Genomic DNA, 118427 nt, shown 5'->3' with positions numbered 1-118427 from the left:
TCTCTGGAGCTCCATTTCCAGAGTCCCTCCAACTCGCTCTCTCTCTCTCCCCTCTTCTACCGCCTGTGGAAGATCTCCCCGCAATCCCTCTCCGCTGCCCTGGAGTCCGCTGAACTACTCCCACTGTGGCCCACCTCTTGCATCAACCCACTCGCTGCGCTTACTCTTCTCCAAAGCACGTTCTCCACCACACTTGATGCCCTTGCCCCCCTCACCTCCCGAGCTGCCTCCTATTCCTGATCATCACCCTGGTTCACCAGCCACCTCCACTTGCTTAAAGGCCAGGTGCGGGGTGCTGAACGCACTTGGCTCAAATCCGGCTTAAAGCTCCACCGCTACATCTGGCTGGATCTCATCAAAACCTACCGCTCTGCTCTCGCCTCAGCCAAATCGTGCTTCTATTCCAGGTTAATCCTGGAGGCAAATGGCAAACTCAGGCTCCTGTTCTCCACCACTAACCGGCTCCTCCGCCCTCCCCGCCATGCCTCGCAGATTCTTTCCTCTGTGAGAAAATGTTGGACTTCCTCGAGTCCAAAGTTGAGGGAATCCACTCAGCTGCCACTGCCCTCCCAACGTCTACCCCCTCCCTACCCCCACCCACACTCTGACAACTACCCGTCCCTCCTTCCACACCTTTGCATCTGTCACCCCCTCTTCTGTCTTTACCACCATATCCTCCATGAAGCCCACCACCTGCTCCCTGGATCCCATTCCCACCTCTCTCCTTAAATCCCAGCTCCATCTCCTTGCCCCACTACTCGCTGACATCATCAACCTCTCCCTGTCATCTGGCACTATTCCTTCCCTCTCAAAACAGCCACTATCACCCCCACCTTGAAGAAACCTTCCCTTGACTCATTACAGCTATCCAGCTACCAGCCCATCTCAAACCTTCCTTTCTTATCCAAGGTCCTTGAGAGAGCTGTTGCCTCCCAGCTTCTCTTCCCTCTCCTCTCACTCCCTCCAATCGGGTTTCTGTGCTGCCCACAGCATGGAAACTGCTCTGGTTAAGGTCACAAACGACATCCTGACCATGTGCAACCAGGACTCCCTCTGCCTCCTCGTTCTCCTCAACCTCTCTGCTGCCTTTGACACTGTGGACCATTCAATCCTCCTCCACCGCCTCTCCTCCCACCTCAACTTTCAAGGTTCCGTCCTTGACTGGTTCAGGTCTTACCTTTCACACCGCCTCCACTTTGTCGCAGCAAACGGCTTCTCCTCCAGTCCCCGCACTGTCTTGTGCGGTGTTCCTCAGGGCTCTGTCCTCGGTTTCCTCGTATTCACCCTCTACATGCTCCCCCTTGGTGACATCATCTGCAGACATGGAGTAAATTTCCACATGTATGCGGATGACACCCAACTCTATCTCTTTGCCTCCACCCTCAACTCCTGGATGACTGGCGTCCTGACCGACTGCCTGTCTGACATTAAGTCCTGGACGAGGGACAGCCTTATCCAACTCAACGTCAGCAAGACTGAGGCCCTCCTGATTGGCTCGTGCCAGCGCCTCCACACTTCGGGCGCTGGCAGTATCAGCATCCACAGCTGCACACTCAACTTCACAGACCCAGTCAGGAACCTGGGTGTCTTGTTTGACCCTGAACTGTCCTTTCTCCCACACATCCGCGCCATGACCAGCACTGCCTACCACCACCGCAGCAACATTACCAGACTCCGCCACTGCCTCACCCCTCAGGCTGCTGAAACCCTTATCCATGCATTCATCACATCAAGGCTCGATTACGGAAATCGGCCTTCCAAATGTTTCTTTTCACAAGATGCAGATCATCCAAAACACTGCAGCTCATGTACTCTCACCCACCAGGCTCCGTGACCCCATCATTCCTACCTCACCCAACTCCACTGGCTCCCCATCCATCAGAGAATTGAATTGAAGATCCTCGTCCTCACTTTCAAGGACATCCATGGCCTTGCCCCTTCGTACCTCTCTGACCTGCTGACTCCCTACCAACCTGCCCGCGCCCTCCGTTCAGCCTGCTCCGGTCTGCTCCATGTGTTCTGCCCAGCCCCCCCTACCATTGGTAGCTGGACTTTCAGCCTTTCTGCCCCCACACTGTGGAACTCCATCCCACGGTACCTTTGCCTCACTTCCTCCCTTGCCTCCTTCAAGGCCGGTCTCAAGACTCTTCTCTTCGATTGTGCCTTTGGTTGCCCTACCACCTCTCTGCCTTCCCTCACCCCTGTACCTCCCCTCCCCAATGCTCAGGTCCCGACCCCTGACTGTTCAGCACTTTGGAACCTCCTTCCGACATGGAGGGAGCTCTATAAATGTAATTTTGTTGTTGTTGTTGTTGTTGTTCAAGGTATATGTCAAGACCTAACTCTTTGACTGTGTTTTCGGTCATCTTGTCTCCTGGCCTTCCTGCCTCCTTCGGATCCCACCCTCGGCTCAGGTGCCCAGCTACCATTGTCGAATGCTTTATGACATGGTTCTGAAATGAAAAAAAGTGCTCTCTAAATGTTGTTATATTTCTGGAAGGGAAACAGAAAAATGTTGCTGATGTGGGCCGCGAACCTTACTCAAATCGGGCATCCGGCACTCAGCTGCCAAAAGGTTGGACCATCCTGTAAAATATTGTGTTTAATGATTTGCTCTCCAACGTTCTGTGGTCACATTTCCTTGAGTCGTCACTATGAGAACTGCTGAGGTGATAATAATATTGTACTTCCATTTGTTATAGCGCCTATCACATTAGAATGTCTCAAAGCACTTCACCAAGTTTCAGTGAAATGTAGTGACTGCGCATTTGCAGTCAATTTGCAGTCAATTTGCACACAGCAATGTCCCTCAAACAGCCATGAAGTGACAGATTTAATTACAGAAAACTTGTGTTATATCATCCCTCCAAGGGAAAAGAGCTCAGTGACTATATCGGGGTTGACAACGGAGGCTTGAGATCTCCGCTGCCAATAGGGGGCGCTGTGGCCAGGAGGACCGACACGAACGAACACTGTGCACAGAGGGAGCAGCTGTCAGTGTGACAGAGCAGCATTGGACCACACAACTGTCAGTTTATTTGTTAAAGCTCATTTAAGTTGAGTACAATGTAAGATTATGTGTTGGCATATGTGCTTTTTAAAAAAGCCTGTTGTTCATTTTGTTCATTTCTACATTCTGAATTACTCAGACTTTAACAATCAGTCAGAACCTCACAGAACCTCCAGGTCTAAAATTTCTACTCATAGATCTTGCAATAGATGAACAGTTTTATTCCGTCAAAACAGACAAGCGCAAGGCTGGCTGAGGGCAACCTTTTCCCTCTAGGCCGCTCATTGCAAGAGTTTGTTGAGTGGTACTGACATATGGGATGACTAGTTGAACAGTACAGATAAGTTTGATCCAATGATATATCTGATATTTTTACTTACTGGAATGTGCAGAATGTGACTATATGTTATAAGTGAGTGCTGAAATAGAGAGGGATCCCTTATTCACATTTTGCATGGGAAGCAGCCGGTGAGATTCCGCCACTACCTCACCCCTCAGGCCGCTGAAACTCTTGTTCATGCCTTCATCACCTCCAGGCTCGACTATGCAAATGTCCTGCTTGTCGGCCTTCCCAACTCCTCCCTCCACAGACTGCAGATAATCCAGAACTCTGCAGCCCGTGTCCTCTCCCGCACCAAATTCCATGACCCTATCTCCCCCACTCTCGCCCGACTCCATTGGCTCCCTATCCTTCAGAGGATCCAATTCAGGATCCTGGTCCTCACATCCATGGCCTTGCCCCACCCTACCTCAGTGACCTCCTCACCCCCTACCAACCCGCCCGTTCCCTCTGCTCAGCCGGATCTGACCTGCTCCACGTCCCCCGACCCACCCGCCCCAGCATTGGCGGGAGAGCCTTCAGCCACTCTGCCTCCAATCTCTGGAATTCCATCCCCCAGTCACTCCGCCTTACCCTCTCCTTAGCTTCTTTCAAGTCCCGCCTCAAGACCCTCCTCTTCGACCATCGGCCACCCCCTTCCCCTTCCCTCTCTTCTCCCCCCCAACCCCAGCTCAGGTCCGAAATGCTGTACATTGTCCATCCAGCGCCTTGGGATGTCCTCCCAAAATGAAAGGCGCTATACAGATATAATCTTGTTGTTTTATATTGACAGCATGGTGATATAAGGTCTTATTTTCAGGAATTCACTGTATATCTGGAGGATTGCTGGCCAGATACTAAGAGAGATACCCTTCTCTTTTCAGATGATGGCCTGGGATATTTAACGTCCAACTGAACAGGAAGATGGGAATTTGGTTAAATGTCTTATCTAAAGGACAGAACATCTGACAATACTAGATTCACCCAGCACTACACTGATTTGTATTTTGCACTGGTGCAAAAGTGTATTGGAAGGATTAAATGAATGGAGCCTTCTTTATTTGAACCTCTCATGTGCTCTTTTGATTCTGATATGCCAGATGTCAGCAGCTTTGAGTCAAGGACCGGAAGCAACTTGAATACCTTTCAACATGTTCTCTGTAGAGGGCGATGTACCACATGAAATGTAATACTCCTGTATACAGTAAATGGATTTCTGGCTGTTACAGAAGCAGCATTTATAAATTAATCAAGCTTGCATTTTATAACACCTATAAGCATGGAAAATTGAGTCCTGTAGCATAGTGATTAGCATTCTTGCCTCACAAGAGAGCAGGGCAAAACCTTAGAGAAGTTTCCTTACTCCACACACCTTTGTTTACCTTGTAGTAAATAGGAAACTGGATGTTAGTTGATTGGTGGATTGCTTTCCAGTGGTAATAATATCTTCCCCCCAAAATAAATAATGATAATAATTTGGTTACTCAATCCATGTCTGTTTGTGGGTCATTCTGTGAGCAATTGGCTGCTGCGCTTTGCCCACAAAATATACAGTCAACCCACTTTACAGTATATTGTATACTGTAAAATGTACAGTATACAATATGTAAATATAATAATAATAATAATCCTTGCATTTGATATAGCGCTTTTCACGTCGGGAGGACGTCCCAAAGCGCTTCACAGAACACACTGTAAAGTGAATTGACTGTATATTTGTGGGCGAACGCGGCAGCCAATTGCGCACAGCAATGTCCCACAAACAGTCGTAGATTGAAAATGACCAATTAATTATTGTTTTGTTTTTTGGAGGGATTATTATTAGGCTCTGTGTGGAGTAAGGAAACTTGCCCAAGGTTTCGCCCTGCCTGGAATTGAACTCAGGTCTCTCGTTTGCAAAGCGGATGCTCTAACCACTGAGCTACAGGACTCCACAAAGTGTAAAGTGTACCCACCCCACTCGGTTCCTAATCCCTGACTGATCAGAACCTTGGGAATGTCCTCCCAACGTGAAAGGCACTTTACAACTGTAATTTTGTATTGTTTATGCTGTGAAGCAATTTGAGATGACTTTGAGATTGTTCATTGACGTGAAAAGGCGCTATATCAAATGCAAGGGTTATTATTAGTATCTTAAGTGGAAAGGGTCTGACTTCTGATAATAATGCTTCTGAATCAGTTGGTAGCAATACCTCTGTGTCAGAATGCCAAGATAAAGTAACTGTTACTTTGTGCTCATTCCAATTTGGTGCTGAGAACACCTGCGTTGTCACAACTGATGAGCTGCAAAACCCACTACCTAATTTTCCTGTTCATGTGGTTTTTAGACGACTATGAAAGAAACAGAAAATCTAGATAGGCCATAGATAAATTCAAAGACAAAGTATTAAAAAAAAGTCAACAAAGGAGTGTAATAAGGGAAGTGTGAAAGTTTTTTTTAATCTACAGTAAAGGATAATAGGCACATGGAACAAAATAGCAGCAAGTGTCACAGCAAAAAACATCTGAAGAGTTTAAACTGAAACAAAATTAAGCCAGTTCCTGAAAATTAAAAGTTAGATGCAGTGAAGGAATCTTTTTAGATGTTGAATGCATACTTTAGTTGGATCAATGGTCTACTTCTGTCTGAATCTATTACCATTTTTACTACAGCTGAGAAGGTTATGGTTTCACTTCCTAAAAACCATAGAATTGTATAGCAGGAGGCCGTTGACTCCACTGTATTAGTGTCCCATGTTTTCTCTTCCAATAAAGCTACACCTTATACATCTTTGTCCCAATTCAAGATTATGAAAATTTATGATTAGAAATTAATAATAGATTATTTATGCTACTCGCTGAGTGCTTACATTTATCATCGTCACACAAATAATTCAAAGTGTGATCAGAATAAACCCCACAAAGTGCTTATGATTCACCATCTCGCCTATTTGCAGTGCAGCTCACCAGTTTCTGCTTTCCGAAACTCACAGCGACTGTGTCACAGGGACTGTCCCGCATGGGGTCTGAGCGGAAACAGCTTGATTTAGACAGAAACTGTGTTGCAAACGGGTGCCTGTAATAGCATTTCTTCGCATATATTTAGCAAAGGTTTCCTGTTGGTAACACACTGATTCGAACAACAACGTAACCCAAAGAGATCATCATTCAACCTGCAACGTACAGAAGCGCTCAACCAATGCCACTTGTCGAGGCTCTGTGACATCTGCACACACTCACTGACAGACAGTGTGGGAAATTGCTGACAGAGAAATCAAACTGCTCTCAAACTCATTGATAATAAATGTTACTTCTGTTACCCCCCGAATGTTTTGCTTTAGTAAACATTCGCCCGCAAAAATACAGTCAATTCACTTCACAGTATATACTGCAAAGAGCTTTGAGACGTCTTTGAGACGTCTTGAAGACGTGACAAGGTGCTATATTAAAATGGAAGGCTCACTTGTGTCTCTGTATCTCTGTCTGTCTTGCTCTCTCTCTCTCTCTGTATCGCCCTCTCTCTCTATATGTGTATCTCTCTCTGTTTGTCTGTCTGTCTCTGTCTATGTGTGTCTCTGATTCTTTTTCTCGGTATCTATATGTATCTCTCCCTCTGCTATAAAATGCAGCGGGTGTATGTGTTTTGTGTGAATGTAACAGCCAATATTTGAGCACAGGAATGTGTATTTCCCACTCGGTCTGTGTGTATCTCTCTCTCTATCTGTGTGTATCTCTCTCTCTCTCTCTGAGTATATCTCTGTGTCTGTCTCCTGTTACGTTAGTTATAAAACTGGTCATTTATTTCTTGACTGTTTGCGACAAATTGCTGAGAGCAATTGGACTGTTGCATTCACCTACAAATACACAGTCATTCCACAGTAAATCCTGTGAAGCACTTTCTGATATCCTCGTGACATGAAAGGCGCTATACCAAATCTAAGAATTATTATTATTACATAGAACATTTAGCACGGAAACAGGCACTCAGCCCAACTAACCTGCTTATACTCCACCAGAACACCCACCCCTCCTAATCTCCTCTGCCATGCCCTTCTATTCCCTTCTCCCGAGGCGTGCATCACATTTTTCTTAAATATATCAATGCTTTCTGCTTCAACCACTGCTGATGGCAATGTGTTCCACATTCTCATGACCCACTGCATAAAGAAGTTCCTCCTAAACTTCCTTTTAGATCCCCTAATGACTGCCCTCTGCTCTGTCCCCTTCAGTCAAAAAAAATAGCAGAACAAAGACTGTGCTCATCTGAAACTTCTCCCCTTTTCTTACAATGAGCTTGTCTTAAACTGTCACACTTCGCCCAGAAAATATGCAGTCAATCCACTTTACAGTATGTTCTGTGAAGGGCTTTGAGATGTCTTGATGATGTGACAAAGCGCTATATAAAATGCAAGGATTATTAATATTATAAGATTAATTATTTTCTACCTTTATATTTTCCACGGAATGGTGGAAACGAAAAAGAATATATGAACTGTTGCAGTTTATGTAGTGTTTTGGGATGGTCTCTCGATGTAAAAGATGCGATATAAATGTGAATTGTATTGTAACTATCTTGACAACGTGATAAAGTGCTATATCAAAAGATTATATTATTATATTATTAAACACCAATCCTTGCATTTGGTGTAATGCCTTTCAGGAGGATGTCCCAAAGTACTTCACAGATTATGCTATAAAATGCAGCGGATGTATGTGTTTTGGGTGAATGTAACAGCCAAATATTTGAGCACTGGGATGTCCGGCAAAAACACCCATGGAGTGAGTATCCAATTTTATTTTGGGGGGATTGCTGCCACAGACACCAGGAAAAGCTCCTCTTTTTGAATAGTGCCATGGGATCTTTAATGTCCCTCTGAACAGGCAGAAGGGCCTTGGTTTAAAGTCTCATCCGACAATACAGGACACTCCTCGTGGAGGAGTCCCATACGCTTCGGATTGCCATGTTAGACTATATGAGTTCCAAGTTCTGATATGGGGCTTGAACCCACGATCTTCTGATGAGAGTGATCCTAACTGAGAGAGACTGACATGCATTGCTTTATTCCAAGTGTATGAGCCTCAAACTTATACTTCTGGCTGCTTATTTCCTGTTTGACCTTTCCTGTAGTCTAAATATCAATTTTATCAGTATCTCAACTACATTTTCCATTGATACTGTTGAGTAAGATCACTCTTTGTTTTTTGAAGAAGAAATAATTCTATTTCACTTTTGTTTTTTAAGCAAATAGCAGGCCAGAAATGTCACCTAGGCTAAATGTCTTGATCTTTAAGGCTTGGAATTTTGGAAAATACATTAATTCAATCCTTATTTGAAATTAGTTTTCAATAGTTCTTAAAAAGGATAAGACTAGGTGGAAATTTGGGCCTTGACGATGTACATTAAGATATGCAATTAAGATGCAGATATACATTTTGCCCACAAAATATACAGTCAATTCACTTTATAATATATTCTGTGAAGCTCTTTGAGACGTCTCAAAGACATGATAAGACCCTATATCAAATGCAAGGATTATTATTATTATTACTAGATGTCAGCAACTCAGACTTAGAATGAGAAACTTCCATCATAATACCTATAGAGGGCGATGTCTACCAACAAATGAAACAAGTGTTTCTTCACTGGCACAAAGGGAAGTTATAAGTGAATGAAACCTCAGTCACACCAGGCTCCGCAACTCTAACATCCCATCCTCCACTGGCTCCCCATTCCCCATTTGTCCTTGCATTCAAACCTCTCCATGGTCTGACCTCATCCCACCCTTCCTCTGCAAACTGCAACCCAACTTTTAGGGATGAGGTGTGAATCATCTGACGGGACGGGACAGAATCAAAGTATCGAAGCAGGGCCACTGAATGAAATCAGGGAAGATAATGGGAGACAAATTGTAGAAGCCTACTTGGAGAGAGACAAAATTGAAAAACTTGGAATATATCAACAGTGAATTTTTCACTTGGAAATACTACCTTATATCCTAGTGGAATCATAACTTCTACCATCCCAGGCACTTTCTACATTCTTCAAGCATTGGTGTGCTTCGTATCTCACCAAACTCCCAGGGCCCCTTCTACTCTTTGCCTCCCTCCCTGGCTTAAGACCCTTGTTTTCAATTGTTCTTTTTGTGACCTTACTCCCATTCCTCCTCAGCTCCCATCCCCCCCATCCCACTTTCCTTAGCTCCGGCATCCCAGGTAAGAATTGGGTTCACAATCTGTAAATTGCTTTGAGATATCCTTCTGACATGAAATGCAATAAATGTTGTTGTTGAGTCATGTCAACAACTTGACAAGATGTTATGTCAATGGAAAAATTATCATTATGAGCTCAAGTCCTGATGTGCAATAAGCTTTCCTATAATTGTCCAGCTACAGTTTGGATATACAATATGATATGCGTAGTATGGTATCACAAACCTTGACTCCGGGTAACACTGTCCAACAGCTGTCATTGGGCTGAGCAAGGATGAAGAGGGAGGTGACCATAGGTGTGGTCAAAGAGGTAGATTTTAAGGTGGGAATTAAAGATAGACAGAGAGGGAGCATGGAGGGGGATAGATTCAGGAAATTAATAATATTAATAATCCTTGGATTTGATATAGCACCTTATCACGTCTTAGAGATGTCTCAAAGTGCTTTACAGAATATACTGTAAAGTGCATTGACTGGATACTTTGTGGGCAAACCGCGGCAGCCAATTGCACACAACAGTGACCCACAAATAGTCATGGATTGAGTGACTGAATTATTTATTTATTTTTAATAAAAATTTTTTTTAAGGGATTATTACCCCTGGAAATGTGATCCGCCAATTGACTAACAACCAGAGTCCTACTTAATGCTAGGTATACCGAGGCTTGGGGAGTAAGGAAACTTGCTTAAAGTTTCGTCCTGCCCGGGCATTGAACCCAGGTCCTCTCGTTTGCGAGGTGGGTGCTCTAACCATTAAGCTACAGAGTTCCATGTATTAGGGGAGTAATAACTAAAGATTCGGTCATGCATGGTGGAACGGATAGAGGAGGGGCCATAGAACATGCCTGTGTTAGCAAAGTGAAGGAGTGGGCAGAGGAGATGGGAGCAAGCAGATGAGAGAGATAACAAAGTGCAAGAACATGAATGGATTTATATGTGAGGGTAAGGGCCATGAAGTCAATCAATTCAGAAACAACAACAAATTTCACTTGTATAGCACACTTCACATCGGAAAGGCATCCCAACAAGAAGTATAGTGAGGAATGGAACCATGGATGTGCAGAGTTTGGTGCAGGTGAGAATACAGGTCGAGGTGGACTGGATAAATGGGAAAATCAGGAAATTTCCCAAATGCCCGCATGAATGGTTTCCAATGCTTATGCCCTGTACAGGCTACATGGGATGTCAAGATTTGGGAGCCATTCACTGGGGTACTTGGGTGCCAAAAAGGATAAAACACCTGTGTACTTAATCCAGGTCCACACATGAGGGATTTTGGCAAATACACATACCCATTGCAAAGCTACCTCAGTATTCCCAAGCCTCCTCCATCCTAACCTCTGACAACAAATGTGCGGAGAAAAGAAACTTCCTAATGAGCAAAATTGATAAAATCCAGCTGTCTGCTTCGTCTTGTCTTCCCCCACTGCTCCAACCTAAACATTTTCATGCTCCTCTATCCCACATTTCTCTCAAACCTTATACTAATATGAAACCACCACCTACCAAAGCCCCCCATCCCCATTCAGCTGTTGACCATTCAACTACTCTCCTGGTAGCAGACAAAGTCAACATTTTTTGCACTTTTCCCCCTTCCCGACAAAGCCACTGACATCACATCAAGTCTCTGACTAGGACTGCTCTTCTTCATCTCCACTACATTGCCCACCTCTATTCTAAATGTACCTGAAACTCTTATCGATGATTTCATCACCACCCAGCTGGATTTTTTTTTAATGCAATCCTCACTAGTCTCCCTAGCTTCACCATCCATAAACTTCAACTCACCTGCACCAAACTCCATATATCCATATATCCATCAACCAGTCCTTACCAATCTCTATTGGATCCCCTTCTCTTAGTGGATCAACCTCAAGATCCTTACGCTCACCCACAAATACATCCATGCCTCAATGTATCCCTCTCTCTGATCTCTTCATTCCTCTGCTTGCCTCCTCCAATCAGTTGACTTGGACTTACTGCACACTCCCCACTCTGCCATCAGTAGCCAAGCTTTCTAATTCTATGCTCCTAACCTCTGAAACTCATTTCCTCAAACCTTCTGGCTCATCCCCTCCAATGTGCCGTCTCAAAACCTACCTGTTCAACTCTGCCTATGTTCACCTTATTTCCCCTTTGCCCTATCCCCACTGTTGGGCATCCACCCAGTCATTGCCTGCTCTCAGTCTTGGCCTGTGGACTTAGGCTGCTGCCCATGACCTGACCTCTACTCTCCATTTCTTCCACTTGGTCTTCCTCTCCCATCGTCCTCTCCTATCTCCACTTGACCATTCCTGTAGTCTCCTTCTGCTCCAACCTGGGAATCTTCCACCAAGCTCACTATGTCACTTATCATTGGCTGTCCAGCAGCAGCTACCCTGATTGCCCCATTCCCCAGACCACAGGGGCAAACCTCTCCTCCTTCATCTACATTCCCCCCTCCCTATTAATCCACCTGTTCCCCCTTCTCGTCTCGCACCTTCCTCTGCCATCTGTCCCTCTGCATCGCCCAACAAATCATCTGCGCTTTCTCTAACAAAGCCCTCACTGTCCATGACTTCATTATTGACGGAAACATTGACATCCTCAGTCTCACTAAAACCTGGATTGCCCCAGGCAACACCTTTGGCAGTCTATGATATTTTTCCGACCTGAAGGACGCTACACAAGCATAATTTGTTGTTGTTGTTGTTCTCCCTGACTTAGACCACCCCATCCAACTGTAGCTTCCACCATACCCAATGACCTAACCACCGTGGTGGGGGTGTGGCTCTCAAGTCCCCACTTGGCCTATCTCTTTAATTGCTCCTATCGATCCTTCCCCTCCTTTGAACCTCTTTGCTATCCCTCCAATCTTTCCCTTAAATTCTCCTCATTTATTGCACCTCTAACATCCTCTCCCACTTTCCCCTGTGACATCCCCACCTTTCTCTGTCCTGAACAAGACTGAGGCCCTCCTGATTGGCTCCAGTCAGCGCCTCCACACCTCAGACACTGACAGCATCACCATCCAAGGAAGCACACTCCACCTCACTGAGCCACTCTGGAAACTTGGAGTCTTATTTGACCTTCAACTATCCTTTCTACCCCACATCTGTGTCATGACCTGCTCTGCCTTCCCCCACCTCCACAACATCACCCAGCTCCGCCATTGCCTCACAACGCAGGCCGCTGAGATATTCATACATCCATTCATAACATTCAGGCTTGACTATACAAACTCCCTGCTTTTTGGTCTCCCCAACTCTTCCCTCCATAGGTTGCATATCATCCAGAACTCTACAGCCCATATCTTCTCCCACACCAAGCTCTGTGAACCTATCACCCCCCCATCCCCGCCCAACTCCACTGCCTTCCCATCACACAGAGGATACAGTTTAAGAACCTGGTCCTCACCTTCAATGCCCTCCATGGCCTTGTTCCCCTACCTCTGCGACCTCCTAACCCCCTACCAACCTTCCGCTCTCTCCACTCAGCAGACTTCAGCCTGCTTCACGATCCCTGCCTTGCCCGCCCCACAATTGGCGGTTGGACCTTCAGCCATTCCGCCCCCACTCTCTGGAACTCCATCCCGCAGGCCCTCCATCTCCTCCCATGCCTCCTTCAAGACCGGTCTCAAGACCCTCTTCTTCAACCTTGCCTTCAGTCACCCTCATTCCCCCCCTGCCTCAACCCTCCCTGCTCCCGACCCCAGGGTCTGAAACACTCATTGTCCAGCACCTTGGGACATCTTCCTGATGTAAAAGGTACTATACAAATGTAATTTTGTTGTTGTTGTTCTGAATGCCTCCTGGTCTTAAACGACTTCCACCTCTACTACACTCCTTTTTGTCCTACCTCCTCTGACGTCTACTGCCTGCTGTCACAACCTTTCCCTCCCTCAACTCTGCTACTGATGTCCATGGCCATCTGCTTGATCTGATGATTACCTGATGCCTCAGCATCTTAGGCATCACTATCACCAACAAAGCCATCCCAGACCATTACTTCATCTCGCTTAATTCCACCATCCCTCTGCCCACCACCCACTGGCTTCTCCACCCACCCTCTCATGCCTAACCCATCTTCTTCACCAATTCCAACTGTGAGGAGATGCTGGACTTCCTCGAGTGGACTTCCTCGAGATCCACTCAGCTGCCTCTGCCTTCTTTACTGCCACCCTTTCCCACCTCGCTTTCACCCCCACTTCTCCCTCACGCTCGGGCCCATACCCATCCCTCTCTCCACACTTTTGAACTTGTCTCCCCCTCTTCTTTCAACAACAACAATAAATTACATTTATATAGCACCTCCATCAAGACTAAAATGAAGCCTGCTCCCTCAACTCCAGGTTAGAGCACTCGCTTTGCAAGCGAGAGACCTGAGTTCAATCCCCGGCAGGTCAGGGCAAAACCTTGGACAAGTTTCCTTACTCCACACAGAGCCTAATAATAATCCCTCCAAAACCAAAAACAATAATAAATTGGTCATTTTCAATCCATGACTGTTTGTGGGACATTGCTGTGCACAATTGGCTGCCGCGTTCGCCCACAAATATACAGTCAATTCACTTTACAGTGTGTTCTGTGAAGCACTTTGGGACGTCCTCCCGACGTGAAAAGCGCTATATCAAATGCAAGGATTATTATTATTATTATTATTATTATTATTACCTTTCACACTGTCTCCACTTTGTCTCCATGAATGGCTGGCTTCTCCTCCCATCTTCCATGAACTCCCGCATCACATGGTGTGTTGTTCCTTGGGGCTCTGTCCTTGGTCCTTTCCTCTTCAGTATCTCCCCCTTGGTGACATCATCTGCAGATATGAGGTCAACTTCCACATGTATGTGGATGAAACCCACCTCTATCTCTCTATATCACCCCTCTAATCCAAGACCAATGCTATCCTGATGGTTAGTTTGTCAGACATCCAGTCCTAGATGACAGCTAACTTTCTCCAGTTAAATGTCAACAAACCGAGGCCCTCCTAATTGGCTCCCATCAAGGCCTTCACACCTCAGTCACAAACGGCATCACTATCCATGAATGGACTCTACATCTCACTGAGACAGTCCGGGCCCTTGTCATCTTGTTTGACCCTCAACTATCCTTTCCACCTCACATCCATGCCATGACCCATTCTGCCTTCCTCCACCTCCGCTCTGCCTGGATCTTCCACTACCTCTCCCTTTCAGGCCACCGAGACCTTCAACCACATATTTATTACATCCAGGTTTGATTACGCAAACTCCTTACTTCTTGGTTGGTATTTCTAACTCTTCCCTCTTTCAGAATTTTGCAGCTCGTGTCCTCTCCTGCACCAACCTCCATGATCCTATTACCCCCAACCTCGCCTGGCTCCATTGGCTCCCCATCCCCCAGATGATACGGTTCAAAATTCCCAGCTACATCTTCAAAATTCCCCACAGCCTTGCTCCTTCCTACCTCTGTGACCTGCTAACTCCATATTGACCTGTCCACTCCCTCCGCTTAGTACACTTGCTCCATTTCCCCACCAGGTCCACCCCACCATCAACATCGGGCCTTCAGCCTCTCTGCCCTGTCCTTTGTAATTCTCCTGCAGTCCATTTGCCTTGCTCCCTCTCTTGCCTCCGTCAAGGCCCATCTCACAACCATCCTCTTTGACTGCATCTTTGGTCACTCTCATATTGCTACGCTCCCTGCCCTCTAACCAAGTTGGGATCCAAATCTCTGATGATCCAGTGACTTGGGATGTCCTCCCAACGTGAAAGGCCCTATACAAATAGAATTTGTTGTTGTTTTCATTGTAAAGCACTTCCAGGTGCTATTGTACATGAGGAATGCTACATAAATGCATGTTGTTGTTGTTGCTCAGTGACAGTTCAGCATAGGCCAGAACCCTCCTTCACTGCAGCCATTTCCCCTTTTCACTAAAATTCCACCTCGCTGCTTCATCCTGGACTACAGATATAGACCATAGGAGCCCCCCACCCCCCCCCACCTGCTGATACTTGGGACCTCCGACCCATGAAGAGAATTCTTTGGACATATGACTTTTACGTCACAAGACAACAAGGCTGTGGGTTCAAGCTCCACATCAGGTCTTTGAGCTAACAATCTAGGTGAGCACTTAAATATGGCCTTAAGGGAACAATATATTATATTCAGTGGTTTAAGAGGCTTCCAATATTCTGGAACCAATTGAGGATTATTTTATTTTATCTTTTATCCAAGGCTCTATACAAATGTTCTGACAAAAGGCTATTGACCTGAAACATGAACTAACTTTCCTCTCTCCATAGATACGACCTAACCTGCTGCATGTTCCCAGCAACTTCTGTTTTTAAGACAAATATTTTGGCCTATGGGGAATCGAACCAAGGTCTCTCCCGTGCGAGGTGAGTGCTCTAACCACTGAGCGACAGGACTCCATAATAATGTCATAACGTGGAAATGTTGCCAGTGAGTAACTAATTGAATATGATGAGAATTGAACCATCCTAGAGACACTTTTTGACTGGTATCTAGAAGACTAGCAACAATTCAAGGATAGGTTTCTTTCACCGACAATTCACATTACCTTCTGATCCATTACTTTTAGAACAATTGAAACATTATGGTCAGTTCACTTAGCAAGTGCGGTAGTGCATTTTGATCCAGTTTGGAGCAGAGCAATGAGCCCCGGTTTTGATACTTCCACCTTTAAAATATAAAATATTTGCCTTCCAAACCCACGGGACCCTTCGGTGACTGTCCTTCTGCCTTCACCAGATCAAATCACAGCAAAGAGCAAGGCGACCCTGGTGTGTCTGGTGAATGATTTTATCCCGGGAGCTGTGGAGGTCGAGTGGACTGTGGATGGCGGTGCCAGAAGTGAAAGTGTTGAAACGAGTGCGATCAAACAGCAGGCGGACAACACGTACAGTGTGAGCAGTTATCTGACTCTGCCAACCTCCAAGTGGGAGTAACACGAGCTGTATTCCTGTGTGGTCAAGCACCAGACTCTGGCGACTCCGCTCGAAAGAAGCATCGCCAGATTTAGTTGTACCTAAATTGGGAATGTGCCGTGCTAGCTGAATGTACCATTGGCAATCTACATTAAATAATAGTAATTGTGTTCGTAATCTTTTCTAAATTATGGTCATTTTGTCAGGAATGTCCAATTTGAGGAACAAATTTGCCTTGTAAACACTTTCAGTAAATTTCTCGACAGGTAGAAAGAAGCTTTTAGATCTTTGAAGTAATATATTAAAACCCTTTGTCAGTTTGTTGGGATTGAATGGTTGTATTTTACAGTGTTTTAGCACTGTAATGATGAAGAGCCTTGTGTAACATTAAAGAATTAACAGATCCCGCATCTTAATAAAATAACTTGTCCATTGTTCTCTGTACTGTGGCTCTTTTTCTTCCAGTTCTTCTCTTGATTTCATTCATTTTTGTCCATACCACAAGGTTTATTTTTATATTTATATGAATATTTAGAATTATTTTAGATAAACATTAAATATTTGATGAATTAGTAAAATCACTATGGTAATTTGGAAACCTTTTCATGTCGTTCTTAAAAAGAACCAACCTTCAAATTAAACTGAAAACAACTTAAAGTGAAAGTGAAGTCAAAGTATTGCACAATGTTAAATATTAAGTCATGAACGTTCTTACAAACTATGTGCATATGAAATGTTCTGTCCCAACAATGGTGTACATCAATCCTGGATTTGGAAGCTAATTAACTGACATACGTTGATCTCCACCTCCCTCCTCCCCAACTACATAGCCCACCAATGTCGATAGATCTCAATCAACGTAACCATATGCTTAAGACAATCTTTACAACAAGCGTTTATATTGCCAAAAGGAGTTTTCCCTTTATCGCAAACAATTAAATTGGTACGTATTATACATTGTTTTTTGCAGATCAATATTGAAACAAATATAATAGAAGGTGTTAGAACATAAGAACCTAAGAATTAGGAGCAGGAGTAGGCCATTCAGCCCCACCATTCAATAAGATTGTGGCTGATGCATTCTAACTCATCTACCCGCTTTATCCCCATATTCCTTAATCGCTTTATCCACAGAGAAATCTATCAATCTCAGTCTTGAATATGTTCAAGGACTGAGCATCTACGGCCCTTTGGGGTAGAGAATGCTATACATTCACTACCCTCTGAGTGAAGTTTTTCCTCAACTCAGTGCGAAAGGGCTTACCCCTAATTATAAGACTGTGACCACTGGTTATAGTTTCTCCAACCAGGGGAAAAAGTCTTCCACTATCCATTCTGTCGTGCCCCTTAATAATCTTATAGGTTTCTATAAGATCACCTCTCATTCTTCTATATTCTAGAGAATATAGGCCTAAATTGCTCAACCTACCTCATAACTCATCCCTCTCATCCCTGGTGCCAACCTAGTGAATCTACATGGTACCCCCTCCAAGGCGAGTACATCCTTTCTTAAATAAAGAGACCAACACTGCACACAATACTCTAGCTGTGGTCTCACCAGTGCCATATACAGTTGCAGCAAGACATCCCTACTCTTATATTCTACCACTTTTGTAACAAATGACAACATACCATTAGCTTCCTAACTGCTTGCTGTACCTGCAAACTAACTTTTTGTGACTGGTGTACAAGGACACCCAAGTCCCTCTGAATGCTAACACTATCTAGTTTCTCCCCTTCTAAAAAATAATCCCCCCTACTGTGTTTGCCACCTAGGTGGATGATCTCACACTTCCCTACATTATACTTCATCTGCCACCTATTTGCCCACTCACCTAGCCTATCTATACCTCATTGCATTTTTTAAATATCATCCTTGGTGTTTACTCTCCCTCCTAGTTTAATGTCATCTGCGAATTTAGATATATTAAGTTTGATGTCCTCATTTAGATCGTTGAAGTAGATTGTAAATAGTTGAGGCCAAGCATTGATCCTTGTGGCATCCATTGGTCACATCCCGTCAATCTGCGAAGGACCCTTTTATCCCTAGTTTTTGTTTTCTTCCCGATAGCCATTCTTCAATCCATGCTAATATATTCCACTTAATTCCATGGGCCGTAATCTTAATAATAATAATAATAATCCTTGCATTTGATATAGCGCTTTTCACATCGGGAGGACTCCCAAAACGCTTCACAGAACACACTGTAAAGTGAATTGACTGTATTTGTTTTGTGGGTGAACGCGGCAACCAATTGCGCACAGCAATGTCCCACAAACAGTCGTAGATTGAAAATGATCAATTTATTGTTGTTTTTGGTTTTGGAGGGATTATTATTAGGCAGTTGGAGTAAGGAAACTTGCCCAAGGTTTTGCCCTGACCTGCCTGGAATTGAACTCAGGTCTCTCGCTTGCAAAGCGAATGCTCTAACCACTGAGCTACAGGACTCCACAAAAGGTTGATCTTGTGGATCAACCTTTTATGTGGCACTTTATTGAATGCCTTTGTATTATTTAACTGGAATCATGAAAAGAGGATAACTAGAGAACAACGTATCTGCAATGTCCCATTCGCAGCAGGTAATGATATAGTAGAGTAGTTTACAACAATTTTTCAATATAATAATCGGTGTTTTTGTTTGAATCAAGAGAATTGATTCATTAGATATGAATAGTCCAATTGAAGGAACCAATAAAACCAATGATTATTGTATCACTTAACACAACCGACAGTAAGCGGAGTGTTTACTACATTTACAAGATATAGTATGCTACTCTCTTAATCTGAGAATTTGTATCTATTAATGGTTATGAATGGTTATCAGAACCAACCAGCTCCGACATCCATGGTTACGCATTCTGAATCATGCGCTAATTGTAAGTCAAAACTGCAAATGTCGATTTTTCTTTATGAAGAGGATTCAAAAAGGTTATTTTCGCCATTTTTGGAAACATTTTATATTTTATTTTGGTGGCTACAATAGCTGCAGCCCACTGAGAATACATTTTGATACGGCATAAAGTGTCGTTTTTAGAAAAGGATATTTAGGAAATCGCTTTAACGATCGCAATGTAATAATATATGTTTAAGTATTGTTTTCCCTTTGAAATCAGCATCATTGTAAAGATTTCAGCTGATGGCAACCTTGTGACGTGAGAATGCCTCACCTCTGAGCCCAACAGTCACTGGAATCATAGAGGAGTATTTTTGGGGGGTCAGTCGGGTTTATAACTGCAGAAACCATCAATATATTTATATTAATCATAATGTTAATAGTGGTATTCATCAGACCATACAGATAGAAGAGTCATCTGTTACAAACCAGATATTATAATAAAGGACCAAAAATGGGATCTACATGTAGTAGAATTGATGTGGCGAGGCTATCCCAAGTGATTGCAAGTTAACAAATAAGGAACTCGGGAAGATCGGGAAATACATCGATCTGCAAATTGAGTGTGGAAAATATGTAGCAGAATAAATCAAACATAAATCCTACAATAAATAATACCATTCAGGATTTGTTTTAGTCAAGTATAAATATTTCTAAAAGAATAGGAAAATGTTCAGGTATTATTTTATGGCTTTAAGCATCCCTTGTGCAATTACCTGGAAGTACTTGTGTTAGATATCAAGAAAGGTCACCCAGCATTCCGTTTAGGCAAAATCTGTTAAGCCAAACTTTACTAGTTCTATAACGTTACACCATGGAGGGATTATAACAAACCAATGCTACCGCGGGACGAGACGTTCAGCTGCCGAGGTTCAAATCTATCTTGTCTGGGTATTCAAGCTTTTGATCTTCCATCAAGTCTTCCCTCGTGCTCCTCCGATCTTTTCCTTCTTCTCCTTCTTTGTTCTCCCTATCTTTATACTCTCATTCCACTCCCTCTATATTTTCCACCAATCTCTTGTCAGTCATTTACAATTCGTTATTAACATATCCAATCATATGTTTCCTTCAAACCTCTTTCTTTGTACTGACTCCTTATGTTCCATGACCTCTCACCCATTTTGACCCATTGTAAGTATGTTAATTCTGCAGCCTTATGCTAACACTTGCATCGACAGCACAAATGTTGCATTATTCTTAGACTCTGTTTAAATTTTTGCAATGACAACAACAACAACAACAACAAGATTCCATTTATAAAGCGCCTTTCACGTCAGGAGGACGTCCCAAGGCGCTGCACAGCTGGGTCACGACCCGAGCAGGGGGGAAATGGTCAGGGTGAGGGGAGGAAAGGGAGGGAGCGAGGAGGGGGGAAATGGTCAGGGTGAGGGGAGGGAAGGGAGGGAGCGAGGAGGGGGAAGAGAGTCGAGAGGGGAGCTGAAGGCTCGGTCAAAGAGAAAGGTTTTGAGACCGGCCTTGAAGGAGGAGAGAGAGGAAGCAAGGCGAAGGCACTGGGGGATAGAGTTCCAGAGCCTAGGGGCTGAGAGGCTGAAGGCCCGACCACCGATGGTAGGGCGATTGGGGCGGGGGACGTGGAGCAGACCGGAGCCGGAGGAACGGAGGATACGGGCAGGTAGGTAGGGGGATAGTAGGTTGGAGAGGTAGGAGGGAGCAAGACCGTAAATGGCGTTGTAGGTGAGGATGAGGATCTTGAAATCAATCCTCTGGGGGATGGGAAGCCAGTGGAGGCGAGCGAGGGTGGGAGTGATGTGGTCCCGAAGCCTGGTGCGGGACAGTACACGAGCTGCAGAGTTCTGAATGACCTGCAGCTTGTGGAGGGAGGTGGCGGGAAGGCCGGCGAGGAGAGAGTTCCCATAGTCCAGCCTTGAGGTGACAAAGGCGTGGACCAGGGTTTCAGCAGCGTGAGGGGTGAGGTAGTGCCGTAGTCTGGCGATGTTCCGGAGGTGATGGAAGGCGGTGCCAGTTGTGGTGCGGATGTGAGGGAGAAAGGACAGCTCAGGGTCGAACAAAACGCCGAGGTTCCTGACTGGCTTTGAGAGGTGGAGAGTGCAGCCTTGGATGCTGATGGTGTCAGCGCCTGAGGTGCGGAGGCGCTGACGTGAGCCAATCAGGAGGGCCTCGGTTTTTCGCACGTTGAGCTGAAGAAAGTTGTCTCTCGTCCAGGACTCGATGTCGGACAGGCAGCTGTCAGGACATCGGTGGTCGTGGAGTTGAGAGTAGAGGAGGAAAGGTAGAGTTGGGTGTCATCCGCATACATGTGGAAGTTAACTCCATGTCTGCGGATGATGTCACCAAGGGGGAGCATATAGAGGGTGAAGAGGAGGGGACCGAGGACAGAGCCCTGAGGGACACCACATGAGACAGTGCGGGGGGTGGAGGAGAAGCCATTTGTCGAGACAAAGTGAAGACGGTGAGAAAGGTACGACCTAAACCATTCAAGGACAGTGCCTTGAAGGTTGAGGTGGGAGGACAAGCGGTGGAGTAGGATAGCGTGGTCGACCGTATCGAATGCTGCCGATAGGTCGAGGAGGACGAGGAGACAGAGGGAGCCCTGGTCACAGATGGTCAGGATATCATTGGTGACCTTGACCAGGGCAGTTTCTGTGCTATGGGCAGCACGGAAACCTGACTGAAGGGGTTCGAAAAGAGAATGGGTGGAAAGGAAAGAGCGCAGTTGGGAGGCGACAACTCTTTCCAGGACCTTGGAGAGAAAGGGGAGGTTGGAGATGGGCCGGTAGCTTGATAGCTGCGACGCATCAAGGGAGGGTTTTTTCAGGGTGGGCGTGATGGTGGCAGTTTTTAAGGGAATGGGGACAGAGCCAGAGGAGAGGGACAGGTTGATAATGTCGGTGATATGTGGGGCAAGAAAGTGGAGCTGGGAGATAAGGAGTGGAGTGGGGATGGGGTCAAGGGAGCAGGTGGTTGGTTTTAGGGATAGGATGAGTTTGGTGACAGAGGGTGGGGAAACGGGTACAAAAGTGAGTAGGGGAGGATGGGTAGGAGTCGGAGTGTGGGAGGGAGGGGGTGGGGGGTTGGTGGATGTTGGAGGGGAAGTGACCGCGGAGCGAATTCCCTTGATCTTGGATTCAAGGAAATCCAGCATCTCCTCGCAGTGAAGGTTGGAGGAGATGACCTGCGCGGGGTGGCGGGGGGGACGGAGGAGTCGGGTTGTGGTGGAAAACAGTAGCCTGGGGTTGTTCTTCGCCTCCAGGATTATCCTGGAGTAGAAGGACGACTTGGCCGAGGCTAGAGTGGAGCGGTAAATTTTGAGGAGGTCCAGCCAGATTTGTCGGTGGACCGTTAGGCCAGATTTGACACAGGTGCGTTCAGCAGCCCGCACCTGGCTTTTCAGTGAGCGGAGGTGGGTGGTGTACCAGGGGGAGGAGCGGGAGTAGGAGACAGTGCGGGAAGTGATGGGGGCAAGAGTATCGAGTGTGGAGGAGAGGGTATTGTGGAGGAGGGAGAGAGGAGAAGAGGGGTCGGTGAGGGTTGAAGGCCAGAGGGAGAGGAGTTCAGAGGACTCCAAGGCATCGGTTAGGGATTGTGGGGTTAACTTCTTCCAAGGGCGGTAGAAGATGGTGGTGGGTCTGGTGGAGGTGGGGAGGGGGTGGAGGTGGTGAAGGAGATGAAGTAGTGGTCAGAGATGGCCTTGTCGGTAATAGTGACATCCGAGACACTGAGGCCCCGGGTGATCACCAAATCGAGTGGGTGGCCGTGACTGTGAGTGGGGGAGTTTATGTGTAAGGAGAGGTTGAGTGAGGAGAGCAGGGAAGAGAAGTCTGTGGAGATGGAGCAGGAGGGGTGAAGTGTAGGTTAAAGTCGCCCAGGATGATGAGGCGATCAGAGCAGAGGCAAAGAGATGTGAGGAGTGTTGAAATGTCAGAGATGAAGGTGGGAGAGGTTTTAGGGGGCCGGTAGAGGAGGAGGATTTTAAGGGAGAGGAATGAGGGGTGGGAGAGGGTGAGGTGCTCAAAGGAGGGGAAAGAGCCAGTGGAGTAAGGGGATAGGGCAAGTGGTGTCCTTGAGATAAGGGCAACACCACCGCCACGGCGGTTGGGGCGGGGGATGTGGTGGGAGGTGTAGCCGGGTGGTGTGGCCTCCGTGAGGGGGAAGGTGTCGCCTGGGGTGAGCCAGGTTTCTGATGACGTTGATTGTGCCTTTTTTTTCGAAAAAATATGAAACTCAAGAAAGAATGCATCAATTATTTCGCCACTTAAATGATAAATTTGCGGTGCTTTGTTTTGATGAATGTGCATTAAACATATTTCTTGCTAATCGTTTCATAATTCCCTTATTCGGTGTCCAACGCCATCCATGTAAAGGAATCCGAGAGATTGCCCGCATAAAGTGCGCTATTTAGATGAAAGTCGTTTTTGCTTTTCATCAATGTGATAACCACATTTTTCTGTTTTTTATTCGGAGTATATTGCTCCTCATCCTGTTTATATGCAAAATAAAGGTATCCACTTCTGTGAACATTTCTGAATTCATTCTTTGTAAATAATTGAGTAGAAATTCCACCTGGGTCTGATTGAACAACAGAAAGCGGTTCTGAAAGTTAAATATGAATTTCACAATCTCTGCAAACTTTCACATTAACAGAGATCCGTCTTGTATTTCTACCCAAGTATTCGTACATTGTGACAGACCAGATGTGGACAGGATCAGGGTGAGGAGCAGGAGAATCATGTTCAACTCAAACACTCGATCCGTAGAGGGCACTGTCTCACAATAAATAAAACAGTTTCCTCACTCTCACAGAGGCAACAATTGTGAATGAGTGTGTTTCATTTCTATTGCTCTTAGAAAAGCAACTCACGTTGTTGCTAAGTGTAGTGACTGTTTTTTGCAGCGAAATACAGTAGATATTAGCAGCAGCAACTTGGCAGCACAAGAACTCAAGCTCACCGAAATGCTACCCTGCTTGTAGGGCATTATATATGTAGAAGTTTGGTTGTTGTTGAATCAAGAATTGAAAAACTAATTGATCTGATGTAGAACTAAGTTCTTTTGCTTTTCAATTAATGACTTTATGTCTACCCGAAGAAACAAGAACTTGGTTTACATTTTATTCAAACAATGAAAACTCTGATTATGCACCACTGCCCTCAACAATGTCAGCCCTGGATTATTCGATATAAATCATGACAGATGTTCAATTTGATATAAGATCGTATCAATTAATTACTATAGGATATCCTGTTTGTTGACACCTACAGGTATATGCATGTTAGAACTTTAATTTTATCAGGTTGTGTACACTAAATTATGACGGTTAACATGGCTGTGTCAGGAGGATGGTAGTGATACTTTCAAGAGTTTCACACGGTAATACAGAGACTCACATGGAGTTTCTGGTATCAGCTGTTCACCCAATGAATGTCGAAAACGGCGCTTGTTAGATGCTGAATCTCCATCTCATGTCAATCCTTCCGGCGGGAGGAGGGGTGGGATAGAAGTGAAGTTAGTGGGGACCCTTTGAGATGAGATGGCTCCAAGACGATATACTTTTGACTGTCAAAATTAGGTGAAGCATAATGGCAAGCACTCCACCATACAATAAGGCACTGATAATGACAGACAACTGCATGAAAAAAATATATTTGTGTAGTGTGTTTCATGTTGGGATGATGCAGCAATGTGCTGGACAGTCAAGCATTTCCACCCAAGCTGCGATTGTAATCAAGGGGGATGGGTGGAAGGATGACCAAGGCACAGTCAAAGAGAAAGGAGTTGAAATTAAGCTTCATGGACGGAAGGCAGGGCAAGGGGAAGAGATTCCTGAATGGAGTTCCAGAGGTTGGGGTCAAAAATCTCAAGTATTATAGAACAAAATAAGACAGAGGTGCTGCAATTCATTCTGGTTTACTTAAACATGTGGATGCCAACCTTCATTAGAAATATATTTTGTATGAGTTTTTTTTCCAAGGTAAGAAGAGAACAATGGTATCTGATATTATCTAAGATTTGATTGGAAATTTATGAATATACCAAAGTGTACACCTTTCCACACAATACAGCCTCTAGCCAGTATGGTGGTTAAAATAAACAAAATATAATGTAAAACCAGGTGGGGAATGTTATCAGAGTGCTGACTGGATTTTTGTGTGAAGATATCGAAGCAAAACTTCCGGTCACTCGTTTGCAGTGCCTACTTAAACCTATTTTTTTCCATCCATGAGTGTCTCCAGGAAAATCCTCTTGGCAGAAAATAAAATAAGTCGAGTCCTGTAGCTCAGTAGTTAGAGAACTTGTGTTTGCAAGCGAAAGACCTGGGTTTGATTCCCGGCAGGGTGAAACATTGACAAGTTTCCTTACTCCACATGCCTGGTAATAATCCCTCAAGAAAACAAAACAAAAATGAATGAGTCACTTCAAACCATGACTGTTTGTGGGATATTGCTGCGTGCAATTGGCTACCACATTTCCCCTCAAATATAAAGTCAATTCACTTTGCAGTCTATTCTGTGAAGTGCTTTGAGAAGTCTAGAAGACCTGAAAAACGATATATCAAATGTAAGGATTATTATTATTAAGCATCAAATAGCCCAAACAAACTAAAATATAATAATAATAATAATCCTTGCATTTGATATAGTGCTTTTCACGTCGGGAGGACGTCCCAAAGCGCTTCACAGAACACACTGTAAAGTGAATTGACTGTATATTTGTGGGCGAACGCGGCAGCCAATTGCGCCCAGCAATGTCCCACAAACAGTCATGGATTGAAAATGACCAATTTATAATAAATAATAATAATCTTTGCATTTGATATAGCGCTTTTCATGTCGGGAGGACATCTCAAAGCGCTTCACAGAACACACTGTAAAGTGAATTGACTGTATATTTTTGTGGGCGAACGCGGCAGCCAATTGCGCACAGCAATGTCCCACAAACAGTCATGGATTGAAAATGACCAATTTATTATTGTTTTTGGTTTTGGATGGATTATTATTAGGCTCTGTGTGGAGTAAGGAAACTTGCCCAAGGTTTCGCCCTCTGCCTGGAATTGAACTCAGGTCTCTCGCTTGCAAAGCGAGTGCTCAACCACTGAGCTACAGGACTCCACATATGTCTATCTGTGTGTGCGTGTGTGTGGAGGGTGGGGGAATAACAAACTACAGCCTCAGTAACATTCTCTCGGCGATGTGTTTTTGCCACATTTACACGGCAATTTCCTTGTGACTGGGATGGAATTCCATAGCGCCTCTTTGTGTCAAACCAATTTCCTGATTCTGGAAAGTATTTGGTACAGGTTAGCTACAGCCAAGGCCTGGGCACTTTGTATGTCATCTGTGACATTGCTCTTCAATGTTACAAACAGGCCAAACACTATGTCAATTTTATATCATCAACACCTATCTCTAAATGTGGAGATATCTTCCTGGCTGGAGTCCTGAAGCTCAGTGGTGAGAGCACTTACCTTGCAAGCGAGAGATCTGGGTTCGAATCCCGGCAGGGCGAATCCTTGGGCAAGTTTGCTTAATCCACACGCCTGATAATGATCCCTTAAGAAAAGAACAACAATAAATTGGTCGCTTCAACCCACGACTCTTTGTGGGACGCTCTTGTGTACAGCATTGGCTGTTGCACTTTGCCCACAAATATACAGTCAATTCACTTTACATTGTATTCTGTGAAGCACTTTCAGACATCTAAAAGACGTGAAAAGTCGCTATTTCAAATGCAAGGATTATTTTTATTATTATTATTTATAAACAGAGCTATGGCTCTTTTCATCATTGATAATGTTTCGTGATAGAAGTTTTCTTCAAGCATCAAAGGACTGTGAATCAATCTGATATTCTGCCGAAGGAAGACTTGGGGAATTTATATTTTCAAAAATCTATAATCCGTATATTTAGTTTCAGCGCCTTGGGACGTCCTCCCGACGTGAAAGGCGCTCAATAAATGGAATCTTGTTGTTGTTGTTGTTGTTGTAGTTTGAGTAACCCTGGCAACAGCTTTGTAGTGTTACTTTCTGTGCAGGTCTGTAATGGGTCAGATGTGTGATCTGTAACTGAAAGAAATGATGAAACATTTGCACCAACAAATTATCCAACATAGAACAAGCTCCTCAACAAGATAATTCTCTGTGAAACATGGCAAGCGATCGTGGTAGAAACCCATGAAATATCTGAATAAGATATGTAATGGAAGACGTTTCCATGATTCTGTAAAAAAATTAAGTTTGTGCCATTTAAAAAATCTTTATTTCATAATGGAAATGAAACTGAGCTTCATACAATCAAAGTCTTCAGGGTGAAATGTTATGCAATATTACCATGAAATATCTTTTCGAAAATGGGCAATAAAATGGCTCAAATCTGCATGATCTTCAGTATGCTGTTTGAAACCAGGACTCGTATTGGACGATGCAACCTGGATGGTGATTTGCATAATTTAAGAATTTAATTGGACTTACATCACCTGATGGTTCTTAAGGAGAAGTTCAGAAAGAAGCAGAAAAGTGGATTTTGTCCGGAACATCCCTCATCTCTCTGATCTTCATCAAACTGCTCACAATGGGCAATTGGCTCCGAGTTTTGGCCGCTTTGCTCCTGTGTCTACATGGTACGCGCTGCGGAATCCGCACCGATCTGAATTACATCCAATCTGTACAGTTTAACAATTTGACCTATTTATGACTTGTTGTTTCTCCAGGCACAGCCGCAGCTGTTACCCTGACTCAGCCATCGTCCATCTCATCCTCCCCGGGAAACACCGTCAAGATCACCTGTACCATGTCCGGAGGCAGCATCGGCAGCTACTTCGTGAGTTGGTTCCAGCAGAAGCCTGACGGCGCCCCTCTGTTTGTTTGGGATGAGGATGACACCATGGGTCCGGGAATTCCTGATCGATTCACTGGTTCTGTGGACTCATCGAGCAACGCCATGTATTTAACCATCAGCGGTGTGCAACCGGAGGACGCCGCCGATTACTACTGTGGTGCCGGGGATAGCAACAGTCCATATCACTACTTTTTCGGTAAAGGGACGAAGCTGAGTTTGAAAAGTAAGTGATCTTTGACATTGTAATCTTTGCATGTGGTTGTTTCGACTTTTCCATAATTATATTAATCTGGTTCTCCTTCAAAGGTTCCACAGTACAAATGTATCTTTATTTGTGTTGGATTCTGTTTCACTCTGTTCTGGTAATATTTCCATGTGGCCATAATCTTCGCAATGATAAACGTTTTATTTGGAAATCGGATATTTTGAAGAATCAAACATGCGAATGCTGAGTTTAACTGAGAGTCTGTGAGGAAGTAGGACGGATAGTGCAGAAAATCAACATGGGTAAAAAGTGTTAGAGGAATAGTATGACGTGGAAATATTATTCCTCCCGTTAATAAACGCTTCTATTTTAACATTTTTCGCAGATATATTTTCGAATTTCTTAAAATGTTTTATTTTCTGCCAATTCCGTGTTTCATGTCACCAAGGTGAGCACAATTGCAATGAACAGCAAAAACTCAGTAATGTCACAGGTTCCATCACAAGTGGCTGTAATTCTTCAGATATTATCAACACTGAGAGAAGACACAGCCCGAGAGACGGCTCAATCCGCTCAACACACAAAATATATTTTCTCCCTTGGAAATTAACTTTATGGTTTCCTATTAGTTGTGAGGTTAAGGGGATCCCAACCTACGTATTAACTTTAAAGGTGGTGCGCTATTATTAGGACTAAATTCAGTAAATACGGTGCCAACTGAATTATTGAAGACTTGTGAAGTTACTCTGCGCAGCGATTGAAATATTGGAATCTGATTGTGCTCCTGAATTGATTTTCTGTGTACAGTGTTCGGTCAAAAGATATGTTCACGTTGTTATTATCTGCTGTCGGTGCCTGTAAAGAAACATCAATGATGGAATTGTTTATTTATAGATGGGGTGAAAGCATTTGACTGTTGTGTTTATCGGTATGTCACAGTCGCTCCAAAAAGATTCAATTTGATTTTGAGAATTTCTAATATTCTGATTTTATTGATAATCACATTTTGATGTATCAATAACAAACGACCTACATTCGTGAATAGCGATTTTTCTCATCCCAACATCGTTCAAAGATTAACATCTGCCTTCTCAAGGAAGGTTAGTTTGCGCAAAATTGGTTTTAAAGCTGAATAATGCGTATTTACATTTACACAGAGGTAATAGGAAAGGGGTGTTCAGTTGCAAACTCAGCGAGATATTTATATCCATTTGCTGCACGTTCTCTCCTCTGTGAAGGGAAACAAAGGATAGAATTAACAATAATGTTTTACTGCGCTTTCAATCAGGTGTTCCCACCACATATTCCCTGTGACAGGATATATGTATATAGTGACTGTTGTTATTTCTGATAATTGTTGTCTTTTATTTCTTCAATGCGGGAATATTTGAACGTGTTGTCCTCATTTAACCGCTCACCCGCCAACTAATGATAGTATGTATAATAATGAGCGGTGTACGATGAGCAGCCCCCAGACATTTGTCTATCAGTAGTGACCCCAGCACTGAATGTTCCCTTGATATAGATAGGCTTTGTCACAATTGAAAGGTATGTCAATAGACAAGAAAATGTTTTACCTTTTACGCGAAAGTGAATTACTGTATTGTAATAGTTATTAGCGAACATGAAGTTGTGTCGTGCGATTGAACAGGACGATTGTAATTTTAAAATGTTAAGAAATAAAATTTCAACCATTTTAATTAATCATATAATGGACATGATCGAAATACTATTTTTTTCCTTCCAGACCCACAGGGCCCTTCGGTGACTGTCCTTCCGCCTTCACCAGATCAAATCACAGCAAAGAGCAAGGCGACCCTGGTGTGTCTGGTGAATGATTTTATCCCGGGAGCTGTGGAGGTCGAGTGGACTGTGGATGGCAGTGCCAGAAGTCAAGGTGTTGAAACGAGTGCGATCAAACAGCAGGCGGACAACACGTACAGTGTGAGCAGTTATCTGACTCTGCCAACCTCCGAGTGGGAGTCACACGACCTGTATTCCTGTGTGGTCAAACACGAGAGTCTGACGATTCCGCTCGAAAAAACCATCACCAGATCCAGTTGTACCTAAATCAGGAATGTGGAGCACTAATCGAATATCTACCTTTAATAATAATACTTGTGATTGTAGTATTTTGAAATTGAAGTTAATTTTGCCAGGAATGTCCAAATTGAGAAACAGATTCGCTTTGTAAACACTTTCGATAAATTTCCCAACCGAAGGAAATAGGATTTAGATGTATTGCATTAAAACCGGCAAGAATAATATTTGTCAGTTTGCTGGAATTGAATGGTTGTATCTTGCAATGTGATCACGCTTCAATGATCAAACCCATTGTGTAAACTTACAGAAATACCATATACCACAGCTTAATAAAATATCTCTTCCATTGTCCTCTGTGCATTGGCTCTTTTTCTTCCATTTCTTTTCTTGATTTCATCAATTTTTCTCCCAAAGCAATAGTTTTTTTTCTTATTCTATGAATATTTAGATAAACATTGAATATGTAATAAACTGGTAAAACCACAGAATGCCGTCACACCGGAAGAAATATTCCACCAGGAAATTATACACACACAAGGGAGCACGAACAGCACATTCAACATCTTGCTGTCCTGCCTCAGACTTCTTCTGCAGAATCTGGCACTGAGGCGTCAGCGGCTGTAATTGAGTTTAGTTAATTGTAGCCCCCACACTATTGCGTCCTAAAACTTAAAATGTATTGCGCAGAATTTGGGGGAAATATTAATTTCGGTCGGTATCTGGAAGCAGTTTCATGTCGTTCTGAAAACAACCGACATTCAAATTAAATTGAGAATTTATTAAAATTGAAGTGAATTTAAAATATTGCACAACTAGAAATGAGTGGTTAAGCTCTGTAGCTCAGTGGTTAAGAGCACTCGCCTTGCAAGTGAGACACCTGGGTTGAATTCCAGGTTGGGCGAAATCTTCGGCAAGTTTCCTTACACCACATGCCTAAAAATAATCCTCCAAAAACAAAAAAAAAACAATAAATTGGTCATTTTCAATTCACGACTGTTTGTGGGACACTGCTGTGCACTGTTGGCTGCCGAGTTTCGCCTACAAATATACGGTCAATTAATTTGACAGCATATTATGTGAAGCGCTTTGAGACGTCTAGAAGACGTGAAAAGCGCTATATGAAATGCAAGGATTATTATTATTACAGGCTAAGCGCATGTGAATTGTTTTGCCCCAACAATGGCGTACAGGGTTTAGAAGCTATTTCACTGAATCAAATTTGCCCCTCCCTCTCCAGCCCTTAATGTCTGCAGAACTAAATCAAAGTGTATACATAACCATTTACTTAATACAATGTTTAGCCTCAGCTTTTATATTGCTAAAGGAGTGCCAACATATTTAAAAGCTTTGTGCCCGTCAGCCAATCCAATGCAAATTAAAAGAGAAAATGTACCGTCCCCCCAGAGCTCATGGAAGATATATTGCTCCTTCCCATCTCCCCCCCTGCCCCCCTTGCGGCACAAGTGTGCCCCGAACTGCTGTTGAGCAACCAATTTCCTCTTTGTAGCATTTCATTGACGTTTTAACATCTGCAGATGTCACTGCAGTTTATTTCAACATTTCCAGTTTGTATAATTTCATGTGAATACTTTTCCTTTCTCGCAATCTTTAAATCGGTGGGCATTATATTTTGTATCCTTGTAGATCAATAGTTAAACAAATATAAAACATTGCATTGTTTAATTAAACTCTGATCAGAGGATATCTAGACCACAGCGTATCTGCAATGTCCCAGTAGCAGCAGGTAATGTTGTAGTATAATAGTTTACAACATCTTTCAGGATTATTTTATATTTTATTTTAATGGCCACAACGCATGTAACCTACTGAGAATACATTTCGATATGGCATAAAGTGATTGATTTAACAATCACAATGTAACTATACACGTTTTTATATAAGTATTCATAATTTTTTTCCTTTTAAATCGGCATCATTATAAAGACCCCAGGAATATCAAACAAGGAACTCGGGAAGATCGGGCAATATATCGATCTGCGAATTGAATGCGGAAAGTATGTAGCAGTATAAATCAAACATAAATCCTACTAATTAATAAAACTATTCGGGATTTGGTACCGTCTTGTATGAATATTTCTAAAAGAATAGCCACATGTTCAGGTATCATTTTGCGGCTTTAAGCATCGTTATGCAATATCTGGAAGTACTTGCATCGACAGCACAAATGCTGCACTATTCTTGGACTCGGTTTAAATTTTTGCAATGACATTGATTGCGCTTATTTTTTTCCATGTAAAGGAATCCGAGAGATTCCCCTGCGTAAAGTGCGGTATTCAGATGCAAGCCGTTGTTGCTTTTCATCAATGCGATGACCACGTTCTTCAGTTTTATTATTCAGAGTATAGTTCCCCGTCCTGTTATATGCAAAATAAAGAAATCCACTTCCGTGATCTTTGTGAATATTTGAGTAGAAATTCCACCTGGGTCTGATTGAACTACAGAAAGCGATTCTGAAAGTTAAACATGAATTTCACAATCTCTGCAAACTTTCACATTAATAGAGATCCATCTTGTATTTCTACCCACGTATTCGTACATTCTGACAGACCAGATGTAGACAGGATTAGGGTGAGGAGCAGGAGAATCATGTTCAGCTCAAACACTCGATCCGTAGAGGGCACTGTCTCACAATAAATAAAACAGATTCCTCACTCTCACACAGGCAACAATTGTGAATGAGTGACAGTTTCATTTTTATTGCTCTTATAAAAGCAACTCACGTTGTTGCTAAGTGTAGTGACTTTTTTTGCAGCCAAACATAGTAGATATTGGCAGTAGCAACTTGGTAACACAAGAAATCAAGCTCACCGAGAAGCTACTCTTATTGTTGTTGTTGGATCAAGAACAGAAAAACTAATGTAACTTATGTATGATTAAGTGTTTTTGCTTTTCAATTAATGTCACAGAAACGTTTATGTCTACCCAAAGAAACAGCAACTTGGTTTAGCATCTTATTCAAACAATGAAAACTCTGATAATTGCTCCACTACCCTCACCAATGTCAGCCCTAGAACGTTCGATAGAAATCATGGCAGTTGTTCAATTTGATATTAAATTGTATCAAACATTAGCTGTAGAATATCGTGTTTGGTGATACCTGAGGGCATATGCACCTTAGAACTTGAATTTTACCAGGTTGTGTATTCTTCATTATGAGGGTTAACACTCTGGTCAGGAGAATGGTATGATGCTCTCAAGTGTTTCAGATTGTATCACAGAAGCTCACATGGAGTTGCTGGTATCAGCTGATTACCCAATGAATGTTGAAAACTGCGCTTGTTACATAGTGAAGCTCCAATGCATGTCAATCCTTCCAGCGGGCGGAGTAATGGGGGAGAAGTGAGGTTACGGAGGACTCCTTTGACATGAGATGACTCCAAGACAACATACCTTTGACTGTCAAAATTAGGTTAATCATAATGGTAAGCACTCAACCATACTATAAGACACTGATAATGACCAAGTACTGCAAGAAGAAAAATGCATTTATGTAATGTGTTTCATGTTGGGATGACTTAGCAAAGTCAAGCATTTGCACCTGAGCTGCGATAGGAATCAAGGTGAATGGGTCGAAGGATGACCAAGGCACAGTCAAAGAGAAAGGAGTTGAGATTATGCTTCATGGATGGAAGGCATCACAAGGGGAAGAGATTCCTAAATGGAGTGCTAGAATTTAGGATCAAAAAGGCTGAAGGCCCGCATGTTGATGGTGGGACAGCCAGATAATGCATTACTACCCTCAATAATGGACTGTAGTGTCAGCCCTAGATTAGCAGAAAAAAATCATGACAAATGTCCATTTGTTGGAATATTGTATCATTTATTCATTGTAGATTATACTGTTTGGTGCCACCATAGGGAGTATACTGTGTATGTTGTCACTCGACTTTTACTGGGTTGTATATTCTCCATTATGAAGACTAACATGGCTTTTTGCCCTATCTGTGTGCCTGAGGAAGATAGTGGTCTTTAGCATTTCATATGGTCATGAAGAGGTTCATATTGAGTTCATGGCAACTGTTCTTTACTTAATGAGGACTGAAAACTGTCCTTGTTAGCTACTGAATTATCATCTTGTGTCAATCCTACCCAATGGGTCGTTGGTGTGTGGGGTTTGGAGGTGCGCGGGCAAATAAGCAAGTTTAGTGGGAGTTTAATTTGAGCTGAGATGGCTGCATGGCAATGTTAGTCAGACTATCAAAATTACGCTATTCTTATGGCAGGTCCTCTACCATAGTACAAACTATTGATCATGACACACAACTGCAACAACGAATTGTGTTTATGTAGTGCTTTTCATGTTGGGTTTACATCACAAAATGTTGAACACTCAAGGGTTTGCTAGGGATTTGGCTCAAAGGTGATGGAGTGGAATGATGACCGAGGCATTGTCAAAGAGATAGGACTTGAGATGAGCCTTCAAGGAAGGAAGGCAGGGTAAGGTGGAGAGATTCCTGAATGGAGTTCCAAATGGTGGGAAGAAAAATGCTGAATTCCTGCCTGCTGATGGTGGGTCAGTTGAAGAAGTGCAGACCAGTGCCTTCTAAGCGAATGGAGCAGGAATGTTGGTAAGGTGTTAAGGGCCAATAAATTGGAGGGCGTTTGAAGTAAGGATGAGGATCCTCAACTTGTTTCTCTGTTGGTTGGGGATGATTGGTTCATGGAGCTTGGTGAATGATAGCTGCAGAGTTCTGAATAATCTTTAACCTATGGAGGGAAGAGTTAGAAAATCCAGTTAGCAGAGGGTTAACATAACTCCACACACCTGGACGTGATCAATCCATGAATGAGGGTTTTGGCAGCATGAGGGGAGAGGCAGTGGCAGAGTTGGATAATGTAGTGAACGTGCGGCAACGCAGAATGATTCATAGAACTGATATGGGGATAAAGGATGGATGAGGATCGAACATGACACCAAGAATTGGTATTGGATCTGTGAGGTTAAAAGTCCATATGCCAATAGTGACGTTATAAGTGCATGAGGTAAGAATGTGTTGACTCAAGTCAAGCAGGATGGTCTCCAACCTTTCTACTTTAAGCTGGAGAAAGTCAGCTCTCATCCAGGACTGGGTCAAATCTGGCCTAACGGTCCACCAACAAATCGGGCTGGACCTCCTCAAAATCTACCGCTCCACTCTAGCCTCGGCCAAATCGTCCTTCTACTCCAGGATAATCCTGGAGGCGAAGAACAACCCCAGGCTACTGTTCTTTACCACAGCCCGACTCCTCCGTCCCCCCCGCCACCCCGCGCAGGTCATCTCCTCCAACCTTCATTGTGAGGAGATGCTGGATTTCCTTGAATCCAAAATCAAGGGAATTCGCTCCACGGTTACTTCCCCTCCAACATCTACCCACCCCCCACCCCTTCCCTCCCACACTCCGACTCCTACCCATCCTCCCCTACACACTTTCATACCTGTTTCCCCACCCTCTGTCACCAAACTCATCCTATCCCTGAAACCCACCACCTGCTCCCTTGACCCCATCCCCACTCCTCTCCTTATCTCCCAGCTCCACCACCTTGCCCAACATATCACAGACATCGTCAACCTGTCCCTCACCTCTGGCTCTGTTCCCATTCCCTTAAAAACTGCCACCATCAATTCCACCTTGAATAAAACCTTCCCTTGATGCATCGCAGCTATCAAGCTACCGGCCCATCTCCAACCTCCCCTTCCTCTCCAAGGTCCTGGAACGAGTTGTCGTTTCCCAACTGCGCTCTTTCCTCTCCAACCATTCATTATTCGAACCCTGTCAGTCGGGTTTCCGTGCTGCCCATAGCACAGAAACTGCCCTGGTCAAGGTCACCAATGACATCCTGAACATCTGTGACCAGGGCTCCTTCTGCCTCCTCGTCCTCCTCGACCTATCGGGAGCATTCGATACGGTCGACCATGCTATCCTCGTCCATCACTTGTCCTCCCACCTAAACCTTCAAGGCCCTGTCCTTGAGTGGTTTAGGTCATATCTCTCCCACCGTCTTCACTTTGTCTCCACGAATGGTTTTTCCTCTGGCCCCCGCACTGTCTCGTGCGGTGTCCCTCAAGGCTCTGTCCTCGGTCCCCTCCTCTTCACCCTCTGCATGCTCCCCCTTGGTGACATCATCCGCAGACATGGGGTTAACTTCCACATGCATGCGGATGACACCCAACTCTACCTTTCCTCCTCTACCCTCAACTCCACGACCACCGATGTCCTGACAGCCTGCCTGTCCAACATCGAGTCCTGGACGAGAGACAACTTTCTTCAGCTCAACGTGCGTAAAACTGAGGCCCTCCTGATTGGCTCGTGTCCATGCCTCCGCACCTCAGGCACTGACAGCATCAGTATCCAAGGCTGCACTCTCAACCTCTCAAAGCCAGTCAGGAACCTCGGCGTTTTGTTTGACCCTGAGCTGTCTTTTCTCCCTCATATCCGCGCGACAACTGGCACCGCCTTCCATCCCTCCGGAATGTCGCAAGACTACGGCACTACCTCACCCCTCACGCTGCTGAAACTCTGGTCCACGCCTTTATCACCTCAAGGCTGGACTATGGGAACTCTCTCCTCGCTGACCTTCCCGGCACCTCCCTCCACAAGCTGCAGGTCATTCAGAACTCTGCAGCTCGTGTATTGTCCTGCACCAGGCTTCGGGATCACATCACTCCCACCCTCGCCATGGCTCACCTCCACTGGCTCCCCATCCCCCAGAGAATCGATTTCAAGATCCTCATCCTCACCTACAAGGCCATACATGGCCTTGCTCCCTCCTACCTCTCCGACCTACTAATCCCCTACCTACCTGTCCCTCCCCTCCGTTCCTCTGGCTCCGGTCTGCTCCATATCCCCCGCCCCTACCGCCCTACCATTGGTTGCCGGGCCTTCAGCCTCTCAGCCCCGAGGCTCTGGAACTCTTTCCTCCAGTGCCTTCACCGCTTCCTCCCTTTCCTCCTTCAAGGCCAGTCTCAAGACGTTTCTCTTTGACCGTGCCTTCAGCTCCCCTCTCGACTCTCTACCCCCTCTGTTCTCTGTTCTCAAAATAATTCTAACAAAACGAAAGCCCTTAGTAAATTAACTGCTGCATTGCAATGATGGGGATATCCTGATAAGTATTATCTAAGTATTTCATTTGTAGCACAATACGCGTACTGTAGGAATACTTTTTAAAATGATGGCTGCTCTGTGATTGTTCACATATATGAGCCATTTGACATTTATGTGTCACAAAAGTGTATGGGATCGGTGCATGAGCAGAATTCAATTCAAGCGAGTGGGATGCTGATGTAAAACTACACTTGAGCACTTTCCTTCCTTCAGTTGGTTGAGGAACATAAATCTGCTTTTACACTTCTTGTTCCACATCACATCACAACATAGCTGCAGGCAACAGGTCAAGAAGATCGGAATTGAGTTTTTATGTTTTGATGCCATCGCATGTCTGTTCACTGGAAGGAAATATAGATTTACAGCTGTTAATGCTTTATCAGTAAAGCTTCAGTATTATAGAGCAAAATAAGGGAGATGTGCTGCTATTCAATGTGGTTTATGTAAACATGGGAAAGGCAACTTTCACTAGAAACATATTTTGTATTAATATTTTTCCAAGATAAGAAGAAAACAATGGTATCCAATATTATCTAAGAATTGATTGGAAATTTATGAATATACCAAAGTGTACACCTTTCCACACATTATAGCCTCTACCCAGTATGTTGGTTAAAATAAACAAAGTATAATATTAAAGCAGGTGGGGAATGATATCAGAGCGCTGACCAGATTTCTATATGAAGATATCGAACTAATTGAATTAATACTTGACATGAAAGATCGCTAGTCAGCCATTGTGCAATTCATAATATGCTCCGTGAAGCAACATTTCAGGTCACTCATTTACAGTGTCTACTCAAACCTATTTTTTTCGTTCCATGAGTGTCTCCAGGAAAATCCCCTTGGCGAAAGAATAAATAAGTGGAGAACTGTAGCTCAGTTGTTAGAGTACTTGCTTTGTAAGCGAGAGACTTGGTTTCGATTTCCAGCAGGGTGAAACCTTGGGCCAGTTTCCTTACTCCACAACAATAATATGACTTGGAAATATTATTCCTCCCCTTAGAAAACGCTTCTATTTTAACATTTTCTGCAGATTTCTTTTTGGATTTCTTCAAATGTTTTATTTTCTCCCAATTCCGTGTTTCATGTCACTCAGGGGAGCACAACTGCAATGAACAGCAAATACTCATGAATGTCACATGTTCCACCACCAAGTGGCTGTAATTGTTCAGATTTGATCAACTGTGAGAGAAGCCACAGCCCGAGAGACGGCTCAATCCGCTCAACACACAAAATATATTTTCTCCTTTGAAAATTAACTTCATTGTTTCCTATTAGTTGTGAGGATCCCGACCTATGCATTAACTGTAACTGTAGTGCGCTGTTAATTAGGGACTAAATTCAGTTAACACGATGCCAAATCAATTATTGAAGACTTGTGAAGTTACTTTCCGCAGCGATTGAAATATTGGAACCTGATTGTGCTCCTGAATTGATTTTCTGTTTGCTGAAAAGAGATTTTCACAATCTTTGTATCTGCTGCTGTGACTGTAAAAAACCCCCATCATTGATGGATCTGCTTATTTATAGTTGGGGTGAAAGCATTCGGCTGTTATTTTTATCGGTATGTCATAGTCACTCCAACAAGATTCAATTTGATTTTGAGATTAATAATATTCTGATTGTATTGGTAAATAATAACATTTTGAGATATGAATAACAAATGACCTACATTCGTGAATGGCGATTCTTCAAATCCCAAACATCGCTCAAAGATTAGCAGCTCCGTTGTCAAGGAAGGTCAGATTGCGCATAATTGGATTTAAAGCCGAATAATGCGTATTTAGATTTACACTGAATTAGTCGCAATTGGGTGTTCAGTTGAAAACACAGACAGATATTTATATCCATTTGCTGCACGTTCTCTCCTCTGTGAAGGGAAACAATGGATAGAATTAACAATAATGTGTTACTGCGCTTTCAATCAGGTGTTCCCGCCATATACTTCCTGTGACGGGATATGTTAGTGTCTGGTGTTATTTCTGTCGATTGTAAGATTTAATTTCTTCAATACAGGAATATTTTGAACATGTGGTCCCTGTTTAACCGCTCATCCGCCAACTAATGATAGTATGTATAATAATGAAGTGTGTATGATGAGCAGCCCCCAGACATTTGTCTATCAGTAGTGACCCCAGCACTGATTGTTCCCTTGATATAGATAGACTTTGCCACAATTGAACAGTACCGTCAATAGACAAGAAAATGTTCTGCCATTTACGCGAATGTGAATTACTGTATTGTTGTAGTTATTAGCGATCTTGAAGTTGTGTCGTGCGATTGAACAGGACGATTGTAATCTTAAGATATTAAGAAAAATAATTTCAACTATTTTAATTAATCATGTAGTGGACATGATCTGAATACTATTTTTTTTCCTTCCAGACTCACAGGGCCCTTCGGTGACTGTCCTTCCGCCTTCACCAGATCAAATCACAGCAAAGAGCAAGGCGACCCTGGTGTGTCTGGTGAATGATTTTATCCCGGGAGCTGTGGAGGTCGAGTGGACTGTGGATGGCAGTGCCAGAAGTCAAGGTGTTGAAACGAGTGCGATCAAACAGCAGGCGGACAACACGTACAGTGTGAGCAGTTATCTGACTCTGCCAACCTCCGAGTGGGAGTCACACGACCTGTATTCCTGTGTGGTCAAACACCAGACTCTGACCACTCCGCTCGAGAAAAGCATCGCCAGATCCAGTTGTACCTAAATCAAGAATGTGGAGCGCTAATCGAATATCTACCTTTGTGGTATTTTGAAATTGAAGTTCATTTTACCAGGAATGTCCAAATTGAGAAACAGATTCACTTTGTAAACACTTTCGATAAATTTCTAAACCGAAGGAAATGGCATTTAGATGTTTCTTGTATTGCCTTAAAACCGGCAAGAATAATATTTGTCAATTTGCTGGAATTGAATGGTTGTATCTTGCAATGTGAACACGCTTCAATGATCAAACCCATTGTGTAAAATTACAGAAATACCATAAGCCACAGCTTAATAAAATGTCTCTTCCATTGTCCTCTTTTTCTTCAATTTCTCTTTTTGATATCATTCTTTCTTTTTCCAAAACAACTAGTTTATTTGTTATTAATGTATGAATATTTAGATAAACGTTAAGTATGTAATAAAATGGCAAATCTACAGAATGCCGTCATACGGGAAGCAATATTCCATCATAAAATTATACACACACAAAGGAACACGAATAGCACATTCAGCATCTTGCTGTCCTGCCTCAAACTTCTTCTCCAGTGTGGCACAGAGGCGTCAGCAGTTGTAATTGCGTTTAATTAATTGGAGCCCCCAAACTATTGCGTCCTAAAATTTAAACTTATTGCGCAGAATTTGGGAAAATTGTTAATTGCGGTCGTTATCTGAGAGCGATTTCATGAGGTTCGTGAAAAACAACCAACTTTGAAATTAAACTGCAAATGAATTAAAAGTCAGCCCACCAATGTCTATAGAACTAAATAAACGTGTATACGTAACCATTTACTACAACATTTAATACAATCTTTACGCTAAGCTTTTATATTGCCAAAAGGAGTAACATCATATTTAAAAGCTGCTGTCCATCAGGCAATCAGATGCATGAAACGAGAAAATGTACCCTCCCCCAAAAGCTCATGGAGGATTTACCGGAGAATGTTCCTCCCCCGACCCCCCCCCCCCCCCCCCCCCCACCATCTTGTGGGTACCGGAGTGCCCCGATCCCGCTGTCGAGAAACCAACTTCCTCTTTGCAGCATTTCGATGACGGTTTAACACCTGTAGTTGTCACTGCAGTTTATTTCAACAGCTCAAGTTTGCATTATTTCATGTTAATGTTTTCCCCTTGTTGTACCTTCAAAGCTGTATCGTTATTATTCTCTGTATCGTTGTAGATCATTATTTAAATAAGTATAAAACATTGGATTATTTAATTGAAAATATGATAGGAGGATAACTAGACAACAACATATCTGCAATATTCCAGGATGAGCCGGTAATTTGTAGCACAGTAGCTTACAACATTTTTTCAATAATCTTCTATAATCGTAAATTTATCAATCTCATATGAAATTAACCCCTAAACGTGGATAGTGTAATAATCGCTATTTATGTTTGAATCGGGAGAATTAATTCATTAGAACTGAATAGTACAATTGAAGGAACCAATAAGACCCATGATTGTTGCATCGCTCAACACAACCGACAGTAAGCGGAGTGCTTTCTACATTCACAAGATACAGTTTACTACTCTCTTAATCTGCAAATTTGCATTTATTGATGGTTATGAGAACCAACCAGGTCTGACATCTATGTTTATGCATTCTGAATCATGCGCTAATTTGTGAGTCAAAACTGCAAATGGTATTTGTTCTTTGAGGTGGGGGGGGGGGGGGGGGGGGGGGGGGAGAATTCAACAGGTTATTTTAGCCATCTGTCAAGAACACTTTATATTTGATTTTAGTGGTCGCAATATCTGTATCCCACTGAGAATACATTTCGATACGGCATAAAGTGTTGTTTTTAGAAAAATATATTTGGGATATCGCTTTAACGATAATAATATAACTATACATGTTCAAGTATTATCATTTTTTTCCTTTGGTATCGGCATAATTGTAAAGATGTCAGCAGCATCAAACAAGGAGTGTTATCCCTCTTCCTGTTCACATGAGAAATAAAGAAATCAACTTCCGTGATATTTGCTAATATGTCAGTAGAAATTCCACCCCTGGGTCTATTGAACTACAGAAAGCGGTTCTCAAAGTTAAATATGAATTAACACGTTGACAACTTTCATATGACAGTTTAATAGAGTACCCTTTGACCCATCTTGTATTTCTACCCAAGTATTCGTACATTATGAAAGACCAGATCAGGATGAGGAGCAGGAGAATCATGTTCAACTCACACACTCGATTCATAGAGGGCACTGTCTCACAATAAATGAAACAGTTTCCTCACTCTCACAGAGACAACAATTGTGAATGAGTGACAGTTTCATCTTTCTACTCTTATGAAAGCAACTCACTTGGTTCCTCCGTGTAGTGACTATTTTTACATCCAAACACAGTAGATATTAGAAGCAGCAATTTGTAACAGAAGAAATCAAGCGCCCTGAGACGCTTCTCTGCGTGGAGGGCAAGTGAGAGACCTAAGTTCAATTCCAGACAGGGCGAAACCTTGGGCAAGTTTCCTTACTCCACACGCCTAATAATAATCCCTTCAAAAAAACAAAAAAACAATAAGTAGGTCATTTTCAATCCATGACTGTTTGTGGGACCCTGCTGTGCGCAATTGGCTGCCGCGTTCGCCCACAAATATACAGTCAATTGACTTTACAATATATTCTGTGAAGCGCTTTGGGACGTCTAGAAGATGTGAAAAGCGCTATATCGAATGCAAGGATTATTATTATTTATTATATATTTGGAAATTATAGTTGTTTTTGAATCTAGAACTGAAAAAATAATTTTACTTATGTATAACTAAACTCTTTTGCTTTTCAATTAATGTGACAGAAACATTTATGTCTACCTGAAGAAATAGCAGCTTAGTTTAGCATCTTATTGTGGAGTCCTGTAGCTGAGCGGCGAGAGCTCTCAGTTTGCAAACGAGAGACCTCGGTCTGATTTCTGGCAGGGTGAAACTTTGAGCAAGTTCCCTTACTCCACACACCTGATAATAATTCCTCAAGAAAGAAAACAATAATAAATTGGTCATTTCAATCCATAAATGTTTGTGCGACACTGCTGTGCACAATTGGCTGCTGCATTTCGCCCACAAGTATACAGTCAGTTCACTTTACAGTCTACTCTGTGAGGCACTTTGAGACTTCTAGAAGACATGAAAATCCTATATCAAATGGAAGGTTTATTATTTATTATTTATGATTCAAAAAATGAAACCTCTGATAATGCACCACTAACCTCAGTGATGACAGCCCTGGATTATTCGATAGAAATCATGACTGATGTTTATTTTCGTATTAGATTGTATGAATTATTTACTGTAGAATATCATGTTTGGTGCCACCTGAGGACATATGCACATTAGAAGTTTAATTTTACCAGGTTGTGTATTCTCCGTTATTAGTGTTAACTTTGGAAACACTTTGGTCAGGAGAATGGTAGTTATGCTCTCAAGCGTTTCAGATGGTAATACACAGGTTCAGATGGACTTCCTGGTATTAGCTGCGTACCCAATGAATGCTGAGCACTCGGCTTGTTGGACACTGAATCTCCAACTCGTGTCAACCCTGCCAGCAGGCGGAGGGTTGTGGGAGAAATGAGGTTAGTGGGGATTCCTTTGTGATGAGATACCTCCAAAACAGTATATTTTAGACTGTCAAAATTAGGTTAATCGTAATGGCAGGCGCTCCACCACAATAAAAGTCACTGATAATGACTGAAAACTGGAATAAAAAAATGCATTTATGTAATATGTTTCATGTTGGGACGACGTAGCAAAGTGCTGGACAGTCAAACATTTGCACCAGAGCTGCGATTTGAATCAACGGGGATGAGATGGAAGGATGACTAAGGTACAATCAAAGAGAAAGGAGTTGAGTTAGCATTCACCGACGGAGGACAGGGAAAGCGGAATAGATTCCTGAATGGAGTTCTAGAGTTTAGGGGCAAAAAGGCACCACTACCTTCAGTAATGCACTGCAGTGTCAGTCCCAGATTAGCAGATAAAAATCATGACAGACATCCAATTTGATAGTGTGTTGCATCATTTATTCATTACAAATTATCCTGTTTGGTGCCACCAAAGGGAATATACTGTACCTTTTTATCAGTTTAATTTTACTGGGTTGCATACTCTCCATTACGGAGACTAACATGGCTTTCTGCTTATGGTGGGGTGGTCGACATAGTGCAGACCAGTGCCCGCTAAGCTGCTAAGTAAAAAAGTAGTGGGCGTTCATTGTATGGATGAGGGTCTTGAACTTGTTCCTCTTGGACTCAGAGAGCCAGTAAAGCTCTGTGTAGTTGTGGTTGATCATTTCATGGAGCTTGGTGAGGGATAGTTGCAGAGTTCTGAATGATCTTTAACCTATGGAGGGAAGAGTTGGAAAATCCAGTTAGCAGAGGTTTAACATAAATCCACCCGCCTGGACGAGATCAGTGCATGAGTTAGGGTTTTGGCAGAATGAGGGTAGAGGCAGTGGCAGAGTTGGACAATGTAGTCAATGTGTGGAAAAGCAGAATGATTCGTAGCACCAATATGGGGATAAAGGATGGATGAGGGTCAAACATGACACCAAGAATCGATATTGGATCTGTGAGATGAAAAGTCCATATGCCAATAGCGACGTTGTAAGAGCCTGGGGTCAGGATATGCTGACTGAAGTCAAGCAAGAGGGTCTCCACCCTTTCAACTTTTAAGTGGAGTAAGTCAGCTCTCATCCAGGACTTGATCACTGAAAAACAAAAATATCGAGGAATACAGAGGAAAGGCTGGAACGCATCATTATTTGTAAATCAACTGTCCTTCAAAATGAGGGTATATGTAGGATGGGCTGAATGGCACGGTTCTTACCTCCAATGACATGTTTCTACATCCTGTGAATAAGTGGAAATTTGAACTGTTCCCAAAATAATACTAACAAAACTGAAGACCTGAGTAAATTAACTGCTGCAATGCAATGATGAGGATGTCTTGATAAGTATTATTATCTATGTATTTCTTTTCTAGCACAATACCTACACTGTAGGAGTACTTTTTAAAATGAAGTCTGCTCTATGATTCTCTGCATTTTCGAGCCATTTGATATTTACTGATCACAAACGTACATTGGATCGGCACATACACAGCGTTGAATACAAGCGACTGGGAACGCTAATGGAAAACTACACTTGAGTACTTTTCTTCCTTCAGCAGCAACAATAAATTACATGTACGACTAGAGAACTTCCCAAAACGCTGAAGAGACAGGAGTCGGACCCGAGCATGGGGGAGGAGTGAGGGAATTCAGAGAGGTGGGAGGGCAACCAAAGGCACAATCGAAGAGAAGGGTGTTGAGACCAGCCTTGAAGGAGGCAAGGTAGGAAGCGAGGCTCAGGGACTATGAGATGGAGTTCCAAATTGTGAAGGCAGAGAGGCTGAAAGCCCGGCCACTGATGGTAGGGTGGGCCGGCTGGGAGATCAGGAGCAGCCCGGAGGCTTCTGAATGGAGGGAGCGGGCAGGTTGGGGAGCATCACCAGGTCAGCTGCGTCGGAGGGGACAAGGCCATGGATGGCCTTGAAAGTGAGGGCGAGGATGTTGAATTCGATCCTCTGAGGGATGGGGAGCCAGTGGAATCAGGTGTGGGTGGGAGTGATGGGGTCACAGAGCCTGGTGCACGAGAGTACTCGAGCTCCAGAGATTTGAATGATCTGCAGCTTGTAAATGGAAGAGTTGGGAAGGCCGATGAGGCGGGAGTTTCGGTAATTGAGCCTCGATGTGATGAAGTATAAGGGTTTCAGCAGCCTGAGGGGTGAGGCAGTGACGGAGTCTGGCAATGTTGTGGAGGCGGGTTAGGCAGTGGGTGTCATGGCGTGGATGTGGGAAAGAAAAAACAGTTCAGGGTCAAAGATGTCGGATAGGCAGTCGGTCAGGACACAAGCCGTCCTGGAGTTGAGGGTGGAGGCAGAGATATTAAAGATATAGAAGGTATATTAAAAGGATAAAAAAGTATAATGTAAATGCATTATAATGTAAGTGATTTAAAAACGATAACAAAATTGCAGCTTTGAGTAAATTACCTGCTGCAATATCATGATGTGGACGCCCTGCATTGTTGGAGGTGCCATTTTTTGGATGAGAAATTTAAACAAAATCACATTTTCTTATTCATGTGAACTTTAAGGATTGCATGTCACAATGCAAATGAAGAAGAAAACATCTGGTGTCCTGTCCAACAATTCCCTAATATATAATTACCATTCACTTCAAGGCTGTTTGGGAGATATTACTATGCTCAAATTGACTGCCACATTTGCCTACAATCTATACCTAGTATATTCAATGAAGAATCATGAATCGTCCTCCTGTTATGAAAAGGTTTTCTCAAAAGTATTATTATCCATGTATTTAATTTCTAACAGAATACATGTACTGCAGGATTACTTTTTTTAAAATGAAGGCTGTTGTGAATTTCTACGCATATAAAAGCCATTTAACGTTCACGTGTAACAAAAAAGTATTGGAGCAATGCATACTCAGAATTCAATACAAGCGAGTGGGAACACTGGTGGAATCAGCACTTTTCTTCCATCAGCGGGTTGAGCAACACAAATCTCCTTTTTCAATTCTCGTTCCATAGTGCATCACATTAGAGCCGCGGGCAACAGGTCCAGAAGATGGGAATTGAGTGCTTGTGTTTTGATGCCATTGGATCTCTGTTCCCTGGAAGGAAATATAGATTTACAAGTATTAACGTTTTATCAGAAAACCACCAGCAATATAGAGCAAAATGATGCAGGGACACTGTAATTCGTTGTGGTTTATTTAAATATAGGGAATCCAACCTTCATTGCAATCATATTTAGTGTGAGTTTCTTTCCCAAGATAAGATGAGAAAAATGGTATGAAATATTATCTAACATTTGATTGGAAATTTATCAAGATACTAATGTGCAAACCTTTCCACACAATATAGCCTCTTCCCAGTATTTTGGTTAAAAGAAACAAAATGTAAAGTATACGCAAATGGGGAATGGTATCAGAGCCGTTACCGGATTCCTGTGTGAAGATATTAATAAATTCACTTAATATTTGACGTGAGAAATTGCTAGTCGTTTATCATTGTCTAATTCAAAATATGCTCAAGTCACGCGTTCATAATGTCTACTCAAACCTATCTTTTTCCTTCAACAAGTGTCTCTAGAAAAATGTGTGTGTGTGTATGTGTGTGTGTGTGTGTGTCTGTGTGTGTGTGTGTGTGTGTGTGTAGGATGGGGGGATAACATACGACAGTCGCTGTAACATTCTATTGGCGATGCACTTGTGTCACATTAGAGCAGCAACTTCCCCGTGACTGGGATGGAATTCCATAGCCCCTCTCTCCTTGTCACATCAATTTCCTGATTCTGGGAACTATTTGGTCCTGGTGGGCTGCAGCCAAGGCCTGGCCACTGTATGTGTCATATGTGGCGTTCCCATTCGATGTTACGAATAGGAACAACACTTACGACAATTTTATATCATAAACACCGACCTCTAAATGCGCAGCTATCCTCCTGGCTGCAGTCCTGTAGCTCTCTCCTTGCTTGCGAGAAACATGGGTTCAATTCCTGGCAGCGCAAAACCTTGGGCAAGTATCCTTACTCCACACGCCTGGTAATAATCCATCAAGAAAAAAACAATATTAAATTGGTCACTTCAATCCACGGCTGTTTATTGGACATTGCTGTGCAGCATTGGCTGCCGCACTTGGCCCACATATATACAGTCATTTCACTTCATAGTATATTCTGCGATGTGCTTTGAGATATATAGAAGACGTGAAATGCAAGGATTATCAAACGCAAGGATTATTATTATTATTGATCAACAGAGCTATGGCTCCCTTCAGCGTTGATAACGTTTCGTGATAGAAGTTTTCTAGATCCGTGAATGAAACTGATATTCTGCCAAAGGGAGACTTGGAGAATTTATATTTTCAAAAATCTATAATCCGTATATATAATTTGAGGAAGGCTGGCAACAGCTGTAAACTGTACCTTTCTGTGCAGGTCTGCATCAGGCCAAGTGTGGCATGTCAGTGTGTAATCTGCAACTGAATGAAACGATGAAACGCTCGCAACTACAAATTATCCAACATGGAACAAGCTCCGCAAAAATGTAATTCTCTGTGAATCAGAGGAAGAGATCTTGCAGGATTGATCTGGTACAAAGCCATGAAATATCCGAATAATGGAAGAAGACTTTTCCATGATTCTGCAAAAACAATTTGAAGTTTGTGCTGTTTAAAAAATCTTTATTTCCTACTAGAACTGTAAATGAGCTTCATTCAATCAAAGTCTTCAGCCTGAAATGTTATGCAACATTACCGTGAAATATGTTTTCGAAAATGGGCAGCAAAATGAATCAAATCTGCATGATCTTCAATATACTGTTCGGAAAAGGGACTCCTAATTGGACGATGCAACCTGGATGGTGATTTGCATAATTTAAGAATTTAATTGGACTTACATCACCTGATGGTTCTTAAGGAGAAGTTTAGAAAGAAGCAGAAAAGCGGATTTTGTCAGGAACATCCCTCATCTCTCTGATCTTCATCAAATTGTTCACGATGGGCAATTGGCTCCGAGTTCTGGCCGCTTTGCTCCTGTGTCTCCATGGTAAGCGCTGCGGAATCCGCATTGATTTGAATTGAACTCACTTTGTACAGTTCAACAATTTGACCTATTTATCAATTTTTATCTCTCCAGGCACAGCCGGAGCTTTTACCCTGACTCAACCACCATCCATCTCATCCTCCCCGGGAAACACCGTCAAGATCACCTGTACCATGTCCGGAGGCAGCATCGGCAGCTATTACACGAGTTGGTACCAGCAGAAGCCTGACGGCGCCCCTCTGTTTGTTTGGTATGAGGACTCCACCAGAGGTCCGGAAATTCCTGATCGATTCACTGGTTCTGTGGATTCATCGAGCAACGCCATGCATTTAACCATCAGCGGTGTGCAACCGGAGGACGCCGCCGATTATTACTGTAAAGCAGATCTTACTTTCGGTAAAGGGACGAAGCTGAGTTTGAAAAGTAAGTGTTCTTTGACATTGTACACTTTCCATGTGGTTGTTTCTACTTTTCCATAATTATTTTGATCTGGTTCTCCTTCAAGTATTCCAAGGTATAACTGTATGTTTATCTGTGTTGGATTCTGTTTCACTCAGTTCTGGTAATATTTGCAGTTGGCCGTAATCATCGCAATGATAAACGTTTTATTTGGGAATCGGATATTTTGAAGAATCAAACACTCGAATCCTGAGTTTAAATGAGAATCTATGAAAAATTAGGACGGATAGTGCAGAAAACCAGCAAATGTAGAAAGTCTCAGAGGAATAGTATGACGTGGAAATAGTATTCCTCCCGTTAACAATCGCTTCTATTTTAACATTTTCCGCAGATTTTCGGGTTTATTAAAATATTTTATTTTCTTCCAATTCCGTGTTTCATGTCACTAAGGGGAGCACAATTACAACGAACAGCAAAGATTCAGTAATGTCACATGTTCCACCATAAGTTGTTGTAATTGTTCAGATATGATCATCGCTGAGAGAAGACACAGTCCGAGAGACGCTGAATCCGCTCAACACACAAAATATATTTTCTCCTTTGGAAATTAACTTTATCGTTTCCTATTAGTTGTGATGTGAAAGGGATCTCGACCTATGTAATAACCGTAACTCCAGACCACCATTAATTAGGAACTAAATTCAGTTAATACGGTAGCAATTAATTATTGAAAACTTGTGAAGTTACTCTCCTCAGTGATTGAAATATTGGAATCTGATTGTGCTCCTAAAATGATTTTCTGTGTTCAGTGTTTGGTGAAAAGAAATTTTCACCTTCTTACTATCTGCTGCCGGTGCCTGTAAAAAAAATCATTGGTGGAACTGGTTAGTTGGGGTGAAAGCATTTGGCTGTTATTTTTATCCATATGTTATAGTCGCTGCAAAAAGATTCAATTTGATCTTGAGAATTACTAATATTCTGATTGTATTGATAACTAATAACATTTTGATGTATCAGTAACAACCGACCTACATTAGTGAATGGCGATTTTTCAAATCCTAAACATCACTCAAAGATTAGATTAGATTAGACAGTTCCGTTGTCAAGGAAGGTCAGATTGCGCATAATTGGATTTAAAGCCGAATAATGCATATTTATATTTACATTGAATTAGTCGCAATTGGGTGTTCAATTGAAAACACAGCCAGATATTTATATCCATTTGCTACACGTTCTCTCTTCTGTGAAAGGAAACAATGGATTGAAATAACAACAATGTGTTACTGCGCTTTCAATCAGGTGTTCCCGTCATATACTCCCTGTGACGGGATATATTAGTGTCTGGTGTTATTTCTGTCGATTGCAAGATTTAATTTCTTCAGTACAGGAATATTTGAACATGTGGTCCCCATTTAACTACTCATCCGCCAACTCATGATAGTATGTATAATAATGAAGTGTATATGATGAGCAGCCCCCAGACATTTGTCTATCAGTCGTCACCCGTGGAGTCCTGTAGCTCAGTGGTTGAGCACTCGCTTTGCAAGCGAGAGACCTGAGTTCAATTCCAGGCAGAGGGCGAAACCTTGGGCAAGTTTCCTTACTCCACACACATAATAATAATACCTCCAAAACCAAAAACAATAATAAATTGGTCATTTTCAATCTACGACTGTTTGTGGGACATTGCTGTGCGCAATTGGCTGCCACGTTCGCCCACAAATATACAGTCAACTCACTTTACAGTGTGTTCTGCGAAGCGCTTTGGGAGGTCCTCCCGACGTGAAAAGCGCTATATTAAATGCAAGGATTATCATTATCATTATTATTATTATAATTGTTAGACCTTGTCACAATTGAACAGTACCGTCAATAGACAAGAAAATGTTTTAACATTTACGCGAATGTGAATTACTGTATTGTTGTAGTTAATTACGATCTTGAAGTTGTGTCGTGCGATTGAACAGAACGATTGTAATCTTAAGATACTAAGAAAAATAATTTCAACCATTTTACTTCATCATGTAGTAGACATGATCTGAATACTAATTCTTTCCTTCCAGAGCCACAGGGCCCGTCGGTGACTGTCCTTCCGCCTTCACCAGATCAAATCACAGCAAAGAGCAAGGCGACCCTGGTGTGTCTGGTGAATGATTTTATTCCGGGAGCTGTGGAGGTCGAGTGGACTGTGGATGGCAGTGCCAGAAGTGAAGGTGTGGAAACGAGTGCGATCAAACAGCAGGCGGACAACACGTACAGTGTGAGCAGTTATCTGACTCTGCCAACCTCCGAGTGGGAGTCACACGACCTGTATTCCTGTGTGGTCAAACACGAGAGTCTGGCCACTCCGCTCGAAAAAAGCATCGCCAGATCCAGTTGTACCTAAATCAAGAATGTGGAGCGCTAATCGAATGTCTACTTTTGTGGTATTTTGAAATTGAAGTTCATTTTACCAGGAATGTCCAAATTGAGTAACAGATTCGCTTTGTAAACACTTTCGATAAATTTCCCAACCGAAGTAAATAGCGTTTAGATGTTTCAAATATTGCCTTAAAACCGGAAAGAATAATATTTGACAATTTTCTGGAATGGAATGGTTGTATCTTGCAATGTGGTCACGCGTCAATGATCAAACCCATTGTGTAAAATTTCAGAAATACCATATGCCACAGCTTAATAAAATGTCTATTCCATTGTCCTCTGTGCATCGTCTCTTTTTCTTCCATTTTGTTTTTTTGATATCATTCTTTTTTTTTCCAAAACAATTAAGTTTATTTTTTATTATTATTTTATGAATATTTAGATAAACGTTAAGTATGCAATAAAATGGCAAATCTACAGAATGCCGTCATACGGGAAGCAGTATGCCACCATAAAATTATACACACACAAAGGAACACGAATAACACATTCAGCATCTTGCTGTCCTGCCTCTGACATCTTCTCCAGTGTGGCACAGAGGCGTCAGCGACTGTAATTGCGTTTAATTAATTGGAGCCCCCAAACTATTGCGTCCTAAAATTTAAACTTATTGCGCAGAATTTGGGAAAACTGTAAATTGCGGTCGTTATCTGAGAGCCGTTTCATGAGGTTCGTGAAAAACAACCAACTTTGAAATTAAACTGCAAATGAATTAAAAGTCATGTGAATTTAAACTATTGCACAACGTTAAAAATGAAATCATGAACCTTCTGACAGACGAAACACATGTGAAATATTCTGCGCCAAAATTAGCAAACATCCACCGATGGTTTAGAAGCTCATTCACTGAACTAATTTTGCCCCCTCCCTCTGCAGCCCACCAATGTCTATAGAACTAAATAAACGTGTATACGTAACCATTTTTACTTAATACAATCTTCACGCTAAGCTTTTATTTTGCCAAAAGGAGTAACATCATATTTAAAAGCTGCTGTCCATCAGGCAATCAGATGCAAATGAAACGAGAAAATGTACCCTCCCCCAAAAGCTCATGGAGGATTTACCGGAGAATGTTCCTCCCCCGACACCACCTCCCATCACCTCCCACCCCTCCCCCTCCCCCATCTTGTGGGTACCGGAGTGCCCCGATCCTGCTGTCGAGAAACCAACTTTCTCTTTGCAGCATTTCGATGACGGTTTAACACCTGCAGTTGTCACTGCAGTTTATTTCAACAGCTCAAGTTTGCATTATTTCATGTTAATGTTTTCCCCTTGTTGTACCTTGAAAGCTGTATCGTTATTATTCTCTGTATCGTTGTAGATCATTATTTAAATAAGTATAAAACATTGGATTATTTAATTGAAAATATGATAGGAGGATAACTAGACAACAACATATCTGCAATATTCCAGGATGAGCCGGTAATTTGTAGTACAGTAGCTTACAAAAATTTTTCAATAATCTTCTATAATCGTAAATTTATCAATCTCATGTGAAATTAACCCCTAAACGTGGATAGTGTAATAATCGCTATTTATGTTTGAATCGGGAGAATTAATTCATTAGAACTGAATAGTACAATTGAAGGAACCAATAAGACCCATGATTGTTGCATCGCTCAACACAACCGACAGTAAGCGGAGTGCTTTCTACATTCACAAGATATAGTTTACTACTCTCTTAATCTGCAAATTTGCATTTATTGATGGTTATGAGAACCAACCAGGTCTGACATCTATGTTTATGCATTCTGAATCATGCGCTAATTTGTGAGTCGAAACTGCAAATGTTATTTGTTCTTTGAGGGGGGGGGGGGGGGGGGGGGGAGGTGTGGTGGGAGAATTCAACAGGTTATTTTGGCCATCTTTGAAGAACACTTTATATTTGATTTTAGTGGTCGCAATATCTGTATCCCACTGAGAATACATTTCGATACGGCATAAAGTGTTGGTTTTAGAAAAAGATATTTGGTATATCGCTTTAACGATAATAATATAACTATATATGTTCAAGTATTATCATTTTTTTCCTTTGGTATCGGCATAATTGTAAGGACGTCAGTAGCATCAAACAAGGAGTGTTACCCCTCTTGCTGTTCACATGAGAAATAAAGAAATCAACTTCGTGATATTTGCTAATATGTCAGTAGAAATTCCACCCCTGGGTCTATTGAACTACAGAAAGCGCTTCTCAAAGTTAAATATGAATTAACACGTTGATAACTTTCATATAATAGTTTAATAGAGTACCTTTTGACCCATCTTGTATTTCTACCCAAGTACTCGTATTTTATGAAATACGAGACCAAAGCGAGGAGCAGGAGAATCATGTTCAACTCACACATTCGATCCGTAGAGGGCACTGTCTCACAATAAATGAAACAGTTCCCTCACTCTCACAGAGACAACAATTGTGAATGAGTGACACTTTCATTTGTCTACTCTTATGAAAGCAACTCACTTGGTTCCTACGTGTAGTGACTGTTTTTGCATCCAAACACAGTAGATATAAGAGCAGCAATTTGTCGCAGAAGAAATCAAGCGCCCTGAGACGCTTCTCTGCGTGGAGGGCAAGTGAGAGACCTGATTTCAATTCCAGACAGGGCGAAACCTTGGGCAAGTTTCCTTACTCCACACACCTAATAATAATCCCTCCAAAAAACAAAAAAACAATAATAAATAGGTCATTTTCAATCCATGACTGTTTGTGGGACATTGCTGTGCACAATTGACTGCCGCGTTCGCCCACAAATACACAGTCAATTCACTTTACAGTATATTCTGTGAAGCGCTTTGGGATGTCGAGAAGACGGGAAAAGCGCTATATTGAATGCAAGGATTATTGTTATTTATTATTTATGATTCATGAAATGAAACTTCTGATAATGCACCACTAACCTCAGTGATGACAGCCCTGGATTATTCGGTAGAAATCATGACAGATGCTCAATTTAGTATTAGATTGTATGAATTATTTACTGTAGAATATCCTGTTTGGTGCCACCTGAGGACATATGCACATCAGAAGTTTAATTATACCAGGTAGTGTATTCTCCGTTGTTAGTGTTAACTTTGGAAACACTTTGGTCAGGAGAATGGTAGTGATGCTCTCAAACGTTTCACATGGTAATGCACAGGTTCAGATGGACTTCCTGGTATTAGCTGTTTACCCAATGAATGTTGAAAACTGTGCTTGTTGGACACTGAATCTCCAACTCGTGTCAACCCTTCCAGCAGGCGGAGGGTTGTGGGAGAAATGAGGTTAGTGGGGATTCCTTTGTGATGAGATACCTCCCAAACAGTATATTTTAGACTGTCAAATTAGGTTAGTCGTAATGGCAGGCGCTCCACCGCAATAAAAGTCACTGATAATGACTGAAAACTGCAATAAAAAAATCATTTATGTAATGTGTTTCATATTGGGATGACGTAGCAAAGTGCTGGACAGTCAAACATTTGTACCGGAGCTGCGATTTAAATCAACGGGGATGAAATGGAAGGATGACCAAGGTACAATCAAAGAGAAAGGAGTTGAGGTTAGCATTCACCGACGGAGGACAGGGAAAGGGGAATAGATTCCAGAATGGAGTTCTAGAGTTTAGGGGCAAAAATGCACCACTACCTTCAGTAATGGACTGCAGTGTCAGCCCCAGATTAGCAGATAAAAATCATGACAGACATCCAATTTGATAGTATATTGCATCACTTATTCATTATAGATTATCCTGTTTAGTGCCACCAAAGGGAATATACTATACATTTTTATCCGTTTAATTTTACTGGGTTGCGTACTCTCCATTACGGAGACTAACATGACTTTCTGCTTTTGGTGGAGTGGTCGACATGGTGCAGACCAGTGCCCGCTAAGCTGCTAAGTATAAAGTAGTGGGTGTTCATTGTAAGGATGAGGATCTTGAACTTGTTCCTCCTGGGTTCAGAGAGCCAGCAAAGCTCTGTGGAGTTGTGGTTGATCATTTCATGGAGATTGGTTGCAGGATAGTTGCAAAGTGCTGAATTATCTTTTGCCTATGGAGGAAAGAGTTGGGAAGAGATGGGGATTACCTAGACGAGCCAGGACGTGATGAATGCATGAGTGAGGGTTTTGACAGCATGAGGGGAGAGTCAGTGGCAGAATTGGACAATGTCGTGAAAGTGCTGAAACACCGAGAGGTTCGTACCATCGATATGTGGATAAAGGATGGATGAAGGTCGAACATGACACCACCTCACCACTGTGAGGTGAAGAGTGCATTTGTCAATAGTTACGTTATCAGCGTATGAGGTGAGGATGTGCTGACTGGAGCCAAGCAAGAGGGTCTGCACCCTTTCAACTTTTAACTGGAGAAAGTGATCCCTCAACCAAGACTTGATCACTGAAAAATAAAAACATTGAGGAATACAGAGGAAAAGGTGGAACGCATGAATATTTGTAAATCATCTGCCCTTCAAAATGAAGGTACATATAGGATGGACTGAATGGCATGCTTCTTACAAGCCATTGATCTTGACACACAACTGCAACAACAAATTGCGTTTATATAGTTTTTTTCATGTTGGATTTACATCACAAAATGTTGCACACTCAAGGGTTTGCTAGGGATTTGGCTCAAAGTTGATGGGGTGGGATGATGACCGAGGTATTGTCAAAGAAATAGGACTTGAGATGAGCCTTGAAGGAAGGAAGGAAGGCAGGGTAAGGTGTAGAGATTTCTGAATGGAGTTCCAGAAGGTGGGAAAAAAAGGCTGAATTCCTGCCTGCTGATGGTGGGTCGGTTGAGGTAATGCAGACCAGTATTAAGCGAATAGAGCAGAAATGTTGCTAAGGTGTTAAGGACCAATAAAGTTGAGTGCTTTTAAAATAATGTTGAGGATCCTCAGCGTGTTCCTCTTTGGGTTGGGGGTGATTGCCTCATGGAGCTTGGTGAGGGATAGTTGCAGAGTTCTGAATAATCTTTAACCTATGGAGGGAAGAGTTGGAAAATCCAGTTAGCAGAGGGTTAACATAATTCCACCCACCTGGACGTGATCAATGCATGAATTAGGGTTTTGGCAGAATGAGGTGAGAGGCAGTGGCAGAGTTGGACAATACAGCCAATGTGTGGAAAATCAGAATGATTCGTAGCACCAATATGGGGATAAAGGAGGGATGAGGGTCAAACATGACACCAAGAATCGATATTGGATCTATGAGATGAAAAGTCCACATGCCAATAGCGACGTTGTAAGAGCCTGAGGTGAGAATATGCTGACTGAAGTCAAGCAAGAGGGTCTCCACCCTTTCAACTTTTAAGTGGAGTAAGTCAGCTCTCATCCAGGACTTGATCACTGAAAAATAAAAACATTGAGGAATACAGAGGAAAAGCTGGAATGCATGATTATTTGTAAATAAACCGCCCTTCAAAATGAGGGTATATATAGGATGAGTTGAATGGCATGCTTCTTACCTACAATGACATGTTTCTATATCCTATGAATAAGTGGAAATTTGAACTGTTCCCAAAATAATACTAACAAAACTGAAGACCTGAGTAAATTAACTGCTGCAATGCAATGATGGGGATGCCTTGATAAGTATTATTATCTATGTATTTCATTTTTAGCACAATATACACAGTGTAGGAGGCCTTTTTAAAATGAAGTCTGCTCTATGATTCTCTGCACTTTCGAGCCATTTGATATTTACCAATCACAAACGTGCATTGGATCGGCACATACAATACAAGCGACTGTGAACGCTTATGGAAAACTACACTTGAGTACTTTTCTTCCTTCAGCAGGAACAATAAAATTCCATTTACGACTGGAGAACGTCCCAAAATGCTGAAGAGAGAGGAGTTGGACCCGAGCATGGGGGGGAGTGAGGGAATTCAAAGAGGTGGGAGGGCAACTAAAGGCACAATCGAAGAGAAGGGTGTTGAGACCAACCTTGAAGGAGGCAAGGTAGGTAGCGAAGCTCAGGGACCGTGAGATGGAGTTCCAAACTGTGGAGGCAGAGAGGCTGAAAGCCCGGCCACTGATGGTAGGGTGGGCCGGTTGGGAGACCAGGAGCAGCCCGGAGGCTGCTGAATGGAGTGAGCGGGCAGGTTGGGGAGCATCACCAGGTCAGCTATGTAGGAGGGGATAACGCCATGGATGGCCTTGAAAGTGAGGGCGACGATCTTGAATTCGATCCTCTGAAGGATGGGGAGCCAGTGGAATCAGGTGAGGGTGGGAGTGATGGGGTCACAGTGCCTGGTGCACGAGAGTACACGAGCTCCAGAGATTTGAATGATCTGTGGCTTGTCAAAGAAGACACCCAGGTTCCAGACTGGCTTTGTGAGGATGAATGTGCAGCCATGAATGCTGATGCTGCCAACGCCCGAGGTGCAGTCTTGCTGAAGTTGAGTTGCAGAAAGGTTCTCCCTTGACCAAGACTTGATGACGGATATGCAGTCGGTGAGGACACAAGCTGTCCTGGAGTTGAGGGTGGAGCAGAGATATTAAGGATATAGAAGATATATTAAAAGGATAAAAAAGTATAATGTAAAAGCATTATAATGTAAATAATGTAAAAATGATAACAAATTTGAAGGTTTGAGTAAATTACCTGCTGCAATATCATGATGTGGATGCCCTGCATTGTTGGAGGTGCCATTCTTTGGATGAGACTTTAAACAAAATCACATTTTCTTATTCATGTGAACGTTAAGGATCGCATGTCACAATGCAAATGAAGAAGAAAACGTCTGGTGTCCTGTCCAATAATTCTCTAATATATAATTATGATTCACTTCAAGGCTGTTTGGGAGATATTACTATGCTCAAATTGACTGCCACATTTGCCTACGACCTATATCTAGTATATTCAATGAAGCATCATCAATCGTCCTCCTGATATGAAAAGGTTTTCTCAAAAGTATTATTATCCATGTATTTAATTTCTAACAGAATACATGTACTGCAGGATTATTATTTTTAAAATGAACGCTGTTGTGAATTTCTACGCATATAAAAGCCATTTAACGTTCACGTGTAACAAAAATGTATTGGAACAATGCATACTCAGAATTCAATACAAGCGAGTGGGAACGCTGGTGGAAACAGCACTTTTCTTCCATCAGTGGGTTGAGCAACACAAATCTCCTGTTTCAATTCTCGTTCCATAGCACATCACATTACAGCCGCAGGCAACAGGTCCAGAAGATCGGAATTGAGTGCTTGTGTTTTGATGCCATCGGATTTCAGTTCCCTGGAAGGAAATATAGATTTACAAGTATTAACGTTTTATCAGAAAACCACCAGCAATATAGAGCAAAATGATGCAGGGATACTGTAATTCGTTGTGGTTTATTTAAATATAGGGAATCCAACCTTCATTACAATCACATTTAGTGTGAGTTTCTTTCCCAAGATAAGATGAGAAAAATGGTATGCAATATTATCTAACATTTGATTGGAAATTTATCAAGATACTAATGTGCAAACCTTTCCACACAATATAGCCTCTTCCCAGTATTTTGGTTAAAAGAAACAAAATGTAAAGTATACGCAAATGGGGAATGGTATCAGAGCAGTTACCGGATTCCTGTGTGAAGATATTAATAGATTCACTTAATATTTGACGTGAGAAATTGCTAGTCGTTTATCATTGTCTAATTCAAAATATGCTCCAGTCACTCGTTCATAATGTCTACTCAAACCTATCTTTTTCCTTCCACAAGTGTCTCTAGAAAAATCCCCTTGGTGGAAAAAGAAATACGTGGAGCCCTATAGCTCAGTGGTTAGAGCACTCACTTTGCAAGTGAGAGACCTGGGTTTGATTCCCAGCAGGGTGAAACTTTGGGCACGTTTCCTTAGCCCACACGCCTGATAATAATCCCTCGAGAAAATAAAACAATAATAAATTATTCACTGCATACCAAGACTGTTTATGGGATGCTGCTGTTTGGGATACTGCTGAAATGCCCGTCGCATTTCACCCTCAAATATAGAGTCAATTCACTTTACAGTCTATTCTGTGAAGTGCTTTGAGACGTTTCGAAGACGTGAAAAGTACAATAACAAATGCAAGGATTGTCATTATTAAGTAACAAAAAGCCCAAATAGATCCGGATATGTCTGTGTGTGTGTGTATGTGTGTCTCTGTGTGTGTGTGTGTGTGTGTGTGTGAGTAGGATGGGGGGATAACATACGACAGTCGCTGTAACATTCTATTGGCGATGCACTTGTGTCACATTAGAGCAGCAACTTCCCCGTGACTGGGATGGAATTCCATGGCCCCTCTCTCCTTGTCACATCAATTTCCTGATTCTGGGAAGTATTTGGTACTGGTGGGCTGCAGCCAAGGCCTGGCCACTGTATGTGTCATATAATGTCATTATGTGCCATTCGATGTTACGAATAGGAACAACACTTATGACAATTTTATATCATAAACACCGACCTCTAAATGCGCAGCTATCCTCCTGGCTGGAGTCCTGTCGCTCTCTCCTTGCTTGCGAGCGACATGGGTTCAATTTCTGGCAGCGCGAAACCTTGGGCAAGTTTCCTTACTCCACACGCCTGGTAATAATCCATCAAGAAAAAAACGATATTAAATTGGTCACATCAATCCACGACTGTTTATTGGACATTGCTGTGCAGCATTGGCTGCCGCACTTGGCCCACATATATACAGTCATTTCACTTCATAGTATATTCTGCGATGTGCTTTGAGATATATAGAAGACGTGAAATACAAGGATTATCAAATGCAAGGATTATTATTATTATTGATCAACAGAGCTATGGCTCCCTTCAGCGTTGATAACGTTTCGTGATAGAAGCTTTCTAGATCCGTGAATGAAACTGATATTCTGCCAAAGGGAGACTTGGAGAATTTATATTTTCAAAAATCTATAATCCGTATATATAGTTTGAGGAAGGCTGGCAACAGCTGTAAACTGTGCCTTTCTGTGCAGGTCTGCATCAGGTCAAGTGTGGCATGTCAGTCTGTAATCTGCAACGGAATGAATCGATGAACCGCTCGCAACTACAAATTATCCAACATGGAACTAGCTCCGCAAAAATGTAATTCTCTGTGAATCAGAGGAAGAGATCTTGCAGGATTGATCTGGTACAAAGCCCTGAAATATCCGAATAACGGAATAAGACTTTTCCATGATTCTGCAAAATTTTTTTGAAGTTTGTGCTATTTAAAAAATCTCTATTTCCTACTAGAACTGAAAATGAACTTCATTCAATCAAAGTCTTCAGCCTGAAATGTTATGCAACATTACCGTGAAATATGTTTTCGAAAATGGGCAGCAAAATGAATCAAATCTGCATGATCTTCAATATACTGTTCGGAAATAAGACTCCTAATTGGACGATGCAACCTGAATGGTGATTTGCATAATTTAAGAATTTAATTGGACTTACATCACCTGATGGTTCTTAAGGAGAAGTTTAGAAAGAAGCAGAAAAGCGGATTTTGTCAGGAACATCCCTCATCTCTCTGATCTTCATCAAATTGTTCACGATGGGCAATTGGCTCCGAGTTCTGGCTGCTTTGCTCCTGTGTCTACATGGTAAGCGCTGCGGAATCCGCACTGATTTGAATTGAACTCACATTGTACAGTTCAACAATTTGACCTATTTATCAATTTTTATCTCTCCAGGCACAGCCGGAGCTTTTACCCTGACTCAACCACCATCCATCTCATCCTCCCCGGGAAACACCGTCAAGATCACCTGTACCATGTCCGGAGGCAGCATCGGCAGCCACTTCACGAGTTGGTACCAGCAGAAGCCTGACGGCGCCCCTCTGTTTGTTTTGTATGAGGACTCCACCAGAGGACCGGGAATTCCTGATCGATTCACTGGTTCTGTGGACTCACGGAGCAACGCCATGCATTTAACCATCAGCGGTGTGCAACCGGAGGACGCCGCCGATTATTACTGTAAAGCAAGTGATACCTTCGGTAAAGGGACGAAGCTGAGTTTGAAAAGTAAGTGTTTTTTGACATTGTACACTTTGCATGTGGTTGTTTCTACTTTTCCATAATTATTTTGATCTGGTTCTCCTTCAAGTATTCCAAGGTATAACTGTATGTTGATCTGTGTTGGATTCTGTTTCACTCGGTTCTGGTAATATTTGCATGTGGCCGTAATCATCGCAACGATAAACGTTTTATTTGGAAATCGGATATTTTGAAGAATCAAACACGCGAATCCTGAGTTTAACTGAGAATCTGTGAAGAATTAGGAAAGACAGTGCAGAAAACCAGCAAATGTAGAAAGTCTCAGAGGAAATATTGTTCCTCCCGTTAACAATCGCTTCTATTTTAACTTTTCTGCAGATTTTCGGGTTTATTAAAATGTATTATTTTCTTCCAATTCCGTGTTTCATGTCACTAAGGGGAGCACAATTGCAATGACCAGCAAAGACTCAGTAATGTCAGGTGTTCCATCATAAGTTGTTGTAATTGTTCAGATATGATCATCGCTGAGAGAAGACACAGCCCGAGAGACGCTCAATCCGCTCAACACACAAAATATATTTTCTCCTTTGGAAATTAACCTCATTAGTTGTGATGTTAAGGGGATCCCGACCTATGTAATAACTGTAACTGTAACTACATTCAGTTAATACGGTAGCAATTAATTATTGAAAACTTGTGAAGTTACTCTCCTCAGTGATTGAAATCTATCGGCAGCATTCGATACGGTCGACCACGCTATCCTACTCCACCGCTTGTCCTCCCACCTCAACCTTCAAGGCACTGTCCTTGAATGGTTTAGCTCTTACCTTTCCCACCGTCTTCACTTCGTCTCAACGATTGGCTTCTCCTCTACCCCCCGTACTGTCTCATGTGGTGTCCCTCAGGGCTCTGTCCTCGTTCCCCTCCTCTTCACCCTCTATATGCTCCCCCTTGGTGACATCATCCGCAAACATGGGGTTAACTTCCACATGTATGCGGATGACACCCAACTCTACCTTTCCTCCTCTACTCTCAACTCCACGACAACCGATGTCCTGACAGCTGCCTGTCCGACATCGAGTCCTGGACGAGAGACAACTTTCTTCAGCTCAACGTGCGAAAAACCGAGGCCCTCCTGATTGGCTCACGTCAGCGCCTCCGCACCTCAGGCGCTGACACCATCAGCATCCAAGGCTGCACTCTCCACCTCTCAAAGCCAGTCAGGAACCTCGGCGTTTTGTTCGACCCTGAGCTGTCCTTTCTCCCTCACATCCGCACCACAACTGGCACCGCCTTCCATCACCTCCGGAATATCGCCAGATTACGGCACTACCTCACCCCTCACGCTGCTGAAACCCTGGTTCACGCCTTTGTCACCTCAAGGCTGGACTATGGGAACTCTCTCCTCGCCGGCCTTCCCGCCACCTCCCTCCACAAGCTGCAGGTCATTCAGAACTCTGCAGCTCGTGTACTGTCCCGCACCAGGCTTCGGGACCACATCACTCCTACCCTCGCTCGCCTCCACTGGCTCCCCATCCCCCAGAGGATTGATTTCAAGATCCTCATCCTCACCTACAAGGCCATTCACGGCCTTGCTCCCTCCTACCTCTCCAACCTACTATCCCCCTACCTACCTGCCCGTAACCTCCGTTCCTCTGGCTCCAGTCTGCTCCACGTCCCCCGCCCCAACCGCCCTACCATCGTGCCAGGCCTTCAGCCTCTCAGCCCCAGCTCTGGAACTCCATCCCCCAGTGCCTTCGCCGCTTCCTCCCTTTCCTCCTTCAAGGCCGGTCTCAAAACCTTTCTCTTTGACCGTGCCTTCAGCTCCCCTCTCGACTCTCTTCCTCCTCCTCGCTCCCTCCCTTCCCTCCCCTAACCCTGACCATTTCCCCCCTCCTCTCTCCCTCCCTTCCCTCCCCTCACCCTGACCATTTCCCCCCTGCTCGGGTCATGACCCAACTGTGCAGCGCCTTGGGACGTCCTCCTGACGTGAAAGGCGCTCTATAAATGGAATCTTGTTGTTGTTGTTGTTGTTGTTGAAATATTGGAATCTGATTGTGCTCCTAAAATGATTTTCTGTGTGAAAAGAGATTTTCACCTTCTTACTATCTGCAGCCGGTGCCTGTAAAAAAAATCATTGGTGGAACTGGTTAGTTGGGGTGAAAGCATTTGGCTGTTATTTTTATCCATATGTTATAGTCGCTGCAAAAAGTTTCAATTTGACCTTGAGAATTACTAATATTCTGATTGTATTGATAAATAATAACATTTTGATGTATCAATAACAAACGACTACATTCGTGAATGGCGACTTTTGAAATCCGAAAAGTCACTCAAAGATTAGCAGCTCCATTGTCGAGGAAGGTCAGATTGCGCATAGTTGGATTTAACGCCGAATAATGCGTGTTTGCGTTTACACAGAGTTAATCGGAATCGGGTGTTCAGTTGACAACACACCCAGTTATTTATATCCATTTGCTGCACATTCTCTCCGCTGTGAAAGGAAACAATGGATAGAATTAACAATCATGTGTTACTGCGCTTTCAATGAGGTGTTCCCGCCATATACTCCCTGGGATGAGATAGTCAGTGTCTGGTATTATTTCTGTCGATTGTAGCCTTGAATTTCTTCAATATAGGAATATTTTGAACATGTGGTCCCCATTTAACTGCTCATCTGCCAACTAATGATAGTATGTATAATAATGAAGTGTGTATGATGAGCAGCCCCCAGACATTTGTCTATCAGTCGTGACCCCAGCACTGAATGTTCCCTTGATATAGATAGACTTTGCCACAATTGAACAGTATCGTGAATAGACAAGAAAATGCCATTTACGCGAATGTGAATTACTCTATTGTAGTAGTCATTAGCGATCTTGAAGTTGTGTCGTGCGATTGAACAGGACGATTGTAATCTTAAGATATTAAGAAAAATAATTTCAACTATTTTAATTAATCATGTAGTGGACATGATCTGATGCTAAATTTTTCCTTCCAGACCCACAGGGCCCTTCGGTGACTGTCCTTCCGCCTTCACCAGATCAAATCACAGCAAAGAGCAAGGCGACCCTGGTGTGTCTGGTGAATGATTTTATTCCGGGAGCTGTGGAGGTCGAGTGGACTGTGGATGGCAGTGCCAGAAGTGAAGGTGTTGAAACGAGTGCGATCAAACAGCAGGCGGACAACACGTACAGTGTGAGCAGTTATCTGACTCTGCCAACCTCCGAGTGGGAGTCACACGACCTGTATTCCTGTGTGGTCAAACACCAGACTCTGGCCACTCCGCTCGAGAAAAGCATCGCCAGATCCAGTTGTACCTAAACCAGCAATGTAGAGCGCTAATCGAATATCTACCTTTAATAATAATGCTTGTGATTGTAATATTTTGGATTGAAGTTCATTTTGCCAGGAATGTCCAAATTATAGCAAATGATTCGCTTTGTAAAGACTTTCGGTAAATTTCCCAACTGAAGAAAATAGCACTTAGATGTTTCAAATATTGCATTAAAACCGGCAAGAATAATATTTGTCAGTTTGCTGGAATTGAATGGTTGTGTCTTGCAATGTGTTCAGGCTGCAATGATGAAACCACTTGTGTAAAATTACAGAAATAACATATACCACAGCTTTATTAAATGACTTCCATTGTCGTCTGTGCCTCCGCTGTTTTCCTTTCATTTCTTTTCTTGATTTGATTCATTTTTTCGCATACCACTGGTTTTATTGTATATTATCATATGACTATTCAGATAAACATTGAATATTATTATAAACTGATAGAACTACAGAATGTCGTCATACGGGAAGAACTATTCCAACAGGAAGTTATACACACACAAGGGAACAGGAATAGCACATTCAGCATCTTGTTGTCCTGCCTCAGACTTCTTCTGCAGAGTGTGGCGCTGAGGCGTAAGCGGCTGTAATTGCGTTCATTTAACTGTAGCCCCCAAACTATTGCGTACTAAAATTTAAAACGTATCGAGCAGAATTTTGGAAAAATGTTAATTTTGGCCATTATTGGTAGCCGTTTCATGTCTTTCTTAAAAAGAACCAATTTTCAAATTCAATTGAAAATAAAGTAAAATTGAAGTGAATTTAAAATATTGCACAGTATTGAATATTAACTCATGAAGGTTCTTACAGGCTTAGCGCACGTGAAATGTTTTGCCCCAACAATGGTGTATATCGATCCAGCATTCAGAAGCTAATTCAGTGAACTAATTTTGACCCCTCCCTCTCCAGCCCACCATTGCCTACAGCACTAAATCAAAGTGTATATTTTACCATTTACTTAATAAAATGTCTACCCTTAGCTTTTATATTGCAAATTGAGGGCCAATATATTTAAAAGCTACGTTTCCATCAGCCAATCAGATGGAAATTAAACGAGAAAATGCACCCTCCCCCCAAGAGCTCATGGATGTTTTACTCCTCCTATCCTCCCCCCCTCCCCACTTTGCGGCACCAGCGTGCCCCAAGCCCGCTGTTGAGAAAACAATTTGCTCTTTGCGGCATCATAATAATAATCATTATTATTACGGCTAAGAAAAATCCCTCCAAAAAAAACAATAATAAACTGGTCATTTTCAAACTGCGACTATTTGTGGGACATTGCTGTGCGCAATCGGCCGCCGCGTTCGCCCACAAATATACAGTCAATTCACTTTACAGTGTGTTCTGTGAAGCGCTTTGGGACGTCCTCCTGACGTGAAAAGCGCTATATCAAATACAAGGACTATTATTATTATTAATATTATTATTATTATTATTTCGTTGACGTTTGAACACCTGCAGGTGTAACTGCAGTTTATTTCAACAGTTTGTATCATTTCATTTTAATATTTTTGCTCTCTCGCAACCTTTAAATCTTTGGGCATTATGCGGTGTATCTTTGCAGATCAATATCTAACAAATATAAAACATTGGATTATTTAATTGGAACTATGATAAGAGGATAACTGGACAACATCATATCTGCAATGTCCCAGTAGCAGCAGATAATGTTGCAGTATGGTGATTTACAAATTTTTTCAATAAACTTCTAAAATCGTAAACTTACGAATCTCGTCTGAAATTAACCGTAAGAACTGGATAATGTGATAATCGGTATTTATGTTTGAATCGGGAGAATTGATTCATTAGAAGTGAATAGTACAATTGAAAGAACCAATACAACTGATGATTGTTGAATCACTCAACAACAACCGACTCTAATCGGAGATATAGTATAGCTACTCTCTTAATCTGCAAATTTGCATATATTAATGGTTATGAATGGTTATCAGAACCAACCAGGTCCACACCCACTTTTACGTATTCTAAATCATGCGCTAATTTGTGAATCAAAACTGCAAGTGTTGTTTGCTCTTAAACGGGGAAGCGAATTCAACAAGGTTATTCTGACCGTCTTTCAGGAATATTTTATTTTAGTGGCCGCAATATCTGTAACGCACTGAGAATACATTTTGATATGGTATAAAATGTTGTTTTTAGAAAACGATATTTAGGGAATCTCTTTAACGATCACAATGTAACAATACACGTTTTTATATAAGTATATATCATTTTTTACTTTGAAATCGGGATCATTATAAAGACTTCAGTAGTATCAAACAAGGAATTCGGAAAGCTCGGGAAATATATTGATTTGCAAATTGAATGCGAAAAATATGTAGCAATATAAATCAAACAGAAATCCTACTAATTAATAAAATTAGTCAGGATTTGGTTTAATCTAGCATAACTATTTCTAAAAGAGTCGCAAGATATTCAGTTACCATGTTGTGGCTTCAAGCATCGCTTATGCAATTGTCTGGAAGTACTTGCATCGACAGCACAAATGCTGCACTATTCTTAGACTCTGTTGAAATTTTTGTTATGACGTTGATTGTATTCATTCTTTTTTTCCGAAAAATTATAAAACAAAAGAAAGAATACATAAATTATTGCGCCACTTATATGATGAACATGTGGTGCTTTGGTTTAATGAACATGCTTGAAACATATTTCAGGCTAACCATTCCACCTTTCCCGTGTTTAGTGTCCAACGGCAACCGTGTAAATGAATCCGCAAGATTGCCCTGCGTTAAGTGTGCTATTTAGATGAAAGTTGCTGTTACTTTTCATCAATGTGATGTCCGCATTTTTCAGTTTTACTATTCGGAGTATTATTGCTCCTCGTCCTGTTTATATGTGAAATGAAGATATCCACTTCGGTGAATATTTGTGAATTCATTCTTTGTAAATATTTCATTAGAAATTCCACCTGGGTCTGATTGAACTACAGAAAGCGGTTCTCAAAGTTAAATATGAATTAACAATTTCTGCAAACTTTTAAATGACACATTAATAGAGTACTTTATAATAATAATAATATAATAATCCTTGCATTTGATATAGCGCTTTTCACGTCGGGAGGCTGTCCCAAAGCGCTTCACAGAACACACTGTAAAGTGAGTTGACTGTATATTTGTGGGCGAACGTGGCAGCCAATTGCGCACAGCAATGTCCCACAAACAGTCGTAGCTTGAAAATGACCGATTTATTATTGTTTTGGTTTTTTGGAGGGATTATTATTAGGCTCTGTGTGGAGTAAGGAAACTTGCCCAAGGTTTCGCCCTCTGTCTGGAATTGAACTCAGGTCTCTCGCTTCCAAAGCGAGTGCTCTAACCACTGAGCTACAGGATCATCTTGTATTTCTACCCAAGTACTCGTACATTCTGACAGACCAGATGTGGACAGGATCAGGGTGAGGAACAGGAGAATCATGTTCAACTGAAACACTCGATCCATAGAGGGCACTGCCTCACAATAAATAAAACAGTTTCTTCATTCTCACAGAGGCAACAATTGTGAATGAGTGACAGTTTCATTTTTATTGCTCTTATAAAAGCAACCCACGTTGTTGCTAAGTGCAGTAACTGTTTTGTTAGACAAACCCAGTAGTTATTTGTAGCAGCAACTTGTAGCACAAGAAATCAAGCTCATTGAGATACTTCCCTGCGTGAAGGGCACTATATATGTGGAAGCAGTTGTTATTGTTGAATCCAGAACTGGAAAACTAACATCTTATGGATAACTAATTCATTTGCTTTTTAGTTAATGTCACAGAAGCGTTGATGTCAACCCGAAGAAACAGCAACTCTGTTTAGCGTCTTATTCAAACATTGAAAACGCTGATATTGCACCACTACCCTCAACAATGTCAGCCCTAGATTATTCGATTGAAATCATGACAGATACTCAATTTGATATTAGATCGCATTTACAGTAGAATATTCTGGTTAGTGCCACCTGAGGGGATATGCACGTTAGAACTTTAATTTTTGTGGAGTCCTGTAGCTCAGTGGTTAGAGCACTCGCTTTGCAAGTGAGAGACCTGAGTTCAATTCCAGGCAGAGGGCGAAACCTTGGGCAAGTTTCCTTACTCCGCACAGAGCCTGATAATAATCCCTCCAAAACCAAAAACAATAATAAATTGGTCATTTTCAATCTACGACTGTTTGTGGGACATTGCTGTGCGCAATTGGCTGCCGCGTTCGCCCACAAATATACAGTCAATTCACTTTACAGTGTGTTCTGTGAAGCGCTTTGGGACGTCCTCCCGACGTGAAAAGCGCTATATCAAATGCAAGGATTATTATTATTATTACCGGGTTGTGCATTTTCCATTATGAGGGTTATCATAGCCATGTGCCCACACTTTGGTCAGGAGGATGGCAGTGATGCTCTCAAGTGTTTCACATGGTAATACAGAGGCTCACATGGAGTTGCTGGTATCAGCAGTTCACCCACTGAATGATGAAAACTGTGCTTGATGGATAGTGAATCTCCAACTCATGTCAATCGTTCCAGCGGGCGGAGGTGTGGGGCAGAAGTGAGGTTAGTGGGGACTCCTTTGAGATGAGATGGCTTCAAGACAGTATACTTTTGACTGTCAAAATTAGTCTAATCATAATGGCAAGCACTCCACCATGGAATAAGGCATTGATAATGCAAGAAAAAATGCATTTATGTTGTGTGTTTCATGTTGGGATGACCTAGCAAAATGTTGGGTAGTCAAGAATTTGCAGATGAGCTGCGATTGTAATCAAGGGGGATGGGTGAAAGGATGACCAAGGCACATAAAATTCATGACAGACATCAAATTTGATAGTATTTTGTAGCATTTATTTCTTGTAGATTACACTGTTTGGTGCCACCAGAGGAAATATACTGTACATATTATCTGTTTAATTTTACTGCATTGCCTATTCTCCATTATGAAGGCTAACAGGGCTTTGGCCCGTATCTGTGCACAGGAGGAAGATAGTGGTCTTAAGCATTTTATATGATCATGGCACATTTTGTTTACCTAATAAGGACTCAAACTGTGCTTGCTAGCTAACATCATCTTGTGTCAATTCCTCCCTCCCCCCGCCCTCCCACCCCCCAAAATGGGTAGGTAGTGCATGAGGGTTTGAGTTGCACGGGCAAATAAACAAGCTTAGTGGGAGTCTATTTTGAGCTGAGGTGGCCACATGGCAATGTACTTCAGACTATCAAAATGATGTCACTCTTATGGCTGATCCTCTATCATAGTACAGGCCATTAATGATAACACACAACTACAAAAACAAATTGCATTGATATCATGCGTTTCATGTTGGTATTACGTTGCAAAATGTTGAACAGTCAAGGGTATCCTAGTGTTTGGATCAAAGGTGATGGAGTGGAATGAATACTGAAGAGAAAGGACTTGATTGGAGCCTTCAAGGAGGGAAGTCAGGGCAAGGTGGAGAGATTCCTGAATGGAGTTCCAGAAGGTGGCATGAAAAAGGCTGAATTCCTGACTATTGATGGTGGGGCGGTCGACATGTTGCAGATCAGTGCCTGCTAAGCGAATGGAGCAGAAATGTTGGTAAGGTGCTTAAGGGCCAATAAAGTGGAGGACGTTTAATGTAAGGATGAGGATCTTCAACTTGTTCCTTTGTAGGTCAGGGAGACAGTACACTTCTGTGAGGGTGGGGGCGATCAGCTCATGGAGCTTGGTGTGGCATAGTTGCAGAGTTCTGAATAACCTTTACGCTGTGGAGGGAAGAGTTGGGAAATCTGCTGAGCAGTGGGTTAACATAATAGGGACTGGACATGATGAATGCATGAATGAGGGTATTGGCAGCATGAAGGGAGAGGCAGTGGCAAAGTTGGACAATGTCGTGAAAGTATGAGAACGCAAAATGGTTCGTATCACTGATATGGGAATAAAGGATGGGTGAGGGTCGAACATGCCACCAAGCATCAGTATTGGCTCCGTGAAGTGGAATGTGCATGTGTCAATAGTGACGTTGTCAGAGCCTGAGATGAGAATATGCTGACTGGAGCCAAGCAAGAGGATCTCCAGCCTTTCAACTTTTAATTTGAGAAAGTTAGCTCTCATCCAGGGGTTGATCGCTGAAAAATAAAAACATTGAGGTATATAAAGGAAGAGCTTGAATGCATGTTTATTTGTAAATGAGCTATCCTTCAAAATGAGGATACATTTAGGATGGGCCAAATGGTACGTTTCTTACCTACAATGACATGTTTCTATGTCCTGTGAATAGGTGGAAATTTGACTTCTTCCCAAAATAATGCTAACAAAACTGAAGACCTGAGTGAATTACCTGCTGCAATGCAATGATGGGGATTTCCTGATAAGTATTGTTATTTATGTATTTCATTTCTAGCAGAATAGATGTACTGTAGGAATACTTTTCAAAATGAAAGCTGCTCTCTGATTCTTCGCATGTACAAGCCAATTGACATTCACGGATCACAAATGTGTATTGGATCAGCGCATGCACAGTATTGAATACAAGCCAGTGGGAATGCTGATGGAAATCTATACTTGAGCACTTTCCTTCCTTCAGGAGTTTGAGGAACATAAATCTGCTTTCACACTTCTCACTCCATGTCACCTTACATCATAGCTACAGGCAACAGGTCCATAGTATCAGAATTGAGTTTTTATATTTTGATGCCATTGTATGTCTGTTCCCTGGAAGAAAATATAGATTTACAATTGCTAATGTTTTATCAGAAAAATGGCCAGATTCCTGTGTGAAGATATCAAAGCAAAACTTCCGGTCACTCATTTACAGTATCAACTCAAATCTATCTTTTTCCTTCCACGAGTGTCGCCAGGAAAATCCCCTTGGCGGAAGAAAAAATAAGTCGAGTCCTGAAGCTCAGTGGTTAGAGCACTTGCTTTGCAAACGAGAGACCTCAGTTCAATTTCTGGCAGGGAGAAACCTTGGCAAGTTTCCTTACTCCACATGCCTGATAATGATCCCTCAAGGAAACAAAACAATAATAAATGAGTCACTTCAAATTATGACTGTTTGTGGGATACTGCTGAGCGCCATTGGCTATCGCATTTCCCCCTCAAATATACAGTCAATTCAATGTACAGTCTATTCTGTGAAGCACATTGAGAAGTCTAGAAGACCTGAACAGCTCTATATCAAATGCAAGGCTTATTGTTATTTTTAAATATCAAAAACCATAAACAAACAAATATGTCTATCTGTGTGTGTGTCTGTGTGTGTGTGTGTGTGTGTGTGTGTGTGTGTGTGGAGGGTGGGGGGATAACAAACGACAGCCGCTGTAGCATTCTACCTGCGATGTGTTTGTGCCACACTTACACCACAATTTCCCTGTGACTGGGGTGGAATTCCATAGCGCCTCTCTGTGTCACACCAATTACCTGATTGTGGAATGTAGTTGGTACAGGTGGGCTACAGCCAAGGCCTGGGCACCTTGTATGTCATCTGTGCCATTGCTCTTCGATGTTACGGACAGGCCAAACACGACGTCAATTTTGTATCATAAACACCTACCTCTAAATGTGGAGCTGCCCTCCTGGCTGGAGTCCTGTAGATCAATAGTTAGAGCACTTGCCTTGCAAGCGAGAGACCCGGGTTCGATTCCCGGCAGGGCGAATCCTTGGGCAAGTTTCCTTACTCCACACACCTGATAATAATCCCTCAAGAAAAAAATAATAAATTGGACACTTCAATCCACGATTGATTGTGGGACGCTGTTGTGTGCAATTGGCTGCCGCACTTCGACCACAAATATAGAGTCAACTCACATTACAGTATATTCTGTGAAGTGCTTTGAGATGTCTAGAAGATGTGAAAAGTCGCTATATCAAATGCAAGGATTATTTTCCCTTCAGCGTTGTTGCGTTTCGTGGTAGAAGCTTTCTTCTAGCATCAAACGATTTTGAACCAATCTCTTATTCAGCCCAAGGGATGACTTGGACAATTTATATAATTTTCAAAAATCTATAATCCGTATACGTAGTTTGAGGAATGCTGGCACCGGCTGTCAAATGTGGCTTTCTGTGCAGGTCTGCATCAGGTCAGGTGTGGCATGTGAGTGTGGAAGCTGTAACCGAATGAAATGATGAATCGTTCGGACCTACAAATTATCCAACATGGAACAAGCTTCACAACAAATCAATTCCCTTTAAACATGAGCAAGAGATCTTGCAGGATTCATCTGGTACAAAGCCATGAAGTATCCAAATATTTAATAGAATAAGACTTTTCCACGATTCTGAAAAAAAATGAAGTTTGTGCTATTTAAAAAATCTCTATTTTATACTGGAAATGAAAATGAGCTTCCTTCTATCAAAATCTTCAGGGTGAAATGTTATGGAATATTACCATGAAATATCTTTTCGAAAATGGGCAGTAAAATGACTCAAATCTGCATGATCTTCAATATGCTGTTCGAAACCAGGACTCGTATTGGACGATGCAACCTGGATGGTGATTTGCATAATTTAAAATTTTAATTGGACTTACATCACCTGATGGTTCTTAAGGAGACGTTTAGAAAGAAGCAGAAAAGTGGATTTTGTCTGGAAAATCCCTCATCTCTCTGATCTTCATCAAATTGTTCAGAATGGGCAATTGGCTCCGAGTTCTGGTCGCTTTGTCCCTTTGTCTACATGGTAAGCGCTGCAGAATCCGCATTGATTGGAATTAAACTCACTTTGTACAGTTTAACAATCTGACCTATGTATGATTTGTTATCTCACCAGGCACAACCGCAGCCCTTACTCTGACTCAGCCATCGTCCATCTCAACCTCCCCGGGAAACACGGTCACGATCATCTGTACCATATCCGGAGCCACCATCGCCACCGAATACACGAGCTGGTATCGGCAGAACCCTGGCAGCGCCCCTGTGTTTGTTTGGTATGAACTCTCCACAAGAGGTCCGGGTATTCCTGATCGATTCACTGGTTCTAAGGACACATCGAGCAACGCCATGCATTTAACCATCAGCGGTGTGCAACCGGAGGACGCCGCCGATTACTACTGTGGTGCCAGGGAGAGCGGCAGTCCGTATAACTTCTTTTTCGGTCAAGGGACCAAGCTGAGTTTGAAAAGTAAGTGATCTTTGATATTGTACACTTTACATGTGGTTGTTTCGACTTTTCAATAATTATTTTGATCTGGTTCTCATTCATAGGTTCCACAGTATAATTGTATGTGCATCTGTGTTGGATTCTGTTTCAATCTGTTCTGGTAATATTTGCATCTGGCTATAATCTTCGCAATGATAATCTTTTTATTTGGAAATCGGATATTTTGAAGAATCAAACATACGAATGCTGAGTTTAACTGAGAATCTGTGAAGAATTAGGACGGATAGTGCAGAAAACCAGCAAGGGTAAAAAGTCTCAGAGGAATAGCATGACGTGGAAATATTACTTCTCCCGTTAACAAACGCTTCTTTTTTAACGTTTTCTGCAGATTTCTCTTTGGATTTCTTAAAATGTTTTATTTTCTCCCAATTCCGTGTTTCATGTCACCAAGGGGAGCACAATTGCAACGAACAGCAAAGACTCGGTAATGTCACATGTTCCATCACAAGTGGCTGTAATTGTTCAGATATTATCAACACTGAGTGAAGACACAGCCCGAGAGACGGCTCAATCCGCTCAACACACAAAATATATTTTCTCACTTGGAAATTAACTTTTTGTTTCCTATTAGTTGTGACGTTAAGGGGATCCCAACCTACGTATTAACTTTCAATGTAGTGCGCTATTATTAGGACTAAATTCAGTAAATACGGTGCGAACTGAATTATTGAAGACTTGTGAAGTTACTCTCCGCAGCGATTGAAATATTGGAATCTGATTGTGCTCCTGAATTGATTTTCTGTGTACAGTGTTTGGTCAAAAGAGATTTTCACGTTGTTACTATCTGCTGCCGGTGCCTGTAAAGAAACATCAATGATGGAATTGTTTATTTATAGATGGGGTGAAAGCATTTGGCTGTTGTGTTTATCGGTATGTCACAGTCGCTCCAAAAAGATTCAATTTGATTTTGAGAATTTCTAATATTCTGATTGTATTGATAAATAATCACATTTTGATGTATTAAAAACAAACGACCTACGTTGGCGAATAGCGATTTTCTAATCCCAACGTCGTTCAAAGGTTAGCATCTGCCTTCTCAAGGAAGGTTAGTTTGCGCAAAATTGGATTGAAAGCCGAATAAAGCGTTTTTACATTTACACAGAGGTAATAGGAAAGGAGTGGTCAGTTGCAAACACACCCAGATATTTATATCCATTTGCTGCACGTTCTCTCCTCTGTGAAGGGAAACAATAGTTACAATTAGAATAATGTTTTACTGCGCTTTCAATCAGGTGTTCCCACCACATATTCCCTGTGACGGGATATATATGTAGTGTCTGGTGTTATTTCTGATAACTGTCGTCTTTAATTTCTTCATTACGGGAATATTTGAACCTGTTGTCCTCATTTAACCGCTCACCAGCCAACTAATGATAGTATGTATAATAATGAGCGGTGTATGATGAGCAGCCCCCAGACATTTGTCTATCAGCCGTGAACCCAACACTGATTGTTCCCTTGATATAGATAGACTTTGTCACAATTGAAAGGTACGTCAATAGACAAGAAAATGTTTTACCATTTACGCAAAAGTTGAATTACGGTATGTAGTATTTATTAGCGAACATGAAGTTGTGTCGTGCGATTGTACAGGACGATTGTAATTTTAAAATGTTAAGAAATTTAATTTCAACTATTTTAATTAATCATACAATACAATGGACATGATCTGAATAATATTTTTTCCCTTCCAGAACCGCGGGGCCCTTCGGTGACTGTCCTTCCGCCTTCACCAGATCAAATCACAGCAAAGAGCAAGGCGACCCTGGTGTGTCTGGTGAATGATTTTATCCCGGGAGCTGTGGAGGTCGAGTGGACTGTGGATGGCGGTGCCACAAGTGAAGGTGTTGAAACGAGTGCGATCAAACAGCAGGCGGACAACACGTACAGTGTGAGCAGTTATCTGACTCTGCCAACCTCCGAGTGGGAGTCACACGACCTGTATTCCTGTGTGGTCAAACACGAAAGTCTGGCGATTCCGCTCGAAAAAAGCATCGCCAGATCCAGTTGTACCTAAACCAGGAATGTGGAGCGCTAATCGAATATCTACCTTTGATAATACTACTTGTGATTGTAGCATTTTGGAATTGAAGTTAATATTGCTAGGAATGTCCAAATTGAGCAACTGACTTGCTTTGTAAAGACTTTCGGTCAAATTCCCCACCGAAGGAAATAGCATTTAGATGTTTCAAGTTTTGCATTAAAACCGGCAAGAATAATATTTGTCAGTTTGCTGGAATTGAATGGTTGTATCTTACAATGTGTTCACGCTATAACGATGAAACCCCTTGTGTAAAATTATAGAAATAACATATACCACAGCTTAATAAAGTGCCTCTTCCATTGTCCTCTGTGCATCGGCTCTTTTTCTTCCATTTCTTTTCTTGATTTCGTTCATGTTTCCTCTAACCACTAGGTTTATTTTTTATTCATATATGAATATTTAGATAAACATTGAATATGTAATAAACTGGAAAAAGCACAGAATGCCGTCACACGGGAAGAAATATTCCACCAGGAAGTTATACACACACAAAGGAACACGAATAGCACATTCAGCATTTTGCTGTCCTGCCTCAGACTTATTCTGCAGAGAGTGGCACAGAGGCGTCAGCGGCTGTAATTGGGTTTAGTTAATTGTAGTCCCCAAACTATTGCGTCCTAAAATGTAAAATGTGTTGCACAGAATTTGGGAAAAATATTAATTCCGGGCGTTATCTGGCAGTCGTTTCATGACATTCTTAAAAAGAACCCACTTTGAAGTTGAACTGAAAATGAATTAAAATTAAAGTGAATTTGAAATATTGCACAAAGTTAAAGATGAATTCATTTAATGGTTCTTACAGGCGAAGCATGTGAAATGTTCTGCACCAAAATTGGCGAAAATCCATCCAGGGTTTAGATACTAATTCACTGACTAATTTTGCCCCCTCCCTCTGCAGCCCACCAATGTCTATAGATCCAAATCAGCGTGTCTGCGTAACTGTTTACTTAAACTAAGCTTTTATGTTGCTAAGTGGAGTGACAACATATTTAAAAGCTACGTGTCCATCAGCCAATCAGATGCAAATGAAACGAGAAGGTGTACCCACTCCCAAAAGCTCAAGGAAGATTTACTCCTCGTCCCCCAGCCACCCCCCCCCCCCCCCATCTTGTGGGTACTGGCGTGCCCCAATCCTGCTGTTGAGAAACCAACTTCCTCTTTGCAGCATTTCGATGACTGTTTAACACGTACAGTTGTCAATGCAGTTTATTTCAACAGCTCAAGTTTGCATTATTTCATGTTAATGTTTTCCCCTTATTGCAACCTTCAAATCAAATTATACACTGTATCGTTGTACTTTAATATTTAAGTAAGTATAAAACATTGGATTATTTAATTGGATCTATGACAGGAGGATAACTAGACAACAACGTATCTGCAACGTCCCATTAACAGTAGGTAATGTTGTAGTATAGTAGTTTACAACATCTTTTCAATAAACTTCTAAAATCGTAAACTTATCAATCTCATATGAAATTAACCCCTAAATGAAGATAGTGTAATAATCGGTATTTATGTTTGAATCAGGAGAATTGATTCGTTAGAACTGAATAGTACAATTGAAGGAACCAATAGAACCCATGATTGTTGAATCGCTCAACATAACCGACAGTACGCAGATTGTCTCCTACGTTCACAAGATATAGCTATTCTCTTAATCTGCAAATTTGAATATATTAATGGTTATGAATGGTTATCAGGACCAACCAGGTCCGACATCTACGTTGACGCATTCTGAATCATGGGCTAATTTGTGAGTCAAAACTGCAAATATTGTTTGTTCTTTAATGGGGGAAGTGGATTCAACAGGTTACTTTGGCCATTTTTGAGGAATATTTTAGATTTGATTTTACTGGTCGTAATATCTGTAGCGCATTGAGAATACATTTCGATACGGTGTAAAGTGTTGTTTTCAGAAAAGGATAATTGGGATATCACTTTAACGATAACAATGTAACTATATATGTTCGAGTATTTAAATTTTTTCCTTTGAAATCGGCATAATTGTAAAGACGTCAGCAGTATCAAATAACCGATTTTTACCCCTCTTCCTGTTCATATGAGAAATAAAGAAATCAAATTCCCTAACCTTTGTATATTTCAGTAGAAGTTCCACCTGGGTCTATTGAACTACAAACAGCCATTCTCAAAGTTAAATATGAATTGAACAGGTTGGCAACTTTCATATGATAGTTTAATAGAGTATTTTTTGACCAATTTTGTATTTCTACCCAAGCATTCGTACATTATGAAAGACCAGAACAAAGCGAGGAGCAGGAGAATCATGTTCAACTCAAACACTCGATCCGTAGAGGGCAATGTCTCACAATAAATAAAACAGATTCCTCACTCTCACAGAGGCAACAATTCTGAATGAGTGACAGTTTCATTTGTGTTGGTCTTATGAAAGCAACTCACTTAGTTCCTACCTGTAGTGACTGTTTTTATATCCAAACACTGTAGATATTTGCAGCAGCAACTTGTAGCACAAGAAATCAAGCTCCCCGAGATGCTACTCTGCATGGTGATCACTATATATTTGGAAGTTACTGTTGTTTTTGAATCTAGAACTGAAAAAGTGATTTAACTTATGTATGACTAAGTTCCTTTGCTTTTCAATTAATGTGACAGAAACATTTATGTCTACCTGAAGGAATAGCAACTTAGTTTAGCATCTCATTGTGGAGTCTGGTAGCTCAGTGGTTAAAGCACTCGCTTTGCGATTGAGAGACCTCGGTCTGATTCCAGATGGTGAAATCTTGGGCAAGTTTCCTTACTCCACACGCCTGATAATAATTCCTCAAGAAAAAAGAATAATAAATTGGTCATTTCAATCCATAACTGTTTGTGCGACACTTCTGTGCGCAATTGGCAGCCGCATTTCGCCCACAAATATACAGTCAATTCACTTTACAGACTACTCTGTGAGATGCTTTGAGATGTCTAGAAGACATGAAAGCGCTACATCAAATGGAAGGATTATTATTTATTATTCAAAAAATGAAACCTCTGATAATGCACCACTGCCCTCAACAATGACAGCCCTAGATTATTGGATAGAAATCATGACAGAAGTTCAATTTGATATTAGATTGTATGAATTATTTATTGTAGAATACCCTGCTTGGTGCCACCTGAGGGGATATGCACATTAGAAGTAAAATTTTACCAGGTTATGTATTCTCCATTATGAGTGTTAACAAGGCTGTGTGCCCACATTTTGGTCAGGAGGATGGTAGTGATGCTCTCAAGTGATTCACACGGTAATACAAAGGCTCACATGTCACTTGGTTGCACCAGCATTTGCACCAGAACTGCAATTTGAATCAAGGGGGATGAGAAGGCAGGATGACCAAACTACAGTCAAAGAGGAAAGAGTTGAGATTAGCCTTCAAGGACGGAAGACAGGGAAAGGGGAAGTGATTCCTGAATGGAGTTCTCAAGGTTGGGGCCAAACAGGCTGAAGGCCCACCTGTTGATGATGGGTCAAGCAGGTAATGCACCCCTACCTTCAATAAAGGACTGTTGTGTCAGCCCTAGATTAGCAGATACAAATCATGACAGATGTCCAATTTGATAGTATATTGTATCACTTATTCATTGTAGTTTATCCTGTTTGGTGCCACCATAGAGAATATACTGTACATTTTATAAATTTAATTTTACTGGCTTGCATAGTCTCCATTGTGACGTCTAATGTGGCTTTTTGCCCATATCTGCGTGCAAGAGGAAGGCAGTGCTCTTCAGCTTTTCATACAGTCACGATGAGGCTGAAATTGAGATCATGGCACCTGTTGTTTACCTAATGAGAAGTCAAAGCTGTGCTTGGCAGTTACCGAATTATCATCTTGTGTCAATCCCACCCCCCAAATGGTAGGTAGTGATTGGGGGCTGGAGGTGTGCTGTCAAAGAAGCAAGGTTAGTGGTGCTCTATTTTGAGCTGTGGTGGCCACACGGCAATGTATCAAAATTATACAACTCTTATGGAAATTCCTGCTCAATACTGCAAGGGACTGATCATGACACACAACTGTAACAAAAAATTGGATTGATATAGTGCGCTTGATGCTGGGATTATTGCACAAAATGCTGAAGAGTCAAGTGTTTGCTAGGGATTCAAATCAAGGGTGATGGGTGGAATGATGACCAAGGCATTGTCAAAGAGAAAGGACTTGAGATGAGCCTTCACACGAGGAGTGGCAGCAGGACAGCGCGGGGAGGAGCCTGGGCCTATCTACCCAGGTATTTAAGGTCGCAGTGGCAGGGAGTGCAGCTAGTGGGGTTCAGGAGGGAAGCGGTGGGGGCGGAGCTGATGTCATAGTTTAGTTTTCAGGAGTGTGCGCGCGCAAAAAAAAAAATACTCAGCCCCGCCCTCCACCCCCACGGCTCACATCAGAGCCCACTATGGTCCTGTTGGGTTGGCTGCCCCAGCCCCAGCCTATGGGATAATGCCATCCACCTGACCGCTCACTCCCGGTCCCCGCACGCGCACTATGGCTGCCACTTTGACCTGAAGCCCCTCACCCCCTCCCTCCCTCCTCCTTCCTCTCTACCCCCAAACCCTCCCCGCTCTGCATCTCTCCCGCTCTGTCCTCCTCTCCTTCCTTCCCTCTCGCCTTCTATCCCCACTTGACCCTCCTACAACCTCCCTCTGTTCCAGCCTGGGAATCCTCCGCCGGGCTCACCGTGGCACTCGGAGCTGGCTGTCCAGCAGCAGCTACACCGACTGCCCCATTTCCCACCACACTCGCCAGCCACCCCGGACACAGACCCGGGGAGCCAACCTCTCCTCCATTATCCCCATTTCCCCCACCCCTGCTTCACAACCTGGACCCCCCTCCCCTCCCACACACCCTTCTGTCAACCGCTCCCTCCACATCGGACTACAAAACGTCCGCTCCCTCTGTAACAAGGCCCTGGTCATCAACGATCTCATCCTTGATGAGAGCGTTGACATCATGGCCTTAACGGAAACCTGGCTCACCCCAGGCGACACCTTCCCCCTCACGGAGGCCACATAATCTGGCTACACCTCCCACCACATTCCCCGCCCCAACCGCCATGGCGATGGTGTAGCCCTTATCTCAAGGACACCACTTGCCCTATCGCCCTACTCCTCTGGCTCTTTCCCCTCTTTCGAGCATCTCACCCTCTCCCACCCCTCCTTCGTCTCGCTCAAAATCCTCCTCCTCTACCGGCCCCCTAAAATCTCTCCCACCTTCATCTTCAATATTTTGACACTTCTTACACCTCTCTGCCTCTGCTCTGATCGCCTCATCATCCTAGGCGACTTCAAACTGCACTTCACCCCCTCCTGCTCCAATTCCTCAGACTTCTCTTCCCTGCTCTCCTCGCTCAACCTCTCCCTGCACATCAACTCCCCCACTCACAGTCAAGGCCACCCACTCGACTTGGTGATCACCGGGGTCTCAGTGTCTCAGATGTCACTATCAACGACAAGGCCGACCAGCACTTCATCTCCTTCACCACCTCCACCCCCCTCCCCACCTCCACCAGACCCACCACCATCTTCTACCACCCTTGGAAGAAGTTACCCCCACAATCCCTAACCGTTGCCTTGGAGTCCTCTTGAACTCCACTTCCTCTGGCCTTCAACCCTCACTGACCCCTCTTCTCCTCTCACCCTCCTCCACAACACCCTCTCCTCCACACTCGATACACTTGCCCCCATCACCTCCCGTACTGTCTCCTACTCTCGCTCCTCCCCCTGGTTCACCACCCACCTCCGCTCACTGAAAAGCCAGGTGCGGGCTGCTGAACGCACCTGTGTCAAATCTGGCCTAACGGTCCACCGACAAATCTGGCTGGACCTCCTCAAAATCTACCGCTCCACTCTAGCCTCGGCCAAGTCGTCCTTCTACTCCAGGATAATCCTGGAGGCGAAGAACAACCCCAGGCTACTGTTTTCTACCACATTCTGACTCCTCTGTCCCCCCCGCCACCCAGTGCAGGTCATCTCCTCCAACCTTCACTGCGAGGAGATGCTGGATTTCCTTGAATCCAAAATTAAGGAAATTCGTTCCGCAGTCACTTCTCCTCCAACATCCACCCAACCCCCACCCTCTCCCTCTCACACTCCGACTCCTACCCATCCTCCCCTACACACTTTCGTACCCGTTTTCCCACCCTCTGTCACCAAACTCATCCTATCGCTGAAACCCACCACCTGCTCCCTTGACCCCATCTCCACTCCACTCCTTATCTCCCAGCTCCACCTCCTTGACCCACATATCACAGACATCGTCAACCTGTCCCTCTCCTCTGGCTCTGTTCCCATTCCCTTAAAAACTGCCACCATCACTCCCACCTTGAAAAAACCCTCCCTTGATGCGTCGCAGCTATCAAGCTACCGGCCCATCTCCAACCTCCCCTTCCTGTCCAAGGTCCTGGAACGAGTTGTCGCCTCCCAGCTGCGCTCTTTCCTCTCCACCCATTCATTATTCGAACCCCTTCAGTCGGGTTTCCGTGCTGCCCATAGCACAGAAACTGCCCTGGTCAAGGTCACCAATGACATCCTGATCATCTGTGACTAGGGCTCCCACTGCCTCCTCGTCCTCCTTGACCTATCGGCAGCATTCGATACGGTCGACCATGCACTCCTCCTCCACCACTTGTCCTCCCACCTCAACCTTCAAGGCCCTGTCCTTGAGTGGTTTAGGTCGTATCTCTCCCACAGTCTTCACTTTGTTTCCACGAATGGCTTTACCTACTGCCCCCGCACTGTCTCGTGCGGTGTCCCTCAGGGATGGATGGATTTCCAGAGTGTGGGGCACAGAGGCTGAAAGCCCGGTCACCAGTGGTAGGGTGGACCTTGCGGGGGACATGGGGCCTGCTGAACAGAGGGAGCGGGCAGGTTGGTAGGGAGTCTGGAGGTCAGCTAAGACGGGGCAAGGCCTTGAAAGTGAAGATGAGAATCTTGAATTCGATCCGCTGAGGGATGGGGAGCCGGTTGAATCAGGTGAGGGTGGTAGTGATGGGGTAACGGAGCCTGGTGCTTGCGAATCCACGAGCTCAGAGATTTGAATTATCTGCAGCTTGTGAAGGGAAGAGTTGGGAAGGCCAATGAGGAGGGAGTTTCTGTAATCGAGCCTTGATGTGATGAATGCATGGATAAGGGTTTCGGCAGCCTGAGGGGTGAGGCAGTGACGGAGTCTGGCAATGTTGCAGAGGTGGTGGTAGGCAGTGCCGGTCATGGCGCGGATGTGGGGAAGGAAGGACAGTTCAGGGTGAAACAAGACACCCAGGTTCCTGACTGGTTTTGAGAGGTTGAATGTGCAGCCGTGGATATTGATGCTGCCAGTGCCCGAGGTGCAGAGGTGCTGGCATGAGCCAAGACTTCGGTCTTGCTGACGTTGAATTGGAGAAAGTTGTCCATCGTCCAGACTTTATGTCAAACAGGCAGTCGGTTAGGATGCCAGTAGTCCTGGAGTTGAGGGTAGAGGCAGAGATAGTAAATATATAAAAGGTATATTAAAAAAATATTTAATTTGAGGACTTTTTCCAAGGTAAGAAGGGAACAATGGTATCCAACATTTTCTAACAGTTGATTGAAAGTTTATCAATATTCCAAAGTGTATACTTTTCCACACAATGCATCCTGGATGATAAACCCAGTATTTTGGTTAACATAAAGTATAATTTAAAAACATTATAATGTCTATAATGTAAAAATGATTACAAAACTGAAGATCTGAGTAAATCACCTGCTGCAATGTGATGATACGGATGTCCTGCATTGTTGGAGGTGCCATTCATTGGATGAGACTTTAAACAAAATCACATAATCAAGACTTTGATAGATAGATTTCTTATTGCAAAAGGGATTAAGTGATTTGGGGATAAGGAGTTAGATTAGAAGATCAGCCATGATTGAATGGTGGGGCAGGCTCGAAGGGCCGAATGGTCTACTCCTACTCCTACATGTTTTGTTATGTTATTTTTCTATACATGTGGAAGTTAAGGATCACATGTCACAATGCAAGTAAAGAAGAAAAAGTCTGGTGTCATGACCAACGGTTCCCTAACTGTAATTATCATTCACTTTAAGGCTGTTTGGGAGACATGACCATGTACAAATTGACTGCCACATTTGCCTATAAAATAGTATATCCAGTGAAGCATCATGAATCGTCCTCCTGATATGAGAAGTGTATATCAAAAGTATTATAATCGATATATTTCATTTCTAACACAGAACATGAACTGCAGGAGTACTTTTTTTTTAAAAAATGAAGGCTGTTGTGCGTTTCTACGCATGTACAGGCCATTTAACGTTTACGTATGCCAGAATTCAACACAAGCGAGTGGGAACGCTGGTGGAAACAGCACTTTTCTTCCTTCAGCGGGTAGATGAACGCAAATCTGCTTTCTCACTTCTCGTTCCCTTGCACATCACATTATAGCCGCAAGCAACAGGTGCAGAAGATCGGAATTGAGTGTTTGTGTTTTGATGCCATCGCATCTCTGTTCCCTGGAAGGAAATATAGATTTACAGTTATTAATGTTTTATCAGAAAAGCACCATTAATATAGAGCAAAATGATGCAGGGACGCTTCAATTCATTGTGGTTTATTTAAACATAGGGAAACTTACCTTCATTACAAACATATTTAGTATGAGGTTCTTTTCGAAGATAAGATGAGAAAAATGATATGCGATGTTTCCTAACATTTAATTGGTAAATTAACAATATGTCAAAGTGCAAACCTTTTCATACAATATAGCCTCTTCCTAGTATTTTGGTGAAAAGAAACAAAATATAACATAAAAGCAAGTGGGGAATGAGATCAGAGCACTGACCGGATTCCTATGTGACGATATCGAACTGATTCACTTAATATTTGACCTGAAAAATCGCTAACTGTTTAGCATTGTCTAATTCACAATATGTTCCATAAAGCAACACTTCCAGTCACTCGTTTATAGTATCTAATCAAAACTATCTTTTTCCTTCCACGAGTGTCTCTAGGAACATCTCCTTGGCCGAAAAGAAATAAGTGGAGTCCTGTAGCTCAGTGGTTAGAGTATTCGCTTTGCAAGTGAGACACCTGGGTTCGATTCCCAGCAGTGTGGGACAAGTTTCCTTACTCCACACGCCTGATAATAATCCCTCAAGAAAATAAAACAATGATAAATTAGTCACTTCAAACCACGACTGTTTGTGGGACACTGCTGTACACAAATGCGTAACAAACGACATCCGCTGTAACATTCTATCGGAGATACATTCGTGCCATGTTAGCGCGGCAATTTCCCTGTGACTGGGATGGAAATCCATGGCCTCTCTCTCCTTGTCACACCAGTTTCCTGATTCTGGGTAGTATTTGGTATAGATGGGCTACAGCCAAGTTTTGAGCACCACATGTGTCATCTGTGGCGTTGCCCTTCGATGTTACTAACAGGAGAAACGCTGTATGACAATTTTATATCATAAACACCGATCTCTAAATGCGGGCTGTCCTCCTGCAGCTCAGTCTTTAGAGCACTCGCTTTGCAAGTGAGAGACCTGGGTTAGAATCCCGGCAGGGCGAAACCTTGGGCAAGTATCCTTACTCCACACCGAGCCTAATAATAATCCCTCAAGAAAAAACAATAATAAATTGGTTACTTCAATCCACGTCTGTTTGTGAGACTCTGCTGTGCAGCATTGGATGCCGCACTTTGCCCGCAAATATACAGTCAATTCACTTTACAATACATTCTGTGAAGGGCTTTGAGATGTCTAGAAGACGTAATAAGTGGTTATATTAAATGTCAGGATTATTATTATCATTATTACTGTTATTATTATTATTATTTATCAACAGAGCGTTGATAACGTTTCATGATAGAAGCTTTCTTCTAGCATCAAAGGATTGTGAATCAATCTCTTATTCTACTTAAGGGAGACAAGCACCATTTATATTTTCAAAAATCTATAATCCGTACATGTAGTTTGAGTAATGCTCGCACTGGCTGTAAAGTGTGACTTTCTGTGACTTTCAAGTCAGGCGTGGGGCATGTCAGTGTATAAACTGTACCTGAATGGAAGGATGAAACGTTCGCACCAACAAATTATCGAACATGATACAAGCTGCTCAACAAGGTAATTCTCTGTGAACTTTATGAAGTTTATGCTATTTTTAAAAAATCTCTATTTCATATTGGAAATGGAAATGAGCTTCATTCAATCAAATTCTTCAGGGTGAAATGTTATGCAATATTACCATGAAATATCTTTTCGAAAATGGGCAGTAAAATGACTCAAATCTGCATGATCTTCAATATGCTGTTCAGAATAAGGACTCCTATTGGACGATGCAACCTGGATAGTGATTTGCATACTTTAAGAATTTAATTGGACTTACATCACCTGATGGTTCTTAAGGAGAAGTTTAGAACGAAGCAGAAAAGTGGATTTTGTCTGGAAAATTCCTCATCTCTCTGATCTTCATCAAACTGTTCACAATGGGCAATTGGCTCCGATTTCTAGCCGCTTTGCTCCTGTGTCTACATGGTAAGCGCTGCGGAATCCGCACTGATTTGAACTAAATTCACTTTGTACAGTTCAACAATGTGACCTATATGTGACTTGTTATCTCTCCAGGCACAACCGGAGCTGTTACCCTGACTCAGCCTTCGTCCATCTCATCCTCCCCGGGAAACACCGTCAAGATCACCTGTACCATGTCCGGAGGCAGCATCGGCAGCTATTACACGAGTTGGTACCAGCAGAAGCCTGACGGCGCCCCTCTGTTTGTTTGGTATGAGGGCTCCACCAGAGGTCCGGGTATTCCTGATCGATTCACTGGTTCTGTGGACTCATCGAGCAACGCCATGCATTTAACCATCAGCGGTGTGCAACCGGAGGACGCCGCCGATTATTACTGTTTTGCCGGTGTCAGTGGGGTGTACCAGTTCGGTAAAGGGACGAAGCTGAGTTTGAAAAGTAAGTGATCTTTGACATTGCACACTTTGCATGTGGTTTTTCGACTTTTCGATAATTATTTTGATCTGGTTCTCCTTCAAAGATTCCACAGTACAAATGTATGTTTATCTGTGTTGGATTCTGTTTCACTCTGTTCTGGTAATATTTGCATGTGGCTATAATCTTCGCAATGACAAACGTTTTATTTGGAAATCGGATATTTTGAAGAATCAAACATGCGAATCCTGATTTTAACTGAGAATCTGTTAAGGATTAGGACGGATAGTGCAGAAAACTAGCAAAGGTAAAAAGTCTCAGAGGAATAGCATGACGTGGAAATATTACTCCTCCCGTTAACAAACGCTTCTATTAACAATTTTCTGTAGATTTCTTTCCGGATTTCTTAAAATGTTTTATTTTCTCCCAATTCCGTGTTTCATGTCACCAAGGGGAGCACAACTGCAATTAACAGCAAATGCTCAGTAATGTCGTATGTTCAACTACAAGTTGCTGTAGTTGTTCAGATATGATCAACTGTGAGAGAAGACACAGCCCGAGAGACGGCTCAATCCGCTCAACACACAAAATATATTTTCTCCATTGGAAATTAACGTTGTTGTTTATTATTAGTTGTGAGGTTAAGGAGTGCCCGACCTATGTATTAACTTTAATTGTATGATGCCATTAATTAGGAACTACATTCCGTAAATACAGTGTCAAATCAATTATTGAAGACTTGTGAAGTTATTCTCCGCAGCGATTGAAATATTGGAATCTGATTGTGCTCCTGAATTAATTTTCTGTGTACAGTGTTTGGTGAAAAGAGATGTTCACGTTGTTACTATCTGCTGCCGGTGTCTGTAAACAAACATCAATGATGGAACTGCTTATTTATAGTTGGGGTGAAAGCATTTGGGCTGTTATTTTTATCGGCATGTATATATATACTCCAAAAAGATTCAGTTTGATCTTCGGAATCACTAATATTCGGATTGTATTGATAAATAATCACATTTTGATGTATCAATAACAAACTACCTACCTTCGTGAATGGCGATTTTTCAAGTCCCAAACATCTCTCAAAGATTAGCATCTGCCTTCTCAAGGAAATTTAGTTTGCGCAAAATTGGATTTAAAGCCGAATAATGCGATTTACATTTACACAGAGTTAATCGGAAAGCGCTGTTCAGTTTCAAACATAGATATTTATGTCTATTTGCTGCACATTCTCTCCTCTGTGAAGGGAAACAATGGATACAATTAACAATACCGGAATATTTGAACGTGTTGTCCCCATTTAAACGCTCATCAGCCAACTAATAATAGTATGCATAGTAATGAGCGGTGTATGATGAGCAGCCCCCAGGCATTTGTCTATCAGCCGTGACCCCAACACTGAATGTTCCCTTGATATAGATAGACTTTGTTACAATTGAACAGTACCGCCAATAGACAAGAACATGTTTTACCATTTACACAAATGTAAATTACTGTATTGCAGCATTTATTAGCGAACTTGAAGTTGTGTCGTGCGATTGAACAGGACGCAATCTTAAACTGTTAAGAAAAGTAATTTCAACCACTTTAATTCATCATGTAGTGGCATGATCTGAATACTATTTTTTTTCCTTCCAGACTCACAGGGCCCTTCGGTGACTGTCCTTCCGCCTTCACCAGATCAAATCACAGCAAAGAGCAAGGCGACCCTGGTGTGTCTGGTGAATGATTTTATCCCGGGAGCTGTGGAGGTCGAGTGGACTGTGGATGGCGGTACCAGAAGTGAAGGTGTTGAAACGAGTGCGATCAAACAGCAGGCGGACAACACGTACAGTGTGAGCAGTTATCTGACTCTGCCAACCTCCGAGTGGGAGTCACACGACCTGTATTCCTGTGTGGTCAAACACGAGAGTCTGACGATTCCGCTCGAAAAAAGCATCGCCAGATCCAGTTGTACCTAAATCAGGAATGTGGAGCACTAATCGAATATCTACCTTTAATAATAATACTTGTGATTGTAGTATTTTGGAATTTAAGTTAATTTTACGAGACATGTCGAAATTGAGAAACAAATTCGCTTTGTAAACACTTTTGGTAAATTTCCCAACCAAAGACTTAAATGTTTCAAGTATTGCAATAAATCCGGCAAGATCAATATTTGTCAGTTTGCTGGACTTGAATGGTTGTATCCTACGATGTGTTCACGCTGCAATGATCAAACCCATTGTGTAAAATTACAGAAATAAGATATATCACAGATTAATAAAATGACTCTTGCATTGTCCTCTGTGCCGCGGCTGTTTTTCTTCCATTTATTTCTTGATTTCATTCATTTTTTTCGCAAACCACTAGTTTTATTGTTTATTATTATATGGACATTTAGATAAACATTGAAAATGTAATAAACTGGAAAAACCACAGAATGCCGTCACACGGGAAGCAATATTCCTCCAGGAAATTATACACTCATGAGGGAGCACGAATAGCACATTCAGCATCTTGCTGTCCTGCCTCAGACTTCTTCTGAGGAGTGTGGCACAGAGGCGTCAGCGGCTATAATTGGGTTTAGTTAATTGTAGCCCCCAAACTATTGCGTCGTAAAATGTAAAATGTGTTGCGCAGAATTTGGGAAATATATTAATTTCGGTCGTTATCTTGGAGCCGTTTCATGAGGTTCTTAAAAAGAAACAACTTTGAAATTGAACTGAAAATGAATTAAAATTAAAGTGAATTTAAAATATTGCACAACGTTAAAGATGAAGTCATGATCGTTCTTATAGGCGAATCGCATATGAAATGTTCTGCACCAAAATTGGCGAAAATTCATCCAGGATTTAGAAGCTCATTCACTGAGCTAATTTTGCCCCCTCCTCTGCAGGCCACCATTGTGTATAGAACTAAATCAACGTTTATACGTAACCATTTACTTAATACAATCTTCACGCTAAGCTTTTATTTTGTCAAAAGGAGTGACAACATATTTAAAAGCTGCTGTCCATCAGCCAATCAGATGCAAATGAAACGAGAAAATGTACCCTCCCCCAAAAGCTCATGGAAGATTTACTCCTCCCCCGGCCCCACTTCCCACCCCCCAACCCCCCTCCCCCCTCCATCTTGTGGGTACCAGCGTGCCCCAATCCTGCTGTTGAGAAACCAACTTCCCCTTTGCAGCATTTCGATGACTGTTTAACACCTGCAGTTTATTTCAACAGCTCAAGTTTGCATTATTCCTGTTAATTCTTTCCCCTTATTGCAACCTTCAAATCAAATTATATTTTGCATCGTTGTAGATCAATACTTAAATAAGTACAAAATATCGGATTATTTAATTGGATCTATGATAAGAGGATAACTAGACGTATAACATATCTGCAATATCACAGGAGGAGCCGGTAATGTAGTGTTATAGTAGTTTACAACATTTTTTCAATACATTTCTAAAATCGTAATCTTATCAATCTCAGATGAAATTGACCCTTAGCTGTGGATAATGTAATAATCGGTATTTATGTTTGCATCGGGAGAATTGATTCGTTAGAACTGAATAGTACAATTGAAGGAACCAATACAACCCATGATTGTTGCATCACTCAACACAAGTGGCAGTAAGTGGAGTGTTTTTTACATTCACAGGGTATAGTTCACTACTCTCTTAATCTGCAAACTTGCATATATTACTGGTTATGAATAGTTATCAGGACCAACCAGGTCCGACATCTACGTTTATGCATTCTGAATCATGCGCTAATTTGTGAGTCAAAACTGCAAATTGTTGTTTGTTCTTTCATGGGGCAAAGGAATTCAACAGGTTATTTTGGCCATCTTTCAGGAACCTTTATATTTGATTTTAGTTGCACCCAATACCTGAGAATAAATTTCGATACGGTATAAAGTGTTGTCTTTAGATAAGGATATTTGGGACATCACAATAACAATGTAACTATATACGTTCAAGTATTTATCATTTTTTCCTTTTGGAATTATCATCATTGTAAAGACATCAGCAGTATAAAGCACCGAGCATTGTCCCTCTTCCTGTTCATAAGAGAAATAAAGAAATCAACTTCCCTGTTCTTTGTTTATATTTCAGTAGAAATTCCACCTGGTTCTATTGAACAACAGAAAACGGTTCTCAAAGTTAAACATGAATTAAACAGGGTGGCAATTTTAGGTTGACAATTTTCATATGATAGTTTTATAGAGTATTTTTTGAGCAATTTTGTATTTCTACCCAAGTAATCGTACATTGTGACAGACCAGAACAGGGTGAGGAGCAAGAGAATCATGTTCAACTGAAACACTCGATCCGTAGAGGGCGCTGCCTCACAATTAATAAAACAGTTTGCTCACTCTCACAGAAGCAAAATGTGAAACAATCACTACACGTAGCACAAGAAATCAAGCTTCCTGAGACGCTACCTGCGTGGAGGGCACTATATATTTGGAAGTTATTGTTGTTTTTGAATCAATAACTGAAACATTAATTTCACTTATGTATAACTAAGTTCTTTTGCTTTTCAATTAATTTGACAGAAACGTTTATGTCTACCCGAAGAAATAACAACTTAGTTTAGCATCGTATTGTGGAGTCCTATAGCTCAGGGGTTAGAGCACTCGCTTTATAAGCGAGAGACCTCGGTTTGATTCCTGGCAGGGTGAAACCTTGGGCAAGTTTTCTTTCTTCACACACCTGATAATAGTTCCTCAAGAAAAATAAACAATAATAAATTGGTCATTTCAATCCATAACTGTTTGTGTGACACTGCTGCGTGCAATTGGCTGCCGCATTTCGCCCACAAATATACATTCAATTCATTTTACATTCTATTCTGTGAGGCGCTTTGAGACGTCCAGAAAACATAAAATGCTATATCAAATGGAAGGATTATTATTTATTATTTATTATTCAAAAAATGAAACCTCTGACAATGCACCACTACTCTCAACAATGATAGCCCTAGAATTTTCAATAGAAATCCTGACAGTTGTTCAATTCGATATATATTGTCTGAAGTATTTACTGTAGAATATCCTGTTTGGTACCACCGGAGGACATATGCACATCAGAAGTTTAATTTTACCAGGTTGTGTATTCTCCATTATGAGTGTTAACATTTTCCACTGCATGGAAACTGCTACGGTCAAGTTCACAAACAACATCCTGACCGTGTGTGACCAGGGCTCCCTTTGGCTCCTTGTCCTCCTCGACCTCTCTGCCGCCTTTGACACCATGGACCACTCAATCCTCCTCCACCGACTACCCTCCCACCTCAACCTTCAAGGTTCCGTCCTTGACTGGTTCAGGTCCTACGTTTCACAAAACCTCCAATTCATTGTGGCAAATGGCTTCTCCTCCAGCCCCCGCACTGTCTTGTGCCTGTCTGACATCAAGTCATGGATGAGGGCCAACTTTCTCCATCTCAATATAAGCAAGACTGAGGCCCTCCTGATTGGCTCGCACCCATGCCTCCGTACCTCAGGCGCTGGCAGCATCAGTCTCCATGGCTGCACATTCAACCTTACTAAGCCAGTCAGGAACCTGGGTATCTTGCTTGACCCTGAACTGTCCTTTCTTCCCCACATCCACGATCAGCACTGCCTACACCACCACTGCAACATTGCCAGACTGTGCCACTGCCTCACCCCTCAAGCTGCCGAAACCCTCACCCACGTATTCGTCACATCAAGGCTCGATTACGGGAACTCCCAGGAACTCATCGGCCTTTCTAACCCTTCAAGAGGCCAATCATCCAAAACTCTTCAGCTCGTACACTCTCACGCACAGGTTCCGTAACCCATCACTCCCACCCTCGTCCGGCTCCACTGGCTCCCCATTCCCTGGAGGATTGAGTGAAGATCCTCGCCCTCACCTTCAAGACCATCCATGGCCTTACCCCCTCCTACCTCTCTGACCTGCTGAGTCCCTATCAATCTGCCCACTCCCTATGTTCAGGAGGATTCGGCCTGCTCCATGTCTCTCAACTGACTGGACCCTACCATTGGAGGATGGGCTTTCAGCCTCTCTGCACCCACACTCTGCAACTCCATCCCATGGTTCCTTCACCTCGCTTCCTCCCTTGCCTCTTTCAAGGCCGGTCTCAAGACCCTTTTGTTTGACCATGCCTTTGGTCTCCCTCCCACCTCTCTGCCTTCCCTCACCCCTATGCCACCCCTCCCCCATGCTCAGGCCCCGACGCCTGACTGTTCAGCGCTTTGGGCCGTCTTCCCAACGTGAAAGGCGCTCTATAAATGTAATTTTGTGTTGTTGTTGTAACATGGCTGTGTGCCCACACTTTGGTCAGGAGAATGGTAGTGATACTCTCCAGCGTTTCACATCATAATACAGAGGCTCAGCTTTCATCCAATGATTTTTGAAAACTGCGCTTGAATCTCCAACTCATGTAAATCCTTCCAGCGGGCAGAGGGGTGCGGGAGGAATGAGGTTAGTGGGGATTCCTTTGTGATGAGATAGCTCCAAGACAGTATATTTTAGACTGTCAAAATTAGGCTAATCATAATGGCAGGCGCTCCACCATAATAAAAGTCACTTAATGACTGACAACTGCAGGAAAAAAATGCAATTATGTGGTGTGTTTCAAGTTGGGATGGCATAGCAATGTGCTGAACAACCAAGCATTTGCACCCGAGCTGCAACCGGAATTACGTGGGTTGGGGTGGGAGAATGACCAAGGCATGGCCGAAGATAAAGGAGTTGAGTTTGGCCTTCAAGGATAGAAGGCAAGGAAAAGGGAAGAGATTCCTGAATGAAGTTCTAGAGGTTTGGGGCAAAATGGCTGAAGGCCCACTTGTTGATGGTGGGGCAAACAGGTAATGCACCACTACCCTTTCACCACCACCGTTTCAACTTTTAACTGGAGAAAGTTACCTCTCAACCAATGAAAACAGAAGTAAAAACATTGAGGAATTTTGAGCAAGAGCTGGAACGCATGATTATTTGTAAATCAACTGCCCTTCAAAATGAGGGTACATATAGGATGGGCCAAATCGCATACTTCTGGAGTAAATCTCCCTCTACAATGTAATGATGGGGATGTCCTGCATTGTTCGAGGTGCCATTCGTTGGATGAGACTTTGAACAAAATCACATTTTCTTGTTCATGTGGACGTTTAGGATCACATGTCACAATGCAAACGAAGAAGAACACGTCTGGTGTCATGTCCAACAATTCCCCAATATATAAGAGTAATTCACGTCAAGCCTGTTTGTGAGACAATACCATGCACAAATTGGTTGCCATATTTGCCTACAAATTATACCCAGTATATCCAGTGAAGCATCATGAAACGTCCTCCTGATATGAAAAGTGTTTCTCAAAAGTATTATTATCAATATATTTCATATGTAACACAGTACATGTACAGCAGGAGTATTTTTTGAAATGAAGGCTGTCCTGGTTTTCTATGCATGTAGAAGCCATTGTTGTTTCGCCCACAAATATATGGTGAATTCACTTTACAGCATATTTTGTGAAACGCTTTGAGATGTCGAGAAGACGTGAAAAGCGCTATATCAAATGCAAGGATTATTATTATTTATTATTATTATTTGTCACAAACGTGCATTGGATCGGCGCATGCGCAGAATTCAACACAAGCGAGTGGGAACCCTGCTGGAAACCATCACTTGAGTGCTTTTCTTCCTTCAGCAGGTAGAGGAACATAAATCTGCTTTTACATTTATCGATCCATAACACATCACATTATAGCTGCAGGTACCAGGTCCAGAAGATCGGAATGGAGTGTTTGTGGTTTGATACCATCGCACATCTATTTGCTGGATGCAAGTATAGATTCACAACCGTTAATGTTTTAGCAGAAAAGCTCCAGTATTGTAGAGCCAAATGATGCAGAGGCGCTGCAATTAATTGAGATTTGCTTAAACATGGGGAAGCTAACCACCATTACAAACATATTTAGTGTAATGTTCTTTTCCAGGATAAGATGAGAGCAATGGTATACAATATTATCTAACAGTTGATTGGAAATTGAACAATATTCCAAATTGCAAACCTTTCCACACAAAACAAAATTGTGTTTAAAAGAAACAGCACATAATGTAGAAGGCTGATGGGGAATGATATCGGAGCACTGTCGGATTCTTGTGTGAAGATATTGAACTGATTCACTTAATATATGACATAAGAAATAACCAGTTAGCCATTCTCTATTTCACAGTATGCGCCTTGAAGCAACACTTCCAGTCACTCATTTACAATATCTACTCAAATCTACCATTTTGTTTTCACTAGTGTCTCCAGTAAAATACCCTCTGCGGAACAAGAAATAAGTATCAAAAAGCCCAAAGAAACCTGCATGTACCTCTCTGTTTGTGTGAGGAGGGGCGATAACAAACGACAGCCACTGTAACAGTCTATCCGCGATGCATTTGTGGCACAATGGCACCACAAACTCCCTGTGACTGGAATGGAATTCCAGGGCTCTTCTCTCCATGTCACTCCGCTTGCCTTATTGTGGAAAGTATTTGGTACAGCTTAAATACAGAAAAGGCATGGGCATTATGTTTGTCATTTGTGGCGTTGCCCTCGATGTTACGAGCATACCAAACATCGTATTATAATAATAATAATAATCCTTGCATTTGATATTGCGCTTTTCACGTCGGGAGGACGTCCCAAAGCGCTTCACAGAACATACTGTAAAGTGAATTGACTGTATATTTGTGGACGAACGCGGCAGCCAATCGCACACAGCAATGTCCCACAAACAGTCGTAGATTGAAAATGACCAATTTATTATTGTTTTTGGTTTTGGAGGGATTATTATTAGGCTCTGTGTGGAGTAAGGAAACTTGCCCAAGGTTTCGCCCTCTGCCTGGAATTGAACTCAGGTCTCTCGCTCGCAAAGCGAGTGCTCTAACCACTGAGCTACAGGACTCCATATACCAATCTTACATCATAAACACCTATCTCTATATGCGGAGCTGTCCACCTGGCTAGGTTATCAATAGAGTTATGCCGTTGCTTGATAGAAACGTTCTTTTACCATCAAAGGATTGTTAATCAAGCTCTTATTCTGTTATGAAACATATCACATCTTCATTGAGGCACAGTGCAGTGAAGAGAATCCCAATGTGAGAGCAGGGCGGGGGCTTGAAGTTGACTTAAATAATTTATGTTCTCAAAAATCTATAATTCGTATATATAGTTTGAGTAATGTCGCACCAGCTGTAAAGTGTGACTTTTTGTGCAGGTCTATATCAGGGCAGGTGTGGCATGTCATTGTGTAAACTGTAACTGAATGAAACGATGAAACATTCGCATCTACAAATTATCCAACACGGAACCATCTCCACAACAAAGTAATTCCCTTTGAAACTGAGCAAGAGATCCTGCAGGATTCACCTAATGCAAAGCCATGAAATATCTGAATATTTGATAGTATAAGACTTTTCCACCATTCTGTAAATAATTGAAGTTTGTGCTATTTAAAAAATCTCTATTTCATACTGGAAATGAAAATGAGCTTCATTCAATCAAAGTCTTCAGCGTGAAATGTTTTGCAGTATTAGCATGGAATATCTTTTCGAAAATGGGCAGTAAAATGGCTCAAATCTGCATGATCTTCAGTCTGATATTCAGAACAGGGACTCCCATTGGGCGATGCAACCTGGAATGTGATTTGCATAATTTGAGAATTTAATTGCACTTACATCACCTGATGGTTCTTAAGGAGACGTTTAGAGAGAAGTAGAAAAGTGGATTTTGTCTGGAAAATCCCTCATTTCTCTGATCTTCGTTAACCTGTTCACAATGGACAATTGGCTCCGAGTTCTGGCCGCTTTGCTCCTGTGTCTACATGGTAAACGCTGTGGAATCCGCTCTGCTCTGAATTAAATTCACTTTGTACAGTTTAACAATGTGACCTATACGTGACTTGTTATTTCTCCAGGCACAACCGCAGCTGTTACCCTGACTCAGCCACCGACCATCTCATCCTCCCCGGGAAACACCATCAAGATCACCTGTACCATGTCCGGAGATAGTATCGGCAGTCACCATGTGAGCTGGTACCAGCAGAAGCCTGACGGCGCCCCTCTGTTTGTTTGGTATCAAAGCGGCACCACAGGTCAGGGAATCCCTGATCGATTCACTGGTTCTGTGGATTCAGGGAGCAACGCCATGCATTTAACCATCAGCGCTGTGCAACCGGAGGACGCTGCCGATTACTACTGTGGTGCGGATAAAAATTGGAAGTTCCTCTTTGGTGAAGGGACCAAGCTGAGTTTGAAAAGTAAGTCATCTTTGACATTGCACACTTTGCTTATGGTTGTTTCGACTTTCCGATAATTATTTTGATCTGGTTCTCCTTCAAAGATTCCACAATATAAATGTATGTATATCTGTGTTCGATTCTGTTTCGCACTGTTCTGGTAATATTTGCATCCTGCCATAATCTTCGCAATTATATGCGTTTTATGTGGAAATCGGGTATTTTGAAGAATCATACATGCGAACTTTAAGTTTAACTGAGAATCTATGAAGTATTTGGACGGATAGTGCAGAAAACCAGCAACGGTAAAACGTCTGAAAGGTGTAGTATGACGTGGAAATGCTATTCCCCCCTTAATAAGCGCTTCGATTTTAACATTTTTCCGCAGATTTCCTTTCAGATTTCTTAAAATATTTCATTTTCTCCCAATTCCGCGTTTCGTGTCACTAAGTGGAGCAGAATTGCAAGGGAAAGCATATGTTCCATCACACGTTGCTGTGATTTTTCAGATATAAATCAACGCTGAATGAAAACACAGGCCGAGAAACGGCTCAATCCGCTCAAAACACAAAATATATTTTCTCCTTGGAAATTGTCTTGATTGTTTCCTATTAATTGTGAGGTTAAGGGGATCTCGACCTATGTAACTGTAGCTGTAGTGCGCTATTAATTAAGAAATAAATTCAGCAAATACAGTCCCAACTAAAATATTATGAAAACTTGTGAAGTTACTTGAAATATTGGAATCTTATTGTGTTCCTGAATTGATTTTCTGTGTACAGTATTTGGTGAAAAGGGAAATATTTATTATATTCAGATTTTCATGCTCTTACTATCTGCTGCCGTTGCATCCAAAACATCATTGATGGAACTGCGTATATATAGTTGGTTGAAAGCATTTGGCTGTAATTCTTATCCGTATGTCACAGTCGCTCCAAAAAGATTCAACTTGATCTTGAGAATTACTAGTATTCTGGTTGTATTGATCAATAATAACATTTTGATGTATCAGTAACAAACGACCTCCATTCATAGCTCAAAGATTAGCATCTGCCTTCTCAAGGAAAGTTAGATTGTGCAAAATTGGATTTAAAGCCGAACAACGCGTGTTTACATTTACACAGAATGGATTGGAATGGGTGTTCAGTTGCAAACACAGCCAGATATTTATATCCATTTGAGGCACATTCTCTCCTCTGTGAAGAGATACAATGGATAGAATTAACAATAATGTTTCACTGCACTTTCAATCCGGTGTTCCCGCCACATATTCCCTGTGACGGGATATATAGTGTCTGGTGTTATTTCTGATGACTGTAGTGTTTCATTTCTTCCACACAGGAATATTTCAACGTGTGGTCCGCATTTAACCGCTCATCAGTCAACTATACAGACTACAATAATGAAGGGTTTATGATGAACAACCCCCAGACATTTGTCGAGCAGCCGTGGCCCCAACACTGATTGTTCCCTTGATATAGTTAGACTTTGTCACAATTGAATAGTACCGCCAATAGACAAGAAAATGGTTTCCCCTTAACCACGAATGTGAAATACTGTATTGTATTTATTTGCGATCTTGAAGTTGTGTCATGCATTTGAACAGGAAGATTGCACATTTAAAGATGTTTTAAAAATTCAACTATTTAATTTATCATGTACTGGACATGATCTGAGTATTATTTTTTCCTTCCAGACCCACGGGGCCCTTCGGTGACTGTCCTTCCGCCTTCACCAGATCAAATCACAGCAAAGAGCAAGGCGACCCTGGTGTGTCTGGTGAATGATTTTATCCCGGGAGCTGTGGAGGTCGAGTGGACTGTGGATGGCAGTGCCAGAAGTCAAGGTGTTGAAACGAGTGCGATCAAACAGCAGGCGGACAACACGTACAGTGTGAGCAGTTATCTGACTCTGCCAACCTCCGAGTGGGAGTCACACGACCTGTATTCCTGTGTGGTCAAACACCAGACTCTGGCCACTCCGCTCGAGAAAAGCATCGCCAGATCCAGTTGTACCTAAACCAGGAATGTGCACCGATAATCGAATGTACTATTGTCAATCTACCTTTAATAATAATAATTGTGTTTTGTAATATGTTGTCGATTATGTTCATTTTGCTATAAATTTCGCAAAGAGATAACAATCCATACACAGTTTGTACGGTTTGCTGGAAACTTTAGATACAATTATATGTGTTCTCCTTGTGTCGTATTACAGAAATATCGATCAATAATAAACTGTCTCTGCATTGGCCTCTGTGAGTCGCTCATTTTCTCCCAGATTTCCTTTTCAATTCATCAAATCATGAGATTTTAATCTGATTTGTATTATTCTGGACATGTTTTAATATAAAATAGCGACATTTTATGGATTTGGTTTACAGACACGTTGTCTTACCGGAGGAAATATTACAGTAGTTGTCAATCATAGCAACAATGGCACAGGAGCAGAACATTCCCCAACAGTCGGAGTCATTCTGTGTTGTGCTCTCCGGGGCTTCGAAGGTTCAAAATCCCACCTCGTCTCAGCCTGTAAGATGGTTTGATCTTAAACTGTAATATTGTCTGGACTCGGAGGGAGGAGCGGGGGGACCTTGAATTGGGTATTAATTTGTAAATCGCTCTTTTGTAGTTCTTAAAAAAAACCTTCCGAATTCAGGTTGAAATGGAAGCATTTCCGCAAATCTGCGCAATTTTAAATATTATTGACAAACTGGTGGATTTTGTCCCGTAAATCTGTTGTTAAGAAACACTTACTTCCAACCTCCGCCTGACAACGTCTTGTCTGATTGATTAACATCAGTAGGTGTCGCTGTATCAACGATCAAAGTTGCATTTGTGTCGCATTTATCTCTTCCCCTTTTAATACAAACTACAACATTGTTAAATATTATTTATGTAATCATGAATGTCTTTATTCAATATAATGTTAAAGATTGGATTACTAAAGTCGAACTCGGAAGCCTGGGCTTCTTCTCCAAGTTCCACTTGATTAATCCAATCTAATACATCTGTAGGTATGTTTGGTCGATACCAATCGATATTTTATCAAAATATACCAATTGCATACTATTTGTCTAATTTGTGAGAACAAAGTCCCACGAGAAAAACGCTATTCATTAAATTTCGAGAGAAGCCCCAAATGAATGCGTCAATGAAAAAACATCTTGGCCCATCCCACTCCTTGGCTGATTGCCAAAGACAGATTATTTTTATTGTTGTTCTAACACATGACAAAGGCCACACTCACACATTTTAACACAAACATTTACGAACAGTTACCAATGAAACTTTATCAACAACAATTTTAATCTTAATCAACATATTTTCTTGGAAATATCACTTAGAATTAATAAGGAAATATTTTTGCAGCTGGGCCATTCTGCTGAATTATTTCCATGTCAATTAAATTTGATATGCAAATACTTCAGCAGTATAGCACATTAAGCTTAATCAAGACAGGAACATTGAATGCAATAGAAACCTGAAGGGGCCATGGTGTCAGGAGGGGTGCAGTAGGCGGTTCGGGGGATGCGGAAGGAGATGCAAGGGAGGAGGTTGCAGGGAAGTGATATATTCGATCTTCGACATGAGGAAATCTAGCACTTCTTCGTATTTGTCAGCGTGACATGTCAGCATTGCACAGTTGGCAGCATTCTAGTTTGTTATGTTGCAGATTGTGGGTTCAAGTCCCACATTAGGCCTTTCAATTCCTACTGTCTAGGGTGACGCTGCAATGCAATGATGGGGATAAGTTGCGTTGCTGTCAGTGGCATGCCGATTGCCTATTCATGGTGGACAGTAAAGATCCAATATCACTGCAAAAAGAGAAAAGAACTTCTACTGGTCTCCTGTCCGGTAACTCGCTAATTAAAAATTATCATTCATTACATGACTGTTTTCAGCTTTTTTTTTGTTTTCAGTTGGCTCTGGCCGGCTCCACGTCCCCCAACCCACCTGTCCCTCAATTGGTGGTTGAGCTTTCATCCACTCTTCCCCCAACCTCTGGAATTCCTTCCCCAAGTCACTCTGACTTGCCCCCTCCTTAGTCTCCTTCAAGTCCCACCTCAAGATCCTGCTCTTCGACCATGCCATTGACCACCCCCCCTTCCTCCCCACTCCCTTCCCCTCCCGACCCCAGCTCGGGTCTGAAATGCTGCACTCTGTCCAGTGCCTTGGGATGTCCTCCCAACTTGAAAGGTGCTATACAGACGTAATCTTGTTGTTGATTTTGTTGTTGTTTGTGAGACTCTGCTGCACCCAAATTGTCTGCCATATTGGTTAGGAATAAAGTATATACACTATATCCAGTGCGTCATCAGTAAATGCTCTCCTCTATCCAATGTATTATCCAATCTATATCCATGACATGACAGGTTCTGCCATCCCCCAGCTCCGCAACATTGCCCGGCTCCACCACTCTTTCAAACTGCAGGCCGCTGAAACCCTCATACACGCATTCATAACATCCTTTCACAATGCAATTTCTCTGTTTCTTGGCCTCCACAATGCTTCCCTCTGTAGGCTGAAGAACATCCTGAATGCTGCAGCCTGTGTCCTAATCCACACCAGACTCCGTGATCCTGTCACCTCCCTTCTTTGCCTGACTCGATTGGCTTCCCATCACACTATAGGATACAGGATACTGTAACTATTGGATACGGTTCAAAATCCTGGTCACCGCCTTTATTGCTCGCCATGGCCTTACTTCCGACTACCTTTGTGCCATCCAAACCCCTATCAACTTGTTACATCTGGGCTCCAGCCTGCTTCATATCCGCTACCTCACCCGCCCCACATTTTCCGACTGTGCCTTCAGCCATCTACCCCACCCATTGGTACTAAATGCCGCAGGCCACCTGCCTAGGCCCCTGCCTTGTTTACTCCAAGACCGTCTCAAAACTCTCCTCTTTTACTGTGCCTTTGATCACCATCCTTTTAACAATGCATTCCTCGTGCACCAATACCAACCCCAGCAGCTTGGATCCATAAGCTAATTGTCCAGGACGGTGGGACGACCTCCTGAGATGAATGTCACTATAAAAATGTAACATAGCTGTTGTTGTTATTATCATTATACATTTCTTTTAATAGTATAGAACACATTATGTAGGAGTACTGTAGTTAGTTTTTAAAATGAACGCTGCTATGTTTCTGTGCATTTGCAAGTCATTTGGCTCTCGTCAACATCTAAAATCTCATGGCTCTCACCTCCTCCACCTACCCGACCTCCACCTAAAATCTCTGAACCCGTACGCAACCTTGGCATTAGGTTCGACCCCCAATTATCCTTCCTCTCCCACATCCGTTCCCTCACCAACCCTGCTTTCTTCCGCCTCCGACGCAATGCCCATCTCCGCCAATACCTCTACCCAAAAGCCGCTGAAACCCGAGTCCATGTCTTTGTCACCTCTCGGCTGGACTACTCTAATGCCCTCCTTGCCGCTCTCCCATCAAATACCATCCATCAAAATCCAAATCATTCCAAACACTACCGCCAGCATTCTCACCAACACAAAACTCTGCTCCCCGATCAACCTTGTGCTTGCCAGACTGCACTGGCTGCCTATCCCAGAGAGGATCGATTTCAAGATCCTCACCCTTGTATTCAAGTTGCTGCACTCCTCTGCACCCCTTGACCTCTCTGACTTCCTCTCTCCTCAAAACAGTACCCGTTGCATTTGTTCCTCCGTGTCTGGCCTTCTAATCGTCCCCTGAGTCCTCCTCTCCACCCTCGGCGGCCGGGCCTTCAGCCATTATGCGCAGAGGCTCTGGAACTGCCTTCCTCACTCCCTTCATCTCGTTCCCTCCCTTCCCATTTTCAGGTCTCTGCTGAAGACCTTTCTTTTTGACCGCGCCTTTGGTCACATTCCCCCCCCTCCCCCTGGCTTGGTCCCGGGATCTGTTTGTGTAAAGCTCTCAGAGATGCCGTCCAGCGTGGAGGACGCTATATAATTGAAGGTTGTTGTTGTTGTTATTGGTATCAGAAATGTAGAAATGACATAACATAACATAACATAACATAACATAGCATAGCATAGCATAGCATAGCATAGCATAGCATAACATGTCGGAGAAGGAGTAGGCCATTCGGCCCTTCGAGCCTGCCCCGCCATTCAATCATGGCTGATCGTCTACTCTAACTCCAGCTAATAACATAACCCTGCCTTATTCCCATATCTCTTAGTCCCTTTTTCAATAAGAAATCTATCTGTCTCAGTCTTGAATATGTTCCAGGACTGAGCGTCAACAGCCCTTTGGGGTAGCGAGTTCCATACATTCACCACCCTTTGAGTGAAGAAGCTCTTCCTCAACTCAGTGCGACAGGGCTGGCCTCTGATTTTAAGGTTGTGACCCCTGGTTTTAGTTTCTCCAACCAGCGGAAACAATCTCCCACTGTCTACTCTATCATGCACTTTGATGATCTTATAGGTTTCTAAAAGATCCCCTCTAATTCTTCTATATTCCAGAGAATATAGGCCCAAATTGGTCAGCTTATACTCGTAACTCAACCCCTTCATCCCTGGTACTAACCAAGTAAATCTACGCTGCACCCCCTCCAAGGCAAGTAAGTTCTTCCTTAAATGAAGAGACCAAAACTGGACACAGTATTCCAGGTGTGGTCTCACCAGGGCCCTATACAGTTGCAGCAAGACTTCCCTACTTTTATATTCTAATCCTTTCATAATGAATGCTAACATACCGTTTGCCTTCCTAATTACTTACTGCACCTGCAGACTAACTTTCTGTGATTAGTGTACAAGGACACCGAAGTCCCTCTGGACGCTAACACATTCTAATCTCTCCCCTTCTAAAAAATAATCCGCTCTACTATTCGCTCTTCGTTCAGCAGATTGAGTAACATAAGTTTGCTTTTACATTTCCCGTTCCATATCACATCACATTATAGCTATGACGAAGAGGCTGCAAGATCAGAATTGAATGTTTGTGTTTGGATCCATCACATTTCTCTTCCCTGTAAGAAAATATAGATTTCCAGCTTTTAATGTTTTATCAGGAAAACTCCAGTATAATACAGTAAAAGGGAAGCATGGAGGACTCTGCAATTCATTGCAGTTTATTCAAGTATGGCGAGTCCAAATTTCAATGAAACATCTCTATCATGAGATTCTTTTCCAAGATTAAAAGACAAACATTTACGAAATTGCAGACCTTTCCAAACACTGCAGGTTATACCTGATATTTCGGTTGGAAGAAACAAAAGACAAAGTAAAAGGTAGGTGGAGGATGAGATCGGATCACCGTACTTATTCCTGTGACGATATCGAACTGATTCACAAAATATTTGGTGGTAGAAATGACAAATTAACCAGAGCATGAATCACTTGTAGCGCTGGCATTCTGTATTACAGACAGTGCAAACACTACATCAATAGTGTCACATGCACCTGTCTCTAAGTGTGTTGCTGTCCTCCCTGCTTGAGGATCAACTGAGCTTTTCACCTTTTATATCGTCTCTAGAGTTCTTTTATCTTCAGGAAGTGGGAATTGAGCTCGTATTCTGGATCTAACAAGAACAGATGACATTTGTTTAAGAATTCTCATCCAGGGAGGAAGTTCCAAGGTGCAGGCCCGTCAGGGATTTGGACCAGAGTCGCAGAATGTAATCAGTAGAGGAGGAAGCAGTGAGGGATGGGAGAGGAGATTGACCCAAAATGCGGTTGAAGAGGAAGGTATTCAGACGTGCCTCGAAGGAGGGAAGTGAGGGATGTGTGATGTATTTCCAAATGATGGGGCAGAGAAATTGAAGGCCTCACGATCGATAATGTTGTGCGTCGATAAGGAGACATGGAGTAGACCAGTGCCCGCTGAGCGGAAGATGCGGACCCGTAGAAGGAAACAGATATAGGGAGGAGCATAACCGCAAAGGGCTTTGAAGACCAGTTTGAGGATTTTGCATTTTGGCGAGCAAATGGAGCCGGGTAAGCATTTTGTTACGTTCTTATGGATGATCATCCAACATTGGAACAAGCGCCACAGCCATGTAATTCCATGTGACCCTGGACAAGAGGTGTTGCAGGATTCATACGCTGCAAAGCAATGACAAATATTTATAATTAATGGAATAAGACGTTCTGTAAATAATTGAGGGTTGTGATTAATATTAGTNAAAAAGTTCCTTGCATTTATTATAGTGCATGCGTTCACGATGTCTCAAAGCTCTACACAAAATATACTGTGAAGTTAATTGTCAGTATATTTTGTGGGCGAAACTTGGCAGTCAATGGCACACTGCAGTGTCCTCCAGAAAGATGTGGATTGAGTGACCAAATCTTGAAAACTTGTCCAACGTTTGGCATTGCCAAGGAATCAATCTCAGTTATGAGGAGAGGCTGGAGAAGATAGGATTATTTCCTTTGGAGCACAGAAGGTGAACAGGAGACTTCATAGATGTTTTCAAAGTCATGAGAGGATTTGATGGGGTGAACAAGGAGAAAGTATATTCACTGGCAGGCGGGTGGTAACCTGAGGACACGGATTTAAAACAGCTTTTAAAAGAAACAGTTAACATGTTACCCTGACTCAACCGGCCCGGGAAATGCCATCAAGATCAACCATGTCCGTGTCTTGAGCCAGGAGGGCGGGCAATTATTGGACATGTTGGTGCCAGCAGAAGCCTGGCAGCTCCCAGGTGTTTCTTTGGCATGAGAACATAAGCATAGCTGAAGGCATTCCTGTTCGATTCACTGGTTCTGTGGAATCCTCTATGCACTTTAACCATCAGTGGTGTGCAACCGGAGGATGCCACCGATTACTACTGTGGTAACCAGTATGGCCGCATTGCATATAACTTCTTGTTCGGTAATCAAGTTGAGTTCGAGAAGTTAGTGATTTTTGACATTATATAACTTGCACCTGGGGGTTTCGATTTTTCGATAACTATTTTGATCTGATTCTACTTTAAAGATTCTACAGTATAAATATGTATCTGTCCGTGCCTTGCCCTCAGTTCAATTCTGTTTGACACTGTTCCTGTAATATTTGCAGCTGGCCTATATTTTTGCAATGGTGAACACTTTATGTGGAATTCGGACAATCTGAAGTAAGAAGCACGAGAACCCTAAGCTTCTTTGAGAATCTCTGAGCAGTTAAGGTGGAAAGTGAAAAAAAACAGCAAAAGCAAAAATGTGGAGGAAGAAATTAGTTTTGTGAAGAGGTGTAAAATGCTGGTAACCTTTTTATTTAACAGTCTGTATATGGAAGGACTGAAGAAGTGAGATTCACTGGACCACCATCTGGAGATCCTGGTAAATAATGAGCTACACCAGTGAAAGGAGGTATCAATGTTATACCTAGGATCGAAGAACAGCCTCCTTGCTTTACAGTGTTTTCACCCAGTTTGGTATTACCATGTGATATTTAAAAGAATCTTCATCACAAGAAGACAAATAGCCGATTTACAATGGGCTCCAATGGACCGATTCAAAACTCAGAGGGAACCGAATACCATGCAAATGTTTCCAGTCTGTAACTAATTGAATATTTGAAGAATTTAACTTCCAATTGAGTGAGTAATCCCCTTCACCTGATCCTCAGATGACTGGGAATAAGTCTAGTAGAGTTTTATGTGATGATCATGTCACATTAGTATCTAATCCATTATTTTAGAATAATTCTAATGTTGCATTCGGTTCAGTCAAAGTGTGAGCACCTTTTCATACAATTGAGACTGGTGCAATGAACCATTGCGTTATTCCTCCCACTAATAGATGTGTCAATTTTATTCATCATTCTGCAGACTTTTTAAAAGGCTTTCTCTCCTCCCAGTTCTGGGTTTGACATCACTGAGGGGAGAACATTGCAATTGACAGCAGAGATTCAGTGATGTCTCGTGTTTCACCACAAGTTGTTGTGATTGTTCTGATGCGATTCAGTACTGAGTGAAGATACCGGCTGGGCAGCGGGTCAATCTGCTCAAAACAGATTTATTTCCAGCAAAATTATTGTGAAATCGGAGGTTGACCCAGCAGCGATGTCAATATTGGAATCGCATTTTACTGCTGTAATGGTTTGTTTACAGTGTTTGGTAAAAATGAAAACATTTATTTCTTCGGATTTCATGTTCTTATTATCTGATGAAACACTATTGAAGGAGCGGTTGATTTATGGTGGGGATTAAAGCGTTTTGTACAATGTACAATTGGCAATCTATCTTTCATGATAATAATTGTGCTTTGCAGTCTTTTTGAGATTGTGTTCATTTTGTCACAAATGTCCAAAGTGACAAAAAAATTCATTTTGTCGACACTTTCGATAAATATCCTGAGAGAAGGAAACAAGCTCGTAGATGTTTTTCAACAATGTATTGAAACCGTCATCAATACTATGTACAAAACACAAATACTGCAGATGCTGGAGTCTGAAACAAAAACAGAGAGAGCTGGGAAAACATAGACACAATACTATGCAGACAGTTTGCTGGAATTGAATATTTGTATCTTCCAGTGCATTCACGTTGCAATGATCAAGCCCTTGTTCAACATTACAGAAATAGCAAATACTGCAGCTTAGTAAAATGACTGTCATTTTCCTCTGTGCTGTGACTCTTTTATCCTCCAGTTAATAATGTTATATCAGAATGCGCGAAGCATTCGGAATAATACTGATGAATTAAAAGCACAGATAGATACATATGGGTACGCTGTGGTAGCCATCACTGAAACATGGTTACAAGGAGATCGAGCATGGGTGTTAAATATTCCAGGGTTCTCAGTTTACAGGAAAGACAGGCGCTGTGGGAATCGAGGTGGGGGATGGGGGGGGGGGGAAGCCCTGTTAACCAGGGATGAAATACAAGCAGTGGAGAGGAAGGAACTGAAATCCGATGACCAGGAGGTCGAGACAATATGGGTGGAAATAAAAAATAATAAGGGGCAGGAAATATAAATGGGAGTGGTTTTCCTCCCAGTTCTGGGTTTGACATCACTGAGGGGAGAACATTGCTCCATATATGTATATATATATATATATCACAAGGTATTAATCAAGAAATCAGTGGAGCATGTTGGAAAGGTAAAGTGATAATAGTGGGTGATTTCAATCTCCACATACATTGGGAAAACCAAATCGGTAAAAGTAGGTTAGAAAAAGAGTTCATTGAGAGTATGAGAGATAACGTTCTAGAGCAGCATGCTGAGGTACCAACTAGGGGACAGGCCATCTTAGACCTTGTTTTGTGCAACGAAACAGGGCGAGTCGGCAGTGTAGTTATTAAGACTCCTCGAGGGCAGAGTGATCACAATATGATTGAATTCTGCATTAAGTTAGAGAGAGAGATAGTTAAATCCGAGGCAAGTACTCTGAATTGAAATAGGGCTAATTTTGTAGGTATCAGGAAAGAATTAGGTAAAATAGACTGAAGAATGAGATTAAGGGGTAAAAATGTAGACCAACCGTGGCAAATATTTAAGGATGTAGTGCAAATTAATCAGCGGTCGCATATTCCCTTGCGGAATAAGCTTACCACAGGGAAAGCAATTCATCCGTGGCTAACTAGAGCAGTTAGGGAAAGCATCACATTGAAAGAAAAAGCTGATAAAACTGCCAAGAAAGGCAGCAAATCTGAAGATTGGGAGAGTTTTAGAAGCCAGCAAAAAAAAACTAAAAACTCATAAGGAGTGAGAAAAAGGAGTACGAGGGTAAGTTGGCTAGGAACATTAAGTCTGATTGTAAAAGTTTTTACAAATACATTAAGAGGAATAGGCGAGTGAGGGTAAATGTAGATCCACTTCAGTCAGAGACGGGAGAAGCTTTAATGGGGGATACGGACATGGCAGAGACCCTAAATGGGTACTTTGCATCTGTCATCACCCTAGAAGACACAAGTCTGCCAACAATAGATATGCACCAAGGGGGTAAGGACAGGGAGCAACTTAGGGAAATTTTCATTAGAACAGAATTGGTGGAGAATTGGGAAACTGTTAGCACTAAAAAGTGACAAATGCCCTGGTGCGGATGGCTTGCATCCCAGGGTTTTAAAAGAGGAGCTTATGAGATAGTGGAGGCCTTGTGTCTGATCTTCCAAAATTCCTTGGATTCTGGAACAGTCCCCATGATTGGAAGATCACAAATGTCACACCACTATTTAAAAAAGGTGGAAAGGAAGAAGATGGGGAACTCTAGGCCAGTTCGTCTCTCATCAGTGATCGGAAAAAATTTATTATCATTGATTAATGATGTGGTAGTGCGGTATTTAGCGGAGCACAATATAATTAGGCCAAGTCAACATGGGAAGTCAAGTTTGACAAATCTCACAGAGTTTTTTGAGGCTATTTTGAGTAAACTAGATAAGCGTGAATCAGTGGATGTAGTCTATTTGGACTTCCAGAAGGTGCTCGATAAGATGCCGCATAAAAGGTTAGTCCAAAAGATAAGGGCCATGGATTTGGGGGGAGCATAATAACGTGGATTGTGGGATGTTTAACGGGTAGGAAACAAAGAGAAGGGGTAAACGGGTCCTTTTCAGATTGACGAGATATGACTAGTGGAGTGCCACAAGTATCAGTCCTTGGGCCTCAGCTATGTACAATCTACATCAACGATCTAGATGAGGACATCAAAGTTAAAATATCTAAATTCGCGGATGACACAAAACTAGGGGGAAGTGTCAACACAGAAGATGACATTAAAAAAATGCAGTGAGACATAGATAGGTTAAGTGATTGGGCAGGTAGGTAGGTGGCAGATGAAGTATAATGTAGGGAAGTGCGAGTATTATTATTATTATTATTAAGTCATCCACCTCGGTAACAAAAACAGTACAGCGGGTTATTTTTTAGAAGGGGAGAGAATGGAATGTGTTAGTGTCCAGAGAGATTTGGGTGTCCTTGTACACCAATCACAGAATGTTAGTCTGCAGGTGCCGTAAGCAATTAGGTAGCCGAACGGTATGTTAGCATTCATTATGAATGGATTAGAGTATAAGAGCAGGGAAGTCTTGCGGCAACCGTATCGGGCCCTGGTCATACCACACCTGGAATACTGTGTGCAGTTTTGTTCTCCTTATTTAAGGAAGGATGTACTTGCCTTGGAGGAGGTACAGCGAAGATTTACTAGGTTAGTACCAGGAATGAAGGGGATGGGATACGAGGATAGGCTGACCAATTTGTGCCTATATTCTCTCGAATATAGAAGAATTAGAGGGGTTCTTATAGAAACGTATAAGATCGTCAAAGGGCATGATAGAATAGATAGTGGGAGATTGTTTTCCCTGGTTGGAGAAACTAAAACCAGGGGTCACAACCTTAAAATCAGAGGCCAGGCTTCTTTCGCACTGAGTTGAGGAAGAACTTCTTCACTCAAAGAGTGGTGAATGTATGGAACGCGCTACCCCAAAGGGCTGTTGACGCTCAGTCCTGGAACATATTCAAGACTGAGATAGATAGATTTCTTATTGCAAAAGGGATTAAGGGATTTGGGGATAAGGCAGGGTCAGGTTATTAGCTGGAGTTAGATTAGAAGATCAGCCATGATTGAATGGCGGGGCAGGCTTGAAGGACCGAATGACCTACTCCTGCTCCTCATGTTTTGTTATGTTATGTTATTCGGTTCTGTCCAAACCACGAGTTTCTTTTGATATGTTCAGGTGCACATTTAGATAAACAGTAAAGATTTAATGATTTGATGAAATTACATACACAGAATTCCATCCAATGGGAAGACATATTCCACAAGGAATTTAGAGGACCAAAGGAATAGAAGCATAATATTCAACTTATTTGTGAAAACATTCCGAAATGTTCAGTTCCCTTCAAACTTGTTAGAAAAGGTTGATTTTCATATGGTTTGTAAGAAGAGCAAAAGAAGAATTAATAGTGAATGTATATATATGTGTATGTGTGTATATCAATACCCATATATGCATGGTGGTAGGAAACAGGGGAGAAAGAAACCACTAAGATTTTAGGAATTGGTGGAATAAGCCATCCATGGTTACAACAAATAAGGTTATTGTACTTTTGATTACATGAATGTTATTAAAATGTTCAATTCAGGACTATAAGTGGACACTGCGGTTGAATCAGTGAAGAGGGAAATGAAACATTGACGAATATAGAGAAACAGCTGGAGCCTATGTATTAATATTAAAATGAATCTTATTTAACAAAACAACAGAGGTAGAATAGACACAGAGAGGCTTGATGCTTTCCTTGTGTTGCTATCGGAGGAATCGAGGTGAAAGAAATGTGGGATGGCTTTCCAAAGTGTGTGGGCAGACATGCTGTAGGTCCAACCACTGCCGGAGCCGACTGAGTCGAGCGAGCGGACCGTTTGATAAGTTGTTAGCTGGTAAGTGAAGTAGGAGGAGGCAAGGCCATGGAGGGCCTTGAAGGTGAAGATGAGAATTTTGAACTTGATACTCTAGGTATGGGAAGCCAGTGGAGCCAGTTAATTGAGGCTGTGAGGGGCCGTGGAGAGAACTCGAGCTGCAGAGATCTGCATGATCTGCAGATTGTGGAGGGAAGAGATGGAAAGGCCGACAAGCAAGGTGTTGGCATATTTAGTTTGGTTCTAATGAGAGCATTTATTAGGGTTTCATCAGCCTGAGGGCTGCGACAATAGCTGAGTCCAGTAATATTGAGAAGGTGGGGCAAGGCAGAACGGGTCAGGACATGCCTTTGGGATAGAAAGGACAGTTGAGGGGTGACCAAGATGTCTAGATTGCTTACTGGCTTGCTGAAGTATGTGTGCATCCTGGGATGCTGATGCTCCCACTGCCTGAGATGCTGATGTGCTGGTGCTGAGGTGCTGGCATGAGCCTATGTCTTGTCAATGTGTGGAAATTGGAACTGATCCCGAAATGATCAAATCAAAATTGGAGAATGGACTGGGTAGGTATCCAACTCTTTTTCAGGTAGATTCTTAAATGTCTCAGCATGACCACAGTTGGTATCCTTCTGATCTCTAATGCAATAGATTGCGATTTCCACATTAGGCCTTTGAATTGAAGTGGTCTGAAGTGACACTCCAATGCAATAATGTGGATGCCTGCATGGTTGGAGGTACCATACCTTTTTTCCATTCATGGTGGATGTTTAACATTCTTTGTCACTCTGCAAAGTGAGAATACAATGTGTCCTGAGTTCCTGGACAGATTTTCCCCGAGGAAAATTTCCTTTACTTCATGGCTGTTTGTGAGACGTTGCTGTGCTTAAGTTGGTTGCCACGTTTGCCAAGTAAAAATGTACATTAAATCCAGTGAAGCATCACAAAACGTCCCCTTGATATGAAAATTGCTGCATCCAATGTATTATTATACATTTATTTTATAATACTATGGTACATGTATTGTAGAAATACTGTAAGTATATGTAAAATGAAGATTGTTCTATCTTTCTGCTCAAGTGGAAGTCCTTTGAGTTGATGTATCACAAATGTGCCAATAGATCGGCACATGCGCAGAGTTCAATGCATGCATTAATGGTGAGTTACGTAAATCTGCATAGACATTTCCTGTACCATATAACAACACATAATAGTTGTCATGAAGATGTCAAGAACAGCGATATTCAGTTTTTGTGTTGATGCCATCACATCTGTTTCCTGGAAGGAAATACAGATTTACAGTTGTTGATGTTTTATTACAAAAGATCCAGTATTACAAGAGATAATTCTTTCATATAGCATCCTACCATACATTGACATGTCACAAAGTGCTTCACAGCATATCATGCAGTCAGAGGCATTGCAATTTACTTTGGTTTGTTTAAACATGGTGGAGGCAAACTTCATTACGAACAAAAATTAGAAGCGTTGGGAACACTCAGCAGCTCAGGCAGCATCTGTGTAATAAAGGAAAATAAGTCACTTTCGACTCACTTTCCTTTCTCCATAGATGCTGCCTGATCTGCGGAGTGTTCCCAGCGATCTCTGTTTTTGTTTCAGATTTCCAGCATCTGCTGTATTTTGTGTTTTGTTCATTACAAATATATTGATCAGCCTCTTTCCAAGACAAGAAGAGAACGTTAGCGCCCAATATTAATAATAATCCTTGCATTTGATATATCGCCTTATCACATGGACATGATATCTGAAGCTGCTTCACATGACACACTGTGAAGTGAAATGACTGTATATGTTGCTGGCGAAACACAGCAGCCAGACAAGAAGAGAACATTAGTGTCCGGTATTATCTAAAATTGAATTGGAAATTAATAATTTAGTTCACAATTGAACAAAAATAATAGAATAGAGTGTTAGAAACTCTGCCCAATATTTCATCTGATTCGCAAATTGTTCATTGTTTAATTGTTAGCAAAATATGCTTAAGGAAGCAACACTTCCACCCACTCCTTTTCAAAGTCTACCATATTCTTTGTTTCCGAGAGTGCCAAGCCAAACCCCAATTTGAGTGTTCATTGCTTTTAGTTGTTGGCAGGTGGTTGAGGGCAGGAATAGCAAATCACAGTCACTTCTGAGCCTCTTCAAAAATGATGAGATTTAATAAATCCATGATATTCTATGAAAAATGCCTTTGATACATCTCTAACATGTGATAAGGGGTTAAATCAAACGCAAGGATTATTGTTATTGTGCCAATTTTACTGGAAAGGGAATTGAATGATCCCTCTCTCCCTTAACAACGCTTACGGTATTCTGCAAATTATTAGAGTTAGATTGAATATAACCAACTTTGCGGACACCAAATTATCATTTGAGACGCTGCTGGGTTTGAAACAGTTAAACCCATATAATTTGTAATTGAGGGTATTTTAATGGTAAACCCATTGCTTGTCCATCTTCGCCTCTCCACACTTCGAAGTTGGAAACAGCGCAAAACTGCATCAATAAGATGACAAACACCTATGGTTATCTGCGGAGATGTCCTCCCGTCAAGCGGTTCAAAAGAGCCCAGTCTCCCTTCCCCGTTTATAACGTTTAGAGAGAAACTTTCTTTTTTAAGCATCGCAACAAGGGATTGCAACTCTAATGCTGCTATTAAACAGATGATTATGTGTGGAGCGAGGCCCAGTGGAGCAAAGTGAATCTGAGAGTGCGGGCAGGATGGGGCTGTTGCCTGCGCAGTGCTGACTTGGACAATTTATATGGAATACAATGTAAATGCTATTTATAATGTGATAATATACCCGCTGTATAGTTCAATGATATAAAAGCTTTACCATTGACATGAAATATAGCCTCCTGTTCAGGTCTGCATCTCACAGCGTGCAAATTGTAACTGATGAAAATTTCTTACCAACAAAATTATCCAACATAGGAAAGAGCTCCACAAAAATGTAGTTCCACGTGGAGCAGCGGAAAATCTTGCAGGTTTCATATGCTACAAAACTGAGAAATATATTTGTATTTAATGGAATAAGACTTTTCCAACATTCTGTAAATTATTGAGAATTATTTTATTCTACCTTCATTTTCAATCAAGTAATCTGTTTCATACTGGAAAGAAAAATTCTTAAATAATTCAAACACTTCACAGAGAAACGTTATGTAATATTATCATGAAATATCTTTTGAAGTATCGGCGGTAAAATGTCTCCAATCTGCATGATCTTGAATCTCCAGTTCAGAACAAAACTCCGATTGGGCGGTGCAACCCGGATGGTGATTTGCATAGTTCATTAATTCAATTGGACTTACATCACCTGATGGTTCTTAAGGAGAAGTTGAGAACAAGCAGTAAAGTGGCTTTGGTCTGGAAAATCCTTCATCTCTCTGATCTTCATCAAACTATTCACGATGGGCGATTGGCTCCGAGTCCTGTCCGCTTTGCTCCTGTGTTTACATGGTAAGCGCTATGGAATCCGCACTGATCTGAGTTACATTCAATTTGTACGGTTTTACAATGTACATATTGACTTGTTGTTTCTCCAGGCACAACCGCAGCTGTTACCCTGACTCAGCCATCGTCCATCTCATCCTCCCCGGGAAACACCGTCAAGATCACCTGTACCATGTCCGGAGGCAGCATCGGCAGCTACTACACCAGCTGGTACCAGCAGAAGCTTGACGGCGCCCCTGTGCTTCTCTGGTCAAGTTACAACGGCAAACCTCAGGGGATTCCTGATCGATTCTCTGGTTCTGCGGACTCAGGGAACAACGCCGTGCATTTAACCATCAGCGGTGTGCAAGCTGAGGACGCCGCCGATTACTCCTGTGGTGCCAGGGATAAGAGCAGTCCGTATCACTTCTTTTTCGGGAAAGGCAGTGAACTGAGTTTGAAAAGTAAGTGATCTTTCGCATTCTACACTTTGCACGTGGTGGGTTCAAGCTAAATATTGTTGTTTCCAATAATTATTTTGATTTGCATTAGACAACCAAATTCCTGGTACCAGATTTATTCAGGATTGCTGAACCGATTGGTGAGGAGTTCAATCTCAGATGAAAAAACATCGTAGAAATGTTTGTAGAAGTACATCGTAGAAATACTTGAATATTTCAAGACGTTAAACTTCCAAGGGAACCAGAAACAGTCTTCAACTATTACCCATATGACCGGGAATTACTCTGAGAAAGGTTTCTCTGACCAGTATTTCACATAAGCAACTAATCCATTATTTGAGAACAATTCCAATGTTATGATCGTCTCAGTGAATTAATGCGAATTTTGATAGAAATTAGACTTGTGCAAAGAACCTCTGTGTTATTCTTCCCATTAGTCGATATATCTATTATCTTCTTTCGGCGGAGTTGTATTCGGATATTTGATTGTTTAACATGTTTTATTTTCTCCGGATTCGGTGTTTGATGTCGCTGAGGGGAGCACCACTGTAATCAGCAGCAGAGACTCAGTAATGTCACAAGTGTTTCCCCACAAGTTGCTGTAATTGTTCAGATGTGAATCGGCGCTGAGTGAAGGCACAGACTGTTGAGCGGCGGCTCAATCTGGTCAAAGCAGAAATGAAAGAAAAATGTTATCTCAATAATGGAAATGTAACTTGATTATTTCCTGTCTACCGCGCAGTGATATTTATGATAAATGCAATGGAATATACTTCAAGCGCCCTATGAAACTTTGTGAAATTGGCATTCATTCTTTCCAGCTGCTGAACCTTTGCTTTATTTTGCTGCTCAAACGCTTAATTATTGACTTTTCCTTCATACAACATTTGAGCAAAGCGAACCCCTTTCCTTTTCCCCCGGATTTCCAGGTTTTCAATAACTGCCGTTCGTGTCTCTAAAACTTTTTTGTCGAAAGACTGATTGTTTTTATAGGGCGTGCAATAAAACAATTATGGGTTTACAATAATCCCGATCAGCTGTAATTCCGAAGGCTACCTATTGGAACGGATTCGTTATCCTTATAACTGTCAATGTTCTGCTTTTATTTATAAATAGCTCGTTTCATTTCGTTATGTTTTGAACCAGGAGATTGTACACAAACCAGTTTCGGATTCTGATGCTTTTCGTGTTCTTTCGCCAAATATACAGTCAATTCATTTCACAGTATCTTCTGTGAAATGCTTTGAGACGTCTCGAAGATGTGGTAAGGTGCTATAAGCAATGCAATGATTATTATTATGATGATCATCTGGTTGTAAGTGGTCACGGTGAAAGGCTCTGTACAAGTGTGAATTTTTATTTGTATTCTGGACCATCTTCCAGTTTGTTGAAATCCGTCATTGTTTATCCGCACAACCGTCAATCTTGAATCCCGTTCCACCTCGACTCAGGAAAGGACATCAGAGAAAGTATAGTTTGTGCCCAGCCATTGTATAGCGATTATTCAATCTCCAAAAAGTACTCAAACACATTTCTTCCCAGAATTGGGCAGTGTTGGAAATAGAGGCGACAGTTGGATGTTTGGAGAGAATTCATCGGAATGGAGCGTTTAGTTGCAAACATTGTCAGTTAGCAGCATTTATTTTATATTTACTTTAATTTTCATTGAGTTTTATCCTTGAATTTGGCATAACGCTTTTCACGTCTTCGAGACGTCTCAAAGCGCTTCACAGAGTATACCGTGAAGTGAATTGACTGCATTTTGGTGGGAGAAATTTTCTATCGTGTGAATGAGCTTTCACAGAGATATCATTAATAATCCGAAAGTTTTACTGCGCTGTCAATCAGCTGCTCCGGCAGTATTCACTGTGACCTGGTTTTAGTGTCTGTTGTCGATTCTGGTGATTGCAGTCCTTCATTTCGTAAATGGGATCGTGATAATCTGGAGATAGTATAATAAACTACAGAGCGTTTGGTGAGCAACCCTTAACAACAATAACCGCTTCACACTGATTTAATATCTTTATAGACGGACATTGTCACTGTTCAAGATCATTATCAACAGACCAAGAACACGTTGCAGTATTTGATACAAAGATTTGATATTTAGTTTTCAACTTTCCTTCGTCTTATCAAATAATGGACATGATCTAAGTACAAAATCTTTTCCTTCCAGAGCCACAGGGCCCTTCGGTGACTGTCCTTCCGCCTTCACCAGATCAAATCACAGCAAAGAGCAAGGCGACCCTGGTGTGTCTGGTGAATGATTTTATCCCGGGAGCTGTGGAGGTCGAGTGGACTGTGGATGGCAGTGCCAGAAGTCAAGGTGTTGAAACGAGTGCGATCAAACAGCAGGCGGACAACACGTACAGTGTGAGCAGTTATCTGACTCTGCCAACCTCCGAGTGGGAGTCACACGACCTGTATTCCTGTGTGGTCAAACACCAGACTCTGGCCACTCCGCTCGAGAAAAGCATCGCCAGATCCAGTTGTACCTAAACCAGGAATGTGCACCGATAATCGAATGTACTGATTGTCAATCTACCTTTAATAATAATAATTTTGTTTTGTCATATGTTGTCGATTATGTTCATTTTGCTATAAATTTCGCAAAGAGATAACAATCCATACACAGTTTGTACGGTTTGCTGGAAACTTTCTGGACATTGTTGTCTTACTGGAGGAAATATTACAGTAGTTGTCAATCATAGCAACAATGGCACAGGAGCAGAACATTCCCCAACAGTCGGAGTCATTCTGTGTTGTGCTCTCCGGGGCTTCGAAGGTTCAAAATCCCACCTCGTCTCAGCCTGTAAGATGGTTTGATCTTAAACTGTAATATTGTCTGGACTCGGAGGGAGGAGGGGGGGGACTTGAATTGGGTATTAATTTGTAAATCGCTCTTTTGTAGTTCTTAAAAAAAACCTTCCGAATTCAGGTTGAAATGGAAGCATTTCAGCAAATCTGCGCAATTT

The 118427-nt window shown here is 42.2% G+C and overlaps 4 protein-coding genes, 1 pseudogene and 1 gene segment (V, D, J or C); all 6 read left to right on the top strand.

Moving 5' to 3' along the window:
- The first annotated feature begins 27831 nt into the window (after window positions 1–27831).
- LOC103172922 lies at window positions 27832–51903 on the top strand. The segment is given in 8 exon segments: window positions 27832–27917; window positions 28008–28358; window positions 30088–30405; window positions 39876–40190; window positions 48201–48229; window positions 48692–48809; window positions 48900–49229; window positions 51269–51903. Coding segments are annotated over 8 exon segments (1833 nt in total).
- Window positions 51904–61094: 9191 nt separating this feature from the next.
- On the top strand, window positions 61095–64895 carry LOC103188481 (immunoglobulin lambda-1 light chain-like). The gene is made up of 3 exons (XM_042337646.1): window positions 61095–61174; window positions 61265–61594; window positions 64569–64895. The coding sequence occupies exons 1-3, from the start codon at window positions 61126–61128 to the stop codon at window positions 64889–64891; spliced, it is 702 nt and encodes a 233-aa protein (XP_042193580.1). The 5' UTR covers window positions 61095–61125; the 3' UTR covers window positions 64892–64895.
- Window positions 64896–73450: 8555 nt separating this feature from the next.
- LOC121848019 (immunoglobulin lambda-1 light chain-like) lies at window positions 73451–76381 on the top strand. Its single transcript, XM_042337152.1, has 3 exons — window positions 73451–73553; window positions 73644–73994; window positions 75728–76381. The coding sequence occupies exons 1-3, from the start codon at window positions 73505–73507 to the stop codon at window positions 76048–76050; spliced, it is 723 nt and encodes a 240-aa protein (XP_042193086.1). The 5' UTR covers window positions 73451–73504; the 3' UTR covers window positions 76051–76381.
- A 10078-nt stretch (window positions 76382–86459) lies between these two features.
- LOC103188479 (immunoglobulin lambda-1 light chain-like) lies at window positions 86460–89284 on the top strand. The gene is made up of 3 exons (XM_042337155.1): window positions 86460–86593; window positions 86684–87025; window positions 88640–89284. Exons 1-3 carry the CDS (start codon window positions 86545–86547, stop codon window positions 88960–88962), a joined length of 714 nt encoding a protein of 237 aa, XP_042193089.1. The 5' UTR covers window positions 86460–86544; the 3' UTR covers window positions 88963–89284.
- A 7425-nt stretch (window positions 89285–96709) lies between these two features.
- On the top strand, window positions 96710–99505 carry LOC103188478 (immunoglobulin lambda-1 light chain-like). Its single transcript, XM_042337154.1, has 3 exons — window positions 96710–96841; window positions 96932–97273; window positions 98949–99505. The coding sequence occupies exons 1-3, from the start codon at window positions 96793–96795 to the stop codon at window positions 99269–99271; spliced, it is 714 nt and encodes a 237-aa protein (XP_042193088.1). The 5' UTR covers window positions 96710–96792; the 3' UTR covers window positions 99272–99505.
- Window positions 99506–114883: 15378 nt separating this feature from the next.
- Window positions 114884–118427, top strand: part of LOC121849555 — a 14446-nt pseudogene continuing 10902 nt past the window's right edge. The window contains exons 1-3 of the transcript XR_006085257.1: window positions 114884–115018; window positions 115105–115455; window positions 117629–117945. The product of XR_006085257.1 is annotated as an Ig heavy chain C region, membrane-bound form-like (transcript). The remainder of the gene's footprint in view (window positions 115019–115104; window positions 115456–117628; window positions 117946–118427) is intronic.

Source organism: Callorhinchus milii, unplaced genomic scaffold, assembly GCF_018977255.1.
Source record: "Callorhinchus milii isolate IMCB2004 unplaced genomic scaffold, IMCB_Cmil_1.0 Scaffold8, whole genome shotgun sequence".
In the NCBI taxonomy this organism is placed as follows: Eukaryota; Metazoa; Chordata; class Chondrichthyes; order Chimaeriformes; family Callorhinchidae; genus Callorhinchus; species Callorhinchus milii.
This window is presented reverse-complemented; position numbering and strand designations above follow the sequence as displayed.

Coding starts and splice junctions, on each gene's coding strand:
- LOC103188481 (XM_042337646.1), top strand. CDS start 61,126: ATGGGCAATTGGCTCCGAGTTCTGGCTGCTTTGCTCCTGTGTCTACAT. Junction 61,175..61,264: donor TTTGCTCCTGTGTCTACATG/GTAAGCGCTGCG, acceptor TTATCTCTCCAG/GCACAGCCGGAGCTTTTACC. Junction 61,595..64,568: donor GACGAAGCTGAGTTTGAAAA/GTAAGTGTTTTT, acceptor TTTTCCTTCCAG/ACCCACAGGGCCCTTCGGTG.
- LOC121848019 (XM_042337152.1), top strand. CDS start 73,505: ATGGGCAATTGGCTCCGAGTTCTGGTCGCTTTGTCCCTTTGTCTACAT. Junction 73,554..73,643: donor TTTGTCCCTTTGTCTACATG/GTAAGCGCTGCA, acceptor TTATCTCACCAG/GCACAACCGCAGCCCTTACT. Junction 73,995..75,727: donor GACCAAGCTGAGTTTGAAAA/GTAAGTGATCTT, acceptor TTTCCCTTCCAG/AACCGCGGGGCCCTTCGGTG.
- LOC103188479 (XM_042337155.1), top strand. CDS start 86,545: ATGGGCAATTGGCTCCGATTTCTAGCCGCTTTGCTCCTGTGTCTACAT. Junction 86,594..86,683: donor TTTGCTCCTGTGTCTACATG/GTAAGCGCTGCG, acceptor TTATCTCTCCAG/GCACAACCGGAGCTGTTACC. Junction 87,026..88,639: donor GACGAAGCTGAGTTTGAAAA/GTAAGTGATCTT, acceptor TTTTCCTTCCAG/ACTCACAGGGCCCTTCGGTG.
- LOC103188478 (XM_042337154.1), top strand. CDS start 96,793: ATGGACAATTGGCTCCGAGTTCTGGCCGCTTTGCTCCTGTGTCTACAT. Junction 96,842..96,931: donor TTTGCTCCTGTGTCTACATG/GTAAACGCTGTG, acceptor TTATTTCTCCAG/GCACAACCGCAGCTGTTACC. Junction 97,274..98,948: donor GACCAAGCTGAGTTTGAAAA/GTAAGTCATCTT, acceptor TTTTCCTTCCAG/ACCCACGGGGCCCTTCGGTG.